A 144,179-nucleotide genomic window follows, 5' to 3' on the forward strand; every position below is an offset into this window, starting at 1 on the left:
CTGAGGCTAGTTCCTCAGTTTGGGAGGTAATCAGACCACATCATCAACCACTTGGCTCCGTTGTGTGTTTTCTTCCCACAGGCCTGATTCACAGCGTTTCGACGTGTAGTAGCAGGAGAAGCACAGATGTTTCTAATGATAACATCAGCAATGTGCCTAATAGAGTGTCCCCAAGGTGCGGCGGACATGACAGGATCCCAAAACTAAAGCAACAAAACCAAATTCACACTTACAAAAGCTGAATCCCCAACTTTCTTTCGGCTGTTGCCGGGAACCTCCAATAAACCAGCAGCAGAAGATCTCCGTGTTCTTGAAGGCTCATAGTTCACCAGAGAGTTAAGAGATGTAACTCGGTCCGAGACCATTAAGAGCTTCGTATGAGGAGGAGGACCTTAAAGTCAATCCTGTGTCTTACAGGCAGCCGGAACTGGACTGATGTGCTCTCTCCTCTTGGTTCTGGTTAATACTCGAGCTGCAGAGTTTTGGATGAGCTGAAGTCTCTCTGTTGTTCTCTTCGGCAGGCCGGTAAAAAGTGCATCGCAGTCGGCTAGAAATGAAGGCATCGATCAACTTTTCGGCATCTGTCTGATTTATAAACGGCCGCACCTCAGCGATGTTTCTCGGGTGGAAAAAAAAAAACAAGTTTTGGTCACCCTGTTAATTGTGGGCTTTGAAACGTAGATCTGAGTCTAAGATTAAACCAAGACTTGTTACCTCTGATCGTACCCGCGGAGTTAGTTGCCCCAAATCATTATCTACGACTTATCTGTTTGTTTTCGGGGCCGACGAGGAGGATTTCTGATTTATCCTCGGTTTAATTTGAGGAAATTACCGCTCATCCATTTATGTACTGCTAAAAGACATTCGGTATCGGAGCGCTTAGCTGCATCATCATTTGGTTCAGCGGCAACGTACAGTTGTGTGTCATCTGCATAACTATGAAAACAACCATTGTGCTCTCTCGCGATGTTCCCCAGTGGCAGCATGTAAAGTGATAAATAGTAAAGGACCGAATGTACATGAATATAACTGTGATTATTAAGGACTAAGTTGACTTTGACCTGAAAAAAATAATATAATTTTTTCCTGAGTAACGTTTATTTAGCTGACACCAATTTGCCTGACGGCCAGACAGACATTAACCCCTGCTGGCCTGCTGTTGAGCCGCTGGAGTCCTGCAGGAGTCCCTGGCTCAGACTGTGTGGAACCAAAGGTCACCAGCCTGACCCGAGCTCCTGGACTGAGGTATAAATTGTGATTGATCGGGGTCGTTTTAATAACTGACTGTGATTTGTACAACTTTTTTTTTCTCATCTAACTTAAATAGATCAGTGGACGATTCTTTGACAAGAAATGTAACTTAAAAGTGGTAATTTTGAAGATGAATTTGTTCATTTCTGTTATTTTCTACTTTAAGGAGTCGTCGTCATCGCAGCATCGACAATACGATCAAAGACGAACAGAGACTGTGTCCTGAATGTAACGGGACTCCTTGTTCTACCCAACACCAGGTCTTTCAAAACAGCAACTTTAAAGAATTTGATGTACTGGAAATCTAAGGATTCATTAGGTGTATAAATTTAGCAGATTATTACTCAGATATGGTTCATATAAAGTCTTAAGGAAATTTTCTTTGAGCAATTTTCACGGTTCCACACTTTTTTAAAACTTTTTTTTAAATTTTACTTCCCCTTACCTATAGATTTTAGAATCAATCAATAACTTGCAGATTGTCCTGTATTTATGCTGCTGCAGTTTTGTCCACTTCAATGTGTTTCAATCTGAGTTGGTGAGGAATGGTTGTATATTCCTGTATGTATTGAAATACTTCCCAAAACAGCGTTATTGCAGATATATCTGTCAAATAATGCTGTTTTTGCTTCAGAATAATGTTCTGACTTTCTTTTCATCCCTCAGGAACTTTAACTGACGAAGCTTTCTTTACTGACTTCTGCCCCCCCGAAGAGTTATTGCAGCAGCTTCAAGGTAAGCGGGACGTTCACACTTTCATTTGCATTTACCTGCAAACGTCAGACTACCGCCTTAATCACAAGAAGCTGTTGTGTTTATTTTGTACTAGACTTCCCACATAGTTACTAGCTGAAGTTAGAGGCTGTTCCAGTCCATGAAATGCGAACGTGTTAACTAACTTTCTTCAAATCGCAGCTGTTTAAAGCCTCTGAGGTTTGTGACTCCATGCGTTTACGCAGGATCTGCTGCAGGTTCCACTGCTGGTGTCAGTGTCGTTCTGGTCCATAAAACTTTTTAAGTGCTTATAAACTTGCGTCTCCTTTTGGCTGTTCAAAGCAGGACTTTTTGTGCTCCGTAATACCAGTGACGCGATTGCGCGGTATTGCCACTCCGCTTGCTATGGCGTGGCCTGTGTGTGTGTGTGTGTGTGTGTGTGTCACTGTGTAATTTTAGTTCAACAATAAAATAATGCAACTGCCGTCCCGTTGTGAACAATGGAATTTACAGGCTGCTGTTGTCAGTGATTGCTGCAGCCTCATTCCTTTTTTAAGCCCGTTTTATGAGGTCATATGTTCTCCGGGTCCTCGGCCACATGCTGATGACTGGTCATAACTTCTAGCCCCAAGGGCACCGGTGTCTAAACTGTGAATGTGTTTGAATGTGGGTTTGTTGCTGCGTCTTCGTGTGTGTGTGTGTGTGTGTGTGTGTGTGTGTGTGTGTGTGTGTGTGTGTGTGTGTGTGTGTGTGTGTGTGTGGACTGGATAGCTCTGTGAGTCGAGCAGATTCAGTACTGAAAAACCCTCCGATGATATTTGAATGCCTTTTAATGACATTGCAAGAAACCTATAAATGTTCTTGGCGTAGGATTAATGGCGAGCTTCACTTTTACGTGTAAATGGGGGGGAAGGAGTGGGAAAAATCTTTAATTTGTTAAAATGTATGCGCGATCCCACATAAAAATGAATTCAGAAAAGCTATCTTGAACGGCTTCATCCTAAAACCTAATTACTACTAATTCCCTGTATGTTTGCGTTTGTCATTGCGTTTTGCCAACTGGCGGGCACACAACCAAAGAGGCCTGCTGAAATAGATACCTTCTTCTCATGCAACGGCCATAACCACGTGACCTTCAGTGTGCGCGTGTGTGTATGGACGTGTCATTAGTGTGTTAGCGGATGAATTTTTGAGCGTTTACATGTCACATTCTGTAACTCAGTTCTCAGCGCAGAGGTCTCGCTATAATGAGGCCAGAGGTAGAATATTAGAATGGTTTTAATAAACAGACTAAGTCCACTTAATGGCTTCACGCATGTCATCTTAAATCCTCTGCAAAACAAGCATTCCCCCGTCTTCTTGGGAACGTTCAGCTGCAGCGAGGCATTCTCAGCTGCACCGGGAGAATTTTCTGAAAACTGATCGGCTGATCTTACTTAGCACAGTATTTCTTTGACAATTTGGAAACGGTACGGCTTGTTATTGGTTGTCTTTGTTTCACTGAATTATTGCCACAAAACATAACAGTGATACTGATATGTGCCATTATATGTTTCATCCAACGAGCTTAGCACAGAGGACGCGCCATCTGCTTGCTCCCTTTATCCCTATAAAACTCGAGCCACTCATTGCTTCCTAATAATGACTGCGTGCATGGAAAGATATACTGTACTGCCTTAAAATCCACACACACGCACATAAATATAAATATCTTTATAGCCTTTCAGAAGTCTGTCAAGATTATTTGTTGAATATATATATTAAAGTTCCCATATTTGACACTTCTCCGGTACTTTATTTGCATTCTTAAAATCCATAATAACAAACTTTTGGTGGTTTAAGTACCAAAAAACGTCTCATAGTTTTACATTTCTTGAGCTTCCCTCTGGAGCTCTATGAAAAACAGGCTGTTGGGTGTCCGTGTCTTTAAGGCACATTGATGTCAATGACCTTCTCTTTTGATTGGCTCTTTTCTGAGTGACACGCCCCCAGGCCAACCACAGGGTTTCTTGTAGCTTGCTGGCTCGCCCAACAGAATGACAGCTCTGTGTTTTCTTCCATATAAAGGTTTGGACATTGGGCCGTGCTGAGGGAGGACGCATACTATCGTGTGTTTGTGACATCACAAACTTACAGGAAGTCCAAACGGCTCATTCAAACAGCAAAGTTGCTAAATACTGTGTCCATCTTTGTGGACTGAGCGTTTTGACTCTGTCACAGTATTTATACCCTAAACCTGATTTATAATCAAAAAATAAACCAAAATCTGAATTTATATAACATTGGACCTTTAACAGTGGATCTGTCACACAGATATTTTCAAGATATCATGCAGTTAAATTTAATCGTACATTTCCAGATAACTTGTCCCGTCATATGAAACCTGCCGGTGTAACTAGAGGGTACATTCCTATTATTAGTATGTATCACCGGTGACAGAGGTTGGACCGACATAAGATCTTTTGAAATTAGATTTCTTCAAAAGATTACACACAGAGTTCATAGTTTTAACATTAAAACCACAATACAACGAAAGTACAACGCTGACACTTTTATTCTTTTAGTAAGAATTTCAACATTAAGTGAAAGAAACGACTGCAAATACCTTTTCCATTCAGTGATCATTAAAAAAAAAAAAAAAAAAAAACACAAACAGATTTGTAGATGAAGCTTTGCTCCTCTGAGGGTTGAGAAGTTGTGAATTGAACCTGCACACTTTGTCACTGGCCTCTTGCTGCCACTCTTAATCATCAAAACGGACCTTTCGTCACTCGGCTTTCCAACCACAGCTGGTCACCGTTGAAAATGAAAGATCACTTCTCACCGTGTTCTCAGTTAGCACGACAATGCTAATGTTAGCTCTGGGGGAGGATGTTTGACGGCGCACTTTTAGAGAAGTGAGAGGATTTTACAGATGTTAAGATTCGCTACAACGCCCGTGGTGATTTGAACAAGACAGCACACAGACGGACACACACAGACTCGCTCGGCTGCACGGCCGTGAGCTTCTTTTTCATGGGTGTCGCTGTGATCATTTTATGTGGTTGGATTAGCAGCAGTAAAATGGTTTTCATTCCCTAAATTGCTGCGGCCCCTCGGTGAAGTCGCTTATATTTCCAAGAGGACGGAGTCCACTTTTTTCAGTATTTTGAAATAAAGTCTCGTCCATTAAGTCCTCCCACAACATCCCATTGAATGTGGTCACATGTCGGATAAAGGAAAATACAACTGTAATCTGCTATCTATATTCTCTGGAAATCATTTGAAATAAAAAATGTGCTTAAAAGAACCCGTTTGAAATAAATATAATAGAAGGATCATCCTCTCAGAAAATGTACGACACTAACCTGTGTGGTCGTGTTTGATGGTTTTAAAAGATTGCCAGAGCTTCGCTGGACAAACAGTTTAAATGCAGATCACCTCTGTAACTGCTGCTTTGCTTAACACTGAGTCATCCGGGCACGCACCATTATAGAAACCACTTCATGCTACAGTGGTATCTGCTTTCTCCCAGAGCCAAAAATACGATGGGGGGGGGATTGTTATGGAGAGCTGTCACATGAATATATACGCACACGCAATGGTTTCCTGGTGCTTGTCAGCAAGGAGTGTCAGATTTTTGTTTAATGTGCCATTCATCATTGAAGCAGACAATGTGAAGATGGAGAGAACGCCTGCTCTCTCGCTTGATTGAGGAAAAGGATCCTATTTAGCCGTGATTTATAATTGAGGTCTGTGTGCTGTCTCGGTATCTTGCAGCTTAGCTGAACTTATCAACAACGAGACGAGAGCGACCCTGAAATATGCATCTCAATTCAATTTGGGAAAGACAGTGACTGCGTGTTCAGACAAAATGCTCAGTGAATTGTTCTTTTAGCTGCTTTTTTTGGTTGAATTTTGACAGCTGGACAGTTTGTGTGCACAAAATGGAGACTGGAGAGAAAGTTATTAAGAGCCGTGGTTCCATTTTATAATGAAGCGACGTCTGGCGGTCGTATAAATCGCGACAATCTCGTGTCCTGAAGGGGAGTGACACGGTCCAGACGACGTCTATGGAAGATTTGTTTTTCCTTGTTCGGAGGAGGCATGTGGGGCGGATGGTTCGATGCGATCACGAGTCATTATTAAACCCAAACCAAGTTGTTTTTGTGCTCAAGCTTAAGCCAGGGTGCTAATTTAGAAAATATTCCTGTGGTTCGTGTTTAAGGGAAGAAACAAACAACCGATACCAATGTGTGGGTTGGAGGACTTGTTGCTCACAGACTATATTCACAGCCTAACAGCCAAATGTTTAACGGAACTTAGCTGTCAGGTCAGAATTCAGTCTCTCTTTTTTTCCCTGGCCTTCCCACTGCGTTTATGAACTAGACTCGTAAAGTCCAAGATGTCTGAGCTCCTTAAGAATGAATGAGTTATGTGAACTAAGGCCGCTTGAAACAGCATTTTGTCAAATCTACTTACTGATTTTACATCACTTTTCTAGGTTGAGCTTTTCTTTGCTGTTTTGTGAACAATGGGATGTAAATAATCTGTCTATCCCTTGCATTTATGTATCCGCTTAATTAATTCAGTAACCTTTTAAAATACGGCATAATTAGTGGAATATTTTTTTTAAGACGAATTTGTTTCTACATGGCGTTTCTGGAAACAGACGTGATTTCTTTTACCATCCTAAAGAGAAAATTCAATTCACACTCATTCTTTGCAAACAGTCCAGGCTCCCAGTCATAATATGAATCCCTCTGCCAAATGTTAATCTCCCGTCCAACCAGAAATCCAACCGAGGTTCGACCCTGTGTCTTCCCTCCGAGGTGTGGTATACCAAAAACTGCTGATTTGCTCTCACTCAGTACTGTTCTTCCCTCGTGGTGATTTATTACAGGGCCAGCCCTACCTTTTGGCTCATACGTGTGAAATCTCAGACTGTCGGACCATTACAAAATGTGAATAATCTGACACTGTGTCCCAGGGCTGGAGACCGGACTCCTCCAATGATTCAGCAGCTAAATTGATCCCGACACCTACTGAGTGACTGATGGCATTCCCAGAAGCCCAGTGAGTGCATCCTTTCATTGGCCGGACCGCGCGAGGGTGCGTGCGTCTGCGGCTGTGTGCTTGTGTGTGACTGCAGAGGTGATAATCAGTAGTGGCTGGAGGCACTTTCTCGTCCCTGTTGTTGTGCCGCGCGGAGTCGTCCTGGGCAGGGACTCCCATTTGGTCCCTTTCAGCTCACCCCCCTTCTGCCGTTCCCTGAGCCCACCTCTTCTGTTACTCCCTCCTAAACTTCCCGAAGTGAACCTCCTGTTTCCTTTTGAAGAGGCTCTACTCTGATCTCCCCATCTCTCGACACGGGAAGTGAAGGGAAGCCTATATACGAGAGTCTGTAGGGAAAGAGAGTTGGAGGGACGAGGCGAAAGGGGGCTTTGCTGCCTTTGCTGCTGTCGATCAGGAGTAGCTGAGTGGAAGAGACCCTGCCGAAGTACTCGGCAGCCGGTCTCCTCCTGCCTGCTGGTCTTTCTGTCATCTGTCCTTCCAGTGAGGGGACGAGAAAAACAGAGCAGCCAGAGAAAGTTGACTCATCAGGATTTGCTGTCTTTGGACTGTGGTAGTTATTTTTGAGGGGGATTGGGGTGGGGTGGGGTCGGGGCGGAGGGGGGTGTTCAGGGAGGCTGAGGGTGTAGAGGCTGCAGGTGGTGCTAGGGAGTTTGTTTTGCCATGCAGCAAGCTTGGGATCGGACAAGTAGCTTTGAGAGTGTGAAAAAAGGCCACACAAAAATGATGGGAAACGGACAAAGTGGCGGATACCCTCCCGAGACTACGAGCGAACCCTTGCAGAGGTAAGAGGAAGTTGTGTGCACCACAAAATCAGAAGATGTAATACACAGTGCAGACACAGGGCTGTAAGAACAAAAATCCACAGGGGATTTGGGTGATGGCATTCGTGAGTACACTGTTATTTCCTGAAGTAGCTGCGTTGGTGGGAAATACTTGCGGAAGATTAACTACCTCTGTGCTGGAATGTCCGAAAGCATGGAATCTCCCGCTGTGTCCGCTCTGAATATGGAAAAAAATAAAACCGCAGTGAATCCCAAGAAATGTATTTATTGCAGTACCATACTGTAGTTGTTCTGTATATTGGACTCTTCTTAGTCTAAAAGTGAAAATAGAAATAGAAAGAAAACTATAAACAAACAGTACAAAACCTTACCTTTATTTTGAATAGGTTTTTATTATTTTGAGTGCATATCCACATCTAAAAGAGACTCAGGGAGGCTTAAACATTAATTGTGATTATTTGTGATCTCGTTTTATCCTTTTGATACTTTTTAAAAAGGAGAAAATTATGTCAATGTAAGATTAAACATAAAATACAGATGTCTGTAAAAATAAGACGTACTGTTAAAAGGTTAGAGTAAATCTAGATTGCTTGAGTTGGCTGTTTTGAGATACGCAGTATATTTACAGAAACAGTTATTGCAGTAATTTTGAATCACTACTAATATACAAACTTGTAACGAACAAAACTAATCGTTTAAATTTTCTCATAAACCTAAAATGTCCTAAAAATGTGAATAGGTTTCTTTTAAATGCAAAACTTTTATCAAACTTGTTCTCCAAATTTGACTTTCCATGAAATCATATCTGTGGTCGTTCAGATAAATTGCAAAGTTGAATCCTATTTAAAATCTTTCCCACAATTGTGTACATCAAACAGAATCAAATAAATTTTTTTACTACAAATTTTTACAACATAAAAAATCTACAATCAGATTTTTAAACACTTACTTTCATACAAGTGTTTAAAATGAAATGCAACAAAGTGATTTATGGGCTTAAATAAATATAATTAATTAAATCTCCCGCTGCTGTCATTGTTTCTAAAATTAACATCTTCACCTGTAAGGGAGTAAATTGTATATTGACAACATACAGCTGTTTTAAGCTTTTTTTCTTTTTTTTTTAAACACATGCAATGATTATAAACAAAATATGTTGTTTTTCAGTGTGCACTTTTTACATAAACCGACAAAATTTAATTGCTGGACAAATAACACTTTTTCTATAACATTTGTAGATTTTGTAGAGTTTTTAGGGATTGGGAAATCTCAGTGTAATGTCCCGAAGCCAAGTGGTGTCTGCTGGAGTCATTAAACTTCGGCCTCTTGCTGTGAAAACACGTCCGTGCCCTATATTGAGTTTGGCAGCGTCGCCATGTAGCTCTGCCAGTTACAAGAGATTTTAAATGTCGTTAATCTGTAAGGAAAAAACAAAAATGTGATGTAAATAGTATTTGATCTTCACTCTAACAAATCAGAGCTTGGCATTGGATTTTCTGTATTCGAGGATGATTTGTAAGATTGTGCATTAGGTGAGGATGGAGTGGCACTTTATTATTCAGAGTTTTCCCACATTGGAACGCAGTTTAATTAAAGATTGAACATCAGTCTTCATTTCAGAGTCTCCTGCAGCCTCTCTGTGTGCTTCATGCTTTATACTGATGCTAACGGAAGCTGACGTTATTGGTCAAAGATTTGTCCGCAATCCTGGAATAATAGTGAATGAAAGACAACAGTGATTTAGTATTTTGTTTGTTGGAAGTGACGGTTTTTTTTTTAATGGGTTATTCGCTAATCATCAAAGTAAAAAAGGGCGCAGCAGTCCGTACATGGATTTGCTGCTTTCGTCTGGTGCTTATTTTAGCTCATCAGTGAATCGCGGATGTGTCGACATCCCTACCTGACATCCATCAGGGTGTATTTAAGAGTTTGTGTTAGCCAATCGGATTCCATCTGATTAAACACTTGGAAAGGAAAGTCTCTTACGTTACACTTACATGTTTTATTCACACATTCGTCTCGAGGGCTTCACAATCTGTACAGGGAGCCACTCCCTCTTACCTTCGACCCTACTTGTTTTTTTTGTGGTTTTTTTTTGACTTTTCAGTAGTCTTTAGGTACCTAACAAGTATTGTCTGATAACTTGGATAAGCAGAAGTTGGAATAAATCGTTATAGGTGAGGCAACAACACAAAATAATCAAGCACCTGTCTTAGTAAATGAACGCCAAGCTGCAGCAATCACGATGATAATTTTAGAAACGCAAATACAGATAAAGTGTAGGATTATCCAAAGTCATATTTATACTAAACAAAATATGTATAATAAAGCAAATCAAATATGTGCAAAGGTTGTAGTTCAATCAAACACAACAGTTCTTGTTTGTGTAAATGAGGGTAACTGGTTGTTCTTTTTAACCATTGCCACCTCTTTTTCTTTCAAATCCGTTCCTCTTACTTTCATTTAATTATCTGCAGCTACTTTTTTAAAGAAAAATCAAGACCGACTCCTTTTAAAATAAGTATATCCCACATTAACAGTTAATGACAGGATCTTGTCGTTTGTGCTGCCGGAGTCAGAGTCTGGTTCCCTCTCGACACCTGTCAGGGTTGTTGCAGTTGCACTGTTACAGGATACAGGTTGTGGTCTTACGTGCTATAAAAACCTGTTGTTTGAACAATCCGTGTCTGAACAGGCCTTCAGATGTCAAACCTGAGCTGAATACATGAATGTATGTCGATAATGTAGATAAACGACGGGATTCTCGGAAAGAGATATGAATACAAATTTTGTTAGATAAAAGAAATTTGTTGCCTCAGAAAAAAAAAAAAAAAAATCGACTGCCATACAATCAACACATGCGAGGGTTAAAAACAGGGTTGTCATTATCTAACTATCTAAAAAGACTTTCTATGTATTTTTTCTTGTGGTGGGTTCGGTGCGTTAGCATGTGCATGTGGCCCGTTATATTACTGTGACTGTTAAGTACACAAACTACTGTGTTAACGTCTGCTAAAATTTTTTTTTTTTAAAAACAGTGAAAGTTGCAAGGTCAAAGCCAGACAAAGTATTAAAACATCGTCACACTTGTAGCTCCTTAATCTGGACCCCGGAAAATAAAAACTGAAACCCAGTCGGAGGCGTGAAGAGGTATGGCAGGACTAAAGGACCCACGAGTTCATGGCAGTCTCGTTGTTCTGCTGGTTTGGTGATGAGCGCTAGGTGATGGATTTTTACTGCACCAGCCTTGCGGTCACAGAGATTAGTTGAGCACGGTTAGCACGTTGTGTCGCATCATTTTCACATTAGCATTCATACCTTCCCTCTTTGTGCTATTTCACTTTCCTCGTCTTACTGCTCCTTCCCACCTGCTGGCTCTATATCACTCCGACAGCATGTCACAGAAGGGAAAGCGGGTTTTGCCCGAGCACATTTCACTTCGCACCGCACTCCCTTGCAGCTCTTCGTCAGTACACTGACATGTGAAAAATGCCACAGGAAAGGTAAAGCCTACTTCTGTCTGTCTGCTTCACTGAGGGGTTGCTCTTTGTGCGCTTTAGGGTTTGATTTGTATATCTCGAGCTGTAGCGGGAGCAAAGCCAACGTAGCGTCTTACGACTCGACCCGAAAGCACCAAATGTTTTAATGTACATTCTGCCGATCTCGACAGCATTAAGGCGCAAAAAAAAAAAAAAAAATGACCTGAAGCGTTTTTTTTTTTTATCCCCGAGTTTGAATTGATATTTATTGAGTTACACCTAATTTATGGCTGACTAAGAACAAACACTGTGGTAGTTATTTAATGGAAACACAGTTTATTTAATGCGCTTATTCTATATTCTTAAACCAGCTGCATATGTACGTTTTTAGTTGGGTTTTTTTTTTTATCTACCTCGAGGAGAAGGAGCGATTTCGTTTTAGCACTTGTTTGTTTTGCTCTGTAGCCGATAAACTGATGATCTCTCTGTCTGCTCGTCGATCTCCGCCTGTCTGACGGAGCGGGTGGGCAAATCTTTCAAAATATTAGAACAAATCTACGCAGGTCACTCAACCTGACCGGTCAACGGAGAGCTTGGGCCGTCCCCCCCTCCTCCCTGAAGGTCATTAACAAGAGCTAAACTGGCAGGCTTCCCCTCACCTCATGTGGCTCTGCCCTGAATGCATGTCTGGACTTAGATGTGGCGATTGATTAGTGAGGTGACTTTACAGCTCTGTGACTGTGGAGGATCCCTTAGATATCCGCGGCGTTTGTTTGAACTAAGTCAATTCCAAGTGTTCAATTTTGTTGTTTCAGAAAAGGGCCTTTTTCTTTCAGCAATTGTTCATAGATTACCGACACAGATTAAGTGGTTGAATGAAATGGAAGGGGGAAGTGAATGAGCAGTGTGTCTATGGCCTCCTACAAAATGTATTTTTAAATACAATTCGGGGGATGTTTGCGATATTAAACCCTCACTGCCTCACAGGGATTGGATGTTATCTCCTCCTTGGCAGCGTATCTAATCTGCGCAGCCAACCGACCACAAGTGGCAGCGGATTCATTTCGTCTTTACTTGTGCGTTTTAGATTTGTCTTTTCCCTTTGTTCACAGGATTTGTATATTTATTGTGTCACCTCCTGTAGTCGTACTGCCATCTCCCTCCCCCACCACCACCACCAACACTATAAGCATGTGTTCATTGCTGTGTTGACACGTGGCAACAACTGTGGTTAATCCTGATGTTAAATAGCTGACAGTTGCATGGCACCAGACGGGGGCCTCTGAGGCCTCGTAGGTACCGTGGCCACGTTGGCGTCCACTTTTAGTCAACTCTACGTGCCTCCAGTAATGTTCAAAGATGTTGTGTAAAATGCACCCATGAAAATCAGCCTAATGCACAATGTGCTGCCACGAGAAGAAGAACGATCCTTTCCCTCCAACTTAGTCTTGGTTTATTTGTGCCTATTAAATTCTGTTTAACTGACAAGACATAACAGCAAAACATCAACTTGCACTTGTTTATTTGAAAGGTTTGCACTTTATATTTAGTATTTATTTGTATAAGAAAAAGTATGTAGCATAAACCAATGCCAAACATCACAGCATTCATAGCCTAAGCAAATTTGCAATACTCGTCCCTACGTGAAACTCAACAACTCACAACACATACACAAGTATGTACGTTCAAAATACAGAACTCGATAAGAAAATACAGACAGCAACATTTCAAGACAAATTCAATGAATTTTTGACTAACGTGACTTATCTCTCTTCAAAACCTGTTTCAGTTTCAGTTGAAAATGACCCAAATCAGGATCCACTTTGAGTTCTGAAGGTCAGGAATCCAACACGTTGATCCCCCGAACAGAAGAAGGTCTTTGTCCAAAGGAGGATTTACGCAAAAGCTCAAAGCTCTGAGTGGTCGAGATATTTTACCTCGGAGATCTGTTCGATATGTTGACCAAATATATTTAGATTAATTTGATCTGAAATTAAGATTTAGATAAATTTATCAGTTTATATTGAGGTTTGAGCGCAGTAAGAAAAGCAAAGGGACGCAGTTTTCTTAACTGTAAGTGTAAGACATGACTGTAAATGATATGACAGCGGTGTGGAAACTGACTGCAGTTCCACTTACTAACTAATGTTGATTAAAACACCAGAACTCTACATGTTTGGTGTTTTAGTTAAGACCGATAGAATAATCTTTTCCATTGCAGCCTGATTTCGTGATTTATGATCTCAAGGTTCAGCTGTTTTTTTTTTTAAGCTCTGCAACATTTCATTTAATTCACCACACGTCGCTCAACTCAGCAATTCCAGAGCCAGAACAATTAAATGCATATTCTGTAACTGTGCAAACGAACAGGCTATAAAATGTGTTTAATGAAAACAGCGTTATATGCAGGAATTCGGGGAGACGTGCCTCAAACGGTGACAGAAAATATTAGAGAACTTTGAACAGAAATCTTGGCTGCTGTCATTTTAAAGGTGCTGTAACCCCGATTAGATTGTTTGGTTGGTTTTCTGTATTATTGTATGTCAAAGAACAGCTCATGGTGCAGAGATCGTGGAAGGTTGCGATGTCAGATTTGATAGTAAACTTGTCAAATATCCACCAATACTGCAGATTTATTTGCGTGTGGCTCTAATCCTGCAGCTCACAGTGTTACTGTGCGTCCTGTTGGAAAAGGGTTTACAGGCGTTGAGTTGGTTGACTTATCAGGGCTGACTGTCTGGAACAATGAGAGTGGAGAGAGTTAAAGAGGCTTAAACGTCTTTATACACTGTATCAACATTAAAAGATAGTAATGAGTCGAGAGTGTTGTCAAATATTTCCATCTGTATATATTTACCGATGAGATTTGCACATAACTCGGACGGGCTTGAGGGGGATCCACCAGTTAATCCCGAAATCATCACAGTTTGAGGGTTTGGTTCTGCTGCCTCTATAAATGACACCAGGGGGTGGGACGATCTTCTGATATGATGCAGAGAAAAAAAACGTCAGCCTGTGCAGTATTAATTAAGAGAGAAGTTGTGTGTCACACACACTTTTGCTCCTGTAACGGATTTGACTGTAAATCTCGTTCAGTTTTCTGCTCTGTGACCACAAAACTCATAAGGAGTAACGGGATTATGAAGAAAGACAGTCAAACTATTCAGATTGTTATTTGGCTCCATTTCCAAAGTGAAGTTTACTGTATTAAAGTACAGATGTGAACACAGTATGCTCAGGCAAACAGTAAAAATGAATAACTGCAGGCATATTTTCTTCCCTATAATTGTACTTTTTCATGAAATTAAAAAGTTATTCTTGTTCATGAACAAGTAGAGTTATGGTGAAACTTCATGACATTTTGATTCCCCCTAAATTTAAGCAGCAGTTGACCTTCAGCTCAAATTACAAGACACAATCAGTCAAGTCCTTTGGGATCAGCTCTTCATCACTACCTTTCCAGTGCTTAATGCTTAAATATATGAGCTGGCAGGGTTTAAAGGTCTCGGTGTAAACACAATCTAAATATAAAAGGTTGTTCATATGAAACTAATGAAGTACACTGCAGGCTGCCAGACGCGTATTAAAATGACACAAATATACGAGTGTTGTTTTCTTTTTAAATTGTATTCGAGTCTCACACTCATCAGTGTGTTTGGATGTAAGTGTGTGCATAGTCACCGTGTTTTTATGTGTCACTACTTAAGTATAAAACCTCAGTATGTCATTTTATAACTGGCTTATTTTTTGGATTATTGGATGATCCCATTTGTATGAACAGGTAAATGTTAAACCTTCGAGGCTGTAGTGCTGCTGCACCTCCGCCGGTGGCCTTTCGTTTGGCTGCAGGTTCATCATTCACCTCGGAACATCTCCTTGTGGTGGGTCAATGAACGTCTCCCTGGCAGCTGACCTATCTAGGGGCTGTTGGCTCCCCGTATCTTGTCCCGCCTTTTCGGCCTGAGCCAAAAAACTTCCCTCCTTGGCTTCTTACAAGAGCTCTCTCGTGTCTTTATTTAATTCCTTGCCCTGCAGTCTTTGGTCACTGAGTAGGCTTGTTGTTGAGCCTCCTACGAATCCTCTCATGACGACTCCCAGTGAGCAAAGCCTCGTGCTCCATCCAACCTCCCCGCACTCAGCGACCGAGTCTTTGCCATCTTCCTTTCATAGGATGTTGTTTTAGAACAAATTTTCGAATCATTTATTGTAAAATTAACCTGTTTGACAAGTAAAAATATGAGAAACCATCTGAATTGTCTGGGATTTGTCCCTTCAAGCGTATTCCCCCTTAGACTGAGTGACAGAAATGATATATCCATCTACACACATCCTAACCGTATGGTAGGAGTCTTTCTCACACTGCATGTAGAACGTCACACGCTGTTGGATTAATGAAGACCAGATGTCATTCTGTCATAGATAAAGACTGAGGTCCGTTTAAAGCAATGGCATCTCTTACGCTTGATTTCTATTTCAAAAAGCCCCCAAACAAACATGTACGACTTTTTTTTAACTTTTTTTTTTTTTTTTACTCCTTTTGCGTTTCTTTGCCGTTAGATTTCTGTTTTCTTACAAGATTGTTTGTGCTCCCTTGATCCATTTAAACAGTCAGTGTGTACGCCAGGAAGCAGAGATGATGCGAATCATTTATGGCTTCTTTCTCTTTTCATAACTCGGACCTCTGACTATATAACCACTGCTCGTGAGCACAGCTGCAGCTGCTCTGTCTGACTGTGCACGTCGAGCTGTAGATACGATCGTTGCTCAGACTTCAGCTGCACTTGTGGCTGAGTCCGTGGTGCTATGGATACGTCTATGTCTAGCTGTGCTGTAGCCATGTAACCCTGCAGTGCCTCTATCAGATATGTCACGTGTTTCAGATATACTACAGGAGTTCAGGAAAACAGTGGCTTTAATTCAATTTATATCCCCCACAGCCATCCGATGCACACATAAAACCGCAGCATGAGGTTAGTGTTACACCCGTGATAAACTATCGCGTCATTGCCAGAGTCATAACAACCAAAGCCTACAGCCATAATCACAGCGACAACTGTCCCATGGCTGCAGTCATAAACGATCTCAGCTCCAGCAGCAGGAAACTACCTCCAAGTAATTTTTCTCACTGCAATAGCACAGCTGAGGGTGTGCTCACTCTCGCTGTGGTAACAAACAGCCCCGGCCTACTACATAATACATAACACCACAGCATAAAAAGCTGAAACTTTCTCTCTGGAGAGGAATACAAAATGTATCATAAAAGGTCAATTATTTATCCTTAACCTCAAACTAGGAAATCTATCTGTGTTACTTGAAAAATATCTGTACACAAAAGGCTTTTTGGAAGTAAAGTATGAGGACTAAGTTGGTTAGGAGGAAAACAAAAAAAAAGATCCTTCCTAACACTGTCCACTTGAGTTTTTCATACTGTTTCTGATCAGGTACTGTGTAGGTAGTCTGATGTAGGGGGAGCTTAGGTACGTGGGCACTTTTCTCGAGTTCAGTATAATTAATCCCCGCATTTGGTTTCGTGAGTCAGAAGTGAGTCAGATACTGTTTTAAGTTCATGTCAATACTGCTGCCGCTGTGCTATTTTCTTCTGACAAGGCTAACATGAGTAGGAGGCCTCTTCTCCTTCTTGTCGGGCGGCCGTTTTGTGGTATTTGTTCGAGATACAGTAAAGCGAAGGAGGAGGGAGGATTTATTTTTTTGTCTTTTTGCGTCACTGTTCACAAATTCCATAATAACCTTTCAGCACATTATATTTCAAGTGGTCTGAGAGAACACTAGATTTCTGCACCTCCGCACGGCTCTGAATTCAGGCTTAAAATGTTTTAACCCATGATGGAGACTTTAGGCCAATGACGGATCATTTCAGAGAGAGGGTGTTTCTATTGTCGGTTCTACAATGGCAGGTGTGTGAGCCTGTCACTTCTGCTAGTAAGCCTGATTCAGTGGTCGAAGTTCCTGGAGAAAAAATTGCTATTCCGGCCTTGACAACAAGTCGGAGTCATTGAACCCAGTGGTTCAACTCTTCGCCCTCGAAGGCGCAGGAAGAGCAACTGTGGCAAAGCCACTGCACCGCAACGAGGCTCTATGTGGTGGGCCAGGTGTCAATGGACGGAGACCTCGCACCAGCCAATATTAAGTCTGTCAACCCTTTGAGCGAGCTGCCAGGAGTGCGTTTCTTAGGTGGAGGTGGTGGGAAATACAAGGTCATCCAGTCAGGAGCAAGTGTATACGGACAGTGAACAGGCTTGAAGGTGCTTATAGTCGGCTCCATTACTCTCCTGAAAACTCTACGAGGACGCAGAAAGTATAATTTAAGTTTTACTGCGAAAATAATTTACCAATTAAAAATGAATGTTTGCAGCAGCCAAAAAGAAAAACAGTACTTAGTTGTTATGCAGCACTATAATGCTTCAGGAAAAGGCTTCAGAACTAAATGTCTTCTTTCTCATTCTTGGCTCAGTTTGACCTGGAAATATAATGTTAGTTGAAACAAGGATGTTTCGATCCGACTTATGAGTATTGGCTTTTAAGTCTTCTCAATAGTTAGAAATAAATGTCTCTGATTTAAAATCACTCTGAAATACAGCTATGTCAGCCATCAGCGCCGGGTCACACATCATACACTCAGTCAACTGCCTCGGCCATTAATTTGGAGAATGTACTGAATGTATGTCGCCCTACAGGTTTAACAGTAGGAGAATGCGGTCGTCTAAGTGACACATAAAACCCAGCCCCTGTTTTAAGTCCCTCACAGCCTCTCCGCTCCGCTCCGCTAGGCCGGCACCAACAGCTGAGGCCGAGGGGAGATTGGAGCACGTGTGCTCACCCCAAAGGCATCCTCCTTTCATCCACATGCTGAGAGGAAATCAAATTTACTGTACCTCCGTCACACACAGGTGAAGCACACACACACACACACACACACACACACACACACACACACACACACACACACACACACACACACACACACACACACACACAGGGTGTGAAATGATATTGTAAAACCAGGAAGGACTGTTCTTGAAAAGCTGATTTGTCTCGCGAGGAGCGATTTGTTTCCACGTATTTCTGTTCTATTTGAACATGAGCTTTGGAAAGAATCTGCCACAAGTAATCCACGGCTCTTATTGTTTCATCACTTTTGCATACATTCCTAGAAGTTGTTGCCTGAAGCTGGACGCTGTGCCCTTTTCCACACAGTTTGTACGAGCATGTTCGTCGTGCACCCAAAGAATACTTTTGTATAATCCGTGGGTTTGCCAGCACAGTCGAATCCTTTGTGCTGTACATTTTACAGCTCTCTTTTAAAAAATTTCCCCTCGGGGATTAATAAAGTAAATACCTACCTACCTACCTAAGTCACCTGCAGGGACTCAGAAAGGACAGTAGACATGTTCATCTATAACACCTAAACCTAAATATAAAAATCACTCATGTACAGTTTATATATATATATTTCAAAACCCTTTCTTTTTATCCTAACTTGGCTGTAACAATCACAAATGCAGCCTTTCCTGTTTTTGTGCATTTGCATGTATTCTGTCTCTAGGTGTATTTTTGTGTTTGTGGTTTGTAAAGTAATATTTTACCTCTATGGGTGCTTTTTGGTCATCGAGCCACACACTGTAAACTAATCTGGCACAGCTCATTACCAAGGAGGAATCTGTGTTACTGCATGGTGATAATCTCTGGAAATACAGTCCCTTTTTATCTTTGAAAAAGCAAGAGCCAAAGAACAAATACAAGACACATAATGTCAGGAGTAGATACAGTACAGTCCATTATGTTATTTTAAGGGTTCCGCCTGACCTCGTGCTCAGGATTTCAAATTAGTTGGTTTTGTAAATCAGAAGAGCTCAACTGTTGTTGATTGTTGAATTAGGACTTGAATTCTTTCAGGGACCAGCGAGCGCTCCCCATCCCATCAACAGGATTTCTGAATATGTATTTGTTCCTAATAGCAGGAGTGCCAGGCTCGCCCTAACAGAGAAGCTACTCGGGAGGGAACACCAGGCAAGCAGAAGGAGGGATGAAGGGTGGTAACCTATAATTATCCAGAATCACCAGATAAAAGATCTGCATGTGAAATATGATTCATCCATCAAAAGGAAGAGTGGCTGACTTGTTTTGCTTGCTGCTTTGGACCAGGAAGATTTTCACGTGTTTGTCTGACCACTAAGCAAAGAAACAAAAACGGCTGGTCTGGGCTTTAGCTGTATTAAATGGTTACTATGATGTCAAGCCTACTCATAAGTTTGTTAGGTGTTCATATGATTGAGCATGTGTTTGATGCAGTGAGCTAGTTCAGTGAAAAGTCTGTATGCCTCTTTTTCCTTTAGTAAGCCATTTGTTTGTGGTTGCCTGGCTCTCATGTCAGGGGAGTATGTGGCCCAGGTCATAAAGCATCAGTATTTGACACTAATGATATAGTTTGGTCACAATGTAAACTGTTGTATCCACACACGTTTTTGGCAAATCAAGGTTACGATGCTACATTTTCATCAGATCAACACAGGTTGATCAACCACCGTAAATAAATCACAGCTGTTTAACCCAGTTCAGTGTCATCCACCCACATTTAGTATTTACGCTCATGTTTTATGGACACATGTCCTTGTAAGTATAAAAGCTCGTGGGGCTCCACCTGGAGGAGTTCAGGATCCTGATTACTTTGAAGTGGCATTAGTTCAAAATGCCAGTGCCACTCACCACTTTTTGATTTGGCGTCAGTCCACACGTTGGGGTGCACAGTACCACATATTTTGTGATAATGTACCTTTATGCATTTTGCAAATGCAATGTAACGAATGCATCACTGGACACTGGAGAGTATCCAGAGAGACCTGAAGTAGGTATTTGATGTGTGACGTGTGCACATACAAGAGGCACAGAGACTGATACTTGGACATTGGACTTGTTTGACAGTTTTCTTGATTATTTGATATCCCTCCATGGATTTCACACAGAATTTGATTTGGACCTTTGGTAGTGCGTTAATTACCTGGTCTGTGACTCTTGGCTTTTCATTTCTATGTTCTAATATTTTGATTCGTTTATGATTATTGATGTCTATTAATAGCGTGCGTGCACAAAGCACCCAAGCATTACCAAACTGACTTGTTTGTTGTTTTGCTAGTAAAGCAACTCGTGTAGGTTCATGAACCTGGATTGTGCAGGTATCGTTTTGCTTATCTTGCAGATCCAGATTTTTGGGTCTGGAGTCAGCAGTGGTCCATAAGGACATCTTTCTTTTCCACCAAAGGAAGGTCATTACTGCTACTCTTACTATTAGTCTTACACAGTGTTCCTTACTCAGTGTACCTCTGTGTTTTAATAAAAAGATCTGACTAAATGTATCTATGTAAGACTTTCATGGAGAAGAATAAGGCAAATGGCTCAAATCTAATCACTTTTTTTTTAGGTTTTCCAGAGGGCAAATGTTTTTTATAGCACCAGGTACCCGGTACTATTTTTGGTATCACCTGCGTTGAGATTCCAAGCAAGCTGAGCCGATACTAAAAGATCATGCGAAATCCCTGCTGACCTCGGATTGGTCAGAGAGTCACGCGACAGCCTGGACATCCTGCACAAACCCGTCATCATTAACTAGCCAGGCCACTGTAACAGCTGCAATTTTTTCTTATTTGTCTACTTGATTGATGGCAACCTGCAAAATGACACTGCGGTCAATTGAATCTTCTGCAACCAAATTCTGAAGCATCAAGAACAGCATCGCCTCCATATCCTTCATTGTTTTTGCGTGTGTCGTGTTCAAGAGGACATCACAGCAGTTTTACTGATGCTGCATTGAGAGGGTACTATTTGCAGTGGCAAACAAAATCCAGAAAAAGTACCTGGCACCAAAAACGAAAAGGAAAAGGGGGTATATGTGGCAATGGGTGGCAGCCTGAAGAAGACGTTGGTGATTTGTGGTGGTATTGAGATACAGCTGAATATATAATAAGGTCGATTTGTGTTGCTTTTTTGACCAGCTCCTATTTGTTTTACCTCTTCTGAGATGAAAGGGGAAGCTGGACCGAGGCAGCTGTTCTCAGTCCGTTCAGCACCTCGCGGTCTGGAGGGCACCAGGTGGGTCATGTATAAATTATCAGACACGCCGCATCCCCGACCTTCCTCATACCAACACTAGGAGAGCGTAACTGTGGATACATTCTGCACCAGTGGTAATGGAGAGCAATGTGTGCTATCCACTGTGGAGTGTTGGGGCTCGATCATGTGACCAGCCTCTGCCAACGGTGGAAGCAGGTGAGCATGACCACTGACATTATGTTGGGTTATTGACAGCTGAGAACAGCTCGCCTCGCGGCCCGTGTCAAGATAAATGAAGGTTGTTGCTACTGTGTGGAAATGCAGATAAATAAGAGATGTCAGAATGAGAGGGGTTGTTTTAAAATAAATATAGTTCAGTATAAGAGAGTCCATTCAAATATTAGGACAATTATAGATTTAGCATTTTTTGGATCGACTGTAGCACATTGCATTCGAAATGATACAATGATATTTGTGGCTGTTCACATTTAGTTAAGGTGAGCAGTGAAGGACTCTCAGCTTTGTTTAAGCCCCCAGATGACACCTGGGACACACTGTCCACACTGCCTGCGCCTCTGTTGCGGCGCTGCTGCTGCCTACCCTACCTTTCCACACCGAGTTTCCCTCAGATAATGGTTGTCAGTAATCAAATCTGTGAGGTCCAACAAGTGAAGAGTTTTAACACGCATGTCTCACTCAGCCAGTGTGGCTTCTCTTAACTTGTTAACATGGGTGCCGAAATGCAGACCAAGACTTTCAGCGACTGCCTTGCGTACGCCATGGAAGCAAAGCGTCCCAGGCCTGAGGGTACCGCGAAGTCATTTGTGACAAAAAAGCCTCAAAAATCAGCAAGTGTGAGGATGTCTGCAGCACAGGCCTGGCAGAGCCTCGCCACAAAAGATACTGAACATGATATCTGTATGTTGCAGAGTCATTGATCAATTAAAATTTGTTTTAGCTGAAAATGAATCCAATATCTCCGTAGGTGCTGCTAAAGACAATGAAACGGATATTGTTGAGATTGTTACTTCAACTTGCTAAATTACTAAAAGACTTCAGTAATTTCATTGTTTATTTTCACATTAAAGCTGAGAATTAGCACTTTAACTTCATTGTGTCATTTCAGTTCCATTGTGCCTTTTGGTTGAAGTCAACTTCTGTCTCTTGGGTTCTCTAAAGAGTAAAACCTCTGCAATAAAGCTCCTCTGTTTTGCAGAAACTCTTGAGCTACAGTTACAACTAAACTTAACAACTCTTCCCTTAATCCATTTTGAAATGTATCTTCCGATTTCACACCTGTGTGGTCTCACAGGATGTTGGAACAGATTTACATCCAAGGATTAGATTTAATTGGGCTGAGCAGAATGGTAATAAGAAGAATGATTCCCATGAGACCACATTGCCACCAGTGAGAGCCACTCCATCGCTCACCAAGCTCACTTTGTATTATCTTTCATGTAATCAAACCCATGGCACTCTGCCAGACAGTCATTTATGAATATACATGTATCATCAAAACAAAAAGGATGCAATTTCACAATACATTTATCAAACAGTATTTCTAAACTGTAGTATTTTTTTTTTAATAAAAAACACTTTCCAAGTTATTTGAAGAAATTGGGAAAAGGAAACTGCAGAATGTGTTTACGTACTGTTATAACATTGACTGACCTGCAGTTGATCTCTGATGAAATGCCTCCTGAGCCAACCGTATGTTGAACTAAGACGGGTAAATTTCAACGGCATAAAAGTAATGAGCTACAAATTTACTGTAGAAACATATGACTCTGCAGATCAAAGCTTTTTTTTTTTCTCTTTTGTATTGTCATTGAAAAACTACATTAACACTCGAGACAAAAAAAACCCACAAACACCTGCTGTGTCTTTCCAAAATTGTATTGATATGATGCTGATCAGCATAATATGGAGAGCCAACCTTAAATGAGTGTAAATACACCTGCTTTTTTATAGTTTATCCACCTGCGTCAATTGCAAGATGTGTACCTGTGACATAACAAAACTCAGCCTCCTCTTAAACATACAGTACGTGCTGTTGAATGTGGAGCAGCAGGAGTTTAGAGTTGATCATATTTTAGGTGTAGCTATGAGTCATGTAAAGGTTCGTGGGTCTGGAGTGAATCAGTGCTCTGTCTATCCGCACAAACCTTACATAACTCTAGAATAGTTACTTTGGAAAGTAGGTCATGTCTTCATCTTTTGTGACGTGAGTAGTATTATTTTAAAGTGTTTTGAGCTCTGGCTTTAATAGAAAGTTTATTTAAAAAAAAAGATCTATTATGAAGTTTAATGATAAATAAGTGAGTGAAGGAAAATGGAACCTCTCAATTTTGTCATTACACTCGACTCATCACTGTTATGTAACTGTCTTTTACGCTTTTCTACCATTATCATCTTTTTCTACTCTATTCTTTCTTCCTACATGATTTCACATTTGTGTGCCCATAGATATAATCCCCCACAGTGGGTTGGATGACAGACTAGAGGTGAGATCACACCTGTTCTTTTCTCCATCAGAAAAGGTCGACAGAACTATATGACATAATTTCCATTTGTTGTGCTTTGCGCTTTGCTTTAGGTTTTGGTGGAGGGTGTTGTCAAAACAAATCATATTTCAGTCTGTCTAACTTTAGGTAATGCTGACATACTTGTCATAATGGGTGTTCAGGCTAGATCACACAGACATCATTACTCATGATGCGGCAAAAAGGATACTGCTGTTAAAACTGTCCAGGCAAACAATGAGCAATCGTTCTGTTGCAAGGCAAATCTCACAAACTGGGTTGAGACTAGATAAAGCTTTGCTTTTGCTTTTTATCGATTTCAAGTGTTTGAAGAGTCCTGTCAACTGCTGCACTGTGGTTTAAAGGCAAACTAATAAACCATCTAAAAACATGGACATAGTTCATGGCTCTGCCTTGAATAAGAGTTAACTTTTTAATTGTTCTTCAAACAGCCTGGTTCTGCTCACCCTTTGCTCACAGCTTCAGTTGTTGCTGTGATTGTCATCTGGAAACCGTTAGCAGGAAGTTTCTCTCAGTAACTCTGAAGGGCAGATCGATCAGCGACCAGTGAGAGCGGTTGAAGCCAGGCTCAGACGACACGAATTCAGACCAGTTGGACACCCCAACCAAAAGTCTAGCATGTCCAAAAAAAATTGTATGTTTACCTGCCTAGATTGATGTATTTTTTTGAGATTTTTGCCTAATCTGATAGAGTTTCCTTGGCAAGAGCCAAATATAGTAGTTGTAATGTATTTTAGACTAAGTCCAGCAGAAGAGCGATGACGTTCGAGTCAAGCGTTTACTTGTAACTGTAGTTCTGACCATGGCAGCAGTGGTCGAGCTTGATGAAGCCATATGAACAGACCTCGGCTCACACTGGGGGAGCGTCTCTATTATTGCCTGTTTTGGCCCACAGCACGTGTCGTGTGGTGGTGAATGCCGATTTCTGACAGGCTTGTTCCAATAGTTTCAGAGTTAACTCGAGGTCGACACCCATTCGGATGCAACAACTGAAAACAATCCTCAACAGAGCATTGCCGGAACGTACCCGTTCACAAAAGGAATTTGGACCTGGCTTTTCTTTAACTCCCCATTTCCAACACTTATTAATGGTGCCGGCTCCGAGACAGAAACAGTGACTCGGCAACCTCCTGTTCCTGGCCTCTGCTATCAGCCACTCTACTCCCGCTATCATCGACTGTCAGGCATGGATGATGCAGAGATGTCTGCCTGTGTGTCTGAAGAGAGGACGACAGTGGGGCGGCAGGGATCGTCAAGCACAAAAAGCTTTAAACAGGGAGAGAGACCGTGAGATAGGAGCGTAGATGCAGATACAAACAGAAGGGGGGACAATTTAGAGCAGGGCTGTCATGCCCGAGGAACAGATTAGAAATCAGGCACGCTAATGGGCCACCTAAAATACCCAGAGTGGTGAGGGAGGGGACATGTAGGGTTTCTGTTTGTCATCACAAGGTCGACATCCATTCCAGAGAGCTTCCTGTCAATTAACCTCCCTGCTAATCAATTGCACCACGGGGAGGTGGGAGGGCACAGGTGGTGCACTCAGACTTCCCCTGTGAGATGGTCATTATTATGCAATTGGCTATAATTGCATTTGAATCTGTTCTCTGTGTTTTGCACGATTCCACATTAACATGAACTGTTTCAGATGGAAGTTGTAGAGTGGCAACACACTACACAATGAATAAATAAAATCACATTGTGTTGTTCTGTGTGGGTCTGGAGCCGCACAGTTGCAGCTGTCAGTGACTCATCAGGGTACAGATAACAGGGCAGTAACCTTCCTGCCTCCCTGCGGTGTGGGGGTTTGCTGGCTCTCCCTTGCAGACAGTAAACCGAAGATACAACTTCTCTATCTCCAACTTCTAAAGCTTCGTGCTCCCTTGCTCCTGGAAAAACCTCTCCACTTTAAATGCATCATCTTGTAGCTGTGTTAAAAATGTGTTCTCGCTTACGCCTACTGATAAGCTGCCCTGCAGATATTTATTTTGGCAACACGTCCTGTCACAAACAATGTCTTGGTTACAGTGTACAATAAAACACCTGTTTTATTGGTAATTCATCCAAACAAAGAAAAAGTTCCTCTGCAACCTGTTGACATTAAGTACAGGTTAGTTTCATAATCACAACAACCAGTAAACAGGGCTGACCAGCATGTGATACATTCACTCTGCTTGAATGTTAATGTGCAGCCTGGCAAATCAAGCCTCGTGTTAGGAAGAACCCAATAAACTGCAGTAGACATTTCCCAACACTTTTTTACGTCAAGAACTCCCAGAGTCACTCCTACCAGTACTTAACCAACTTTATTTGCTTATTGGACGCTGGTCTGACAATGTCTCCACTGTTACCAGCGATAGCAGTGACCTCAACACAGTGTGACGCCACAGCATGCAATACACCCGCCGACCACTAGAGGGCAGTGTGTCAGTGTCACGGCTTCGCCTCAGGGAGGCTTAATAAACCCTGTTTTAGAATTTGTAGCATATTCAAAGCATTGTCGACTTTGTGTTTTAGCAGAATCAGCGTTATTGGCCCAATTCCAAAGTGTTCATTATGTCTATCATACAGAGTCTGGACAAACGTTGATGTAAACTGCAACATGACTGGATGGCAGAGTTATACAACACCAGGCCATAATTCTAGTTTGATATATTCTGTAAAAAGACATCAAACAACAGATGTATCTCTTTACTTTAACCACACAGACAACTACATCACTGACTGTGGCTGATTGTGGCGTATCATCACCCTTAAGCCATCAGACCGCAGTGCATTAGAAAATACTGAGATGTTATTAAGTGTGTGTCACTGAATATTGTGCAAATCTGTCAGATATTTGATTTCAGTCTTTGGACTCAGACATGTATGTGACTGTAATTGTATTATAAATGACTGATGTGTTCAGTTTATAAAGCAGACCTCTGCATTCTGTTATGTATTTATACACGCGTGTATAAGAATATACGGTATGTGTGTGGATTATGATCGCGGTTGCTTTTTAAAAGTGCGTGGTCTCAGTTGGCAGTTGAGCAATTTCTGAAGATATAATTATAATGTCCGTCCTCTTCGTCCGGCAGCTCTGGTTTTCCCTGTGTCAAATACTGTGTGGAAAAACGTTCGCTGATGTTTTGTTTAGATTACAGATTATGTGAATGAAACTAAAGATAGATCTGGACACTGTATATTTGTAGCCATAAAACAATGAAACACAGAACGACACGTCTTATTTAATTTTTTTATTTCATGCGAGTGTATTATTTCAGTGACCGAGCTTCACAGAGGAATCCCTTGATGGTCATTACTGCAGGGCATGGCCAACCCATTCTGTCCACTGGCTTTGAGGGGGATTTCTCACTCTCGCTGGGGTTTTGCAGGACGACTTCTCGTTTTCCTCTTTAGTTCGTTGGTCTTTTTGTTTTTTGTTTTGTTTTTTTGGGGGGGAGAGGGAGTGGATTCTATAGAGCAGCTGTTGGAAAACTTGTTCAGTTCATTTGCTGTTCAGTTTCATTTTTTACTAATTGCTATTTGAGCAGCTTGCCATTCAAGCAGCTTCCTGAGATGAGACATGTTGGGCCATATGGCTGCCGCTCACTGTCTGACCTCTATTGTGTCCAGCATGTGTGGATGTCGGTCCGATTTCATGTTTTGCCCCAAATCATTTAGCCATCTGTTGTCCTCACTGCAGTATCATCTTTATTATTGTGCCTTATGATGTGCCTCTTTATGACTTCATTTTAATGTCTCAAGACATCAAACAACAATCTTAAGCCATTCTTACTGTTTATAAAACATGACTGGAATTACATTGGCCTTTTCTAAGAAGAATTATGGTGTTCTCTCTTTCTCCTGCTGATGCTCATTGTGCTGTTAATGTGCACTACGTCCCTGAATTGATAATGAAAATACTATTACGCAGATTAACGAGTAGTCTATTAATTATTATTCATTTTATTATAGATTTACAAAGGTCATTTTCTGTCAAATATATTACATCTTAATAAAAGGTAAATTCACATAACATAAACATTTATTTTCTGGGCCGCAGCCCTTCATCCAGATTAATTGTTGGCCCTTCATGGGAAAGAATTCATGCCCGTCTGGTTTCGACGCGATCACTATATTTTGTTGAATGTGACTCCTCCTAATAATCCCTTTCATAAAGAACACAGTACTCAAATATATATACAGTTTTTGATAGCTGCTTTTGTACTGTGCAGTTGTTACCATTTTAAAATACATCTAATGTTATGATTAAGTAATAATTATAATATATATATATATATAATGTTTTTGATCTTTTCCACACACTTACCTACCCTAAACCTTTTAAATCATCAGATTTAGGCCTTGCTGTATTTCCAGGAAAATAGACATTTTCACTTTCTTTACAGATTTTGTTTCTTTGTCTGTTTTATGTGCAGGCGCCTTCATGGAGGGAATCCTGTGCATGCTTGCCCTGGTTTGCAGTCATTTTGGTGCTCGTGTGAGCAAGTCTTACTGATGACTCACTACAATTTAATATTTGCGCAAGTTGGGGGTCATTTAAAAGCAATCTTCAAATAATATATATTTACCATTTGTTATATTTTTGATTTTTTTTTTTGGGGGGGGGGGATTATTTAGTGTGTATGACGCAGAGTGAACATGGATGCATGCAAGGATTGCTGATTGCTTCACTTGGTAACCCCCTGTGTGTGGCAGTGGTGCTGCCCTTGGACTGTTGGTTTTCTGTGAATACATGTTTTGTATCATCAGTGTTATATTTATAATTTGCTTTGATAATATTCAGTTTTCCTTCATCCTCATATGTGCATATTATTAAATACATCAGGAAACACTAAGGATAAGTGCTGCATGAGCGCAATGAAGTCATTTTTAAAAAATGATGGGAGGTGAGTTGGGAGCTGCGCTGCCATTGGCTTGGAGGTCCAGTGAGGTCGACGACGTAGCTGGTTGTGATTGGTATTTGAAAGCACGACGGCAGTGACAGATGGTAAAATGCAACGCTTGCTTTGGACAGAGATGGAGGAGAGTGTGAGTGAGGTAAGACCAGAGCGAGAGAGGGTGATGTGAGAGGAAGGAGGGGTTGTGGGAATCATCGCTACGTCACCTTGTGCACCAATATAGCTCTGATGTTGCTGACTGCAGGCAGGGAAGACTCCAGTCAGGTGTTCCTCACTGTATCCTGCTGCCGCTCATAAACATAACTTCATATTAAAGCCTGCAGAAAATGTAATGGCCCATTTTGCATGTTTATATTTGGACCTGTAGAATTTTCATCAAGAAACATGCGGACTTTTAATATGTCACTTTACAGCAGCAGCCAGGGAAAATTAAATTTACTGTCTACACCCGGGCAGCAGCTATAAATAACTATTTGAGAGCAGCAGGAAAAATGGCTGGTCGAGCTCAGTTGTCAAAGCCAACACAATCCTCCCCCACTCCTCATATTACTTCACCTTTGAGTCTTGTGACGGCTCCTGTGCTTGAATTCCCATCTTACAAATATTTCTCAAATCTAATTTAGACAACATTAACTTGCCAAGGAATAAAATACTTTCTTCTTTTTTTATATGGTTTGATCCATGTTTCTCTTATGTAGTTCTCTAGCCTTCAGTTTTTTTGGCTGATTTGAGGGGAAAAGATGTTTTTGCCAGCAGTTGGATGGATCACTAATGTCACTGTCCAAAGTCCAAGCAACCGTTTGGGTGACCCAGTAACCTGCCCCCCCCCCCCCACACCCCCCAGCTCTCAGCACCCAGTTTGACACCCAATGTCAGCAGATCCCAGGTAACCAATTGAAGGAGGTTTTCTTAGCTCATGTCAGCACTCTTGCATCAAAACTGACCACAGAACACCCGATAGGCCAGAAAAGAGGCACAAGTGCTGATGAACTGTCAGAATTTGTGGTTTACATTTGAAAGCTTTGTTTACTTTAGAGCTTGGTGAGCAACTTTTTTTGTATTCCTCCTTAAGTCTCATTTCCTTTTATCTTCAGAGGCTTGTCATCAAGGGTTAGGAATAACTGTTTTATAGGCAAATGACTCAAACAGGTGTCACTCCAAGGTCCTAAAGTGGTCACCATGTCAGCAGAGCTTTAACGACTAATTGCAGTTTTTCCTTCTCGGGGGCATAGTTGTGGGTATGCTCTTAAAAGTTTGCAGTTGGGAGGCAGCTGTCCACTCAGAAGGTTCCTTTTGACCTCCATGTTTCTCCGTGACCGCAATATCCCGAGTTACACCGTCTTAATGATCGAAACAGGATCACCTTCAGCTACCATGTGCATGCGAGAAGTGGAGAAAAATGTTTCTCCAGCATTAAGCCTCTCTGGGTTTAGTTGCATGTCTGCGGGTCTAACGTTCGTTTGTGCGTAACTCAGCCTTAATGTCAACGCATGAGAACTCATGGGTTAATTTGACAGTGAGGGGCCGGGGCTGAGTACCGGTTCCGGTTACCTCGCAAACTTTAGTTTACCTTTTGATATGGCTTCATAAAACCCTGCGACTGATCTCCGGAATAAATCTGACCATTTTACAAGAACCACCGGAGAAACATGGCATGAATGGGATGCGTTGGAGTGGACGGGCCTGCCTTATGGGGGTCGAGCAGGGCCAGACCCCGCGGCTGTGCGGCTAAGATACTTCGCCCGTTGCTGGCGCACCATAAATCAGGAACCAACCCCCTTTTGCAACTGTGCCAAATGTGGACCGAGGCAAGCTGAGCCTGCTTCCTCACCCATACCTCGCCCCATGCGAGCGTCTTTCATTGCTTGATGTGTCGACTATGCGGGCTGCAGCTATGTGTCTCATTTGTTGAAAAGTTAAATTAAGGCTCCGGAATGTCAGTAACTGTTTAAGCCTTATTAGGAAGAGGAAGGGTTGGAAAGTCGCCTCTTGATTAGTGTCTAGAATCACATGTAATGAAGTGTGTGTGTGTGTGTGTGTGTGTGCGCGCGCGCGTGCGTGTGTGTTTGAGAGAGAGACAGCTCTGCATAAGGGATTTGAAACAATATTTCTGAAGCCCTCTTATGCTGTTGTGAACGTGGGCTTGTCACCAAAGTGGCCTGTTCATTCTGAGTCCCGCACATGTAAACATTGTAACAGGCTGCACAGGCGCCCGCTGATTGAAATGAGTACAGTGCCCTCACATGGCAGGCGGACACATCTCTGTCAGACCTCACGGGGCCAATAATGGCAACATGTGGCGCCACCTAGTGGGCCGCAGGAAAAGTAATTCAGAGGACACCTACGCTGTGTGTGTGTGTGTGTGTGTGTGTGTGTGTGTGTGTGTGTGTGTGTGTGTGTGTGTGTCCTCAAATTACTCATGTTGTGGGGACATTAATCTGTTCACACTCACAGTGAGCACCTGACCTCCTTTTGGAGACAAAAATCAAATCCCCATAAATCATGACCTTTTAGGAAACTCTTCACTTCTGCCTCCAACCTCCCTGCTAAACTGTTGTCAATCATCGTGCACAAGGTCTGACTTCTGTATGTTATTACCACAATCTGTATATTTTGACATTTTTCTTTAATGTATTGTACATGTCAAATATTTCATAAGATCATTTTTCAAAATGTAGTTTTGCTCCCTTTTACTCAACTCTGTGCGTTGCGCTGATGCTGCTCTACGTTGTTGGCTTTAATTATATGTATAGCTCTTCGAGACATGCTTTGTGATATTGGGCTCTAATCAACTGTCCCTTGACTTGGTTTAAGGTGAGACTAAGGGTTGTGGTTTGGGTAATTCTTCAGGAAGTGAATGCAAGTCGATGTAAAGTCCTCAGAAGTGATAGAGACAACATTTCACGTGTCTGATCATTAATTATGTTTTACCACAAAGTGTCAGGAAACAGCAGATTTGCTGAACAACAAATACAAATGATTACAAAGTATACTTAAAAAAATGTTATAAAAATATACAGCGGTTGTAAAACTTTAGTAAAAACTTCATAGAAAGTAAAAACTTGATAGAAAGAGAAAAACAACGAGTTGGAAGGTTTGGGGTAAATGCAAGTGAGTTTTTTTTTTTTTTTTTTTACATCTGTGATTCCTGGCTTTCGGCCTGTTTCCAGCTGTAGTTTGAAGGAAATACATCCCACACCCACCCACCCTGCACCACCTCTGTGTATTTGCAGCTGCTCACCAAAGCAGTACGGTGCCACGATGGAGCACCAAGACATGTTTAAATTAAACTAAAAAATGAAAGAACAAAAGATAAAGTTAATTATCATAAATCAGTATCATCATCACTTTTATTTCATTGTACAGTAATATGCAGTGTTATTTATTGTATTTGTCTGTTGGATCTGATAAGATATTTTCAAAATATGCAGTTAAATACATTTATTTATTGCTCATGACATTGAAGTCGTTTTATCATCAGTATTTGTTTTGCATATCAATGAACTCACTTGAAAAATATCTCGGTGGACATTATCTGTTTAGAAGCATGAAACTTACCCAAGCCATAAAATGAATAACAATAAATCATTTTTGATTATCATTTAGCGTGTATGGGGAGCCAGGATAACAAGCATTTGGTTCCCTCTTTGCCGTCTGTGAAGCTAACAGATGGACCGACTGTAAATCTGTCAGTGAAGCCTGCGAGTTGAATACTTGTGTGTTTCGATAAAATCCTCATTTACAGCTGCAAAATAATCTACTGATAGAGCTCCATAGAAAAAAGCAGAAAATAAAAATAATGTATGAAATTGTAGGATAACGTATTTAGTTTTAATATTTGTCCATGGTTACATGCCTGTTACAGAGTGGATTTGTTTTGTTTTCGTCTGCAACAAACTATGTCGTGTAATTCTGAATGTTGCTTCGCCAACAAGGATCTTTCAAACAGACAAAAAATGACCGAAACATGTTTCGCGTTTTTGTTTTCATTCCCTCTTTTAAGTGTAATAGAACATGAAAGTCAAATCCAAAAATTAAATTTATTGAAATATGTAAAAGAGAAATGTTTTGCAAATATATACATTGTAAACACTTTAATATTATAATTAAGTTATAATAATAAATAGGAAATAATTGCTATTGACCTGAAAATAATCAGTGTTCTCCTCAAGAACAATTAGAAGGTGATGCTTTTAGTGTAAAAATATAATTTGTTGAAATGTGTTCACACAGTTCAGTCACAGAGACATAAAGAACACTTCTGGTCTCAAGTGTGTTTAACGCTTGCTGCTCCCTCAGGCGGCATCCTTTAGAGAAGGCAGGAAGGTATCTGCTATGTGTTTGTGTCATATACAAAGTTTTGAATTTAACAATGTCATCATTATAGCTTCAGTGTTTTATATTTAAAATAGTTTCCCCGTTGAAGGATTTTTCTCCCCGTTTACTTGAACTCAGAGGAGTCAATAGGCTCACTGCCCTTATTGTTAATAATTTATTGCCAATGTTTTTTTTTAATAAATACCCTTTTGCTCGGGAGGCATGTCTATCTTTTCTGGTTCATGAAACAGTTCTCTTTAAAATTCAAAATTTGTTTTATTGCATAGAAAAATAATTTCTACACACTTGCTGATACTTTAAAGGATAATTTGAAATTTTCAAAACACAACTCGTATGAACTTATCAAGAAATATCTGAAATTAAAACTAGTAATTAAAGTAGATTTATGTATTATGTTTTGGAAGTTACATCCAGTTTTATTGTAAAATTGATAGAAATGCCAGTTTATTTTCATATATTGTCATTCTCCTACAGCGTGTGCTGTACTGTTTTACAGTTTTGCTTTTGTTCAGCAGAGTCGCCGACAGCAAACAAGAAGACATTTTTAGGGCATAAACACTTTAACAATGCCGCAACATCCATCGCTTGAGGACGGATTGTTATTTCTAGTCCACTTTTCCAAAGACAGATTTGTTGTGTCCGTCCGTCACCGGGACAAAATGGACAAATCCATCAAAACCATTATATCCTTCCAATGTGCGATGGAGAGCCATATTCAGTGTGTGTTAAAAGATCTGTGTGTTATACAGCTTCGAGAGGAGTGAGAGAATATTTGATTTAATATTTTACATATAGATGGTCAGATTTAACCAGAGATGAGGCTGTTTTCTGCCACTGTGAACGTGACAGTTGACTCTATATGAAGCTTTACTTCAGGATTCAGAACTGCACAGCATTACCCGAAGGCCTCCTCTGTAAATACTTTCTTCCCCTATGTGCTGGTCGACACCCCGTCCTCACGCACACACACAGACACACGCATGCATACCACTTGTGACTTGTCATCACATGCGTCTCTGCCTCTGCCTGTCCGGTTAACGTGGGGAAGCAGCGCCACTCACATAGGGGGTGAAGACCACTTGCAGAGATGTTTTGCTGGTGCACATGTCCTGGCATTGGTCGTCAAGTCGGAGGTTAGAGACGTACGTCTGTCTCAGCTGCCGGGCAGAGGTCAGATCATGGAGGAGCAGTGCTAAGATCAGTGTCAGAGGTGTAACTTGGACCCCCACGGCTTCCCTTTTCAAGGTTTGTGTGTTTATACGTCCAGTGTGAGCCTGTCTTGTCGGGGGTCTGCTGTAGAGGCAGGATTTATAGCTGTCTGTGGAGCCACGGTGGTTTTGGGTGATTAGTTGGGTGTTTCAGTGGAAAGCTGCTCTGTAGCTAGATTGAACTTGAATCCTTCCTCTAAGTTGTTACTTCCTCCGATAAGGCTCCGTGGACGGATTGGATCCATGTGGCGTTTTGTTGTGACTATGGAGATGACTTTGATCCTTGTGAGAGTGTGTGTGTGTCACATTTAAGGACAATGTGGCTTTGAATTCAACAGAGACGTTTGTTCTCTAAAGCTGTCCCGAAAAACTTTACATAGTTGATGCCTAACTAGGGATGTATTGTTAAGGCAACATTTTGGAAGATAGTTCAAAAGCTTTGAAAGGTCTGTTATTATTTTATTGTGTTTTCAGTGGGAATAGGGAGCCATGATGCATCTGCGTTGCTTTTGACTGGCTTAAATCCCGCTTGTATTTATTTCTTTGATTTATTTTTTTCTGTATGATTCAGCTGTGGCGACTGGTTCTAGTATTTCTACTTACAATTTGCTTTTATTAATTACTTTACTTTTTACTTCTTTCTCTTACTGATTAATGCTTTCTGTAGATGTATCAACATGTTGTATTTCACAGCAAATTTTGTAATGTACACAGTGGTGGAGATTACGATTGTGGCAAGTTGATAATGTGAGGACGCTGTTGGACATTATGACCTGATGTTATGCTTTGTTGAAGGTATGGTGAGGTGTTTATCAGGGCGCTTGTTGCAGCTGGAACTTGTCCTTTTCTTTTTGTGCTTTGTACCCGACATTGGCCTTCCATTCCTGGATGAGAAACCCGAGCCTCGAGAGCAGATGGAAGTGGAAACTCTTTTTAAAAATTACCACCATTTTTCATTCATCCGCTTTAGTCCTCACCACCCTTTTTTTTTTTATTCGGGAAAGACTAAATGTTAAGAATCATTTTGTTTGTTTGACTGTGACTGTGAAAAAAGTGTGCAGCGCACAGTCATTTATTAAAAATGAATCCAGATGTGCCGTAGATTACAGAAAACACCGGTTGCAAAGTATAGGAACTATTGTTGGTGTGGTGCTGGCATCTTTTCTGCTTTCAGTGACATAATTTGTCATATTTCATTCAAAATAGGCCGATGACATTCAGAGTACCGCAGCAGGACTTTTCAATAGGACTAGGAGAGTGTTTGGGGTTAAAAATAAATGTACGTTTTTTTTTTTTCTCACAAATTAATCAGAAAACCTACACCTGACAGTGTTCCTGTGAAGCAGCCTGCATTTTTAATTATACAGTTCACACTTTGTCATATTCTTTTGGAGGATATCTTGTAAAACCTTGTCATGGTGAAAAACAACAACTCTGGATGGGCAGACGTCACACTATTGAGTCTTAATATGGAAAATACAATGAGATCAAGCAGAATGATGAAGTCTCACTGATGTTTCAGTGTCCATTAATCTGGATTAAAACCACAATTTAGCCAAATAAATCAGCCATCACTTTGCTTTTAAATTTGCTCTGTAGATAAGACTTGACTTACAATTGAAAGACATTTTAATACTCAGTACTCTAATCTCAATGTTGTACAGCCACTAACATTACACACTAATGTTTTAAACTGTTATTTATGCTTTTTTTTAAGTGTTAAACAAAAGAAATACTGTATTAAATGTGAATTTGCAGATTTGTTCATGTACCTGAACCTTTAAATGACCACATGAAACTAATTTAAGACTGAGTGAATACTGCCTGCTAGGCTATAGGTTCAGTCCTGAAGAGCAGGCCAACAGAAGCACATGAAAAACAGACTGGCAATGTATTTGTGAAATAAAGAAAAGCATAGACAGGTCAAAATACTGTCTGCTAGGCTGTAGGTTCAGATTGAATATCATGATCCTCATACACGATGTTTTTATAATATAATACGTACAACTGTTTTCTCTTTAAGATGCAACAGTCCAAGTGTGTAGCAGGATTGAAAATAATAGAAATCTGCACTCCCATACAACATCAGCCCAAAGTCTGTGGTAGAGTTTTGAGGTTTGTTGGATTTGTTAACATGCTCACCCTTAAAACAATTCTTCAGCACAAAAGATGAAAGTCTTCTTTTGCTTGTGTGGGTTTAAAATTATATTTTTATCATCTCTCTAAACACGGTAAAATATTTGTAGCTGCTCCAGAAACGCTTAAAGCAGCCTGGGTTTGGTTTCCTGATTTGCACAAGTACTTTTGAACGTATACCGAGTTGCTCAACACTTGACAGTAATTTGATTTTTTTTTTTTTTAAATTTTAAAGTTGCTTGTATACTCAGTTTCCCACTTTGGTACCCTCTTCTCTGCCCAAACAGAGACTTAAAAGTGTCTCTGATTCAGCAGATATCTAATCTGTCTAATTAAGAGTCAACTTCACTCGATTTCTGAATCTCTGGGTTCATGAATTTGTCATTTATCACGCAGAGAAACAGACTATGTACTGAAATATTATCCAAGTTCTTGCTCAGTAAAATTTTTTACAATAAATAAACAGACAATATGATAAAGCCTTTCTCTTCTGTCATCCATAACCACTGAATATCCCGTGTTACTCTTTAAACACGTCCCTTCCACACCTGGTTGAAGTTTATTTGACACCTATATTCCCTATCGTCATCACAAGATTGGTCTGAAGTGTCTTGCACACGGTGCCAGCTGCCCCGGAGTCCATATTAGTCTATTAAGGACACGGTGTATCATGATGGCCGAGAGCGGCTCCAGTATTTATAGCTTGGAGTCATAAACTGGAATGGTGTAAGCGTATCTCTCCATCAGCAGGCTTGTCCAATGAAGAGTGCGTACAATCGGTAGAGAAGTTCAAGGCTGTCAATCGTGCAAAATGAGCAAATGATATATTTCAATACATAAAAACTAAACCATGCAAAAAAAAAAAAAAAAAGTCTTTCTCATTATAAATCATATTTTGTGTATAAATCTTTTGTTACAAAATGCTTTACAGGAAAAACAGCGAACATAGAAACGGGATATTTTTCTTTGAAACTGTTTCTTAAAAAAGTCGTAGTATTTTGTAATCAGCCGTAATATTGAGTGTCATGACGAGTAAATAGAGGATGAATGCCAAAAAGAAAGTTTTATTGCTGTAACTAAGTCATTGTGATGTAGATCTGTGGACACAGGATCAGTTAAGATAATATAAGATTATCTAAAGTGGTAAAATTGCTATGATTTGCCGTTATTATACTGCTTTCAGCCATTACATCTGTATTATTGAAAGAAACATAAAACATATCTTTTTAATCTGGCTTTTGATTAAGGTCGTTTTTTTTGCCCAATTTTTAACTCTCAGACAATGATCTTTTATCACTTTTTGTCCACTGTTTTTATTTATTTCACATACTTCTATTTATTTTTTTTTAACATTTTATTGTTTTATCATTGTCACTTTGATGTCTTGCTAAATTTTCTGTGCTGCTAAGTTGAAGCACTTTGGGCTGCATGTTTGTAGGATAGGTGCTATATAAATAAAGCTAAGTAGTATTAAGTCCACACAACCAATGATATAATATTGTAACATTAAGTCTTAAGTCAGTTCCAGTGTTTTGTTTTTCAGTAAACTCAAAAATGCAAAACAAACTTCCAAAGTTTCATAGAGTTTCATATTTTTTGGCTCAGGGCTGTGATTTCAGGACCATATGTCTACAGCAGGATAGTTTACCGCTCAGTGGGAGTATAAGTGATGGTTGTGATATGATAACTTTATGATGTGCCAATGTAATCACAAGACCATATCACAGCTAAATAAGCCAACAGGCAGGTGATAATCTTCTGCAAGATTCAGTTGCATAAATTATTACTTGAAAGTGTCTTTTGAACTTGATATATTTTTGAGGGCAACCACAAACCATCTGATTATCGTTTACTCACGTATGCATCGATATCTTTTAAGTGTCAACATGATTCCAAATAACCACAATTTCAACGCGTCATTATCTGTGTGCAAAACGTTATGACTCTCAAAGCTTTGTCTCAAACAAACTGAGCACCCGGAGATCGGAGCAGTGGCGAGACAGGCCGTGTCGGATGCTTAACATAGATGATGTGCTGAATAGTTGAGTGGACTAAATTTAGACCACATATGAGGACATTCATCAGAAATTGAAAAGGCAGACCAGTCAAATGAGGTCACGGTGGACGATGTGGTTCTGTTACAGCAGTTTGTGTTGTAATTGGTGTAGTTTAACAAGTAGGAACATACAGCAGGCTGCTCACCTCCTGATATCTAAACTTAGTTCTGTACAGCTGTCCCCCTTTTTACTTAAGCTATTCTGTCTTTATTGAAGAAATTAAAATTGTTAAGTTTTTAGACTGTACAGGCCGACAGAGACTGCAGGGAGAGCTGTAGGACGAAAGGTTTGGGTGATGATTGTGTATTTTTAACATTTGATGTGATCCCCGACATGTTACACTGAAATAATATAGAAGTAGCCTGGACATTAAACTGTTTGCTGTAAGTCTATGTTCATACTGTTTTAAGTTTGAGTTCACATGTGCCAGTGTTGTTGCTATTTAAACCGTACCTACCGTCACCTGCTGTGACATCATCCCCTCTGTGACCCCGACATAATAAACTCAAACCCTCAATATTTTCATATCAATCTTGGCAGGCTTTTTCCCTTTCTACTACACTACTGTTTGTTTTAATCATTTTGTCAACAGTTACACTGCCCGGTCTGGTAGACGCCTCTACAACCTCATAGATTACTGACTACTTGACAGACAGACCATAGTTTCTGCAGCTCTGGAGATGTGTGTCTGAACAAATGGTCATCGGCAGGGGAACGCTGCAGGGGATTCGTACTTTGACTAAAAGTCATCTATAGAAGTCTTCACATCATGACCTGTTTGTCAGTTCAACAGTAACTTGTGTCATATTGCTCCGATGTACATAAATAACTGTCATCTGTATACCTTTGGTTGTAAGGTGTGGGTGGCTGGTAACAGGTATCAAATGTGAATTGGTGTTTTTAAGTCTCAAAAAGTTTAAAAGCAATCCACTCACGAAGAGCGGTGACTGTGTCTGCTCTACCTGCCGCCATCGTGCTCCTTGTCAATCAAACCAGACACTCGTATCTGTGAGATCAGGAGACAGAGGGTGTACGGTAGGCCTCAGTCCACATGTAGCTACGTCATGTCCTCCAGAGTGGCTTAATTCCTAATAGAGTAGACCAAAACCATTTCCCTAAGTTCTACTGCGTACATATGATGTAACGCAGTGGCCATTGATAACCTCCTCGCTGTCACTCTGGTGTAGAGCAGCACCATCATACCTTTCACCAGCCAGACAACCAAAAGAAAAACACTTGTAAACCACTGAAGACATTTTTAGGTTCATAAGTGTCAGACTTCTGTGTAATAGCCCTAATTATGTTCTTCGGATTCTCTTAAACCCAGCAGCACTGACAGGCAGCTGATGGCTTTGCCGAACTGTCAGCCATTTGCTAGTTTATTACTTTTAAGATTTGCCCTGTTTACTCATTTTAGCTGTGAAAAACAAACAGTACTTCTGTGACAATGAAGAGCTGAAACTTTCTAACAGACAGTGCCAACAGGAATAAGAAAACATTGGAGTACTGATAAGTAAATATCTCTTTGGAATAAAATCTTTTTTTGTAGTTTGGTATTAGTTAACCAGCTGTTGGTAGCTAGTTAGCAGAATATGAATGCTCATCAGCCCTTTCCAACTCAGGTCATTGTTCAGTAGTGGTTTTGTTATTTGTATAAAGCACAAGCTCCTCGCAAATGATCTGTGATACAAACTGTAACATGGTGAAAATGTATGCAGAGCCACAATGGTAACTTTAGCTGTCACTAATGGTGCTGTAGAAAACGTTGAAAATGGTGTGAATAGTGGCCATGCACTGCCCTTTCATGCCAGTTTTAAAATGTAAAACCAATCCCACTCACCTTCCACTAATTCTCTTTGTGAGCAGTATGAAGTCTAATCTGTGTTAAATATCGAATAGACACTTGTTCTTCTTCCTTTCAAAAAGCTGTGCTTCCATATCTTGTTTAGTCAGTAGCTACCATGAAAAACAAGCATTTTAGCATCTATTGCTGAGTTAGAAAATAAAGGTGCATTGCTTGTACTTTGTTATTGGCATCAACCAATGTCAGTTACATTGGTTCCCGTTGGGTCTTGCATGTTTCCTCCAGTTTGCATTGGCTGGATTCATACAACTAGTTGCTACATATGAAACGTCTGTAAGAACTGTTCCAGGATGGGCAGCTCAGTATGTCTAAGTTGCAACCCCTGTTTCACCATTTATAATGAGGAGCAGAGCAAAGATCTGACTGATAATAAGCACCTCTTAAAAGTGGCTACACTGAATCCCACTTCAGGATCATGCCTCTGAACATAAGCGCAAACCTTATCAGTTAACTTTTCAGCTATTGTTTGACATCTAACGACGTAAATTGATTAATCTTTTGAGATTCGTGACCTGTGGTGTTTCATCTTCTGCAGCATCACTGCGGGGCCCTTGGACGGCGTCGATAAGAAGGGCCTTCAGGCTGGTGTCCAGCTGCCAGGCAGCGTCCAGACGGGGCCTCACCAGCAGAACCAGCAGCTCCTCTTGACTCCAGCCAGACTCCAACTCGCTCAGCTCCAGGCCCAGCTTACCCTCCATCGACTCAAACTGGCTCAGGGAGGCAATACAGCCAGTGCTGCCTCAGTTCTCAATCAGGTCCTTTCCAATGTCACCATGTCCCAACCTCTGTTCAATCAGCTGCGGACTTCAACTATGGTCGGGAATCCTTCGCAGGGTGCCTTTCCAACGGGGGTGATAGGCTTCCCCTCTGCAAACTCAGCCTTGGGTGCCTTGGTGAGCGGGGGATTCAACCAAAACCCAGGGAATGCGAGACTGAACCATCCTTGTGGAGGGGGCACGATGGGCCAACAGGGTGGGGAGTACGGTAAAAACTCGTCAAATTACCCTTCTGATACTGACAGGCGTCTTCAGTACAGCTTGATTGGAGGGACATCTGCAGCATCAGCCACTGCTGGTGATGGACAGTACACAGTGATTAACACACAGGCAAAAAATATGACCAATGTTGGTTTTCAGAGAGATTTTTACGGGCCAGATATGCAGGGGCAGCAAGCTGGGTTTAGTGTCAATGAACAGAAAATGAATGTGTATAACTCCGCTGGGCATAAGGAGCAATGGAAAGGCCACGTTACCTTGACTCATACTGGAAAGGCGGACATGGTATCTAATCCTCCCACGGTGTGGACGGCAGCTGGGCAGCCAATTCGTTCCCGGACGGAACTGTATAACCCAGAGGAGCCAACCCCTGAACCCAAGTTAAACTGCAGCAGTGCCATTTCCTCTTTTGGTTCAAGCATGCAGGGGTTTGGAGGCTACCAGCCCCTGCATGCAAGTGAGGAAACCTTATCTTCAGGTACCAGGACACTTCAGCCTTATCAGGTCAATGATTACCATGCGGTCACACCAACTCAGCTGCCTCACCAGTGCAGCATCTGTGACAAGAAGGTGTACAACCTCAAGGTCAGTGAACCGATCTGTCTACATGTAAATATGTGTTCAGTCTGTGAATGTATGATGAGTTTCATCTTACGGAAATATAACTGAAACAAATCAGTCGTTCACCAATAAGTTTAACATATCTTCATTAAAAATTGACAATGTGGTTTTCTTTAAATGTTCCAAGTCCTCACAAGCATTGGATGAAAAAATGTGCGTCTTAGTCTGAAAATAGCTTACATAGCGTCACTAAATGTCTTGATTTAAGGAGCAGCCTCTTGTAGCGTTTTCAAACCAGCAACCAGAGTCCGACTGAGCTTGTTCATGTTCAACCCTTTTTGTGTCAATTGAAACCAAGTCTGTTATCATGGGTTTGATCTCCAGTGATGACATTTCAGATTGGACCTGGGTCTCAATCCGGTAGAGATACATAAACATGAACTCAGGCTGGAAACGAGTGAGGGCGGACATCACTCCAGTTTATGTTGGGGATCCTGGTGTGATGTTTCTTTAGTGGCTTGAGTTTCTATGTTTTTTTGCTTTTGGTGAATGCCCTTCTGATTGTGCAGCTGTGTTACTGTATGTTGGCTTATACAATGCTGACCCTCGCTATACCGGTCATCTGCATCTTCACCTCTTCCTCACCTCACATGACAAGGAGCTCCTGAGCTTCAAAATCCTGCCAGATCTCCTTGTTGATTTAATTGTCATTCAAAGAGATGAAGAGGCAGACGACCACCAATGTATTTGACAACATTGCTCCCGGTATCGCACCTTCACGGGCAAACTGCGGCAATTTCATCACAACTGTTGGCCCCCTATTTGCAACCAATGAGATTCAATATTCCTGCCCCAGTTGTAAGCAACCCGAGTGGTGCTATTCACTTTGAATTTGACCCCAGTTGACCCTTGTCAGTACCACCTCGTGAGTTGGGTCGCAAAGCTGAGTCAAAATCATCGTATTGCCCCAGTTGGACTTCGGTTTGAAAAGGGTACAACTGGCAAACTAATCCAAGATATTGTCTCTTTAATTTCTCCCAGACATGATCTTATACGAGGGGTATGCAAGAGCTACCAAGGGAGGGCAAGCTGCCAGTGTGTCTGAGTCTTTTGAGTCTATGTCTGGACAGCATACTGTATGTGTGTGCTTGTGTTTTTAGGACTGGGACCAGCACGTGAAGGGAAAACTACACCTGCAGAATCGAACTTTGTACACAAGTGAAAGGTGAGTTATTTGCAACACTAAACGTCATTGGACAGAGTTCAAAGTGGGCTGTGCCTGCAAAATGGGCTTTCACATCGCTTTACTTCTGAGGGACAACTTAAACTAGTCATAAAGTTGCGTCAAGTTGTTTGTTCTGTTTTAAAAAAATATATATATTTTAGAACAGCTTACTACAGTACTATCCTTCACTAAAGTTTGGTAATTTCTCCTACTTTCTTACAAGCTGTGTTTTATATATGTCTTTTAGCTTCAACACTGAGTTGGGAACAAACCTCTCTAAAGTGCTGGAAGATTTTTATTTTCCTTTTCCTTACTCCATACACAGCTGTCTTAATCTTTCCATTAATATGAGCTCTGTCACAAGATATGAGCGAGCAAGGCAGGGGAGAGGCAGCTAAAATCAGCCTTCTCTGATTGTTGCAGCTCAGCGGTGCTATCAGCTGGAGCTGTTCACTATGCCGTCGGCAGGCCTTCTGATGGAGGTCTGAATGCCGGAGGAACGAACCCCATGGTCTGTTCTGCTGCGAGTCAAGGTAGGATATCACATTCACCACCACCTCCATTTTTTTTTTTTTTACAGCTGACACGAGAGTGATGTCTTTCTGATTGCCAGCATTTGTAAAACAGAGTATTTTTAGAGATCATGAGCTTACGAGCCAACACGTTTTTATAACTTGACACAGAGTATTTTGAGATGTGCATGTGTGCTGCTAGAGTTAAGTGTTTTGAGATGGAAAACATCTACAACATGAACACGAGATCCTTATTTGTGCTTTTTGGGTGTTTTAAACGTTTTTGTACACATCATAACAACGAACACACAAAGCGGATGACGTCTGTGTCATGCTTTTCGCCACATAAACAAACCGAGCACCTGTTCTCTATCATATCAGTGGAATCTCTTAAAAACAAACCAACCGCGAGTGGCATGCAAGAGAATTTGTGCCCAACCCTCACTGGTTAAATTAATTTTGGCAGCAGTTTTTTGAGGAGTCTGAGGTTGAAGAGGTCTCACTTTTACTCAAAGGACATGTATAACCTTTCATTGATTCCTTGTCCTAATTTGAGTACTCCATGTTTAGAAAAGATGGTGAACAAGAGCTGTAAATAAGATGGAAAAACTGTGACTTATTTAAAGCTAATCAAGACACAATGTATCAAATAAGCCAGCAAGCACCACGAGATATCTTAAAATCTGTACAGTTTAAATAATCCTTAACTTAACATTTATATATGAATGTTAGAGAAACCTGAAACATCAGTGTAAACTTTTCCTTATAATATAAACACCAAATCAGTGCTGGAACAAACCATTGAGTCTAACTGACAACCTGCATGTATGTTCAAATCACAGTGAATTATCATCACATTTTACAGGCTAATGCATTTTTTTTGAGCCCCTTTGTTGGTAATATTTATGGCATTGAGCCACAAAGCGATTTAGGGCCATTTTAAATCCACATTTTCAAATTGTTTCCACAGATGTATCCTCAGGAGCCAGTACGTCATTCTTACCAATTACAGCCATGAAGACTTATCCCATGTCAGATACAGGATTTGCCTCGCACCAGCCGGAGTCAAAGGTCAGACAAATGTTTAACTTTTTTTTTCTCAGGTTTACTGGAGTTTGCCCTGAATGTGTAAATCAACGTTTGTGACAGATGCTGGTGATAAAGGAACAGCTGTTATACAAGGACATAAATCATAGTTTGTGTCCTCTAATCTGAAAAATTGATTTTAGGCATTTAGGTGTGTGGACTTTACTGTAATAATTTACCTCGAGGGCGCTGACCACTGGTGTTCTTTGTTTCTGATAATATATTCTATTGTAATATATCTTTATTAATCTTTGCGTTGCATTTCTTCCATGTATCTTGAAATATTTTGTAGTTAGCAGCAGGAGAGAGTGTGTAAGGTGCGTTATGAATTGACCCTGAATGTGTTTTGCATAATGAATGGACTCAGATCCCTCTGCTGACAGCTGCTGGGGCCCAACAGCAGGTTTTGTCCGGACTTGACAACTCTTTTTCAGTGAGCTCAACAACCTGGCAAAACGCATGACGAAACCAATGCCTAAAAAAATATACAATTTTCACATATTCTCATTTTACTACTTAAACATTTGATGTTTTGTTCTATGTTGTTTCATCATACTTTTTATTGATAATCGCAGTAACTGATTCCTCCATTTATTTTAGAAAGGGGAAAACACATTTCATTCGTAGAGGAAGAGTTTGTTTAGACTAGAAGACTCGACTCAGCTGTACCTTGAACTGTCAGCCTTTCACAAACACAAACGGTTCCATGTGGAAATAAAGCAGATGTCTGCATGAGCTTTGTCTCATATTCCAAATTCATCACACACATAAAATACATTTATTTAATTGCATTGAAAAATATTTTTTTATTTAGCACAGCAGCAACAAATCATAGTCATTTAATTATTAGCCCAGAAGGTTTCATCTTAATTGCAGAAGCTCATTTAATAACTTTTAAACTACAATTATGTGTTATTTTCTGTTTTATTTTTTGGCCTTTTTGTCTGTAAAGACACTCAAATTTAGCCATTGGATGGCAGCGGAGGCGACAAATATAAAGCGTTTCAGGTACGAAGAGGATAACCAAAAATTAAGCAAAGGAAAATCTTAATCACAGAACTTTGTCTGCGGCTCCAATTAATTATGAGTTTTCCTAATAGGATACATGTGGCTATCGCCACAGTGCTGCCGTCAGTGTGCCGATTCAAAAGAGTTGGATTTCGACTTGGGTTGAAAAATAGCAGCTGTTGATTGGCATCCATCATGAAAGAGGGTCTCCTGAAAAGCACAGTGCAGATGATGAGTGAGGTGAACGGCATCCGAAATAAGTCCTGAAAAGCCAATACCCAGCATGCAGCTTTCAACAGTCAGTGTTGCAATGCAGGAGCACATTACTGCATATACAGGCACAAACTGCACTGACTTGCACAGTGTATGCATTATTTATCTGAGCTGCAGTTATCTTAATCTCTTAAAACAAACCACTCGACCCCTCAAATTTTAGAGTCATAAAGTCATGCAAAATAAACATTGCATAATATTTGTCAACAGCTGCTTTTACAGCTCTTTAGTAAAGCTCCTCTAATTATTCTCTTCTAACGTAACATGCAGTTTTTAATGTTGCATTATTATGAATGAAAATTAAAACCCTTTCCTTGTTCTTCAGCCTTATTTATTTCATATTTTTTGATTTTTTTTTTTTTTTTTGATTTTTTTTTTTGGGGGGGGGGATCTTCACAGAAATTGAATAAAGTTCAAAGCATTTTATCAAACTCGGCTGTGAACACAGATAATAAAGTTAAGTTGCACTGATTTAACTTAATTCTACAAACATTAGGCTACAGTAGTTTTCAGACACTTAGAGAACATCTGCAAATTCTTGGGCCTTATCTTTAAAGTCACTTGTACATATACAGTTTATAATCTGTATATATTTAACTTTTCAATTAACCATTTCAACTTAAGATACAAAGTGTAATTACTACACAATCATTCAGTGCTGTGTATTTTAGATCATAAAAATAAAACGGACCACCACTTATGCAAATAACAAAGAAGGAAAAAGAAAAAATTAAAGCTCAGTGGTGAAGTAAAAAAAAAAAATATTTTTCAAGTGAAACAAGTGTTTAAAACACAGGAGGATTTGGGTGTAATATAAAAACCCTAACCCTGTAATAAAGGACTGATAGAGGCTGGTCCAGATTCAGACGCCATGTTGTTTAAATTACATCTCCTCCATTGTAAAGCCACGTCTTCACTGTGTGAGGACGTTCCTCTAAACATCTGCCATTTGTTCTTTTCTTCATTGTCAGGAGAAGCTATTTACCAGGAGCCTGAACTCAGTGATGTGACACGTCATGTGCTTCATTGGTTGGTTTTTGACAGAGGATTTCATTGTATCACTGTGGAAATATTTAGAGCTGTGCTACATGAGCTTATGTTAGTCGCTATAAACACACACCTGTCTGAGCATAACACGTGGGGTTTTTAATGCCCTGTGTGGAACAGAGAGCACTCGAACGCACACAATATGCAATGGCAATTTGTGAAATGTTCTAAGTATTGAACTTTATTTGTGACTCTGCAGATTAAAAAGTTCAAGGTGAACAACACATGGAACACACAATTTGTAGAAACATAACAGCGAAAACAAACTAAAAGAAAAGCCTTTGGTAAAGTCAAATTAAACCGAAATTTTAACAGATTTTTATGATGAAAATAAAGAAAAAACAACAACCTGGACATGGAGATTAATACATATACGTTTGAGCCCATATATACAAGCATACACAGGCATCGTTAGTTTGGACTGCGGTGTCCAGCAGTCAAAGTAACACGGTAGCTTCTTGCGACAGAACTTGAACAGAGATAAACACAGGATTACAGCTAACTGCTGTTAGGAGCCCAGACCGAAAGACCCCGGGGTCACCCCCCCCTCCCCCCCCACTCCACACACACACACCCCACCTCCAGGCGGGGGTGTAGAGTTTCAGATTGGTGAAGTGATCTGAGGAGTCGGCGTGCAAGCCCCTCCGTGTCGGAACGCGGGGAGAAACTGTGAAACCAAAGTGACCGTCTCCCTGGATCCTCTAACATAGATCCTGCTTTGTGCAAATAAACAGACACGGCCTGAGGAGAGGCAACAGACGACGTCAGTCAGCAGGCTGTCAGTGAAAACAGGAGAGCGCAGTGTGAAATGGTTGTTATCGTTTACACCTTTTGGCCCTAGTTTGCAAGGTCAGAGTGTTGAGAGTGTAGTTTTCAGCAGCGGAGTGCAGGGCTGTGGCAAGTAAAGCCGTTACCTCTGTTTAATCAGTCTGTAGTTAAGGCTGAAGATTTATTGAATCCATTAAAAGGGCGTACTTTTTATTTCTGTTGTTTTCAGGCTAAAATCATAATGAGGCTACAGTTTCTACAGGCTGAAATTAAACATTTAATACATTTTAGATGTGAATGAAGTGTACTTTAAGAGTAACTCGGAGTCAGTGCTGGGAAAGAAGTAGTTACATGTAACAATGTTATGGAGTTAAATTACAAAATAAGCATAGTTTTTATCAATTACAGTTACTGAGAAAAAATATGGAATTAGATTGCGGATACTATTCAAACCTCTGAATGTATCCTTGTTGGTAAACAACTTTTATGTATTTTGTCTACAGGCTCCATTCATTAGGCAGTATGCGCTCAAATTTTAAGCCTTGTTTTTGATTGATTGATGTACGTTGCTCTGAGTATTCACGAGGAGACAGTTGGCCATGTCGTCGCATAAGACCAAGAGATGTTTAAAGACTCATTCAGGAATCAGTTAGAAGTAGTTTTCAAGCTCTATTGTTCGATCACCACTCGGCATGGAGTCGACCTGAATGAAGACCTGATTTGAGGTTCTGAGGACATTTTTCCTTCACTTCAGTCAGTTGGGATCAACATGCTTGTAATTTGTTTTGGAGGTTGTGCTTTAAAATCAAAATATTGCAATGTTACTTTAAGTAATATTTAAGGACTCCTCGAGAGAAAAAACATGAGTTTGCCATGTTTTTCACATGGCACACGTGATCACATGTATGATACGTGTTTACCACATTACATTTCATTTAGCTGACGCTTTTATCCAAAGCGACTTACAATAAGTGCATTTCAACCATGAGGGTACAAATTCAGAACAACAACAATCAAGAAAATACAATTTCTTCAAGAAAGCCAAACTTCAAAGTTCTGTCAGTAAGTGCCATTTTAAGCGCTACTAAAGTTCTCCTATTCAAGGTAAAGTCGTAAGAGGTGTGTTTTTAGTTTGGGGCGGAAGATTTACAGACTTTCTGCCGTCCTGATGTCATTGGGGAGCTCATTCCACCATTTAGGAGCCAGGACGGCAAACAGCCGTGATTTTGTTGAGTGTTTAGCTCGCAGTGAGGAAGCGACAAGCCGATCAGCAGATGCAGAGCGGAGTGAACGGGCTGGGGTGTAAGGATTGACCATGTCCTGGATGTAGACTGGACCCGATCGGTTCGCACACCACGTGTTGCAACATATGATAACATGGGGAAAATGGGGGAATATTTTCACAAGAACAACTTTTTCCCGTGTATGTGGTCACATGAGTTTTTGTACGTGTGGAATTCATGTTTTTTCTTGATGGACTTTTAATAAAACTTTGACAGCAATCAGTGATGAGAACTGTTTAAAGGTTTACACTGATGAGTTTGAATAGATTTTTCAACTTAAGTACAAAATATTTGTCAGAAAAATATTTCAGAGGAATCAAATGTAATAAGTTACATTACTTTGCTGAAGTAATTAAAATAGTAACATTACTCATTACATTTTTACAGGGTAACCAGTGAGTCATCTTTCCATCACTGACTGTAATAAACTCACACATCATAGTTATTTCCCAGTTCTAAAGATTTCATTCATTTCTTTCATGGGGAGCTGACGAGGAAAATCAGCCTCAGTATGACTGCAAAATATTTCCACTTGTATTTCTCTCCGTAGTTTAATAATTAGAGTCAAACTTAATTGAATGTTTGTTCTGTGTATTTAATAAATTTATCCCAAATTTAATTTTTTTGTTGTTCCACATGTCAAAAGTCCGGCCTACAAATTCAGACCATTTAAAGTACACCTGGTGGTGTTGTGTATGCAGTAACTCCTTGTGAGGCATGACTCGGTGCTTCTGGTTTGCGCTCCACAGAAACAGCTACTGTTCGAAGCCCGAGCCAAACGCTGACAGTGATATCACTGCTGCGGTCAAACTGTCCGGGATTTCAGAGACAGTCTATGTTTTACAGGTCGGACGTTAGTGACTGCAGATAGAAACGACCAGGACTCTTGTTCTCTTTAATATTCCAAGGACATAAACACCCTATTCCTGGATCTGTTTATCGAGCCCAACCTGCGCTGACCTTTCTGTATTCAGGTGCTGGCGGTGGCACGGGCACGGAGCTGTTAATAGAATTAACACTCTCGCATCTGAAGTTGTTAATGTCATCTTGCCGGCCAAAGATTACGTAGTTATGGCAGAGAAATCCAGTAATACAGCTCAGTCAGATCGTCGTTTGGTTGGAGCTGTATGAACAAGGATATGGACATTATTCATTTAATTTGTGAGAAGGGATAACTTTCCAAAATGTAGAGCATTTACAATTTGTCTAAAACTTGTCTCACAACCAAAACGTTCCCTCCTAAACCAAAACTATGAGTCCTCAGTTCAATCACTAACTCCTTTTTTCTTTTTCAGGTTACTGAATATATTTTTGTGAGATATAATCACGTTATTTGCTATTTGTGAACGGCATGTATGTTTTGAATTCTGATACTGTTTCCTCAGATTATTAGACACACAGTAAAGTGACGCTGAAATTGTAAAAGTTTCCTCCTCCTCTTTTTATACATTCTACACTGTGCTAAAGTGAAGTCTGTGTTATTGTTGGGTTTTCTCTGGTTTTTAAAGTCCCTATAAAAACAGAGACCCCGGCCGCCGGTCCGACTTAGAGCCGGGACCCCCAGAGAGTGTCCCACACATGGACCTGTCTGTCAGGTCTGTCAGCCATAGACGGGGCAAGAAAAGGAAGGAGGAGGGGTGCTGGAAAAACTTGCAGTTGCAGCACAATGGCTGGAGAAATAAGACTCCGTGATATAACAAGCTGAATTTACAACCGCTTTCTGAAACAATATCAAAAGGAACACGAGGTGTCAAACAACATGTCCATGATGAATATAGCCTCTGCAGGTCACAATATGTAGTAGAGGAACTGGTGGGAAATATGAAATGGCCACTAAAAGATGGTATGTAGCTCAGCACAACAGTAAAGAAGATGCATTCAATGCTTCTTTGACACGTGTCTCTGAAATACAACATCCCTGCTGTGGTGGAGCCTCTTCTTTAGCTAATCTTTGTCAGATTCTTAACAATTTTGTTGTCTAAAATCTGCTTTGGACAGAGGGAGAGATTGAAGAGATTTGAGGATAAATACTTGCTAGTTAGAGTTGATAGGCTAAAAGGAGGGCATGCAACATATGTGAGCTGGAGAAAAGAAAGAAAAGAGAAGAAAGAAGAAAGAAAGGAATGACTAAAAATGTTGGCATTTGCCTCTAAGATGAAGCTACAAAATTAAATTATAATAATAAAGTAATAAATTAGCCAAAATAAATAAAAGTCATATACGGGTGTATCTCAATATCTAAACCCAAAATAGATTATATTTCCTCATCTGAACTGTCTATGCAGTCTAATCTGAAATGTGTTTCCATGGAGAAAAATGAAATGTTCATTCACCCGCTCTCCTTTCAGATAAAAAGGGGGAAGGGCACGGAGAAGTTGAGCAATGCAAGTCACTGCACTTGGCACTCTGGAGGGATTTGTGTCAAATTTCTGGAGCCAGTCAGCTGACAAGTCTAAATCCAAACAAGAAAACTTTCATTATCACTGCCGCACAACTGCCAAGGGACTATTAATGGATGCAGTGAGGTGGGCCGTATTGAGGAGGGAAAATGACATTACGTCCTGCGTGGTTGTGTTGCATTGATGTTACACAGACCAGGTTTCTTGAGTATTCTTAATATGCGAAACAGATTGTTAAAACATCAAACAGAGCAGTTCAGATTAATTTCTAAATAGTCCTAAATACTGTTAACATTTCATCACACATATTGTAAATTTACCTGAGAAATAGAGAAGGTGTCTCTTTGACGCACGCAGCTTGTACATTGCAGCTGATCAACAGCTGGATTCAGTGACTGTGAGTGTGGAGCTGCAGGTTTGCACAGCTCGGTGTATACTGGTCATGCTCCTAATAACACTGTAAGAAGGAAGAATTATTTTGATTTTGATGTGGTGTGAGTCTGAACATCTAAATCCTGATGAACTGGTGTGAAAGTTGTTGAGTCGTTCAACAACAGTTGATTTCATCCAAAAATGTATTGTCAATGATGTGTATGTGAAAAACAATATGTTTTCTCAAAGATTGTACTTTTTTTTTTTTTTCTTTTCAGGCATTTCCACCCAGAAAGGCCGGCGCAGGCCGAGTCGTTCACATCTGCAACCTTCCTGAAGGCAGCTGCACAGAGAATGATGTCATCAACCTGGGACTACCCTTCGGCAAAGTCACCAACTACATCCTAATGCGATCAACCCACCAGGTACAATAATATGATTATTTATCAGTTCATAATAATTTTTTATTCATGTTTATTCATAAACGTAATTATAAAAGGCATATAATTCACATATTCATAGAACAAGAATATTGATGTTCAAACCACCAAGTCACATCCCCAGTCATTTTCTGGCCTTAATGCGTGTGTTGCTGCAGTACAGCTGCTTGTCAGACATACAGATGAGCAACAGTCATTTAAAACCAATGGCAGTGTGTTTAATTACACACCACCTCACTCAAAATCATCTTAAACGGCTCACGTGTGGAACAAACATGTTTACGATTAAATCACCAAATTATCTTTGTGCATTTTTATGATCATCTGCATCCTTTTTTTTTCCTGCTGCAGCTGCTGTATGATATCATGTACTTTGTCATAACTTACTGGCTGTTTAACTACCAGTGCTTGACAGCTCACTTAAGATCCAGGTTTCATTTAACAGAAGTGCAACATTATCACCCCGATCAAATTTAAAGCATTCCTACTAAAATCATGCTCTTGGTTTTGGAGACTAAAGCAAATGTTCTGGTGATTTATTATGGTAATGAAACGTGATAGCTTGTCATGATAATTTTCAAAGATTCTTTTGAATCCACTCTGACATGTGAAATGTGAAAAATGTTCGAGCAGACCAGCCCTGAGAGAAAGAGGCTGTCAGAAAGGGGGATTACTGTTTAGAGAAACTTTCTGTTTTCCCATCAGGCCTTTCTGGAGATGGCGTATGTTGAGGCAGCTCAAGCCATGGTTCAATACTACCAGCTTACTCCAGCTATGATCAACAGTCAAAAACTTCTCATACGGATGTCTAAGAGGTACAAGGAACTGCAACTCAAGGTAAAACTGAAGAACAATGACAGCAGGTTGGAGGCTGCGTCAGGCAGTTACTAAACTTCATTGTCCTGTCTGTGCAGAAACCAGGTAAAGATGTTCGGTCGATCGTCCATGATATTACCTCACAGCGGGAAAGAGATGAGATGCAAGAACTTGAACAGTAGGGCAACTTTTCATTCTGCTTTCAGTCTTAAATGATTCTTTTACATGCTTAGGGAGAATATAATGGAAATTCTGTGACATTGTCATGTCACAGATTACGACCTAAATTGAATCAATGTTTAATTTTTGATCTCAGAGATTTATGACAAAGCTTTAGAGGAGTTAATCAATGTAATCTACTTCTTCTTCCTGCAGCTACATACCAGAGAGAGCTCGCTCCCGCAGCCCGATCAGCCGCTCTCTGAGCCCTCATTCCCACAGTCCCAGTTTTACATCATGCAGCTCAGCCCACAGTCCGCAAGGGGCTCCATGCAGGGGTCCAGAGAGAGGAAGCAATGGCCTGGGCCCTCACCGGGGCTCCAGGGATTGGTCATCACACCTAAGAAGGGGAGAGGACGACAGGGAGAGGGATGACCTGTGGAGGAATGGGAGCAGCGTGGATGACGATCGGCCTAACGGACGGGCGGCTGACCGACGGAAGACCTATCAGAAACCATTAGATCATCACAGCTTGAGATCTGCAGATGAGCGGGGAGGAGGAGGAGGTGGTGGTGGAGGAGGTGGAGGGGGAGGAGGAGGAGGAGGAGGAGGAGGAGTAGGCGGAGGTGGAGGTGTAGGTGGAGGAGGAGGAGGTGAAGGGATGAGGGGCAATAGAGACTGGCACCCGCGAGGCAGCCCTCAAGGCTCGTCCTTCAACTCGTATAGAAACATGGAAGACAATTTCTACATGGAGCAAGTGTACAAGTCAGACAAGCCGCTCAGACCTCCGTACCAACGGCACGACACGAAGCCGAAGAGGAGGGGCGGTGGTGACTACCACGCAAGGTCGAGGCACTCTGAGATGACTGAGGAGCAGCTCTGCAGAACACCAGAAGAAAAGAGGCAGAGTTCACCAGGCAGGAGCAGGAGCAGAAAATCAAGCAGGAAGTACACAGCTGTAGAGAAACACGAGAGAGAAAAGGCTACTGAAAGTACAGTGAGTAAACTTTATGTGTATTTCTGATGTCCACCTGCTTTGCAAACGCCACATCCTTCTAGTAACTAAGTATTTTCTCTTTTCAGGATCGCCAGTCCAAAGAAAAATCTGTTTCACCTCAGCAAATCAATAAACCAAAAGAGACTACTGAATGTAATAAAGATAGAGGAACTGTAAGTCAGCATGTTGATCTTTATTACACATTTAAATCCCTCAGGGCCACAGGTTAACTATAAACATGCTCATACCCTCTTTAAAAAGGTAGCAGAATATTAATCTATCTTCTTTTCTACCCATTTCCTCAGGAGAAGGAGTGGGAAAGTGCTGACGACACTGACGAGGAGTGTTGGTATCCTAAAAACATGGAGGAACTGGTCACTGTCGATGAAGTGGGAGAGGAAGATGATTCCATTATTGAGCCTGACCTTCCTGAGCTAGAAGAGTGTGCATCCTGCCCCAAAGAGTCTGCAGCGGAAGAATCGGCAGAGAAACGTAAATCACCCTCCACCTCTTCCTCGGAGGTGAAGGAGACATCTAACGAGAAGTCAAAGGAGGAAAAGTCACGTGAGAAACCTGAAGAGCAGGTAGCAACAACTGAGAAAGCAGCAAATGTTTTAAGTCCATCCAGTCCTAAAGAGCAGAAAACGAATCCAGTGGCTTCTGAGATACCAACAACAAACCTCAGTGACTTCCCCAGTGAGGAGTTCAAGGTTGCACTGGAGGAGACCTGCTTAGAGGAGAGTAAAATAACTACCAATGAGCCGCCTGAAGAGCCAATGGAGAATCACGTTGGTATGTCAGAGGACAGTAAAATCCAGGAAGTAGGACAAGCCGTGAAAACAATCAATAACGCAACGCAACAGAAGGATGGCATTCTTAAAAAAGGTATTTATTCAGGAAAACTCTGTTCAGCTGCAGGAAGCATCTTGGCTTAATGTCTTCCTTAAAATTATACAGATTTCTGCACAATAATTCTTTTAGGATATACTCAAGGATTGTTAGTGATTTGTTGGACAAACATCTCAAGCTTTTCTTTGTAAAACATTACTCCTTTGTCTATATTCATTAAGTGAAGTCACATTAAAGCTACTTCGTCTTCTGTGCTTTTGTATGAGTACATAATCTCCAGTTTACAGGGTAAATTATGGCTGTTATTAGGGCACTGAAATACATAACACAGATTGTAAGAATGCAGGAAGTTGCAAACCATGTTTTATTTTTTCTTACTGAGTAAACAGACGGTTGAAGATTTTTTTTTTTTTGCAACTCTCTTATTAACTGCTCTAAACTCTCATAATAAAATACATTCAGTAAAAAGAAAACATGAACGCCATGGGGATTTTTTACATTCTACCTTTCTCATCATTTATTTTCCTTCCATAGAGATAGAGATCGAGACCGCCTCACCATCGCGTGAACCAGACAAAGTCGTCAGTGAACACAGCATCCCTTTGGGTGAGCACAGCACATTTCATTTCCATGACTAATAAAACCACTGACGATGCCAAAATCTAGTCCTTACAGTTCTTATTTTATCGGCAAATAACCACTTACATGAAATACATATAGGCGTAGCTAAATGACAACTGTATCAGATTCCGGTGGCTGGATTAAAACCCTCCTGGGGGATTTTTCAAGCCATTCACAATTAAGTCTGAAACCTTTAGAAGTATTAACAGATTTTAAACATGATTTGTTATTGTCACAAAAAATGTCACGCATGAAAAGTGTAAAATGAGACACACAAAGGTTTTTACTTTTTTTTATTTTGGCACTCTGGTTTTGAGTTGTGTCATTATTTTAATCCAGTGAGGAGGCTGTGTTGAATTTAGTTCACTGACATCCAGTCAGTCTTCTACTGGAGACCTGGAAAAGACACAAAGAAATGTTGTGAAAATAATTCAGTTTTCCAAACTCACTTTGGCAATCTCACCTGTACAATTATGAAAATATACAGGTTATTAGTAAAAAAAAAAAAAAAACTCCATTATAGTCAGTCAGAGTGAATGCCCTGATTTATGCCCTCCATTTATGTAGAAATTGGTCACTGTTTCATGCCCTTAAAAAAAACCCTGTAATATCCGCATGTCATTATGGGTCAGGACACATGCCCAGTAACTGCCAAGTCACCGGACTGACTCCAGCTCAGTGCATCCTCATATTTCTCTCTCCTGCCTGTTGTTAAACTTCTTTAATCCGTATATGTCAAAACAATGTGCCTGGAACCCGCTTATCACCACTTGCAGCTATATTTAATCATTTTCACAGACACAAGCTGATGAAGTCTTGAGCCCACAGTCTTAGTCCCAAAGATAAAGCATTATCTCGTACATCATTAATAAGAGCACTGACAACCTGTTGCATTAGCACTCTAATTGACTGGAATTGCTTGGCCACTTGCTGACCTATTTCCGTGAGCAAGTTGTGAAATGCACCCCGGAGAGATGAGTATTTATATTATCGTTCGGGTTTAGGATGACATGGCCGAGCACATGGCCTACTGCATGGATACTTATGTAAGTCTGGGCGTATTTGTATTGTTACGACAATCGACCACAGAAGAGCAGCGTGTGCCATAAGCTGTGGGGATATTTTGGTTGTATGAGGCCCCAACAGAGAATGTGTGTGTGTGTGTGTGTGTGTGTGTGTGTGTGTGTGTGTGTGTGTGTGTGTGTGTGTGTGTGTGTGTGTGTGTGTGTGTGTGTGTGTGTTTGTTTGTTTGTTTGTTTGTTTGTGTGTCCAGGACAAACTTTGTGCACTGATAGCACAAACAAATGTAACACTGATGAGTATCTGATTTTGAGTTTTTTCATCGTCACATTTACCTTTGATGGTAATGCTGATATACATGCAGTATTATGTGTTGTTGAAATGTACCGAGGTGCGTCTCCCATTCTTCTGGATTCATTTGACATAGTAAAAATGAAATAAATGGAGGACCAGTTCAGGTCAATTTGAGCTGCTCTGCCCTTCATCGTGTGACATGCCTCATCACCTGACTCACACACCCTCAAAATTTGGCTGTCAAAATTTCCCATCTCTCCCTTTTTACCTGTTATTGACTCTGCTGCCCTGCGTCAGTTCTGCTGCATGGACGTTCAGCCCCACCACCACCGCAGCATCCACCTGCAGGCTCTGGGGTGATTTGTTCATCACTCCTCAATATCTCTATGTAATATCACACCTGCAATTATGTTCTGCTACTACAGTAATACATTTGACTAAACTGTGTTTATATCGATACTTTTCATATGCACTTTGCTATCATAAAGTATCATGGTTTCTGGGTTATTAATATTTGTTTTGCCGATACTGTGCATCTTGCAGTCAACGTTTGAATTTCCTCTCTTCTCATTGGCTTAAGTATTTTACGTTGTAGTTTAATATACAGTATATATAACATATCACAGTGTCTCCGGTGCCTGAAAAAACATACACCAGGGTGAGGGGACGTTATAAACAATACAAAAGAATGAATAAACGACAGAACACATTGAAAAACACAGTTTTGGACAGACGTTAGAATGATAAGACGACATTTGACAAAATAAAAAATACTGTATAGTTTTGTGAAGGACAGGTAAAGTACAGAAAAACAAAGGTAACTGTAGTCAATCTGAGTGGTGGTTTCTGGTGAGATCTGCTGGCACTTTGGCCCGATCAATAGGAGGAGGTCAATGAAGTGGTCATGCATAAGGACATCGGCAAAAATATCTTCATCCAATGAAGCAGAAATAAAAAAATGAATAAAAAAGTGATAATGCCCTTGTACAAACATGCCAGGGTGCCAGGGAAAAGACAAACATCCCAGCATGGTGCAATCCAAGCCTACTTCAGCAGGATGTTCCCAGACAACTGCACAATTGATACATTTTTTTATATATATATATATATATATATATATATATATCTGGGCTTAAAAATTCAGAAAAAAGTTGTTGTCTTTTTTTCATTATAATGTCATAAAATGCTCTGACTACAATCACCTGCCTGACGGAGCCATGAGTTTTTTGTGTGGTTGTGGAGGAAAGAAAAATGTGTTTCAATGACTAGAAATTACTCAAAGAAAAGTAAATGTACACCGTCAGGTTAGAAGATACGCTTGTGAGACTCCTCGTCTGTAATGTGCTGATTTCTGGGACTGAACTCTGATTGATGTGTTCTCTGTCTAACAGGAGTGGAGTTCATTGTGCCGAGGACTGGCTTCTACTGTAAACTCTGCGGTCTGTTCTACACCAGTGAGGAGACTGCAAAGACGTCACACTGCCGCAGCACTGTACACTACAGGAACCTACAGGTACACAATGCACAGAGACACACACACACACACACACACACACACACACACACACACACACACACACACACACACACACACATTATTACTGCCTTTAATCCAGTCTTTCTTCCTCGAATCACATGCGCATGCTAATAACCCTTGTACGTATGTGTATGCGGCAGTTAACGTGTTTGTGTTTACATATGTACATGTCTGTCTGTGTTTTAATGTCAGTCCTTATGCCTGCATGCGCCACTGTACTGTTAGTGTGGTCCACAGTCAGTGTGGTCTGGTAGCAAAGTTCTTGAGATTACACCACCTGTTGTCAGGCTGCAGACTAATCTCTTTGTTTCATTCGGTACATTCAGCACATCTCATTTTATTTGCCTTTCCTCATGTTTGTCTTTTTATAGGGATACATCTTACTTCTCAGTTTTTATGAGGCACACTGTTTTCTAAAAAAGACTGTGACAATACAAATATACAGCCGAGCTTGCAATGCAACATTAGTACTCAACACTTTTACATGAAGAAGTCTATAACTGTTCAAGATGTCAGCCAATAACAAATTCAATTCAATTCAACTTTATTTATATAGGGCCAAATCACAACATAGGTTATTTCATGGCACTTAACACATTAAAGTCCTTACAGCAAGACTTTACAATATTATACAAACAAATCTATACACAATTTACAGTACCAATAATTATTTTACTGTACATTTTAGACATGTTTTTACAATTTTAAACTTAAATTTAACAGTTTCATTAATTAAATGAAAATAAATATTTGTGCAAATATTTTTCAATATTTGGGAATTTATTCAAAAAGTATTTTTATGTAGATAAAAACTAATTTCTCTAAAAAACAAAAACGTATTTTTCAAGTTGCAGGTTTTCATGTTTTTGTTCAATATTTTGTATTTAAAAATACAGGAAAAAAAATCTGTTTACAGGAAAAAGATTTTTTTACAATGTAGTCAATATGGGCATCAATAAAGAATGACACTCAGTGATGTGCTTTACTGTATAAACTGTATGAATTATTAATGCACTAAGCATATCATCCAAATACATGCGCTGTCACATTAATTGTAATTTAAAAAACTTTTCAAACTCAAAAATGTTTTTTTTAATTGACTGTAATTTCCCAACAGAAACAGTGCGCTCAAACAAATATTTAAATAATCACATATCGGTCAGCATGAAATTAATATTCATTATAGATTAACTGTGATGAGGAACCAAGGCCTTCTTTGAGGAACCGTTCGCTGGTACCTGTTTCTCAAATTTAAATATTTATGTCCTCCAACTATGAGTGCAGTTCTGTCGGAGGGTTCTTCCTAGTAAAAGGGAAGTTTTCCTACGAGCTGAATTTTTTTAATTATTGGGTGTTTCTCGATATTGTTATAATGAACTGTTGTGGGGACTTTACTTTTCGCCGCCCTGAGACGACATATGTTGTGATTTGGCGCTACGATAATAATATTGGATTGGAAATGACTGTTATTATATGTTAATACTTCCGTCTGACAAACCTCACCTTGGCCTCAATTGATTTTTTTTTTTTTAAATCCGTGTTTTGACACATTTAAACCCTTTGTTAAAAAGAACTCAAAATTCAACAAATTAATCAAAAATGAAAAGCCTCATTCCTCGGACACCCACACATACGCACCAACATGCATGTAAACTTGCAACTGTATTAGGTTTCCAGTTATTGGCCAGTCAGCACTAAGTCATCTTGCATTTCCCTCGTCCCGAGCAGCACAGCTGAAGAAAACCAGAGGAGCGTGATTCCTTCACATTTGATGGATTACATTCCAAGAGGAAGACATATTTTTTTTTAAACAGTTGTGCTGTCTGTCAAAGCTCTCTACGTGCATGTGTGATCCAGTGTTTAATAATCAGTTTTACATTTGTTTTTGTCAGTTTTGACCATAGATTTATTTTTTACTTTACTCACATAGTGAGCACAATAATATACGTACATTATAGTAACGACATAAACAGCCTCAGTATTGAGCCAGCTCACCAACATGACTTTTTGGGAGCTAGTGATGATATATTTCATACTAACACTAATAACTGATGATATTATATGTAGGTACCGAATACCTTTCTGGTTCTATTGAATCTTTTAAAAGGCAGCTAAAGACATTTCTGTTCACACAGGCATTTGGGTATCCTGTATGCACTAAGGGTGAATCTTTTTATATGTGGTTCACCAAATCTTCTTAACTTCCTCTAATATGTTGTTTTTCGTTTATAAAGCACTTTGTCAATCTGTCTGTGAAAAGCGCTATACAAAACAACAGTTTTACTTACTTACTAAATTTTACAGATTATAATATGTCACTTAATAAAGCATTTGGACTACTAGTGGCTGGGGCTCTTGTCACAAATGCTTGCAACACTATAATTATAAAATGTCAACCTGAAAATGGTAAAGCATGGAATGACCTCCAACATGATGTGATCCGATGATTGTTTGTCTACAGTGCTGACATTTAACAAGATGCCGCTCTCTTGTCCTGCTCCTGTTTGGTAAATAACTATTTAATCTCAGTGTAACTTCTTGGATACTGTAGATGTAGTGTAATAACACATCACATTACCTTATGTCACTAGAAAAGACCGTCGTGCAGTCAAATCACTCAGTGATAATTTTTTACATACACTCATGAGACAAAACATTATGACCACTCGCCACCAGCACTTTAGTAAAGCTTGTGAAGATATTCCGGACCGCAGGATTTCTGAGGAGGGACACACCAATATTAGGTGACAGGGTGTAGAAGGATGCTCTAGAATAAGTCTCTGGCATAAATAATGCCACTTACAACATCTTAAAGGATCTGCTGCTTATGTCTCGTTGTTGGATCAGCATATTAGGCCTTAATGTTGTGGCTCATTGGCACAAACTGTTTTTGAGCTGCAAATTTTGACTTTCTGTTTCCACAGAAGTACCTGTCTCAGCTGGCGGAGGAGAGTCTGTCGGGTGCACTCACTGAGCCCTCAGCTGCACAGTGACGACAACTTGACCTCTCACCTCCTGCACGGCGCACAGCAGAAGAAAGATCTAAGTGTAGTTTGTGCAAAGCTAAGGACACGTACAATCGGGATAATGTGACGGATGAAGGTTGGAATATGTGGACAATTGCATTTATTCTGGTATTTTGGTGGGGGCGCGGGGAGTGGGGGGGGGATGAAGGTCTTGACTGACAATCTGAGTCAATGATGCACTAAAGTTTGTACATACCTGAAGTGAAATGTATAGTGGCACATTTATTTTAAGTATTTAAATAAATACAATACAAATACAATTTTTTGATTAATCATTTTTCTTACAGTTTTATTTGTGTGAAATGGAATGAATTTTTTATTTTAATGGCACAAGAATACAATTCTGAGAAGGGCTTATTATGGTCTATTTGCTGGGTTTAAATCAATTCACGGGATAATTTATTTTTGACTTTTGTCTGTATATTATCCAAACAACAGTGATACATCTACAGCTGCAAAATGACTTGAATGTTTTATGTAATGAGGAATGTGGTTTTTACAGTCGGACTGAGCGCTCTGTGAGCCGTATGAATAAAACATGGGCAAAGAGACAAAACAGAAGTAAACTTAGAGGTGCGTTTGTAGCACTTGTCAGTATTTGGTAGTGTTTCCTCACTTTGCAACATTTTTTTGTTAAATGCTGTTCAGATTAGTGAAGATATTTTCTCAGTTTGCTCTTGTTTTATTCACTTGTATTTCATTGCAGGGCATTGAGCTCTCAGAGCCACTGTATTTTTTTTTTTTTATCTCAGTTAAAAAACTGAGACAGATTCTCAGGTTTGTTGTACTTGTTAAACAGATTTCAGCATATAGATAATAACATTTACATTTTTATTTATATCTGGGGCTCTAAGGCTCTTGCTGTTTTTCTTTCATCCTGTGTCTGTTTGTGCATCACAATATCTGTCTACCATCTTCATTGTTTGGTTTAATAATGATAATATTTTTTTGTTGGATTTAATTCATAGGCCAACCCCAGTCATATTTGCCATCATATGCCTTAATTAAGACCTGAAACTGGACCATGTGTTTAATTTATCAGTTAAACATGAAGTGTTTCATGTTACGGTGATATGTTACAGAGGGATTATCAAGCCAGGCTCTGTTTTTGTATACTGTGAATGCTGATTCTGTGACTGATCAGTGATAGTTTTGTTTCCTCTGACAAACTTTTCATATGATTTTTGATGCAAAAAACTTGAATAAACATTGCAAATGTTTCTGATTAGCTGCCTCCCCTTTATTTACAACTAAAATCAACTTAGGCAGCTTGTTTTTACAGATGTTTTTGCATTTTCTTAAACCAATGCCGGCCATGGCTGGAGGCACAATGAACAACCAATTCTCGGTTGTGCCAAATTAACCATTCACTTGGTCCTTAGGATGAACTGTGTTGATTTTTGTGGTCAAAGGTTAAAGGTCACTGTCCTCACAAAACACATTTGTTGTCATAAGTCAAGAATTAATTTACTAATTAGGACGATCTCACGCAGGTATTTAATAGGATAAATAATATGAAGTGATGGCATTTTATCTACTGAAGGTCAACGGTGAGATTTTCTGTGACACCATAATGTTCTTCAAAAACACTTTTCTGGTCATTATACGACATCACAACTCAGGAACAGAAGGAGAGATTGTGACCAGATTTCACATTTAGCCTCATATTGTACATATTGCTGATGGTATAGATCTGCTGTGCTGTCAGGTTGAAGATGTGTGTGAAGCATACATGCTTTAGAATTTGCGGCATTTTTGCAGTAATATCCATATTTAAAATTGTGTACTGTAATGCCTATAACTTTGTCTTCTCTCAGAATCAGTGTTTTGGTCAAGCATATGAACACGTACCTGGAATTTGACTCTATTTAGTGTTTCTCATAATGAATTGACACACTAATGCAGGAGACAATAAAGCAGAAGAATACAACCAGTTTAAGAAATTCAAATCAATTTCATTTATATATTCTTAAAATTACACTTGATATATTTCATTGAATTTCTTCCAAGTCTTCATTACACATATTGAATGTATCTGAACATTGGTTGGTCGAACCAGGAGGCCGTAAATCTATTTATGTAACAGGACTTGAATGGGACTGTTGTAAAAGGGCTCCCCCAAGTGTTGAGGCAAAAACACATCTGCGTGCTACGACTGAGTCTGTGAAGGTGTAATAGATATGTAAGACCTTTTTTTTTTTTTTTTTTTATTTAGGCCCTATATTTTTTACCTATTAATTTGTTCGTTGGCTTATTTACTGTAATAGTTTTTGATCTGCTTATTGTCCACAGTATTTATCATAATAGTTAACGTACTTTGACCAGAAGAAAAAGTTAGGATTGTTCAGACAAAGTCATTCAATCATTATCATCGATATAATTTTGATGCAGAATGTGATATCAGATGTGAAATACGGTGACAACCCGGATTAAAATGTGCAGTTCCGCAGCACGGACGATAGGGGGCGGCACTCTGCAAACCACATAGACTTTATAGAACATGCGAGAAGAAAATCCCGTGTTGTATTTTGATTGGTTGTTGATTTTAAAAAACACACGTCGTTCCAGCCAATCAGCGAAGCGAAACAGTGGCTTACGTGCATGCGTTGCTGGGTAGGTAAAACAAAAACAACAGCGTTGGTGTCAGAGTTTGAAGCCTGGATTCAACAGACGGTCAGTGATTTGAGTTATTTAATCTGCAGGGTAAGAGAGGTAGAAATGCATGTTTTATACGACACTGCTGTTACGGTTTTTAACAATTTCATCGACGTAATTAAAAAGATGTAACGCCGAGCCAACGGACGGCGCAGTTTCATTTTGTATTGTTTTGACGTTTGGGCTTCGAAAAAAAACAAAACAAGTTACAAGTTAGCAATGGATTTAAAAAAATAAAAATAATAATAAAAAACCAACCAGCTATATCAACTGCAAATTACGTATATTTTGGATTTCTCTTGAAGTAGTAGTCGTCGATATGTGCAGTAAAGATGGAGTTTAGTCTCGCGAAGGAGCTGCTTTCCTTTTGCAGCGAACATTCAAGCGAGCGTAACGTTAGCCATTGTTTACTAACAGTGGCGCTTTGAATGAAAGGGGGGAGGGGAGCTGCAAATATGTCTGAACGTGCCATCGACGCACGTCTCCTGCAGCCAATTGATCAAATGTCCGTCTTCTATTCTGCAGGCATCATTTGAAATCCCGTGTTTGCATCGTTCTGCTGCAAAAAGGTCTTTTCTACTGTGAAAAACATGGCAACTGACTGCGAGGCCTGGTTGAACGCAAACCCCGTTGGTAAGTGGTCGACGCGCACAGACGCGCACACAAACGGGGCCATTTAAATGCCTCATCAGCTGTATCCGTTGTGGGGCCACTGGGACTTTTCATGCGGAAGTGGCTGAATGCTTGTTTTCATGCACTGCCTGCGGAGTTTACCGTCATAACAAGTGGTGCTGGTTTTTCTTTTGTATTTTGTGGCTGTCTGCTGATCGAAAGTTGACTATCGTGACATGAAGCTTCTCTTTCTCAGCTTACTGTATTTCCCCCTGGTCCTTTATTGGAGTAGAAATGCCCTGCACATTTAAAAGTACACCATGACGCAATTTGGTACGAGAAATAAGGGGACTAATTATATGTATGTTATTAATGCTCGTTTTAAATATTAAAATTTAATTTTGATAGTTTAATCCTCTTAGTAGTTGGGAGAAGAGATGCTGATGCTTCAGAGGGGAAAAAGTTGACCTATAAAGTCCTATTACACAATACTCCACGTGTAATATTAACTCGGGTTAACAGCAGCAATCAACTGTGCAGTATGATGTGTTTTATGTTGTTACCTGCTGCCATATTGTTAATTATTAGTCTATATGTTGTTATGGGAAAGCATCAATAATGTCAGGGTTGCAAATATCCTGTTGGGAGACTGTTATGTAAACAGAAAAACATAACTTGACGTGACAGAAAAATGTTTGTTATTTACTAAAATTTTAAAAATATCCAAGCTGCTGAGGACTGCAGCTACGTAATAAATGATTAGACTCCAGCTTGTAAAAGATGACATCATGACTGTTCGATTCCTGTCTCTGTGTCTGTGATAATTGATAACTGTCAATAAATGATAAAGTTACCATTGTTGACACTTGTGTAAATGTGCTCAATTCTCTCATTGGAGATATTGATGTATATCCTGCTGCTGTGTGAAGCTGCAGCTATTTAACAAACTTAGAGGAAAAACTCTTACAAATAGCCAGAAGCAACAAAACCTTATTTGTTTTGTCAAAATCCGAAATTATATTTATTACCAATGAGTCTCATTAATCTGACCTGTAGGTGACTCTGTCTGCATCGCAGTGAAGTTGTGCTTTCACAGGCTGGATGTGATATCAGTGAGCTAAATAAATGAGACACGACTTTACATAGTTAATAGGTGTTTTGTAATTTTGGTGGTGTGTGTGTGTGTGTGTGTGTGTGTGTGTGTGCGCGTGTGCGTGCCTGCAAACCAAAGGCAAATTAACTGTGTCTTTTGGGCTTTTTTTTTTGTATATATATATATATATTTGTAGATCAGTATGGTATGGAAAAGAGAAATAAACCTGATGTTCCACTTTTTACATATGTGCCAAACAGTCCCTTTCAACATGTGAAACTCTTTTCATAAATGAGTGGCTTATTTGCAGGGAGATTATTGTTGGCAGCCTGAAAGCTTCTCTCATGCCCAAAACCTAACAGTTGCTAATCCTGGTTACAAACTCACTGTCTGTAAACTCAAACCCATTTTTCTTCATCATCTAACAGAAGCTGAGGACCTGAGTGACTCCTTTGTATCCGGAGAGGAAGACAATGGAGGATCGAATATCTCCAATAAAAATATCAAAAACGAGATCAATGGCAACTGGTTGTCCTCGTCGAGCAACAGCATCCATGAGGCACGTCTTAAAGCGAAGGCCAAGCGGAGGCTGAGAAAGAACTCCTCCAGGGACTCTGGCCGGGGGGACTCCCTCAGCGATAACGGGGACGTGGTCAGAGGAACCCTGGCGGCACCCACGAGCCCCAAGAGCAAGCTGCTGGACAGGAAGTCCCGGCTGGGGAAGGGCAGAGGACTGCCAAAGAAAGGTAAGAAGACTTATATTGATACATGAAGAGGTCAGTACAGTTCCAGTGATATGACAGAGATAGTGTTTTATTATCAAAGATATCAAATGTTTCAGTTTCGCTCAATTTTCAAAGGTTAGCCTTTTGCTGTTTTTTTTTTTTTTTTTTACAATAGGTGAGTAAAAGTAAATCAAAGAGCCATGTGTGTTTTTCATCAAAGAGAAGTGGCTGCCACATCACTTTGTTCCTGCTGTTGTCATCACCTGTTGGCTTTCCATCTCGGACCCATAAACCAATTACCCTGTAAACAAATGTCTTGGTGATCTCGAGCAGCTCGCACACATTCAAATGTGCTCTTTTCTTGTCTTGCCATCTGCTCAGTCAAGCTTTTCTGGAAATTTCCATTACATGTAAAAAAAAAAAAAATAAAAAAAAAAAATAATAAATCCCTGCAGCGTTTTGTATAGTGCATCAGAGGTTGCACAGGATGCACAGCATGTGATGTGAATGTTTCCCCCTTTAGACTACCACAAGTGCCTGCAGAAAAATCTGGCTGTTATTTAAAGGGGTAACATTTAAATTTACTTTGACAAACACAGGAGCATCTGATTTTTCTGCGTCTTATTTAATTTATTATCCGTTTTATGTTGTTGAATGGAGACTGTTGTGTTCCAGGGAACAGTAACAGCTATAAATACATACTGTTTTATACTGTGTGATAATGGCATAAGGCTGATAATGTTGCATCATAGCTTACTGTGATTCTTTATCCAATTTAATTGTCAAGCCAAAGTCGGCACCTCTGGATTGACGGATCAGTTGGGTTGTTTTCTCCAGGCTTTATCAATGCGTCCTGCTGTCATGGCGTGATCGGATCTCAAGTGGCCAGCTTAGAGCCTTCTGTTCCCACCTAACATTTATGCTTCTCCCAATGTGTCTCCAGTGACCACTTGTGATCGGATGTCACTTCCCTGCTCTAAATGCAGATGGACACGTAGGCTTCGTCATGAAAATATACAAGTAAATAAGCACAAGAATGGGAACCTAAACCGTCAAGAACCCAATGACTCAGGTCAGATTAATTCATGGTTCCAGCGCGTCTCTGCTACTGTCGATCAATTTGAAATAACTCAAGATACACTAATTTAAAAAATCCAAAACCAGAAGAGGCTTTGGTGATGTGGCAGCTTGTGTTTTAAATCACTGAACAGCTGCTTTATAGTGCAAGTTTGTAGATAAATCTCTCCGGCTTTCTGTACACTTCAGCTGTGCTCAGCACAGTCACACAAGGGATTTTTTTTTTCTGCTAACAAAAACAAGAAAAGAAGAACTGGTTGAGCTCTTCAGTTGAATGATTGAGAAGAAAAAAAAGAATCCCATACTAAGGAACCTGCTGTAACGTGGCAGCAACACATCGGAGCGTCCGTCGTGTCATCTACAAACACGAGCCTCGTTTATTTTTATTGCTTATTCAGAGGACATCAGCTGCGTAGGCATTCTTCCAATGTGACCGAGGACAGATTGAGGACGCATTGCGTTCACACTGCAAAGAGACACATGCGTCCCAGACCACCACCAAATGTGGCCTGAGCAGATCGGGGCACAATGTGTCCTTTGCTGGCCACTTGTGATCTGATCTAGTGGGGAAGCATGTTGATGCACAGTGGAAACAGTGTCGGTGACACATTACAAATGCATAATTGGATCAGAATTTTGCAAGTGTCAACAATTTCCGACACTTTCCAACACATTTTTCATTCTTCAGGCCCACTTCTCTGTCCCCGCAGACTGCAGTACAGTTCAGGCATTTTGTGTTTCCCATGGGCAGCAGTACTGGAGCATGTCTGGTTCTCTTGGCACCGAGTCCGTCCTCCATTTTTCCGGTGACATAACAAAAGCGCCACATCAGTGGCACCCTGTAATTTGATCTCTGAGCGTTCCTGCATTAAAACTTCATGCATTGCAGTTCAGAGAGACACTCGCAGTACATGCAGCATCTCTGGTGAAAGCAAACTTGCGTGCAGATGGTTTTAACGCTGAAGAGGGAAGTGTTCTTGCCACCAATGTGGCCTGAGCTAAATATAGTGACATGTCATATGCTACATACTGGGTGGGACTAATGAAGGTTTTAAAGCATGTCTCACAAGCTGCTTCGGTATTGGGCTTCTTAAACTGTCTGCAATCTGTTGACGTCAGTCATAGCAGAAGGTGTCGTCTCAGCAGGAGCTGAGTCAGTGCTCCAGGTGAGTGTCTTCACACGGGCAGGTTTCAGGCACAGTATTGTGTCGTAGTTCGGCCTCGTTTGGAAGCTCTCGGAGCCCCATGTAAAACCCACGATTATAGATTTAAAGTGTAAAAACCCACTCGGTGTCACATCTAGCATGTGTGAATGTGAACCGTTATGCAGCCTGTGTAAACAGTTGGATTGTTTACATGCTGAAACACCTACAGCCACTTCCCCACATAGAGGATTAAAACCACAGATTGAAAATTGGTACAGATTTCACACTCAGATAATGATTAACTTTACATAATATAATAACAAAGGTGTTATTGGCTGAGAACAGTACAATCTGAGATCAGAAAGTCAGATAGAAAAGGGTTATGGTAGTGTTTTTGTAGGTGCGGAGATCAGGCAGGAAACTGAGCCTCACCACTTGAAAGGCATGTCGTAGTTCTCGGTAAAACGCTGGCTACATACTCGGTGTAATGTTCAAGGTTTGCTAGTTTAACTTTGCTTCGTCTACTTAGTGACGTCAGAACTGTCTCCACACTTGAAAATGAATCGACACCTGTCGCTACAAATCTTAAGAAAACTATCCTGCGTGTCTGAAATCCATCCGAGTGTCTCGGATGATGTTTGGAGCACAGGATGACCAAATCACTGTAGTGCACCAACCGTCTTGTGTGTGTGTGTGTGTGTGTGTGTGTGGTGAGGTCCTCAATGAGCCAATTCTACAAATGTGTCTGGAGTTTTAGAGTTTGTGTGTGTGGCCTTAATTTGCTAATCAGCTTTAGATTTAAGGGTTTTTCCTGCTAAAGCTCTGATTACTTTTCTGAAACATGACATCATGCTCAACGGTCCTCTCTACTCGTCCCTCTTATTATTGTCTGCTTTGAGTTCACAGACGTCATGTTATGATAGCCGAATGGTTTCAACTGTCTTTAGGAACTATGAATTGAAAGCTATTAAATAGAGGTCAAAGCTGGGTTGTTGTTTTTTTCTCCAACAAAAGCAACTCATGTTTCAGGTAACCGAGATATGTTTGTCTCTAAATCTTCTGAAAACGACCCGAGTCACGAACTTGCTTGTTTCCCCTCGTATCTCTTTGATGTGAGCGACTGTCAGATATCAGGTCTGACGTTGCCACTGACCTTTGTCTGCAGGTGGAGCTGGAGGTAAAGGTGTGTGGGGCAGATCTGGTGAAGTTTACGAACCGCAGGAGGTAGATGAGAAAGATCCCAACTATGATGAAGCTCAGGTAACAACTGTCGTGTTGATAGTGTACATCTGCATTATGTGGAGAGTGTCTGGTGTAGCATGATCACAATTCAAATCTAAGACGAGCCGATGCACAGTTCGCCATTCCATACACCCTACATGGAGTTTAATTTGTGTGGATGGTTTGTTAATTAGTAAAGTTTATTGTATTCCAAGGTGTTCTTTTGTGATGAGTTGTACAACAAATGCTATAAAATGTACACAGTTGTCCTCTAAGTAAACGACCTGGAATGTGTTTGACAGGAAAACTGTGTGTACGAGACCATGGTTCCTCCGCTGGATGAGAGGCACTTTGAGAAGACCGTCACCCCGATAGTGCAAGAGTACTTTGAACACGGAGACACAAATGAAGTAGCTGTAAGTGCTGCAAAGTGTGTGCTGGAAACAACCTGTCAATAATAAATAGGTGCTAATGCAAGACAGAAGCAGAAAGCCAGAGTTAACGTCCTTTTCTGTTTCCAGGAGCTGCTTGCAGAACTGAACCTGGGGCCCACACGGAGCGAGGTGCCCTCACTGGCTGTGTCACTGGCCCTGGAGGCCAAAGCCAGCCACCGGGAGCTCACCTCCAGGCTGCTGACCGACCTGTGTGGGTCTGTTTTGTCCCACAGCGACATGGAGAGCTCCTTCGACAAACTGCTCAGGGAGCTGCCCGATCTGGTCCTGGACACACCCGGGGCCCCTCAGGTGAGTCTCCTGAGGTGTGTGTGTGTGTGTGCGTGCGTGCGTTTAAAATCTAAGAATAAACCTTAAATTCCAACTGAATTATCCAAATTTAATGCAAAGCAAGCTGACAGAGCTACATTAAACCCACATTATACAATGTTTATGATTTATGTTGGAGGATATTGTAACTTTTTGTTACCACCAGGGAATTTAAGACTGATCTGCAAAAGTCAGTCTCATTTCAGTGAGTCTCATTACTGAAAAAATGCTCAAGAGCTAAAAGTATGGTTTCTGTTCGAGGAGTTTTAACGAGACCTGTGGTGCAGCACAGAGGAACGAAACTGTGGTTTGATGGGCTGAAGTGCAAGAGAGTGAGAGTCTGTGTGTGTGTGTGTGTGTGTGTGTGTGTGTGTGTGTGTGTGTGTGTGTGTGTGTGTGTGTGTGTGTGTGTGTGTGTGTGTGTTGAGCTTGTTCCTTTTCAGCCTGCACAGACATGAGATCTGCGGCTATTGTCTGTCCGTGCTCTCAAAACGCAAGCTCAGCAGAGGACACTAAAAGGGTTATTCGTCGTCCTTCCCCCCTCACCCCTCCTCTCACCATCTCATTTGGTCTCGCGGCTCATTTCTGTCCCACTACTCTCAGTTCTCAGCGGGTTTAAAGGGGCATTATGATTCTGCCCTGCCCCCACTTCCTTCCCTCTGCTCATTCACGCAGTCTTTCTCAGTTTCACACACACACACACACACACACACACACACACACACACACACACACACACTCCTTTTTCTCCCCATATGCCTGCCAGTCTAGCCACAGCGACGGGTGAGATGAGATGTAGCTGCCTCTTGTCTGTCCAGGAACAATGAGCGCAGGCTTTGTGGAGGCCAGAAGAGCAAAGCCAGCTCTTTCGTTTCCCTAAATCATGTGCTCCCACTACTGTAAACACCACGCCTGCCTCTGGGGCCACTGTCAGTCATCTGTCCTGTCAGTGGTTTTGTGGGGCCCCCAAACTGAAACTTTCAAACTGAAATTGTTTTCTAATTGTTGCCGTGTATTGTGTAATAGTCGACTGGAATTTTTATAGCAAACATTAAACACTCGTGTTGACTTACTTGTATCAGCCAATGAACCCTCTCCTGATGGAGGAGACAGAGTTACAGGTCTAAAGAGGAACCTGATGAGTTGTTTACATTTCTCTTCCAGTTGGTGGGCCAATTCATTGCCCGAGCTGTTCGCGACCAAATATTGTCCAAGAACTACATCGAGGGCTACAAAGGCAGAGTTGACTGTGAATACACGAGGTATGTGTGCTGTTTGTTTTACACTCGTCACAGATTATTTCAAGGATTTAAATTGATGTGAGAGGACACTGACTGCTATTCAATCCATAATAAATTGAACTTTCTTGTGCATATGATGATATTTAGTCATATCAGTCAGTGTTTCCCATTTGTTGAGAACTTACTTGTGATGGTGGGCGGCACGGCGTGTGACCTACTGTAACTTTGATCTCACTCACTCAAGTGAGACACTTGCTTTATAGTTCTGACAGATCAAAAAATAAATATATTTTAAAAATGCTGAAAATCATATTTATATATAATAAATTATTATATTATATATGTATATACATACACACGACATACACATACATACTTGGGCGGTGGTTAATGTACTTGGGTGACCCGCCCAAGTAAAGTCTATGTGTGGGCAACTCTCATTAATGGCTTAGGTCTACAATTTTTCAAGTCAGCCTACCAGGTTTTCATATAAACAATCAATCCTCCTGTTCAAACTGAACATTAAAAGATTCCTTTTTATTATGTTTCCAATGTAAGCGACATCCACAGTCTTCTGTGGAAAAATGTATTTCAAAATTGATCTGGGATTTAGGGATTCAGAGATTGCAAAATAGCTAACTCTCTGCAGAACAGTGCTGCATGTTGTCTTTTAGGTGTTCGTAAGTTTGCTCCTACTCTGGACGTACAGGGTGATATGAGCTCGATTCTTGTATCAATAAGGCAAAAACGTGAAATGATAAGACTGGAATCGTTTTCTTAATATGTTAGGAAACAGGGTCGCTAAAACGTTTTTTTTTTTCTTTGGAGTAAATTGCAGATTTTAAAAAAACCAAAAAACAGCACGAAGCTCTGCAGCTGAATAGCAGTACACGTACAGCAATAATTTGACATGCAGCATTTACACAATTAGAATAAAGTTACTACATAGATTTGAAGAAAAAATGGTCAAGAGGTAGTAGTGCGACAAGGGAATCTCGCTTTGCCCCACAAACCTCGTGTGCATTGTTTTATCGTCAGGGCGGCACTAGACCGGGCGACCGTGCTGCTGAAGATGAGCATGGGTGGTCTTCGCATAGACAACCTTTGGGGGACGGGCGGCGGCCAGAGACCTGTCATACAGCTCGTTAAAGAGGTAAACTACACACAGCAGAAGACACCAGTGTTACTCTTTGTGTTTTGTCAATATATCGATTTTTTTTTATTTTTTTTTATTTGTTGTGTCATATTTCAGCTTTTATAATAAATTCAATAGATTGCATTCAATAAATTCAGACAATGTAATCAGTGAAGAAGGTATATTTGGTGACTGAGTGAAAAAAGGTCAAAAACACACAATGAGTTGTGACCTGTTTATCATTTATTTCAACAAAACTCTTGAAACTCAAGCAGTCATCTCTGCTGCAGTAACTTTAATCAAAAATAAGTCTTTTTCTTTAATGCTCAGTTACAAACAGGGCTGTGTTGATGCTCATTTAGGAAAAGGGGAATTCAAGCAATATTGTGTCTGAAACAATGAAGTAATAGCACCTTGTCTGTATAGTCTCCAACATGTCCCAGAATTCCCTTCAATTGTGGCTGATTTCTTTTCTCCTCTTTACAACTCTGTGGCTTCAATAACTTTTGCCATAAGTTAAAAATGATCTATTCTCTGTCCTTCCAGATGAACCTGCTGCTGAAGGAGTACATCTTATCTGGAGACAGAAAAGAGGCCGAGAGATGCCTGAGAGATCTGGAGGTTCCCCATTTCCACCACGAGTTCGTCTACGAGGTAAATTTGATGCAGCAACAGAGGGAAAAAAACAACAACTCCCAAAGCATCAAACTAATATAGAAAAGAAGTGCGAGAAACAGGTTATTTCTCCACCCGAACGATGAGGTGTGCTCGGGATGAAAAATGATTTCAAGATACTGAAACATCCGGTTTAAGTTCGAACCCTCCCTGAGGAATGTAAACAAATTGTGCCCTGTGGTCTCAACCAAGTCTGTACATACAGCAACTGTTTTGCACAGGAAGTAACGGCTCCGCGTAGATACTGGCCGAGGTTCAGAGCAGTAACACAAAGCTGTGAATGCTTCTGCAGGCGATCGTGATGGTTTTGGAGTCCAAAGGAGAGAAAACATTGAAAATGATTCTGCAGCTACTCAAGTTCCTCTCAGTTTCCTCCATCATCACCGTGGACCAAATGAGAAGGGTGAGGCGCCACCTGGTGTTTGAACTATGCACTGCACATCATTTCACCAGCCATTGTTTGTTCGCTCTTTGTTATTAGATGGTTGTTTGAATTCCTTTGTTTTCTGTTATAGGGCTATGAAAGAGTTTACATGGAAATTGCTGAAATTAACATTGATGTCCCTCGTGCGTACTTTATTCTCGAGCAATTTGTTGACAAGAGCTTCAGCATGGGAGTCATTGATGTGAAGTTAAGAGATCTCTGTCCCTGTCGGTAAGTGCACTGGTTCCCTCACACCACACACTTTACTCTTCTCCCTGGAGATGTGTTTCCCTGTTTATGTAAACAACATTATTATGAATCTGTCTCTCGTCAGGGGTCGGAAGAGGTTCGTCAGTGAGGGAGATGGCGGTGTTGTCAAACTTGAAAGCTACTGAGGAGAACTTTTTATGTGCCAGATTTCCTGAAAAGAAAAGGAAAAAGCTACTTTTTTTACCTGCATATTTTTCAGACTAGTTGAGTACCGTTTTCTCCCTTCTAACAGTCAAAAGAATGTACATTTGTGATAATGAGGTGGGGTAAAAACAAAAAGAAAACAACTGCACTTTTGATTGAAACTGAAGTAGATCACTCTCTCCAGTGTTTCAATACAAACATTTACATAAGCTACCCTTAAAGTGCCACACCTCTCCGTGTCAGTCATTCCATGTTGTTTTGTACAGTATTTTCTTGATTTCACTGCCACTCCTTTTGTGTTTTCTAGAAAGCAGTGTTTGTACAGAGATGACTGGTTTGTGTCAAGAGCTTTATAAAAGTGTTTAAAAAAAAAAAAAATAATAAAAGGGAGCGATGTTGGTTTCAATGCAATACTGGCTCCCTAACTAGCTGCTGTTTCTATGCTGTGCTTGACTTTTTTTTTTTCTTTCTTTTTACCCTTTGAAATCTCTCAGAGATGTCATTATTGAAGGTATCATGACACGAGCTCAGTGCAAAAACAAAAACCAGCCGGGTAACTTCACAAAATGGTGTTAAGAGTGTTTATTTTTATATTTGGGGAATACTGGTGTGTGGAATACACCACGTATGGCTCCATCTTTGTTCATTAAATCATTATTATATAATCCTATGACTGTTTTTGTGTCCCAATATTAACACAGTACTAACCTACCTAACATGTTGCCCCGCCTTCACTCGAGGAAGCTGTTACCAGACATTGCTTGTGCTTGTATGCAAATTACAGATTCAAAAATAGAAAAGACAACTTTTGAAAACGCAGGTAGCCGATTAGACATTTGATAAACAGGAAGTAACAGACGGTCTCTTTACTAATGTCATGCTGTAGATCATTCAACGATGACTCGTGAGCCGCAGGGCTTTAAAGAGTTGATAAGTGGTTATTCTCACTCTGCCGCCACTTCCTTAGCTCTTCTGCTCTGTGACGCCCAACAACAGCAAGGTCTTGACTTCGCACTTCTCTGTCCACATACTTTCCCCCCACGGAGCTTGAGCCACCCATCTAGAGGAATACTCTGCCGATTTTACCGTTTCTGTTGTTAACAGCATCTACTGCAACTGCTCCCTGCTTGCCAGTTCCTGCAGTTTGACGGCCTCTTGAGCCTCCAGCTGCATCTTCTCCAGCTTCTCTAGGGTGACTGACTTGAGTGGGAGCAACTTTGGCTTGCACAGAACCATGGTGGGGACGTCTTCCATAGAGAGCTGTCCTGTGAATGTTGCCAAACAAAAAACAAATTCTTGCATTTCCACAACTAATTTTGGCCTAGATGCAAATCTAATGAAGAAATGACTGGATTAATGCTATTTTTTTTCCCACTAAATTATGCATCACAGTAGCAGTGATATATATTCCCTACAATTAAACCGTTAAATAGACTTCTTCAACCTTTAGAGCATCACTACTAAGTTTATCTGCAGTTAGACATTTTCATGCCAAAAGTTGCATTGTCATATCTGTATGTGCCCACCACTATTTGTGATTTCTGTTTCACTGATGGTCACTTATTATCAATCTGTCTCGCTGCATGAAATATCTGGTCATTTGTCACATCTGGCAGTCAGCCCCTGATCGGCCTGTTTGCACTGACTAGTTTTACGGCTTTGGCTCTAGAAATGTGTTGTTGTGGTACTAACCCAAAATAACAACTGTTTATGTTGCAACAATGTCAGTGGTTTGGGACTATAAAAGAGACTAAGCAGGGAAAACAGAGCACCTCTTGAATGATTTTGCATGCTTTAGCAAATTTCTAAACAGCTAATGTGTTGAATTGACTTTTATAAACAAGGTTTTGTTCGTGCTGCTGTCCGGATCGATAACTGCTGTGGTACAAACCTTGTTTAGGCAGAACTTCTCTGAATGTTGATTTGACTTCTGGCATTGTGTCTTCTGCGCGCCTCTGAAAGGTAAGCATATCAGTTTTAGAAATGTTTCAAACAGAGACTCATTAACCCACAGTACAGCTGTGCTCAGGAGGAAAGGCCACAGGTTTAAAGGTTGTGTCATTTAGATTACTGCTGCTAATGTTTGTGGGTATTTCACTGCTGATAACGAATGCTGCTCTGACTCAATACCCCGTGAGTAAACTGAGAGGCCTGCATTTAGCCAGGATTTGTGGCACAAGCTTAGTATATTTACATGGGCATTAGTACTGGATGTTCAGTAATAGAGGGTGAGATACCGTTTAAAGTTTGAAAGAGTTGGCACTTAAGATAAAAGTTAAAGGAGATTAAACTTGCAACGCTGAGCAGCTAGTCTCTGTTTTTGTGCACCTCTTAATGCTGTGAAAGAGTGTTAGTCCTTTTAGTTAAAGCCTTAACGCTGTCTGAAATACACTTTCAAATTTGTGAATCCTGTATTTGTGAAAATGCAAAAAACACAACATTTCACTGTTTTGTCACATCTGGGTGACTGATCTAGTGACCTAGATGTGATTTACATTTAGACCTGGTCCAGAATTAAAACTACTATACCTAGACAGGTCAAACCTGGACTATACTATCCCACATTAAAACACAGTTGCTGATTTATGAACCTTTATTTTATTTGTGAAAAGGCAAGAAATGGGACATTTCCCTGCTTTTTTTTCCTCACATATATTATCGGTGCAGATCTAAAACCACAATACTGCAGGTCAAAGTGGGCTAAGTTATCAAAGACAGGCGAAAGATTCTTTAAAAGTCAGTTTTACGTTTGCAGCCTGTTCACATCACTTAGTTGCACGTCAGTATAAAGTGACATCAGCACGACTCATACAAATATCAACACAAATAATTCAGCAGCAGATCTTCTGTTCTTTCTAAAAAAAAAAAATCTAGCCATTGCAATATATTGAATGTTCATGTTTCCACAATAACCCTTTTGCGGGGTTGTATTTACATTTAATAAACCGATTCGTTTCAATTTACACGAGATATTTTGGTGTCTGAGCGTCAACGCTCGTAACAGTCGGAATATGTTACATTAACTACAGAAGAAAGGTGAGTGAGTTGCTGCAGTCATAAATCATGGCTTCAAAAACAAAACAGTACAGTGCTGTGGTTAATTATCTCCAGCGTTACTCGTGTAGCACGTAAACGACACCAGATCGGTTAACTACGTAGGCCCAGATATATTGACGTAACCTTTTCTATATTTTTTTTGGTCAAATACCGTTACTACCTCTTACTATACGCGACAATATCTTGTAAATGAGCAGATTAAAAACTCAATTTACAGGCATATAAATGTGACCCTTTTGTTAATCCTACCTTCAGCACCAGGTAAAGATTACAGTTGTTGTCAAGCCAACGCTTCCGCGACAGTCACGTGACCTTCTTCTGTGCTTTATTTCACAGCCGCGCCACGGCTCTGTTTTACAGGAGCGGTGCTTTACTGACCCCTGCAGGCAGGTGTCGGAGCAGCACAACTCCGAAAAAAAATGTTTTGGCTTCCCCACTGAAATCGCTGTAGCAGCTAAATACCGTATGCTTTTGACATGAATATTGTTCACTATTTACTCGTATCTTTAATAATATCCAATTAACTGTTCTGTCATTAAAGAACGTTTTTCATTAGCATGTTTAAACAGTGACGGATTGCAATCACATCATAAATAATTATGAATCAAATATTACCATTGCTCATTTACATTTTTGTATTACGATATTTTGATGTTGGAAAGTTATGTACACTTATTTAAGTACTTGTACATTTCAGTATTTCCTTTTTTATGTTACTTTATGTTTTCAGAGTAATTTATGACACTCTTTACTCCAATGCATGTATTTAAAACATTCTACAGTTACTTGACTGTTTATGAAATACATATCATCATGTTGTTAAATATGATTAATTGACAGAAAAAAAAAATCAAACATTGCAGAGAATTTAAACTTAGCTCCAGATTCACCACAACATGAAAATGTTTCTTATACCTTGATAGTTCAATAATAAAAGCCAGCAATAAATTAGCCTATACAATGATCTCAGCTTTTAGAATAAAACAATTTTGCATCAGGAGTATCACCATCCCAATAACAAAATGAGTGTTACACACACTGTATGTGTGTATATGGGGAGAAACACTTTAGGGATGTTTTCACATTCCCTGATCGAAGGAGGAACACTTTTCACTGCTTATTTTAAATCTGAGCTCATGACATGTCCATACTCATAACTAGTTTGGAACTCAATTGTTGCTTAAATATTTAGCGAGACATTTCAAGCCCAAACTGGCTCTTTGTCATGAAGAGACATTTTTTTTGATTCTTCAGAACATGAAACATGTGTGTAGTTGGCAGACTGGTTTGCTCAAATATTTAGATGATCAAGTGTGATGTTGAAACTTGAAAACTCGAGGGCAATAACATAACGATACTCTGAAAATGGACTTTACAGTATTTACAGTTAAGTATGAAATATTCTGCAGCGGTCACACATTTGAAATAAAAAAATAAATATTTGCATATACATATTTTCTGGAGGGAAATGTTTTTACTACATAGAGTTTACTTGTCAGCTTTAGTTACTTTTACAATAAAGACAAAGATTACACAATGGACAATATAACACGTTTTTAAAATATAACACGTTGTTAAAGATTTAACCAGTATTTTCCAACCTTTTTGGCATCTGACATCTTACAAAAAGCAATGTGTTGGGGTCACACGTCAGATGTGTATGAGCTGTTAACAGCTCCACCAAATAGGTTTTTTTTGCGCTCCAAACTTCTCACCTGGTTTCCTTTTACAACATCATACTTTTTTTTTTTTTTTTTTTAAATCTGATATATCACCAAAAATCAATGATTAGAAAAAAAAAAATCTATAAACTGAAGAAAGATTTGTGTTTCAGCACTTTGTTTTTTCTTCCTCCCTCTGCCATCATCTGACAACGCCTCAGATGTATCTGCTGTCTCTGTTTATAAACTTGTATAGTAGTTCAAACCAGCTCCACATGCAGCAGCTACAACAGTAACATTCTGCTCACATACTGATGCTTCAGTGTTAATAATGGAATGATGTCATATATAATAATTTATTAGTCAGAGGGATCAAATGAGTATACTTTAATACTTTAAATACATTTGGCTGCTAATAATAATATGCTTTAACTTAAGTAGAGGTTTTTTTGGGGGGGAAGACTTTTATTTACAATGGAGTCTTATTAAATTGTTGTATTTGGTTCTTGAGCAAAGTATCTGAATACTTCTACAAGGCTACAAATTTTAAATGCCGGACTTTATTCGAAATGGGGTATTTTCACCCACTTTTAATTAAGTCAAATATATGACGTCAGTGTTTTTTTTTTTTTTTTTTTTTTTTTTTTTTTTTTTTTCACCTCTGCAATTTAATCGCTTGTTTATCATGATTACAAAACACATTTTTCACTATTAGTTTTTTTTTTAAAATAAAAAAAAAAAAAAAAGATTGTCATTTTAAAATATACGTCTCTAAATGTTTGCGAAATGAAGAATTGATTGCATTTCAAAGTCTCGTGATAACATTGGTTAGGCGTGCGAATGACGCAGTTTGGTGGCCGGGGAGGGAGGGAGGAGAGGAGGGAGGAGGGGAGGGGAGGGGAGCGTAGCAGCAGTGTAGGAAAAGAGGAGGAAGCAGCGAGGATGGCGGAGTCACACCTCTGAAGGTAAAGCAGTTATTTTATCACATTAACAGCAGACCCTTTACTCCCCCCCCCTACCTCCCTCCCTCCCTCCCTCCTCCCACCCTACCCACCCCGCAGCAGCAGCACGGTAACGCGACCCTCGGGAGACTACGCGCTCGCCAGCCCTCCCCTCCCCTCCCCCCCCGCTCCCTCCCTCCCTCCCTCCTCCCCCGGTAAAAGGCGTGTGTAACGCCGGAGTGTACATTTTTTTTTTTTTTTTTTTTTTTTTTTTTTTTTTGCGGTGGCGAGTACGAACGCACTCTTTTGTTTCAGCTTTCGGAATGGCCGCTGTTTTTCGGTGTTTTCTTTCCCCCCCTCGGCTCGTGTTCAGTACGGGAACGGCGCTTGTGCACCGTCGTGTCAGCGAGTTCGCACCGCGCGTCGCCCGCTCGCCTTAAAGGAGATCCTCCTCCTCCTCCTCCTCCTCCTCCTCCAGGCCCGTGGCTCCTTTTTTTTTTTTTTTTTTTTTCTTTTTTTTGGGGGGGGTGTCTGCTAACCCCCCTCGGTTGCGCCCAGCTGGCTGCAGCAGAGATTCCCCCCCCCCCCTCCACAACCTCCCGCCCACCACCACCACCACCACCACCCCCTCATCTCTCTCGGTCTCTCCGGAGGAGGACTCTCGGAGGACGGGTCGGTCGGTCGGTCGGTCGGTCTGCGTCCCGACAGCCGCTCGGCTCGGGCCTGCGTTGAAACACACACACAGATGAAGCTAACCGCTGGGTCTCGAGTATTTGGAAAAATGTAAAGGTAAAAAAAAAAAAAAAAAAAATCTCCGACACCCTCCGCGCTGCTGTGTACCGCGTAAAACAAACAAAACAACAACAACAAAAAAAAGGTGCAGTTTGTTTTAATATTTGTGTTTCCATATTGAAGGTGATGTTTCGTCTTCCTCGTTTTGAGGGAATCGCTCGCGAAATTCCGGTTAGCTGTTTAGGCTAACATAGCTCGCTAGCTGACGTTAGCAAATTTAGCAGTCTGGAATAACTGACGTTTGCTTTTGCTGTTGACGTTTTAGCTTAGCTCGTTTTATTTCCTGCCTTGTTGTCACTCGTTGTTGTTGTTGTTGTTTTTTTTTTTTTAACAGGCTCGACAAACGGTGTTTATCTTTTTTTTTTTTCTTTCTTTCTTTGGAGTATTTGACTCCTATAGCTCTTACGTTGTAGATGTCCCCCCCCCCCTCCTCCTCCTCCCCGGTCGCTTCAACGGCTGGGCTCGGCTATCAATAGACATTTATTTATTTATTTATTTTTATTTATTTTATTTTTTTTATAGCCTTAAACCGACTTGGCTTAGTGTGATGCTGGTTTAGGTTGAAGAGTCGCACCGTAGCGGTGTTCCTGTCACCAGTAATGACCGCGAAGGGTGGCACCCGACCCGACCCGACCCCTCGTCTACTTGTGCGCGTTCATACGATGGGTGTAATTAATTAAATCGTTTTTTTTTAAGGGCGACTCGACTTGGAAGTGACCCGTTTTGTCGGTAATCACGTTTGTGAGGATTTTTGTCATTGGCACCACGTAAGCCATCCAGCGGGGCCGGGTCATGTGGAGAGCTTGTGTAGTAAGCAAGCAAGCAAGCAGCTGCTGCCACCTCACCTCTTGTTTTTAAGCAATGGTGCCTCTTGTATCACGCGTTGTAATTCATCTTGTACTGGCAGGCCAAATTGTCCCTGATTTGTAATTTATTGGATTTTGAGTCGTAGCTGACTTGTCAAGCGACGACATCAGCGGTGGATTTTTGTCATCTCGCAAGCACTTCAGTTTGTTTGCTTTAAATGTGTTGGGTTTTTTTGTGTTTTTTTTTTTTTTGTGTGTTTTCTATTGCTGCATGTCTTATTTGATCCTGAAGGCATTGTAATGGATAAGCGTAGGAGAACAGTTCTACTCGGGCCTAAATGCACTGACATTAGCAGATTGGCCCAAGATATCCTTAATGGAAACTTCATTAGTCGTCCGAGTAGCACTTTATATGGTGCTGTTGTGGTAGTTTTTGATGGACACGCATTAGCTTTTTTTTTTTTCTTTTCTGCAAAGCCGTATATGAGTTGAGCCTCCTGTTGGCACCGACTTAATCGTTTGTCACTGCTGGAGACGTTGCCCGTTGATTCGGGATCTTTGGCCAAAAAGCACCGCATGTACATCTTTAAAAGGACCCTCGCACACACATCCTCACACCAGTATAATAAAACAATTGTAAAGGTACAATGTAAAGACTGTAAACGCACACAGAGCACCTGTCGATAGCACCGTTTTCTGATCAGAGTATGTTTAATTTTATTGTTACCCTGAAATTCTATCTTTTAATGTTAACCCTTAATGTTTTTGTTTTCTTAAATTTCTGACTAGCCCTTTTCCTGCTTGGGCTATCGAGGCTATCCAGTCACACATAAGCATTGAATGCGATTGTTGTTTTTACAGATTCTCACCAGATGAATGCATACTTAGGTGGGGCTGTAGGCTTAGAGTAATGTCAACGCTCACTGGGTCAGGTTTGTTTAGGGGCGGTAAATTGGTGTGAGGTTATGCCTAGTACATTAAACAGATTTTTTTTTTTTTTTTTTGGTCTGATAAAGCACACTCAATACCTTGGTATAAACCGTGAACTGGTACAGACAACCCACCAAACCTGTCAAAGTCATTTTCTTCTGGCTCATGTATATGGAAGGTTATTTTCATTCTTTAAGTATGTGGGGTTGTTTTTCAGCAGCTTATACAAAGTCCACCTCAACATTCATTGAAATGTTAATTTATCTACATACGTTTGTAATATCTAGGACTATTATGCATAATATCTGTTGAGAGAGGCAGGAAGGTCCACTTTCTTTTCAGCATGAGCAAGTTTTCAACTTGCAGCAGTTCTGTACAAATGTCACTGAAAGAGGCGCACAATGAAAATAAATGGCACTGGTGTGTCCCTGCACGTGTCGCATGTCACCAGCCTTTAGTGTTTCAAACTCCTTATTGTTATTAGATTGATCGTGTTATCATCATCATCATTGCCATGCATCATCATTTTTTTTTTTTTTTTTTAACAGGGCAAATTGGGGAGTTTGTGAATGCTGCCTTTCAGAGGAAACAGTCAAAGGATCTAAATTGAATTTTGGCTCCATGTAGTTATATCCAGTCATTACATTCATACACTAGTGGACGCTGCCTTAGCCCTGTCCGCAATGAAAAAAATGTAACAACCTGCAGATCTGTTTTTCCATTTTAATACTAAACCCTTGAGTTATTTTGAAGAAACCCCAGCATTCATTTGAAAGGGGAGTATAACAGCTTTGCTTTGGTTACTATGTTGTGTTTAAGACTAGGGTTAATAAAGAACAAGTTCCCCCATGTCCAAGGAAGGGAACATTAGTCATTAAATGCAGACATAGATCTACACAGATAATGTTTACATACAGATTATTATAACCACCAGAGTGATGCACCAAGATAGGGACAAAGTGTACAACCATAAAAGGAAGTTGCTTGCACGGTTGGGTTTACATGGCCCCAGCAGTTGGGCTGGTCTGGCTATTCTCATTTTATGTTAATAACTATTTAGTACACAGACTTGCCTCTTATAGCCAGTGTTAGATTTCCATCTCTCTATGTATGAGAGGCAAAAAGAGCAGCGGATACCTTTGTATTATTTACAGAACACACTGTAAGTCCTTCTACCATGTAGAATGCTATCGACTGAACATTTTCTTTTACCCAAAAGGTCATGTGACCTGTTGTCGCGGGGTCGTCATTCTTTGAAAGCCACTTCTAAAGATTACTCCCAGCAGTACTAACCTTTTCACTTGGCTCTGATCCTGAGCCAAACCTGCCTCTCTTTTTGCGACAGTTTAACTTGTGCTAGTGCTGGAGAACTTTACACAGTCACCGAGGTACAACAGCAACGGAGACTAAACGGAGACTAAACAGAGACAGGCCCCCAAAGACACACTGGCTCAGTTTGTCATGTAAAGACTGAAAGGACTGTGTTTTTTACTGTCTTTTAGACAAAAGTAGCAAATGTAATTGTTGTGTGACAGATTTAATAGGGGATGGCTGACTTGCTGTATTCACACTTAAGTGGGGCCGTAGGCTTACAGTAATGTCAACAGTCGCTGGGCCTTGCTTGTTTGGTGGGAGTAATTTGGTGTGAGGTTATGATCAAAACATTAATCAGATTTTTCTTGGTCTGGTAAAACCCACTTCACATCACGGTATTGACAATCCACCAAACCTATTGAAATGTTTTGGGTTTTTTTTGGTCTCATTTATAAAGGAGAATATTATCAGGGTATTGGTTAATTCTGTCAATATAGTGAAGCTTGCATTGTACACTTATTCCACTGAAAGGAGTGTAAGTGCAGATCTGGTGAAGCAGTAAAGGCTTAATTTATGTCCAGCAATATGTTAGTTTTTAACTAACAACATATCAAGTTGCCACCGGTGTGTCCCTGCATGCGGTGCTTATTGCTGTTTTATTTCACTATTGTTGTGCAGCACTGTTATTTTTTTATCAAAGCACAATTGTGAGTTTTGAATGCGGCTCACTAGAACAAACATTGAAAGGATTCAAAATGAATTTGGCTTCAAACTCTTCGGACAAAAAAAAAATGCTTCAATCAGTTCTGACGCTGCGTCCCCTTTTACAATGATGGTAGACGATAATATTCGAAGTCATTTCATTGACTAGACATTTTTGGCACTGACAAATTAATGCACTGTAAAAAAAAAAAAAATTGTGTTTCTTTACTATGAAAAAAACTAATTTTCATACTAAAACATTGTCACTTTACATTTTTTTTTTAAATTTGGCAAGCTTTAAAATCTCAAATTTCTCCTGGTTGCCTAATTGGGCAGGTGGGTCACAATATTATAGGCATCAGAGACGGATATATTGAACTCATTATTTCAGTTTTTGTATCATTAGTTGTTGTTTTTTAATCTGGAAACATTTTTGATGTTTGTTTGAGGCATCGATCTGCAGAAAACAAGTAGCTTATTTACATTTCCTTTCCAGCGTTTTCCTTACTTTTTCAACAGGGGAATATTGACCTGTGTTCACCACAAAATCACAAGAAGTTTATTGATAATAGTGGCAAGCTGTTTTGTCTTTTAGTAAATATTAAGATAAACTTAGAAATCTTAACAAAATCTCTTTTTTTTTTCTCCCCCCCTGACAGCAAATAACGGAGGGATTAAATAAAACCTTGATGACCTTTGCAGCTTGAAAGAACTTCTACCCGAAGGTCCTGGGATTGTATGCAGTTCAAGTCCTTAAGCATGTGGCCCATGGATGCCACGACCCAGCTACTTCAAAGGATTTTTTCTGCCATGGCATTTTAACAAAGGAACAAAGTATCATAAGTATCCAAAATACCTTTGGATCAAAAGGCCTTTTTTTTTTTTTTTTTTTTCCCAAGGGTAATCATAAATTTGAGGGCCTGCATGGGGATGTTTTCTTTAAAAGCCTCCTTGGCTGTCGGCGTCCTTTTTTTTCTGAATAAGTAACCTGACAAGAGACTCCCATGAGCAACTCTGCAGGAAGCCCGATAACGTCGACATGAGTAGTACTTTAGGCAAAGAAAAAGATTCGAAAGAAAAGGACCCCAAAGGTGGTCCAGTGGGTAAAGAAAGGGAAAAAGAGGCGAAGGCTCTGGCCAGCTTAGTCAAGGATGGGGGCAAAGAAACGAAGACCAAAGGGAAAGATGCCAAAGAAGGAAAGAAGGACACCAGCAGCTCGACACCGGGTGTTGCCTTCTCTGTTGACAATACGATAAAGCGGCCAAACCCAGCACCAGGTACACGCAAGAAGTCCAGTAATGCAGAGGTGATCAAAGAGCTAAACAAGTGTCGGGAGGAGAACTCGATGAGATTGGACCTATCGAAACGGTCCATTCACATGCTGCCCACCTCCATTAAGGAGTTGACGCAGTTGGCTGAACTCTACTTATACAGCAACAAGCTGCAGAGCCTGCCGGCTGAGGTGGGTTGCCTATCAGGCCTGGTCACTTTGGCCCTCAGTGAGAACTCCCTGACCAGTTTGCCGGACTCTCTGGACTCCCTGAAGAAGCTTCGAATGCTTGACCTCCGGCACAACAAGCTGAGAGAGATACCAGCTGTGGTCTATCGCCTGACATCTCTGGCCACGCTGTACCTGCGCTTCAATCGCATCACGACAGTGGAGAAGGACATCCGAAACCTGTCCAAGCTCACCATGCTCAGCATCCGCGAGAACAAGATTAAACAGCTACCCGCAGAGATAGGTGAGTAAAACCTGCACGCGAAGACGCGATGAATTCCTCCGATTTAGGAAGGACGGTAACCTTATTGCACTATGGACTGTAGCGCTGATGGTCACAGAGCACACGCCCTACTTCAACTCAAGAAATACTACACATCCCGTTTTCAAAGTCTAGATTGACAATGTTGTGATGCTCACCCTCGTGTCTCGTTCACTCTCTGTACTGCAGGAGTCATGGTTGTAAACTTGGTTTTGCAAATTGACAAATTCAGTTTTGTCAACTTTGAAATCAGTATTTCACTTCTGTGATAAGGGAATGAGACCGTTGGCTTGGATGTCTTCAGTGGGGCCGGAGTATATTATTGAAAGCATTTTCCTCCTAAATTAAGTAATGTATGAATTTGGTGCGCATCTTTCTGCAGGGGAGCTATGCAGCCTCATTACTCTGGATGTTGCCCATAATCAGTTGGAACACCTACCGAAGGAGATTGGAAATTGCACACAGATAACCAACCTTGACTTGCAGCACAATGAGCTCTTGGACCTCCCAGAGACTATAGGTAATTTATCATTTTTTTTGCACTGTGAATCCAGCTAGATTTGAAAAATATATTAGGCAGAAAAATACTTAACAATACATTATTTTTTTTTGTTATTGTTTCAGGCAATCTGGCAAGCATAAATCGCTTAGGTCTGAGATATAATAGGTTGTCAGCCATCCCCAGATCATTAGCCAAATGTCGAGAACTGGAGGAGCTAAACCTTGAAAACAACAACATTTCAGTGCTGCCAGAGGTAAGTAGAACAAGTCATTTCTTCCCAAATATAAATACTGAATAAAAACGAGTTGCAGCCCTAATTTCTGTTTCCTGTAATGCTGTTCAAACGCAAAATTGACAACATCAATGTCGTCTCGGAGGCCGGACCCATCTGTACCAGTGCTCTGTAACAGTATAAAAACAGTTTATATCCAAGCGTTGCATCATGTATGGGCACTTTAGTTGCAAAGTGTCGTCACATCGTAAGCACAGTCCTTAAGATATTCATTCACTAAGGACTGGGCAGAAATCTGTGGGCTTATCTTAAATACTTGTTGTTTGCCATGCTTGTAGCTCATCCTCTTAAATTGCTGTTTATTTCTGGCCAACTAGTACATCCAGTGTAAAAATCCCTGCCGCTACCAATAGAGTCCTGTCCTGATTATATGCTTTCTGTGCTTCATCAGGGCCTGCTGTCAAGTTTGGTAAACCTGACAAGTTTAACACTGGCGAGGAACTGCTTCCAGTCGTACCCTGTGGGGGGGCCATCCCAGTTCTCCACCATTTACTCCCTCAACATGGAGCACAACCGCATCAACAAGATCCCCTTCGGCATCTTCTCCCGGGCCAAAGTGTTGAGCAAGCTTAACATGAAGGTATACATGCATGTTTGTCTGTAAAATTAGTGAGATCAATTCTGAAGTCACCTATTTATAAGGTCTCTCAACAATGGGGAAATAATTAAGAGTAATTACCATCTTCATTTTGTCTGCTGTATAGTTTACATCACGCCATCGCATCATAATAAAAACCAGGGATTAAGAAGCCCTTTTCACGACAGACATTTTTAACTTGACATGGAAAGAAAATTAGAGTCACTGATAACATTAACAATGGCTCTATTCTTTTCTTTTTTTTTTTAGTTTTTCAGTAAGATGTGAAAATCAGCCAGGAGGCTGAAACTGAAGCAGCTCAATGGAATTCAAACATTATTAATAAATCTGTTTTCCCCCATGCTGACATGTTAAAATATCTTTCGTGAAAAAAGATGAACATGTGGTATTGAAATGGCGCTTTGTGTGAGCTGTACAAAAATTTTCCTTTTCGTCATCAACCTTGTGTTATTTTGTCTTTGCTATTTGCTGCCGTAAGAGTGGATATAATAAGACACTTAAACAGAAAAAGGTCCAATAACTAAGTTTAAAAAAAAAAAAAGGCTAAGTTATACATACTTTTTAAAATATCTGAAGGTGGGTAAAGAATCAGGAGATGTGTAAGAAATCAAATTCTGTACTTGCATGTTGCAAACAGATGACTAAATTTTCTGGTGCGAGTTGTGCCACATTAGTTCAACAGGGTAGATTAGAACTGCATAAAAGAAAATGCCTGCTTACCCTTTACTATTTGTTCTGTGCACTGAATAAAGACAAGAATGAGCAGCACGTCTATTGGCACTTAATATTTGGCCTTTCGGCGCCAGGCTGCAGTCCATCGGTCCGTCCGGCCTCTGGAACAGTGCCGTCTGTCCTCGTGTTGACCCGCTGCATTGTCTCTGATATTGCTGGTAAAGGTATGTCATTGTCTTCCTCAGGACAACCAGTTAACGTCTCTGCCGTTGGACTTCGGCACATGGACTAGCATGGTTGAGCTGAACCTGGCCACCAATCAGCTGACTAAGATCCCGGAGGATGTCTGCGGTCTTGTCTCTCTGGAGGTGAGGGTTTGAGCTCGCCAGTGAATTTGAGCTGACCGTAACGATTTTGTATAATTGTTACAATCATTTCCACATTCATCTGTACGAAAATAGCAACACAAATATCACATTTCATCCACTATTCCTACGTCGTTTTCCACCGTTTAATGATGTGATTAGACTCCCTTCTTCTTCTGTGGTTTAATGGCACGTGAATAGAGAACAAGCTCCACTGTTTATCTCAAAGAGCTTAACTTCTAATATTCCATCAACTGCAATTTTGATGAGCGTCGACTGATGTTAAGGATTTAGTGACGAAGCCAACACCATGGACAATAAATTGTTGTTCTTCTTCATGTGTTATTAAACTAGGATTAGGCTTACACTATGATAGTGGCATAAAATACACAAAACAAATTATAAATTAAATCATTGATTGCATTTGCATGACAGTCGTCAAATAAAAACTCGTGATGGTGACAGCCGCATTGCGTACGCAGTATCCAATAGGTCATATTTTGTGCCAATATAGCGTAGCATACCTGTTTTGTTTTCATGGTGCAACTAGAAAGAGATTTTGCATATATCCATAAGTTAACTCAAATAAGTGATAACACGTGTTGGGTGCACATTTACCCCCATTTCTTTTATTCTTTAGGCGGTTTCGTGATGACTTGCGTGGCTCTATTTTTGTGAATAATAAGTTCAGAACATTGTATTTCTGATCCTTAAAGTGAAAAACGTCTTTATCTTCACAGGTGTTAATATTGTCCAATAATCTTCTGAAGAAGTTACCACACGGCATTGGGAATTTGAGGAAGTTACGGGAGCTCGACTTGGAGGAGAACAAGTTGGAATGTCTACCTAATGAAATCGCTTATCTTAAAGATTTACAGGTCAGTCTTCCACATGCACTTCTTACTTTCACGCTTGATGTTGATGTGGATACCGGGGGAGTTTTGTGTTTTGAAATATCTTGGCTCACCACTTGTGTTCACAAGAAGCCAGGCACTAGAACCAGAAACTAATAAGACACCAGAAAAACAGTTTACGGGATGGAAAGATACTCAAACGGATGTCTTTTCATGCATCAAATTATAAAATGTAGAGCCGTGTCCTTCGCTATGTTCATATTTTTAGTTTTAAAGAACAGATTACTGGACATGCTGTCTGCCCATTAGATAACCACCAACAGTTGGTCTCCGCAGTTGGAGGATACATACAGTGGATTCAGACCCCTTCACATTTTGCACAATTTATCTTGTCTTGTTTTTATGTCTCACTGGTATTCATAACGGAGATGAAAAGAAAAACAACTATAAGTTAAATCAATGTTTTGTGTATTGGCCTTTGAATCAGCACCAGTTCTCCGAGGTGCACGTCCTCACAGTTTTTAAGGTACTTGGCATGTTGAGCTCCGTGGGGGTCTTACCATCTGTTGCAGGACCACTTGTTCTTCTTGTCGCTGAAGATTGTCTTTTAAGAATCTGGCTGTTTCTTTGGGCCTGTTTTTAGAATGATTTTTAGGAAAGATCACATTGTATTACATAAAAATAAAAAAAAAAAAAAAAAAAAGAAATGCATCCAAAGTGCCTAAAATCTGTTCACAGTGCTGGAAGTTTTTAAGAAGGGCTTTCACACAGAGGAGCAGGCCCGATTCCCGTCTCTTATGTCACTGAAAATGTCCTGAAAAATGATTTCACGAAGAGTTGAGAAACCTGAAAACATGAAGTTCAAGGAACGCTCTGCACACATACATCGGGGCGAAGTTATAAAGCCGTTTCTAAATCCACCGTAAAACCTGATGATAAATAGTTGTATTGACAACTTGTGGGATGTTTCTAAAGCGTGTTTACTATTTTGTAATGCCACTGCGGGATTGGTAAATGTGCGCAGCGCTTACACTTTGACAGAATGTAAAAGAACTGAAATATTTATTCCTTCAATAACACTTATCTAGACGTACGTGGAACATTGGAGGCTGATTTTCAGTTCTTTGCGTTTTGCGCTGGTTCGTTGTGCTGAAACTGCGTTGGTCAAAGATATCATCGTTTGATTGAAAACTTTCTCTGCTTTCACGTTAGAAATTGGTGCTGACAAATAATCAGCTGACTACGTTACCCAGAGGTATCGGCCACCTCACCAACCTGACTCATCTGGGTTTGGGAGAGAACCTGTTGCAACACCTTCCTGAGGAGATCGGTAAGTCCTCCGCTCGTATCCCCCGACGACGTAGATCGGCGACACGCTCGGTCGATCTGCTCAGGGCTGAAAAATGTTACGTCGCTAAAGTTTCCTTCATTGATGGTACGGAACCAGAACCGATCCAGAGACGTCCCACCAGGAGTCACCTGGAGTCCGTTTTTAATAGATGAGTGAAAATGGAAATTTTTTTTTTTTTTTTTGCTTCTTGGCTATTTGTTCATAAAGTTAACGAAAAACAAATAAAATTACACAGTAATCAAAATGGAACACCGCCTCCCCTCATACAGAGGACATGCAGTTAATGTTTACAAAGAAGTGGAACAAAATGTATGCGTGTACGTACGTACGTGTTCTCAGGACAACAATTGACGAGTTGATAGTAAGACTTCATTCTACAAAAGACAACAAAACAATAATGTTTTTAAACTAAAATTTCTCCTAAAAGCTAAATATAACCAACAGGATTTGAGAGCTTAACAGTCACGTATGTCCCACCTCTAAACCTTTCCTCTGTGATTAGTCCAACCCGGATAGGTAGGTTACTGCTGAGGTTGACGGTTAAGCCAGAGATTAAAATGGGTGGAAAAAAGAAGCTGAAGGTCGATGTATTCTCAGAACTTTCCGACTTGGAGAACTATTAAGTCGCTGACCAGCCAATCCGAGTTTCCCCTCACGTTTAAGATGTCATTTTTTTTAGATAGAAATATGAAAAATCACATTGTGAGAATTTTCTGATTGTTATTGTCATATGTGAGATGTTTCTGATGGATGGTCAGGTTTAAAAAAAAAAAAAAAAAAAAAAAAGGAAGTTTCAGACTCTTGACATTTTTAGGACAAAACAATAAATGGAGATTAATAATATTTATCAGTTGCAGCCTCAAGTGTCATGTTTTAGTAAAGAGTGTCGTGATGAAAGAATCAGTCATTTAATCTTAAGTATCTGCTGATACAGTCCTGATCTGATTTTCCTCAATAAACCAGCTTCACGCTGCTTCACATGCATTCAAGTTATTAAAAATCAAATCAGTGCATATGCTTTAACAATTGAAAAATTCTGTTGTGCATCAAGAAAAAAAAAAAAAAGCCTACGGAGCTGTTCTTTTTAATGTTTTTATTTTTATTTACATTTTGCGCAAAATAAAGTAAACCCCCCCCCCCCCCCCCCCCCCAAAAAAAAAAAAAAAAAAATTCTTTGTCACAAACTTCTTAAAACGTTCTCTCTTCAATTCCACGTAGTGGGAACAAGTCGTTCGAATTAGTTCCAACTTTCACACCCCCAGACGCGACCGTCGACGGCCGGAGCGGCTGCCGGCCGGCAGGCCCGGTTTGGTTGTGTCGTGAATCTTGACGCCTGCCTCATGTCTGTCCGTAGGCACACTGGAGAACTTGGAGGAACTGTACCTCAACGACAACCCCAACCTGCACAGCCTCCCGTTCGAGCTGGCCCTCTGCAGCAAGCTGTCCATCATGAGCATCGAGAACTGTCCCCTGACCCACCTGCCGCCCCAGATTGTAGCGGGAGGCCCTTCCTTCATCATCCAGTTCCTGAAGATGCAGGGACCGTACCGTGCCATGGTCTGAGCCCGGAGCAGCTCGCCGCCAGTCGCCGCTTTAGCTCCAAACCCTCCCACTGGCTCTGCACCCTTTGGCCTGCCCTCCTCCCCCAACCCCTGCCCCCCCCCCCCACCCCCTCCCCACGTTATGTGCATCATACACTGTAAAGGAAACAGACTCGCCGCAATCAGTGTCGGGTGGGGGAGGGGGGGGGGGTGGGCAAAAACAGAAGGAAGAAGGAAGGAAAGAGAAAAAAAAAAAAAGGAGGAGCTCGACGAGGACAACGTTTCTTTCACCGACCGCGGGGCAGAAACCAGGCAAATCTTTGGAGACTTGACTTGTGCGCTGCTCCAGAGTTCATGGCGGTCATGTTAGGACCCCGGCCACCCTCCCGCCCCACCCCCCCACCCCCCTCCACCCCACTCATCTTTCATTCCGAATCATACGAGGAAAATATTTCCATCTGTTTGCCAAAACTGAAGATATATAAAGTTATCTATATTGAGTAACTGTGAGCTAAGTGGCAAGTCTTTCAACCATATAAACCGTGCTCCCATTGCCAATGTATTTACAGTAATTACAAGCATCTATTACGTGAGCAAGGATACAACTGTATGCAAAAACAAACAAAACAAAGTCTTTGGAACTTCTCATTTACTGCTGCTGCCGCAATTTTAACTTTTGTCACCTTGTTATACTTTTGATATTCCCTTTTTTTTTTTTTTTTTTTTTTTTTTTTTTTACGTCATCTTCGCATCATAACTTATGTTAGTTGCTTCTTGACCACAGAGAACAAAGGTCTGATGATGGTGTGTTTCAAATTTCTTTTTTCTTTTTTTGTATTTTATTTTATTTTCCTTTTTTGTTTTGTTTTCTACTTAATAGGGTTGTTTTTTGTTTTTAAAACTGTGCCTATGTTTAGAGTGACCCAGTGGCTCATTTCTAAACACAATTATCCATGAGAATACAAAGATATAAATTATTTCATTAATTTTGTTTTTATTATTATTATTACTGCTGATGTCATTTTTTTTTTTGTATTTTTTTTTTTTTAACTTCTTTTTTTTTTTGTATTCCTTGTTGCATTAATCTGTCGGATCAAGTGATATCAGAGTTAAAATAGGACGATTGGAGATCTTTTTAATGAATAGCAGCAGTAGTTGTTCAACATTAAGCTAGTAACGTATACATATGAGAAATGCCAATCACACATGCTTGAAGACAAAAGAAAAAAGCAACTTCTCCAAAACGGATGGCGCTACGGCCCCCCCCCCCCCCCCCGTCGATTTATTGATTTTGTGCGACAACGAAAAGGTATTCGAAAAAAATTCAAACGTACATCGGTGATGGGATAAATGATAGATGTTTTTATATATGTATACAAATTGTTGCCTTCGGTGCAATTTTTAGTTCCGTTTATTCGTTTGATATTATCTTCAGTGTTGAGGCTGCGTAGCGTTCATCCAGTTGATCATCGACCGACATATCAAGCGTTTCAAAAAGGCGTTTTCGGAGCAGTTGGCGAGTGTATCGGAGCTTCAAAAGGATTTGATAATAAAACATTGACAGGTAACTCCTTCTCGACACTTCTTTTTTTTTTTTTTGACAGGGTCTCCTAAAAATCTTAACTACATTACAGAAAATATTCACTTGATTTATATTGATTTTTTTTTTTTATTTAATTTTTTTGTCCCACACTGTCTCAGCAATGCTGCTGCTCTTATGCACTTTTTTTTTTTTTTTTTTTTTTTTTTTCTTAAAGACATTGGCATCCTCTATGTTAAAGACAAAAACACAATAGCCTCTCATTGGTTATTTTGAATGGGGGCATTTTGTTTCTGAAGTATTTTATCTGTTTATCATGTAAATTTGTATCAATTAAAGATAAATGCTGAGTTTGGTGGGTTCAGAAAACGCTCACAACTTTCTCTGGAAAGTTTTATCCTGTCGATCTTAAAAGGAGCTCCTGAACCGGCCTCAGAGACATTTTAAGATATCCTGCTTTCTCCATTTCAAAATGGCTTTTCTGCAGTTCAGACGAACGTTGTTTATTTGAAATCGATTTACATTGAGTGTTTTCTTTTTACTTAATGATGAAATCTGCATTGAATTAGTATTATTTCAAGTGACTGTACATTAAAAATCCCAACAAAAGGTAATCAAACCAAACTTTTTTTTTTTTTTTTTTTTTTTCCTTCTTTTTTTATTTGGAAAATGTTTTGCATCCCAGTTCTATATTCAATCATGATTCTGTTTTGTATTGAACTGAGTGGGTCTACTTTCTTTGCAGCAGCTTGGTGTGTTGTAGTGGGCTGTGGTCCGGTCTCCCCCGACAGGAGGCCTGAGCGACGAGCGCGCCACAGCTCACCTCGGGGTCGGGTCGGGTTTCTTGGGGAGGGGAACAATGAAACGCTGCTTCTAATTTACCAGCAGAACCTGTTGCTGCTTTTCATGGACTTTAAAAACATATGCTGTTCAAGACGGAGGGAGCCGGGCAGGGCGGGGATGCGGGACACGATTCCACTCCCAACACCGATAACGGACCCGACTCGAAAACCTGACGAGGGACAAATCCACTGACCTTTTCGATTCGGCGTCGGGGCCCCGGTGGTTTTCACACAGATCAAAATCGTTTGGACACAATGATGAGACGACACAACAAGGTGCATATTTGAGCCTAACGCAGTTACAGTACAAGAACTGTCGGAAAAAGACAAAAAAAAAAAAAAAAAATTGTAAAAAGGGCTTTCTGTGTTCACGCTCAACAACACACCGGAGGCATTGCATTCCTGGGTTTTTATATAAAAGCTTTGGAAGGTTTTTTTTTTTTTTGTGTATTTACTTTTAGCTGTAAACAATTGTGTGAAAAATGCCTTCAACGAGTACTCAAAAAGTGAGATGTGCATTAGGTATGCAGCGCGAGTGCTGTGACCCATTTTTACATTCAGTCTCTTCTGTTTTTACTTTTTTCATGTGCCATTTTGTGAGGTTGAGAAAACCAGTGTATGAAGACGCAGCGGATGGTGGGAGGCTGAGGAGGAAACTGAACTGGGCTGATCGGCTGCAGAGCATTTATCAGATGGTGGAATGTAGTTTTTAAACGCGCGGTGGAGAGGGGGGGGGCGGGGGGGGGGGGGGTTCACCGACCGGCCCCTTCGGGTGGAGGTGGGACCCGTTGCTGGAACAAAGTGGTGGCGACGTGTTGCGTACTGGTGCATCCAAAATAATTGGGAGTATTTGTGTTTATTTTTCTATTGTCAGTGATTTGAGGCCATGGAGAGCATCGCAGAATCAAAGTCATTCGCTCCTTTTTCTTTTTTTTTTTTTCCTGGATCACTCAACGACGTGTCATTTTCTTGCCTGGTTATTTTGTACAGGAAACAAGCATGTTGAACACATATTTGACATGATTTGTCTGGGTCAGAATTGGGCGTTTCTGCATAGAAGACTTCGATTTAGTGGCTATTTGGTGTATCTGCAAATGCTCCCTTTTTGTATATTGCAAAGGGTGTCGAAGCATTGTGTGGCAATGCTTATCCTACTTAATCTACATTGACAAGCAGCCTTAATGGTCTTTTTTATGTGTTTGTTTGGCTATTCCTTGTGTCTATGGCCACTGACTGTACTTGCTGACAAGCAACTGGTCGTTACGATGTAAATTTGGGTCTAGTTTCTTCTGTCTTATTTTTTCCTTTTACTCTGTACAGTAATCTGACGTTACGGTAGACTCAGTATTACACGATCTGTAATGTGATGAGAGTTTTACAAGAAGACAGAAGACTGCAATGGAAGATAATGCCATTATGCTACCAAGTGGATGTGCATTAGCTTACGTCTCGCTTGTCTTTGGCATTAAAGGGGAATTCCACCAAAACTGACTTGCATTGTTATTTTGCAAAGACTTTTTCCCTACTTTTTTTTTTTTTTTTTTTTTTTAATGTTCTCAAGTCAAATCAGGTTTAAATTCAATTTGTAAAATTTAGTTTCTGCAACCTAAGTAGTTTGAGATATTTGATTTGGCACTTTTTGATAGGAAGGAATGATATTCTTGTTTTCAGAAAAAAAACACTGCTTTTTTTTTTTAATTTTTTTATTATTATTATTATTATTATTATTATCATGAGAGGACATAACTTCACTTTTCGGAATGTAACTTGGCCAATTTTGGTGGAACGGCCCTTTTAATGTAAAGCTGCCCCGCTCTTTCCAACCGCACACCTCTCTCTGAATCCTGCCCACTTACACACCCTTCTATAGTATCTCCATACATTTACTTGACTGCCTTATGCGCACCAAGCGAAACCTTTATGACCGTTTGATTCCATCGACAAAGACAGATAATCATTTCTCTTTTATTTCGTCCTTTAATGTCGGTAAAGGGATCTGGGTCCTCGGATTGAACAGACGTTAAAAGTTTTTGGGTCAGTTGTCTCTTGACTGGACGCACAGATGCAGACATGACTACCTCTATGTGAGTCTTCATTGCTAACCACAGTGACCAAGATCCAGTCTGAGGTGTTTCCACCTGTGTGAAGCCGCCTGTCGGCAGCACCAGCTTGGTTTTGGACCAGCAATTAAACAACTATTTGTTTTACTGAGCACCCTCTTGTTTTATTTTGGATATATGCCTTTACTTGGCATTATCTGGCAAATTTTTTAAAAAAAGAGGAAGAAGACACTGATTTCTGTGCTTGGTTGTAAATGACAAAACTTAATCAACGCCGCCCCATTGTAAGACAGTTATCCTGAAACCAACTAGTTGCAGAGTGCTACTTTGCAAATGAGTGAAAATGACCATGTTTGGTGATGTTCTGTATGTACATACATCTTTTTAACTGTAATAAACTGATAAATATTTACAAATTTATAATGTGTGTAAATAATTAATTAAACATAAAACTTTTTGGTTTTTGTTGAAGTTATGGGGACTTTTGTGCTGCCTCTCTCTGTTTCATGCTACAGTGTTTTCCCTAAGTTTGGGGAGGACTTGGATGTACTTATTTAATTGGGGTTTTGAGGGGGTCCTTTCCCAAGAAAATGTCTACTTCTACATCTTTCAATTAAAACACAAGCTATTTCACATCATTTGATTATTCCCGTGTCTTTGAAAAATCTTCCAAAAATGTAGGAAAGCCAGGGCAGGTACTAACACCTAAAGAGGCATAGGACATAAGACTTTCTGGTGACGTCCACTGCAGAACAAGCAGAACTGTTAGATCTGGGAAAAGCAATATAGTTAATTTGATGCTTTCCACGATGATTTGGCTTAAGTGGTGCTGAAAACTACAAGGGCATGGCACCTAAACCTTATTGGGTAGGGTAAACCATCCCTTATAGAAAAATATGTCACGAGAAAGTCTCATTATAGTATGTCATCCAAAATTTCACAAGAAAGTCATAAAAAAGTCGTATAATAGGATGTTCAAAATGTCATAAACAAGTCATATTATTATGTATTTGACAAGTTTGAAAACGTCCTCATAGGCGTTCTTGATATATTGCATTCACGAGAACTGGCCTGACAAATGACAGAAAAGTGAGATCAAAGGAACCTTGAACTTTGACCTTTGAACACCAAACTCATCACTTCATCCTTGAGGCCAAGTGAACGATTGTGCCACGTTTGAAAAATTTCCATTCAGGCATTCCTTAGATATTATGTTCCTGTGAATGTGTCAACTTGGGGGTAATTGTGACCCCTCCCCCCTGACCTTTGACTCTCAAACTGTAATCAGTTCATCCTTGATACCACGTTAATCTTTTCACCAAGTTTAAGGACATTCCCTCAAGGTGTTCTTGAGATATTGTCTTAATGAGAACGGGACGTAAATAGGTACGAACAAACAATCTGGAATCATGAGACCTACAGCCACGGCAGAGGCATAATAATAATAATAATAATACAAAAAAAAAAACCTTCTCCATATTGCTGAGGTCAGTCCATTTACTGTCACTGTTTACACCATCTGGCATCTCAATACAGAAAAATATCAATATCTGAATTCAATTCTTGATTTTGGCTCGACAAACAAATTCCAAAATTAAGTTGAAAATCTAAATATACCTAAAAAATTTACAATATTTCCACAGAAAAAAATATGCTGTCAACCGAGCCACACACGAACATATAACTCCAAACATTATTTTTATACATCCATAAGGGGTATGATTTAAATTCACCATAAACTAAAATAATATTGAATAAACTTAATCAAATCTTTCTGCAAGGTCGGCACTGTTAGTGCTCACTCCTCCTCTTCATCACCCATAAATAGTCTCTAAATGTTTTCACACCTGTTTCCTGTTTCTGCTGATCTATAATTTTACTTTTTCTAATAGAAGAGTGTCTTGCTTTAACCCACCATTTTATACTGGGTGCTTTTCCTAATCATGGTGATCAATTCCGTGGCATGCAGGGAAACATATCTATGATTCTTGGGTCACGTTTAATAAAACTACGGTCTTCTATTTATAAACACTAACAGAAAAAAAACAAAAAAACAAGCTGCAACTCCTCTTCTTCACGGTTCCTCTGGGAAATACTGGTGACTGATTATCTTTCCAGTTCAGTACCTAAAGCATCCTTCAGAGAACCCACCTGAGAAAGGAATCACACATATATGACCAAAACTCCCATAAAAATGAAGCTGATTATTCTCTCCATCGTGATTGATGGTTTCCCAGAGAAGTTTAATGGGAGCTGCTGCTCTTCTCTTTTCAAACCTGATCACATGCAGCACTGCATTTTTTATTTTTTATTTTTTTTTATCTCCGTTTATTGACTGGCTTACATGGTTACAACATGTGTTGAAATATGTCTATTGGTACATTTTAACACCGTTTTTACAAATATTTATTCGGCTGTTTTTTTTGTGGACTGAAGTTACCTTTGTCTCTGTCCAGTGCAACACCGCCCCCTACTGCTGAATTCAAGTCTTGGTATTACTGAAGGTTGAATCAGCCTCAATTTGTCTTATAATAACACATAATACCGAGAGCTTTCACAACTGACGTCTGAAACTCCAGCTCTCTCTCAGGCGTCTGTCATCTTGTCTCACTGAGTTGTGCACAGACGCACAGCGGTCTTCACAGCACGTTTATTCTCACCAAAGGAAATCACCCGAAAACACAGCAGAACCCCGAGCGCACCCCGAGTTCCTCACCCAACCTGTCACACATCTCCAGTATGTATATCTTGTACGTTTCCCCGCAGAGTTGTCCCGTCTGAGTTTGGGGAGGCTCTTGCCGGAGACGACAGGTGTCACTGTATCATTGCGCTTCGTCTGCGCCCTCATGCACCAACCGGCGCCACGACTCAATGTTTACCCCCAAACAGCGGTCAGTCCGGCGCATGAAGCTCCCGGCTGCTGTTATTTCATCCGGCTGGACTGACAGTTATTATGCGGCTGATCTGAGCCCTGCTGTGTGTGCGTGTGTGTGTGTGTGTGTGTGAGCTGCGTCTCACAGGTGCGCTTTGAATATTCACTCTGTTCCAGTTAATAGCCTCCCCGGCACATTTGTGTTCAACAGGCTGTCATCGCAGGGCGAAGTAAATATCTAATGATCCACTCGGAAGCGTTTTCCTCAAGAAATTAATATCGGTGGTCCATATTTCCATCTCGTCACGCTCTGCAGGGGACAACGGGGTCAGCAACGCACTTCCGTTTCCGTGGGAACAGGTTTGAGTGACACGTGCTCAAGTGCTTGTCCTGCACACACAACGAGGAAAAGCTGCACTCACACAGGTAGTAAAAAAAAAAAAAAAGTTCCATTTGAAGTAGAACAATTGGGGGTATATCACCACTCAAAGGTTATAGACGCTACTTATTACAATAATATTAAATAAACCAATGTAGTTTCACTATTTGAAATGGGGAGTGGGGGTGAGGGGGTGGGACAATTTTAGGAAGGATCAAGAAAGTTTATTAAAAAGCATCAGAGAACACGAAAATAATTGGTTTCACATTTACATTAAATCATATTTATAAATATATCAACATAAATAACAGTTTTACAAAAATAAATATAGCCTGTGAATTTGACTGAAGTGATTAAACTGTGTTGGAATACAATTTTGTGAATGTTGAAATTAAGTGATCAAATTACTGTAATTTACTGTATTTCTGATCATTTTTCAATAACTTTGTATGAACAAAGTACTTGTGTTGACTGACCATAGATAGTTTGTTTTGATTTAACACAATTCTATAAATTGCTACCAAAGCTAAAAAAAAAAAATGTAAAAAAAGATTTTTTCATTAAAAAAAAAAAAAAAAATCAAAAAAAAAAAAATCAGTGTAACCAATGTTCACTATTGAAATGAATAAATACAATGATTCTTTTTTTTTCAGTGCTGAATTTTTCTGGATAGACTAACAACATTATTCTTCACTTATGCCCTTCGACAGATACTTATTAACTTATGTTACTTATGATATTGACAGAATTATGGATCTTTTGAGGAAACGTCGTGGAAATCATTTTGGAATTGAAAGATCTAGTAATTAAAGCATCACAAAAGCATCACAAAATCCTGCATTATTAATTATAATTACTTAATTATTAAATTAATGCATTATTGCATTAAAAGAAAAGAAAAGAAAGAAAGACTGATTTAAAAAAAATCTGAGTAAAAATAACCTGGCAAGACAGACAAAAAAAACCCACACATACAAGTAAATAAATGCACTTTTCAACTATTCTTAATAGAGAAAAATGAAAGACCAGACTAGACGTGTGAACCCTTTGCTGTAAAAAAAAAAAATGGTTGCGTACGTACGAGCATAAACACCTGCACATTGAGTCACTATTAAGTTCTGGAGTTTTTTTTAAATTTTGTATGGAGTGGCAGCACTAGTGTGAGACTCGCAGGATTTGCACAGCACTGATCAAAGCTGGAGGCACGATCATTACATTGCTTTCATCCACTGGGTGCGATACTGAGTCTCGTTCTCTGATTGTATCCTCCCACTGTTTCTCATAAATTTCCTCCTCCGTGATTTTCTGATTTAAAATTTTCCACAAAAGTGGAACTCAAACAATGTATTAAGTAGAGATTTTATGGTAAAAATGGGACTGTGACAGTTTGATGAATCCCACGATGGATAAAACCTGATAAATTTGCTGAAAGAATACAAAATAAGTGAACTCCATCCATAGAGAAGAGGGGTAAGCGTAGAGTCTTTGTGATTTATGTGTGCAATTCCAGAGGAATATTGGCTAAAAATGTAAGATCGTAACTGTGTCTGAGTCTGAGAAAACGTAATTACATTTTTTTCAAGGCTGACACTGGATTAGTTGTAATAAAACGCAACCTGCATCAGACCGATATCACACCAAAGCGTGCACTACACTAGTCTGTCCACTAGCGGATCCTGTGTCAGTGTCGCATTTCGCCGCATCGCTTTAGCGTGAAAAGTACACGCGTGCATGACGAGAATTGAGGAAGGACGTCATGTGATGAGGAAAAAAACAGCACAGAGACTGGGTGCAGAGTTCTGCTGTCGCCCGGAAGATTGAGGTTTAGGTCTGTGAGAAAATATAGTGGATTTCTTTTGAGTAACTGAAGTAAATTACATATATCGTGGTTTTTTTTTTAACATATTATAATCCAAATAGGATTATTTTCTTTGGTCTCACTCACACCAACATGACACTGACACAGTATCCTTTAGTGAACTGTCAGGTGTATTACACACGTTGTTTTGATTTTGTGAGAAAACAAAAGTTACTTATACAAAGTAACGTATTTAACTTGCGTCATGTATTGTCAGTCACCTATTTTAACCCAAACCGTGATCTTTTCCTAAACCTAACCACATGTTGTTGTTTTTTTTGCCCAAACCATATAGGCTTATAGGCGAGGCAAAAACATGACACTGACAGAGCATCCTCCAGTGGACTGATAGATATAGTACACGCTTTGGCGTGATACTGGGTTGCCTGCTCGAGTTAAAAAAAAATTCTGTATCATTTTAGTAACAATTTTCCTTATTGTTTAATTATTTTTGCATGTTTTTTTGGTATCACCGTCTCATTTTTATGCTAACTAATAAAATGAAAAACTCGTTTCTTTCTTATACATTGTCTTGCACGCTGCTGGTTCATTTCATGTAAATTGAATATAAAATGTCAGTCTAATAAATCGTCATGGTCATGAACATAAAAGAAAAAAAATAATAAACCTCCTTTTATGAGTTTGTAAAGCTGCAGCAGCTGCTTTCATTACCTGATACATTTAAAAAAAATTTGGACAAAATCAACATCATTTGAATGCTAAGTGTGATCTCATTAAACAGCACTGGCTGCAGATACCAGTGACACGTCATCTGTTACACGAAATTAAAAGCTTTATCTTATAATATATCATATAATTGTAACATTTATACTAAAGAAATGTTGAAGATTATCCCCGGCTCTCCAACAGGCCTCTGGTGATCACTGATTTAATTACAATATGAGGCCACAGATGGACAAATAGAGAGAGAAGACTCCCCAACAGGTTTCTACATTTTGAAGAATCAGTTAACATCCTGCACTTCATCACCGCTCCTACGTCCTATTTGTAAACACTGAAGTACCTTGTCAGGTGTGTCCTTTGGGCAAATAGAACTCAAAGACTTCTGAATCGTCTGCTCGTCACACAGTCTGGGGACTCCCTCATGTGTTCCACATGAAGTGTAAAAGGTGGCAAAATAAATTAAGTTTGGACAAAGGAATAAAATGCTTCTGTTGATTTCATGGTGTGGCTCTGGCTGCAGCTTAGCAACAGAGCTGCACTGCAAAAAATGTCTGTCCCAACAAGTCGATTGTTCTAAATATTGTTCTCTTTTTTTAAGGTAAGAAAACATTTACTGGCTTTTCATTGTTTTCATCCCAGTTTTACTTTTTTTCCAGGAGTTTTCTTACTCTACAAATTATATAGAACTTTTACACATTTACTACAAATAAACCTGCATTTCCTCGAATAAGCTTTATTTTTTTCATTTTCTTTCAGGATATAAAGTTTTAATTATTTTGAGGCATATTGCTAGACACAATTATACTTGTTGGACACGGTTAGAGTTATTATAAATAGCAATTTAAATTAACATTAATTTGAGGCTGCATTTGTTCCTATTATTTTGTCCAAAGCCTGCGCCTGCACGTCTCCTGTCATACCCATGTGTATATGAATATAATTTAATTACATTTTTTTCAATTTTCATTCGTGATAATTTAACCCTGATGCATTTTTCCTCCTCTAATTCCTCCACGGTACAAAAAAAAAACAACCTCCAGCTGATGTTGCCAGACAAACACGGCGTGGCAACGAGCCAGTGTTGACACTCCGTGGACGCACGGTGACCCGGTGAGAGGGACACTTTTTGCAGCGTGCGGGCTATAAAGAGAGGGAGTGGCGCACTGGAGAACACTGAGGAGAGAAACTCCACACGCAGGCAGAAGCACGGCAGCGCCCGGGATAACGTGATTAGCGCTTTATTAGGTCCGCTACTGAGCACAACTAGATGCAGTACAGAGATCATTAGGTGGAGAGACAGGAGAGATATAAAGGAAACGCCTCATCCGCCACATGGATCTTCTTTGCTTCCTATTAATCTGCCTAAAGAAGTTACCCACTGACAGTTTTTTAATGCCCGTGCGTCTCCGGCGCTGGAGAGGTTGTGTCAGCACCAGATGCCTCAAGTAAGACGATCTCGCTTTTTATGTGGCTTTTTCCTCAGTGTTTTTCAGGTTAAAGTAATGTCTGAGCTGATTACAATGTAAAAGAAATGTATGTATTGATTGTAAATAACAATGATAGCAGTATAGGGTCTGATTTATTTCCTTGTGTGGCTTCATATTTTCAGATGAACTGCCAGCCCTATGAATATTATCGGTTTATCCTTGAGGAGGCTGTACACAATGAGAGAGAAAAATCTGGGACTGCCTGAGAGGGGTGATTCAGTTCCTTCCTTTCTCTGCCCTGCTGTGAGCTACTAGCTCCGTTCTTCCTGGTGGATGATATTTGTTAACCTCAGGTGAACTCACATAGGAAGTGGGCCAATCTGCTCCGATGGAGTTTGACAACGAGACCAACCTGACTCTTCCCAGCGTGGCCCCTTACAGCCTCCAGATGTCCCTGCCGCTCACTGTGCTGGTGGGGATCATGATCCTGCTGACAGTGTTTGGTAACGTGCTGGTGGTCATAGCTGTGTTTACAAGCCGGGCCCTGCGGGCTCCACAGAACTTATTCTTAGTGTCTCTGGCATCAGCGGACATTTTGGTGGCGACACTAGTCATGCCTTTCTCCTTGGCCAACGAGCTGATGGGATACTGGTACTTTGGTGAGGTGTGGTGTGAGATATATCTTGCACTTGATGTTCTTTTCTGCACCGCCTCCATTGCCCACCTCTGTGCTATCAGCTTAGACCGCTACTGGTCCATCACACAGGCCATCGAGTACAACCTGAAGAGGACACCGCGTCGCATCAAGTGTATCATCTTCATTGTGTGGGTCATCGCAGCAGTTATCTCATTCCCACCTCTAATCACCATGGAGAAAGAAAACAGCGAGGAGGAACCTGTGTGTAAGATTAATAATGATAAATGGTACGTCATCTCCTCCTGCATCGGGTCCTTCTTCCTCCCCTGTGTCATCATGGTGCTGGTCTATGTGCGGATCTACCAGATTGCTAAGAAGAGGACGCGGGCGCCACCGGGAGACCGGAAGCGGAAGGACCTGCCGAAGACGGCCGCCGTCGCTGCCGCCAACCAGAAGCAGAACGGTGTGGGTGACGCCGAGGAGCGCCTCTGCCACGAGAAGCTGAACGGTGAACGGGACATCGAGCTAAAAGAGGGAGTGAGAGGAGAAGAGGGAGCAGACGAGGAGAAAGGTGAGGTCAACGGGGTGGACATTGAGGAGTCATCCTCGTCGGACCACAAAGTCAACACTCCATGCTCGATTAAAAAGAAGTCAACCAGGGTGAAGCCACGACACACCCAAATCAAACCGGGGGATGCCGATGGCCAAAAGCGGGTGCCGAGCACCAAAGGAAGCCGCTGGAAGGGCCGGCAGAACCGTGAGAAACGCTTCACCTTCGTCCTGGCTGTGGTCATTGGAGTGTTTGTCATCTGCTGGTTTCCCTTTTTCTTTACATACATGCTGATGACACTGTGCGAGTCCTGCCCTGTGCCCGACACCCTGTTCAAGTTCTTCTTCTGGTTCGGCTACTGCAACAGTGCTCTGAACCCCATTATTTACACCATCTTCAACAACGACTTCAGGAGGTCGTTCAAAAAGATTCTGTGCAAGAGGGATGCTCGAAGATATGTATGACTGACTCCACCTTTATGTATTTTTACTATTATAGTGTACATAGATTGTAAATCCCATTTACCACCGCGCATGGATCAGCGGTTTGTGAACGCTCTCGGTATAACTGCTTGGAAAGGCTTTCCTAGGACGAGCTTTACGTGCAGCATCTTTGTTTCAGAACATCCACCACCCACAGCTTCAATACCGGCCGGGATCACACAGAGACAGGTTTAAAGTACTAAGAAGCACAGTGAGCACACGTTTTTATTGTAACTGCTATTTTTATTTTTTATAAAAGAAAAGAAAAAAACATAGTGAAGTCCATGATGTGTAATGTATTTTATGAAAGTATGTGCAAAATGATGTGTCTGAATATTTGTCTCTGTTGTCATCATTATGGATTCAGTATTGTGCCACTTTGTATGATCTGATGATAAGAATGATAATGATGGGGGTGATGACAACTGATGGGAAAAATGCAGACTCTTTAAAGAATAAATAAAAAACATTTCCTAAAATGGTCACGGATCCATATTGAACATCTGATTGGTGATGTCATCTCAGTATGTATGTTACACTGGGCTGGCACACAGTCTGGTGTCACTCATTGACATAATGCATTCCCTCGGCACTTACTTACTAACCGTAACAACTAAAGGCCTTTCTGTAACTGTTACGCTGACTCTAACCGTAACCCTAAAACCAGGTCTTAACCTTTCAAGAGCAGACTGTGTCTCTGGGGACCTCTAATCTTTGTCCCCATCGTGACACAAGTCCCCATAGGTGGGTGTGCATTTGAGTTAAAGTCCCCACTGGGATATAAAAACAAGCTCACTAATTCACACACGAGCCACTAGGAAAATGGGAGATGAGAGGCAGAAAGGCACAGCCGCAACAGACAAAGTCTGAATTGGCTTTCAGAGGATGATATGGTGTTGAGGGAGAGTTCCTGAAGTGAAAAGCTCTTTTACCTGTCACTCATGTGAATGCATGGAAACGTAGGGGCAATGGGCCCCTCGTGCAGAGAATTGGAGATTTCCAAAGAAAAATGCAAATTCACTGGTCTGTTGAATCTGACCTTTGCAAGAGATTAACAAGGAGCTGGCTCTTAATGAGCCTGAACAGAACATGTGCAAATGTTCTTTAGGTCCCTGGATTATTCATGTTTGTGAAAAGATGGCGGTCTTTTGTCTGAGATGTCAAATTCCCCAAATTAACAGAATTTTTAATCTTTTTTTTTTTTTTCTTCCAAGCTTCAGATTTCAGCCAGTTTATGAATCAAATTCTGCTTTTGTAGTGTGAGGCACGGGAAGCGGAAAAGTCACGGTTCATTTGCCGTCTTGTGTTACCACCGTATGCATCATTTGACGCCTGTCAAACCAGAACCTGAGTGACTGGTCTATCTCTCCCTCTTGTTTCCTCCGCTCTCACTATCAAGTCCAGAAGAATGACTGAATAAAACAAAAGAGCGACTATCATCTGTGCATTGAATACAGAGAATGTAGCTTTTCCCACTGGAGGGAAAGTAAGTAAATGGATTTCTTTTGACAGTCAGAAAAGCAACTGAATAGCACGATCCTCAGAAAGCCAAATGGTCCTTCTGGGGGGTTTTCTGACAGCATATCCATCACAGACTGATGCATGCTCATATTCAGCTGCTGGAGTGTCTCTCTGCACGTTTACCAAATGTATAAGTGCGGTGAGTCTGTGAGAAGGAGGGAGTACGTGTGTGTGTGTGTGTGTGTGTGAGAATTTACATGCATATTTGCACTCTATAAACAAAAGGGGTGAGACGGACAGACAAGTTTGCAGTCGTGCTGATACTCCACGTTCAATTTGAATTAGTGGAAGGCTTACTGAGGATAACTTAAGCAGAGGGAGGCGTGTCCTATAAGGTACTTTACCTCCAAAGGTTCTAGTAATTTCAAATGTATAATCTGGAAGATTTTCAATTTAAATAAATATCTTTTAAATCTATCTCTTCATGAGGTAGCAAGGTAACACAATACTGAGTGATCCTGTGGTCCACTGATAAAAGCCCATGCTGTTGCAGTATTATAAAAGGAACTAGTTGTGTGTTACAAGCGGTGCACAGTCAGTGACGCGTTTTCCATCACACAGCAGTAATTGTTTTGCCAGAGAGGCTAGGCGGAGCTAATGCCACTGGCTCGCTCTTCAACTGCCAACTGACCGACGTCACACAGCCAACAGTGTTTGGATCTCTGGGAAATGAAGTTTAACAACGCAGCTGCAATAACTGCTCATAAGTTCTGCCAAAGAGAACAGAACGGACATCTTCAAGATTGTAACTTTAACTCCCGAAGAACTAATGTCCTCCAGCACATTGGGAGATCAAGTAAATTAGTCCACTGTTGTTTCAAAATCATCACCAACAGTTGTAAAATCTCTCAAGCTCCTTCTGTGCAGATTATCATACAAGCAAAATAACTTGTTTTCAGTTTCGGCTCTGTAAATACGCTCTGTGTTTATCACTACTGTGGAAGACACAAGCATACGATTCGGTAGCATTCAGTGCTGCACACCTATAAGTTCCCGAGCTATTAGAAGGTCATAATCCAAGCAGAGGCTTTTTGTGGTGGTTCCTCAAAAGTTTATTTAAACCTGAATTCCTTAATCAGATTAAAAAAAAACTTGAGTACGGGAAGTGAGCTTCATAAAAGGCTTCTATTAAGAAAGGAAAATTTCTGTATTCAGTTGTGAAACGCGTTTAAAAAAACAAAAACAAAACGAAAACGCTTGAAAGTAACGTGGAATGTTGGGAAATCTTTTGTTAAACTGCTTGTATGAGGTGTGATCAAAAACTTCTGAAACAGGAACAGATTGCAGCACAATAATGTGCACGGAGGAAGTGGAACTCAAAATACCTCGCTCGGCTCATTGCTTTATTGCGGGAGACTTTCTGAAGAATTTGACAGAAAATTTGTGTTCTCTGCTTGAGTTTTAGTAGCATGGGGAAATCACAAATGCGGATATACCAGAAGTCACAAAAACGCATGTAAAACAGGCACTGATGTTGATCATGTGATGTAACCTATGTGTTATTGCTCCCCCCTGGTCTATTGGTATTACAGAGTTGCAACCTGTTAGTGTCCAGCAGGAACATTCTTGGAACTTTTTGATTGCATCTTGTATCATAAAAATATGAACTACAGCTGCTTTAAATGTCTTTATGGACATATCAGTATTTTCTTTTATTAAAACATATATAACACATTTTAAAGCACCACGTTGGAGACTCACTGACACAAATGTGTATGTTTGTCTCGTCTTGTCCCTCCTATTCCTCTCTGTCTGCCTCTCTGTACCTTTCACATCAACAAGCAGCAGTGATATCATTAGGCGGATGTGCTTGCTGACAGCCTATTGGAAGAAACCAGCTGTTGAAGTCCAAACCCCCCCCCCCCCCCCCCCCCCCCCCCCACACACACACACACACACACACACATGGACATTTAGCCTCTGGGAAAAGGGCCATGGATCATCAGGTTAGAATGCACATCCGTCTCCAAAAGGCTAAGCATGGTGGCTAAGTGCAGCTACCATTCAAACAGACAGGGACAAAATGTCAGCAGCCTAAAAAAACCAAACAAACATGCAGGACAAACAATTATTTGAGTTGGAGGATGCAAGCGAGGATGAAGTTGGATTTGAGTGCCTCGTTTTGAGGTGACAGTATGTGCATGTGTGTGTTTGAGTGCTGATAAGTGTCTGTGGGAGGCTGGGTGTGTCTGTGTTGTGCACATGTGCTGTAGGTGGTCGGGGTGAAAGGTCGTGATGACGATGAATGTTGGCTGAGGCACCCACATATTACAACCTGTGCATCTTTTTGTTTTTCAGAGTGACATCCGCCTGTTCGAGGTGGCTGCGATATACACGATTATTCACAGAGTTACTGATGACTCACTGTTGTTTGCTCCTACTTTTATTTGCCTGCTTTCAATGCAATTTCCTGCCATCCAAGAACACATTACTGGAGTAATTTTTTTCAAACAGTCGGCTCTCCATTGGCTATCAGCTCCTCTTTGAGGGAAGAAACTGTTTCAGAGGTATCATTCAAAATGGAGTCACGGTCTAATTAACAGCAGGCTGATTAGCTGTCAGGCCTCTGGGTCTGACCGGAGAAACAATACAACGCTGGCCAGTGGATATTTCCCCGGAAAATAATTTGTTTAGACAAATGTATTTTCCGGGAGCTCATTATGATCGAGGGCAATCAGCTGTCATCGTCCCAGGGACCACACGAGCATAATGCGACGTGATTATTAGACCTTTGAGGTAATTCGCTACGGCTGAAGAGAGGAGGGGTGTGTGGGGTTTCTCATTGTAGTGATCGGCAGAAACATATTTGTGTACTGAAGCAGCAGAGGCTCGATTTCCAAAATGGCTGGAATGCATTTAAATATTTACAATCTGGACTGGAAATTTGCAATTCATGCAAGAAATAGTTTTTAATTGTGAGCAAAAAGAACAAAACATTTTTATTCGTTTTCATATTTGTGAAAATGCATTTTTGATAATCCAACTTAAAAAAGCTTATTTAATTCAAGGCTTTAGTGAATTGCCTCAACCTATGAAGGGAAACTTAATCCTTTTGTTTATCTGAAAACTTCATTTGGTCATTTGGAAATAGAATTTTTTTTTACACATACTACTAGATTATGTTCAGCTCAGCATCACGCAACAGTTTGTAATTTACCCATCAGTCCATTAGAGGATACTGTGTCAGCGTCACGTTTTTTTTCTCACCAAGGCGAGAAAACTACATGAAGGTACAACCCGGGTCAAAGGAGGAGGTCATGTGACAAGGTATAAAGTAAGAAATGAATACAAAGTACAAAGGTAGGTTGGAGTGTTTAGATGGATCAATCACAGGACCGGGCACAGTGGCGCAGTGGTTAGCATTGTCGCCTCACAGCAAAAAGGTTCCGGGTTCAAATCCGTGCGGAGTTTGCATGTTCTCCCTGTGCCTAAGTAGGTTCCCTCCGGGTGCTCCGGCTTCCTCCCACCAACCCAAAAAAATACACTTCAGGTTAATTGGTGGTCTCTATGTGTTGGCCCTGTGATAGACTGGTGACCTGTCCAGGGTGTACCCTGCCTTCGCCCAAAGTGAGCTGGGATAGGCTCCAGCCTCTGTGACCCTGTTCCGGATAAAGCGGGTATAGATAATGGATGGATGTTTAAGGGAAAGTTGTTGGGTACCTTTCTACAGAACAGTTCTGTTCTGAGGACTTTACGTAACTTGTGTTGTTATTTGGCGCCATATAAATAAAATTTAATTCAATTGAACTGAGAGATTGAAGTTCAAGTATGTGAGAAAGCAACGTGGATTTCTTTTAAGTAACGTAAGTAAGTTACATACGTAATGCATTTAACTTACGTAATGTATTTTAAGTAACCTACACAACGCACGTCACGTCTAAAATGACTTATCTTACCCAAACCGTGATTTCTTTCTAACCCTTATCAAGACATTTTTGTGCCTAACCCTGTACAAGTAGTTTTTTTTCCTTAACCTAACCACATGGTTTTTGGTGCCTAAACCAAAGGCACCTGACTGCTCAGGCCAAGGCGAGGCAAAACCTAACACTGATACAGTATCATGTAGTGGACTGGCGGATGAACTACAAGCTTTGGCTAGATACCAGGTTGTAATATTAAAAATAATAACAGGATAAACAGCCACATTTTTAAAAACAGCTGCTAATTCATATTCTGTCTATTTCTGCTGAATAATTGATTGACCGCATGGATGTATATTGTCTGTCGAATCAGAGGTTTCTGTTAAAGGGCCAATTAGCCTGATAGACAGTGGACGCCCATCGCGTAGACTGTCCGCACACCTGTCACACATCCATCACAAGTCAACCAGCTGGTACACCAGAGGGATGTTTTTTTTACAAGTTGATGGTTAAAAGATCATTATGAGAGTGTTTAACAGAGGTGGAAGATTAAAAAAATTTCCAATGCATTAGTAGCCCCCGAGCGCACTGCGTGACTCTGTAATTATTTCAGATAAAGCAACAAATAGTTGAGCTCTCACTCACCATTATCTGAGCTCTTTGTGCTGGAAATCCTCATCTCTTCACGAATGATGGACAGCAGAGAAGAATATCTGTATGTTGACACGGGAACAGCAAAGTGAGCGTGAGGCAGGGAGGGCAGTTGAAGTGGGATGATGTAGTGTCTCTAATGACTGTTTAGTGTGTACTGATGGACAGGCTGGTGGGCGTTTTGAAGGAGATTAGACCTTAGCACTCGTTGTTTCATCGCTGCAGCTGGTAATAACTTCATGAAGGAGCTGGTTCTTCAATAGCAGCTTGTTGGCATGAATTTAACCGAGTGTTTGTGTGTTTTAACGACACAGGGAAACAAAATTAATAATAATAGTTTTCCCGGAGGCGTGACTGCGACTAATGTGAATTTTAGTTTTCTTACTTTGAAAATAGTCTAAAAAAAAAATCAATACTTTACATCGTAGATTCCTTAGTGGACCTAATCCCAAAATGGATGGATAGGTCCTTCATTGTCACTGTCCTCCTGACAACCTCCTGCATGCTGGCTGTCATTTTGACCTCCTTCTGCTTCCTTAATACAAGATCACATCATGTAAAACCCACCATCATCCACGCTGTCCTGAGAACCACAGAAAAATAAGCTTCATAATGATCTCTGAGTTGTATTTTTTACATGTTTCAGCTTTCTCCTTTCTTTAAGCACCAAGAAATGGATATCTCCTCTCTGAAAATGTATCTGAGTTCAATAGAGTCATCAAACATTTGAACGTATACGATTATTCAGCCTTTAGCACACATGGATTTTAATGTTGCAAATTTACCCAACCAGGTAAAACTCCTAAATTCCTAAGTGAAACAACTTGGGTACCTACCATGTTAGCTCATATCAAAACGGCAAAAGAAAATCACAACCTTATTTCTAATTATTATCTTTTTGTGTGGTTGTGATTTTCTTTTGCCGTTTTGATATGAGGTAATAATGCTGGAGCAAACTGGCGAGCGAACCATTGAAGCCGCCAAGTGAGCAGTGAACCCAACTGTCTGGAGAAAGTCTGCAGAAGTGTCGATGTCTCTCTGGCATCAGCAGCTCGATCCATAATCATGTCATCTTGTTCGAACTCACGGTAACAACAGATTTCCAATTTGGCTTTCATTGTATACGTAAACTCACCAAATGTACTAAATGTGGTTGGCCTAGCCTACTTGGGTCGCTGGTTGTGTTAAGTGTTATAAAAAATTTTTTAAAAAAAGAGAGCAGTATATAAAAAGGTGCACAGCTGTGGTGTACAGATAATATTGACTTTCCAGTTGCCTGAATGCAGGACAACATTAACAAGTGGACAGACACATGATGCCAAATTAATTCTCCAATGTAATAGCTTGACATGAAAACAATACAATGTTTTGCTAATAATGTTTCCACCTGAGCCTAAAGGATTATAATATGATGATGTTATGTCAGTGCTGTGTCCAACACTTGTTTACCCCAAGTTGTATCATTAAATACTATTTCGTAAAACTCAGCTAATCTGCTTTGAATATTGGTGTTCGTCCCATGGCGCGGCGGCCAAAAAGTGACCCGAAATATCATATTATAGCATGTCGTCCAAAATATGACAAAATAGTCATGTCGTCCAAAATATGAACAAAATAGTCATGTCGTCCGAAATATGAACAAAAAGTCATTCGATAGCATGTCCAAATTATGAAAAAAAAAGCAATTCTATAGCATGTCGTCCGAAATATGAAAAAAAAACTCACCATTGCATGTCGTCCAAATTATGACCAAAAAGTCATACCTCAGAGTAGGTGTCAGACCACACTTCGACAGATAGCGAACATACTGTTGTATAGAGAGTCAGATGAAGAAGTAAAGTTGAATGAACGTTTACTGTTTGTTTTCCTCTTCTCATGTACAACAATCTTTTTTGTAAAACTGAAATAAGGACAAAAAATAAATCACTCAATCAGTATGTATGTCAAAATAAAATTACATATCTTTTCTGATGTACCACACAGAATAAAACACTGTGCTAAATTACCTTCCTTTTCAACAAACAAGGCATGGCTTAATAATTAACATTTTTGCTGAGTCAACACAATGCTTTACCCTAACTTAGATGCTAAAAATACTAGCTCCATAAAAACGTCCCTCTTTATGTTAAAGTTCTATGTAAACATTCAATAAGCAGTACAATTCAGCACACATGATATTTTGGTACTCACAAGCATTGCTTCTCAAGGCACTCAACGTAAGAAAGGCAGAGGATTAGCTGCCCACATGTGATCCCTCACCTCTGCTGTGCGCTGGAATCATTGCTCTGGCCACATCATGCCAAATTATGATTAAAAAGTCATACTATAGCATGTCGTCCAAAATATGATTAAAAAGTCATACTATAGCATGTCGTCCAAAATATAACCAAAATAGATTATGTCGTCTGAAAATATTATCAAAAAACTCATACTATAGGATAGGAGCATCTGTTTAGGGGGCGCTAGCGAGTGATTTGGCCACGCACACTCACCACTCCACTAAAATATGACATTTTTTGCCGGGAGACATGCTTGTACAAACTTTAATGAGTTTTTGAAAATGATAAAGCCGCCAAAAATGCAGTTCTTTGCGGAAAAAAAATAAGGAACGAGAATAATAATTCCTTGGATAACAATAGGGCTTTTGCACCGTTAGGTGCTCAGGCCCTAATAACAAAAAATAAAGGGTGTGTCTTCTTGGATTTCTGTCCGAACTACCACAAACTTCATCCCCCAAAATTCCATTCATACATTTTAATGCAACATTATGACTTTTTTTTTGTATCATATTTCAGACGACATGCTATGGTATGAATTGTTTTTCATAATTTGGATGACATAGTATGGCTTTTCATATTTGACATGCTATAGTAAGACTTTTTTTTATATCATATTTCAGAAGACATGCTGTAGTCTTGGTGGTTAGAGCAGTTGCCTCAGTGAGAAGTAACTGGGTTCGATTGCCACTTGAGGCATGCATGTCAGTTCAGAAAAAGGTCACACTCCAAAAAGTGATAAATTCATACTGTATGTTGTCCAAAACATTAAAAAAAAAAGAAAAAAGTAATGCTATAGCATGTCGTCCAAAAAGTGACCCAAAATTAATTTTTGTATATAGTATAGCCAGGGCGATGCGGCTAAGTTTGATGTTTCGCTGTGACACCAACGAACAAATGATGCTCCAAACCTCATGAAACTTGCGCCAGGCAACAACTTTCATGAGTTTTTGAAGGTGTTAAAGCCTCCAAAAAAGGCAATTTTTTGGCAATACAAAAATGTAAACTGAAAGCGGGAATATGTAGACCCTAGCGCGCTGCACGTCGGGGATCCAGAGGGTCGGGCCCCCCGGCTCCCTGATGTGCAGCGTGCGAGGGCCCGCATATCACTGCTTGCAGTTTTAATTTTAACTTGATGTTGCTAAAGAACATTGCTCATGAAAATTCAAGGCCATAATTGTTTTTGTTTACCATTGAAACAAAGTCAGTGAGAAGATATGATTTCAGGGCCTATAATTGCCCTATTCAGTGTCCTGAACAGACATACAACATTTACCTTGTATTGCTATAAAGAAGCATAAAACACATGAGCAAAAAACTAAGTTGCCATAGCAACAAAAAGCTGTGTTTGGTTCTTTAATTTTCTTGTTCCTCGTGCGTCTCCTGCTCATTATCAATTGTTCAGGCAAAAGGTCGTACACTTTCTAAGCTCACCGTAGATCTAAGGCTTTGTATTCCATTTACGCTGGCTTATCATGATTCATTCCCAGGGTCAGAGAGCATTTCTGCAGTGGCTACTCAGTGATGCAACAATGTTGCTTCCATCTTCGGCAGAAAAGTGTGGTCAAGTTTACATTGTACTTTGGTCTGTCTGGACAAGAAAACCTGATGAAAGAAGCATTTCTCGTGAATAAAGTACATGAATGGCTCAACAAGTGTGGTCATGCCAAAGACCATAGAAAAAGTTTTCTTCATTCCTTTAGTCTATTCGTGTCTAGCTTTCAGCAGTTCCCGTGTGACCCAGTTTCCAAGGTTTGTTCCACTCTTACTTTCTCGTTCTTACTTTCATCTTATAGACAGCAGCCTCAATGTTTTCTGATCTGCCCTCCTGCAGACGTATCTGAGCTGCCATCTGAATTTAAGCGATAGTCTCCTGCAAGACGTCATATAACGAGAGCGTAATTACACACACTTATGGAAACAATTCAGCTTATCATTTTGTGTCACATTGGTGAAGTCCTCCAGTTATCTCCATGACTCACCCACTCTCACCCACCAATCCCTCCGTCCGTACCATGCTCAAGCTATGTTTCTGCACAGATGCTCAGAATAAATACAGACCAAGAAATAGTAACCATGTAAACGCCTTGTAAATATGAATAATTCAAAAGCATGGTATTTTGTGTGCAGCTTTCAGGGGAAGCTTGCAAATCCTAGAAAAAGAAACACATTATAGATAATTATCCGTATCATGGGAAATTGGAAGGGGTGTGCCAGTGAGCATGAATCCAAATGATGTAGATTATCTAATATGTGGGTGTTATCGAGACATAGAGCCTCTTTGTTTCATGGGAAACAGATAGATTGAAATGTTGGCAGAAATGTAATAAGGAGACCGTGAAAACAGAGAAGCAGGGAGATGGGCAAAAAGTAGCAGGGAAACTCCCAGGAAGATTCGATATTGTGAAAACAAGCAGCCTCCTGAGATCAGAACCAAAGGGTCCACAAGCAGCAGGTTTATGTTATAGGTATTGGAGAGAGTGGCTAAAGGAGCCCTCAGAGAGACAGACAGAGTGAAGTGAGTACACAGGCCACTTTGATGGGAACACAAAGTCCAGCTCATCTATATGCTAAAAGCTTCTGCTGTATTTGCATGAGAAGGTGTTGAAGCCTCTACAGTACAAGCTCTGCCCTGCTGATTCCTGTATATATTACATCCTACCAAACCTTCATTCAGACATGAAGTCATCTTCTCATGTAGCAGTCTTTGTTCTGTCAAAGCAGATTTGATTCTGCCTCTTCCCATCAATGACAATAATCCTATTTCCCTGAGACAAAAGGCTCATCTTTCATATCAATGCCACTGGTAAATTAGTCTGAGGACCGGGCATAGAAAATGGACATGATAGCCCATATTTATGGATGAATTGGGTTATGTGGCTAGCAAACACAAATGGAAGAAAACCACCGGTATTCTCTTTGGAACGTTCCCAGAAAATCAGGAGGCAGCGGATGAGTAGTGTGTAAATTAAACAGAGGAACAGCGAGGGAATATGGGTCTGGGACCCCTGGGACATTGTGCAAAATTTAAAAACTCATCACAAAAACAGCTGCGTATTGCAACATGTCAAAATAGAGCACCAACAAATCTGTGCTTTCTCACTCCGACTGGATGCCTTCATTCTTTTTCTAGAACACAAGCAGCACACCTCAGTCTACGTTCATTTCAGAAAATTTTACAACAAAACTCTTTAATTCTTCCTCGCATGTCCTCTCCCGAAGAGCACTTACTCACAAATTGAGTCTAACGGCCCCCTGAGAGTGTGCATTTATAAATATTTGAGCTGTCAAACATGAAACATAATTGCTCAAGTACAATGAGGGGGGGAGACAAATATTCCTTTGTTGGATCAAGGAGAAAGTGGCGTCTACAGTTTGACTTTCTACTATTGTTCCCTCAAAGGAAGTGATAACAGGCTTGTTGCAGCACATTAGATTACATTCTGCTGTGAAATAATAATTTGTGAAAAAGAACATACGGCAGTTAAAAAAAAACAAAAAACAGCATTCACTCAAAAAAAGCCTTAACACATGGAAAGCGAAAGAAGAAACAAGATGAAAAAATTAATACTTGCCTGCAAATATTTTGAATCAAAGCTTACCAAAAATAACCGTAGCCTCTGAATGCCAACATATCAGCCGGCTTTTATTACTTTACCCGGAAATGAACGAGTTTCTTTGATCTTCATTTAATGCACACAATAAACAAGTTGATGGCTTCTGATAATGAACAGCGGTGGTACTTAGTGAAAAATAAACACTTTTGTGCTGTCTTCCTGCAGCTTCCTGAGGCAACGCAATTTAAAAACACTTTCGGTCGGAGGTGCATCCTTTTCCGCTACGTAGCCATGATGGTGACCATTGAAGGTGAAAAGTGTCCGTCGTTTCATACTCAATTTGTGGACCGTTTTAAGTGCACCATCGTGGTACTTATAGTGCATTGCATGTTTTCATACTTGACAGCGTGAACGCACTTATGCACTCAGAATAATACGTGTTAGTGTGTATGTAAGCCATTTGGAACACAGCAATTGTCATTAGGAGTTGTGATGTGATGTCCGCTTCACTTCCACACAACGTAATTGGTTGATACATTTACTAACAAAGCGAAAGCTCAGAAAAATCAACCTCCTTCTGAAAAAAAACTAACATTTTATGTACTCGTGAAAAAAATGTGATTTTTTTTCACGAGTACACAAAATGACGTTTGTTTGTTTTCAGAGGGAGGTTGATTTTTCTGAGCTTTCGCTTTGTTAGTACATTACATTACATTTCATTTAGCTGACGCTTTTATCCAAAACGACTTACAAGAAGTGCATTTCAACCATGAGGGTGCAAAACCCACAACAACAAGAATCAAGAAAATACTATTTCTTCAAGAAAGCCAAATTACAGTCACGGCGAGGTTCCCAGCAGTCAGGGTCGGGGATAGCAAAGAGTTGTCCAAAGTAGTAGTCAGGTCGAGGGTGGGAGAGTCTTTCCCTGGAAGGAAGAGCAGCTCAGTCTTGTTGAGGTTGATTTTCAGGTGGTTGAGGACATCCACTGAGAGATGTCAGTAAGACAGGCAGAGATTCGTGCTGCTACCTGTGTTTCAGATCGGGGAAAAGAGAGGATCAGTTGGGTGTCATCAGCATAGCTGTGGTAGGAAAAGCCATGCGAGTGAATGACAGAGCCGAGAGAGTTGGTGTACAGAGAGAAGAGGAGGGGACCCAGGACGGAGCCTTGAGGGACACCAGTAGTGAGAGGACAAGGTTCAGACACAGATCCTCTCCAAGTTACCCAGTAAGTGCGGTCGTTGAGGTAGGATGAGAAAAGGGAGAGAGCAGAGCCTGAGACACCGAGGTCCTAGTAATGCATCAACAGTAGTAAATGCATCAATCAATTACGCTGTGTACGACAGAATGAAAAAATATTGACGTGTGAATTAATCACATGAAACAAATGCCCCCAGTGTTTAAAGACCTGAAGTAATGCTGTGTTAGAAGGTGACAGCCGTCTATTACGCAACAGTCCACTAATCTCATGAAAAACGTCGTCACAACCAGATCTGAGTGAGTTTCCACTATGAAGTCTACGCTCACTGATCTCTGCTGCAGGTTGACTTCAGCAGAAAGGCTTTTTAACAATGCCAATGAATTCACTGCATCCCTTCCTAACAAAGGTCAGCCTTAAAATTGCTTTCTCAGTATGTCTGCGGGGAGCCACATTATTAGCTCTCAGTTTCACAGGGCACTGTTCATCAATACAACCCTGTGTGCTGGTGTGTGTTTGTCCACCTATCCAAGTGTGTGTGTGTGTTAACCATCGAGAGCAGCAGTAAGACTCAGACTGTGAAACAAAAATATTGTGCTTTCCAGATCTGCTCTGAATGCTGCGCACTTTATTTGCCCTTTAACCTCTCATCCATCGGCCTCTTCCCTTCCCATCCCATGTGGATATGTCTTAAGGAAACTCTGAAATGCCCAAAACATATGGGCCCAAATTTTAAGTCAAACTTCTGCTTTAATTTATTAATTTTCTTCATTCTTTAATTTCTTGAGCTTTTCAGCTGAGAGTTGGAGGGAGGGCTGAAAAAGAGATGCAAAATGGAAAAAATAATAAGAAACAAAGGCTACACATGGGCAGCAGAGAGGTAGACAGCAGCAGGAAGAGGGCCTGGCTGTGAATACTGATTGGATAATCATTTGTGTTTTGACTGCATGAAAAAGCTACTCAGCCCAGAGAGAAAAAAGAAAAAAAAAAGAAAAAGAAAGTGGGAGCCGAGCTTCCGGGCGGACGACATCTGGCACAGTCTCACGTGAGACTCGTCACATTTTATTTTTTTTTAGCTCTTGTTTGTTTCTGGGGGAATTGCTCAGGCCGTGGGGGAGTTGTCTGAGGAAAATACAGACATCAATCTCCCATGACATGCAAGAGAAATAGAAAAACATCAAAGCCGTGCTCTGGGTATGTCGCTGGGCATTACTCAAGAGTTTCGAGATGTGATGGTCAAGATGCGTGCTGTTATATTTCAGGCACATGACAAACAGTTCACCGCCTTTGTTCCCTTTTCATGACAGATGTCAAAACTTGTCCAGGCTTGTCTTGAGAAGCCGATCAAGCTCCGCGAGCGGATGTTTACATTCTGCCCATCAGTCATCATTATTCACCATTAACATCATGACAGCGGAGAAAATCTATTTCTTACGAGCTAATGCCGTGATAAGACTGTTGCTGAATATGTTCAATTCAATCAATATCTCAGCTGTCAAAATGGACTTTGACTGAGCAAGGTGGGCGAGCCGCTGTGCAGCCGTCCACGGCACTCAGCGCCCTGCTGCTTTATGATCGTGTGTGTGTGTGTGTGTGTGTGTGTGTGTGTGTGTGTGTGTGCGCGCGTGTGCTTACGTGAGTGTGTGGTGTCTTCTGCCCTCTACACATGGATTCCGTCCAGGGTTCCACAGTAGTCAGTTCTCACAAGCTGTCAACCTTCCTGAGGGGATTCAACGATAAACAGCCAAGCTTATTCTGGAACTGTACACCCACTACCCCCCCTCCTCCTTCCTCCCTTCTGCTCTCATTTAAGGTTTTATTTACTTTCATTAATTCTTTCTTTTACAATTTTATTCTTTCTCTGATTTATTTTCTCTATTCCTCCTCTCTTCAATTTTTTTTTCTCGCCACCATTTTTTATTTGATCTCCTGTCCTCTTTCCTTTCCTTTCCATCTCTCTCATCTGCTCTTGAGTTTCCTTATATTTTCTCGTTTGCTTTTCTCCTTCCCCCTCTTCTCCTTTCCCGTCTTCCTTCATTTCTTCTATCCTCTTTTCTTTTCTTCTTGTCTCTCCTCTCCTCTCCTCTCCTCTCCTCTCCTCTCCTCTCCTCTCCTCTCCTCTCATTACTCACTCTCTTCATCCTCTCGCCTGCTCCTCCTTTTCCTCCTCTTGTATCTGGTGACCTCTCCTCCCCACTGACTATTTCACTAAGTGGAAACTTGTAGTAGAAATATAAAAACAACAAGCCAGGCACATGGCAGGGGGATGTAACCACCGCCTGGAGATAAGAGACGAACTGCCAGCAATGTTTTGCAGTGTTTCATCACACACACACACACACACACACACACACACACACACACACACACACACACACACACACACACACACACACACACACACACACGTGTGGCAGCAGGCAGGTAATTGCTGGTTTGTTTTGGTGGACGGGAATGATACCAGAAGGGGATTCAATTTCAGGGACCTCCTGTGTATTTTCAGGGACCCCCCCCGCCCCGACGGCTCTGCTTCCCGACTACCATTACGCTGTCATTTTGCAAGGAGATGATGAACTTATCATTCTGAATACGACACAGAGGACAAGCAGTACAAACAGGAACATTCACAAACAGCACAATTGATGTTGCAGCATTTCGCCGTGCGAAATTTGCTGCAGTGGAAAAATAATCACAGTTAGGTGGACCCAGGCGTCAGAAGGTTAGAAATGATAGCCCAACAGAGGAGGAATGAGCAGAAAATTCTTCTCTTTCTTGTTGTGTGGAGCAGACGTGACTAGAAAAAGCTATGTAAACGATTGACACAAATGAAATTGGGTGGACAAGGCAGTTTTAAGGGAGTGTGGAGGCATTTTCTTCAGACACAGCCTGTGGTGATATTTGATAGGAAAGAGATTACACAGTTTAAACGGAGGGAAGTCTGTCCATCATATATCAGTGAGTGAAGGACAGAGCCAAGTCCCATTACTGACTAGAACAGCATGTGTGTATGCTTGTTAATACTGTATGTACTTCTTTGAAAATATGTTGTTATGACCATGTGTGCCTGTGTGTACAGGAATATATTTCTGTCAGTGTGAATGTGTTTTATGACTGTTTTTTGGGGGGTTCCACACTGTTGTTTATTTATTCGCATAAATCATGGAAATTCCCTTGAATAAATATGACAATGAACTCAGCGTTTGTGTTTGTCAATCTTCTCAGTGTGAACCTGGCTTTAATTTGCTTTCTTCAAATGGTTCAGCAGTGGGCTTTTTGCCTAATTCTATTAACCCTTCCATTAACCTGTGAAGTAACCTGTTACTTTGTTAGGAAATGAAGCTGAAGCACTGAATTGAGTCTTCATGCGCTGTGCACCTGCACTCTGCAAACTGAGAGCCCATTTCCAGAATAACAATAAGAAGGAGAGGCACGGCCAGAGCTTCATTTGTGTGCTGCTTCAGACGGTCAGCTAAATGGTCACATCTTCACGATAAATATTCACATATACTTTTAGTGTAGATGAAGTAGTTTGAGGTACTTGTATACAGTAGTGACATGGAATTCACCATATTTCATATCTTAATGTGTCTTGAACCGTTTTTGTTGCTTTGTGTTTGTGTATAATTAGTTTACCTCCATCGATCTTCTGTTCCTGTTGCGCAATAATGAAGCACAGTGCAGTAACTTACATTGAACAAGCGGAAGAAATTACTTTCAAAGAAAGTATTACAATTTACGTCACCTGATCAACATCAGCAACTGAGTTACCCATGTTTTTTGGTGCACTCATATGTGCACATGTGCCATTTCACCCTGGACTCGAGAAAAGAGCACACATCAAATTTAGTTTCAAACTCAATCGGAAACAGAGATCCTTGAAATGCTTTAGAAGATTTATGGCAATGAAACAATGACGTGGGTGAAGTGTTTGGAGTTGCAATCACATTTCAAAAAAGGCGTGTCAGGTGGGTTTTTCTTTGAGATTTGCTGGGTTGTGCACTGTGAACTTATCCCTCAGGGTCAGACTCTCAATATGGAGTTCTCCTGTTCTATGTTCTGAGGCGTCTGAGGGAAAACATTTGGCGAAAAAAGACCTGAACTGTGTCCTAGTGGCATTTGGGTTCTCCAACATGACAACCTTCCCACTCACAGCGCACTGAAAATGCACAAGTTTCTCACCCTCAAAAACACAATCGTAACTCCCCACCACCCATACTTACCGGATTTGGCCCCTAGCAACTTCTTTTTCTCTTCCACAGAAATTTGACACAAAAACTGACGTGTGCTCTCCTAAGTTTCAGGTTCATGGTGGAATCGCAAATACACACGTGGTCACAAAAATAAGTGTAACACAGTTATTGATGTTGATCAAGCGACACGACTTAAAGTACTTACCCACGAAAAATAATGCTTCCGCCTGTTCTGTGCACATTACTGCACTGAGCTCAGTTCGTGCCCAACAGGAACAGTCTAAGAACTTTTTGATCACACCTCATTATAAGCAACTGTATCCTAACTGGAGGCTGTAAGGTGAGTCAGACTAAGACTTTTTACTGTGAAATATAAATCTAAACTCCTCAAAAAATGTCCATAAAAAAGTGAACTTATTGCTTGATTTTAGTTGATGCTCTTTAGATGGGTGTAACACGCTTTTGAATTGTGACAATTCTTCTGTCCACCCCATGACGTGTTTGCAACAGAGAAAACAGTGCTGTGTGCACCAAATTAATCACAGAACATGTGCCAATATTTAGTAGTCCAAACACTATGAACATTGAGTGCATATTTGTATTCATGGTAGTAATTTGTTGGTTATGGTTATGGTGTTTTAAGCTACAAACACGGCTGTTTGGCACAACTGAAACCCCGAGGTATGTTCAGTGTTGAGACATTATCATTAAACGCTGTCTGCTCTGTGCTGTGAATCGACATTACATCTTCCCCTACCTATCTGCTCTCTTCTGTTTTTCTCCAAAACATGAGTAAACATCTCATTTACAGAAATGGTTTCATCATATGACGTTTTAGGCCTCTGCAATATCCGCTTGCCACTTGATTTATTTTGTTTTATCCATTTCTTCGAATAAGTGATTTTTTTTCCAGTTAGTGTTTGCTTCTAATATTACTAGCCACGCTCCAGGGGCCCGAACCTTTCACTCAATCTCCCCAGAGTGTACAGAGCTGATTCTAATAAAACAACTTGTGTAAAAAAGCAACAGCCACATGACTCAGTCACAGGCTTTGCTCCTAAATGGAAAAGTTGTCATGATGCACAGAGACTGAGAAAGAGCGGGGACTCATCCTCCCAAAGCTTTACACAGATCGTTGCCTATTTTCTGATGGGATAACAAGTTTTTTTTTATCAATTTGGCGTTTTCGATTTGATGGATTAATGAGACTGAAACGATGAGCAGCAAAGAGAAGCAGTACGGCTTTTCAAAGTGTTTTTTTTTTTTTGCTCTACACGGTCTAGATGCAGCTTTTTGTTCACATTTCAAACTTTTGATTAACAAACAAAAGCAAAGCATATGAGGAATGCACAAGGTCTAATGAGCTTTATAATGTAATTACACATTTTACTTATAAAATATGGAACCCACGTTTCTCTACTCTGCATATTCTTTGGAGCTCAAAGCAGGCAAACATTACTTTTGTATTCAGTGTTTGTTGTCAAGGCATTTTCTTTCTGTGACTCAGCACATTTTCAGACAGTGTTGTTGTTTCACTACGCTGAGAATGTATTTTTTTGCAAAGCAGCACTTTCAGCTTTTATCCACATTGACCACGAACACCTTGTTATGTATAGGAGCAGCTCCATAGGAGGTGCATTCATACCTGAGAGGTGCCCAGTCTCGCTGTTGTTTTCCAGGCAGCTACAGATGCTTGTAGTCACCCATCAATGTGAAAACTGAAAGGTAAAAAAAACATTTTAAACATTATCAAAAGACAAGTCAGGCCTCATCGATTCACACACACGTAGTATTCGATTGTAGCAGTGGCAAGAATGGCAGAAAACTTCTTTAAGGGAACCCACATACAACATAGACATGAAAAAGATTTAACCTTTTAAGCACTTTTGCTAGGAAAGCTCTTTCGAGGATCATTCGGGACTAGTCAGATATTACCAAACCCAAATTCCCTGCATGAATATATTGGCCTAGCCATTCCCCAGAGGGAACTGATTTCAGTTGTTGCATCCTAATGGGCGTAGACCTCAGGTTAATTTAAAATTTTTTGGAACTGCCATTAACCAACTGGGATTGACCACCACCGCAACTACATGTAGGAAAAAAAAAAGTAATCGCCCAGTGCCACCCTCCCTGGTCACTGATTGGTCCACCCTTCAGAGTGGCTGATCATAGACTGTAGGTTAAGATGGACAGAGCATCCGGGTCTGAAAAGTGAAGCCAGTGTGGAAGTGCCATAAAGTGCAAAATACCACTAAGGGCCACTAGGGGCGGGCTCCAAAAAGGCTTTGGCAACATAGACTCCCATTCAACTTCAATCCTGAAAATACAAGTCAGTACATTTGTTAAACAAGACATAATGGTGTCAATCGCTAAATTTTCTGGCAGTCCATCTTAAGATAATTCCATATACAATTTAATATTAAGCCTCAAAAAGTCTTATATTTGGTGGCATTTCTGGGCCGATTGACATGTCTGGGGTGCAGTCAGGTTTCCACCGGTTCCCAGTCAGATTGAGAGCCCAATGTCCACCGCTCGCTTCCAAGCTTGTCAAAATATGATCACTTCTGGCTCTAAAAAAAACCCCAGCATTGCAATGGCTGAAATACTGAACTTGAGTGCAAACGCTGATGCGAACAGGGTTTCCAGACAAGCAAGAAAACTGAAGCTGTGAGCAATAGTCTGGCCGAGCCTGGCTAATTTTGGACCGGATAAATGTTTAAAAGTAAGATGAGTTTTGAAATGTCGTTAAAACAGATGTTATAATATACAAAACGGACACATTTGCAACCCTTTTTAGCAGACCGCAATTATTTTTTTTTAAGAAACAAAACTGGTAACATGGTATTAGAAATCAGCTTCTGAAAAAGGTCAAACATCACCGACAGGTCAACAGTATGAGAGGGAGATTTATATAATCCCCCAAATCTTCATCTTCTTTTTTTAAATGAGTAATCCTTTCTGTCATCTGTTGTTTTAAACATAAGAACAACAATGGAAATTAAATGAGGACAGTGATTGTTTGCTGAAGGTTGTGACATGGTTTGGTTTAGACACTCCAGATTTGCTTTTATGGCTTGACACCAACTGTACATCAATTAGACTTTGGTCAGAAATGTCTTATCTCTGTCCAGCACAAAGCAAAGCAACTCAGGTGGAGGAAGGTGAATAAAGCACCAACACAAAGGGCACAATGTGTCGAGTTAGTGAAATAAAACATTTATTTGACTTCCACCGGCTTTTATCAAAACGGGTTTTTGATTTGGCATTTAATTTTGAAGATAATGTTTTTACTTAAAAAAACAGATGTGAGCCTTCCTCCAAAAACGTTTCCGAAACAGAAAAAGCAAAACAAGTCTGTATTAACTTACAGAGGAAAGTGTTATCCACCGTCCGTCATAATACATTTATTTTAATGTGTGGGATCCTGGCAGGTTCGTAGCCTGTTAGTGCAATTAAAAAAGAATAACCTAGAAAGCAAATAGTGCACTCTTTTGTGATATGCAAATCTGCAACTCCAACAACTGAATATGTCTGCATATATTTTCAAAATTAACAGAATGATGTCATAAAATGAGTGTGCCTTGTTGATGCAACCCATCTCAGCTGTTGTACCGATTGTGGTTCTTCCCTACAAAACATCTGTCGCGAGTGCTCCATAAAAACTGCTTGCTCCACTTAGTTCGAGCAAGTACATGTGTATCCCAGAGGATGACCGGTGCTTATATATGTAAAGGGACGCATTGTAATTCCAGAATGGCCTATGTTTCGTCACTATTGAACTTTACTAACATCCACTGGATTTTCAAATATATCGTATTTAGTAGACAAAATATTCAACAGTATCTTGCAACGTTATTTTGCAATTATTTGTGGATCCCCTCCTTGATTCAGATCCCCTCCAAAATGTAATGGGTTCTTCCTGTGACAATAAGACAGATAGCTTTTCCGTTGACCTGCAGACAGACAAACAAACTGCTTGAAAAACAACCTCTGTGGCTGAAGTATAAAGCTATACAGCAACCTACTGTATGGTAACGAAGATGTGTAATACATAAATCGGTAGTATATATACAGCCTCCTATTGAAATCATCAAAACTGTAAAACTGATCTTAATAATAACTATATATTTGGAAATTATCATCTACCATATTTCTGTGACTCACATTTGAACATAAAACACACTGGCATGTTTTTACCATTTGGACACAACAGAACATGTAGGATGACAGAACTAGCTTTGTGGTTTCACTGAGGAATGCTTATTTTATCGTGACTTTTGTGTTAAGAACCGTCTCACAACCTGAGTCACCCATGCAATAGATGACAAATACAATCCTCTCCATCATCTTTTAAATGCGGTACGTCACGGTATATCTGACAGACTCTCATGTCAGAAGCAGCATGTCGATATTACGGCCTCTATGTAGTACTCTCTAAATGTCACAGAAAATCTTCACCCCTTTATCGATATGAGCTCATAGCTGTTGTAAGAAAACAGAAAGGGGGGAAGGGAGGTTTTCAGCAGACAGACTGCGATGCCCGTCATGGCTTGAGAACGAGTAAAGTTAATGCCCCAGAACATTGTCTGAGCTGTGTGCGCCTTGCTGCTAAGCAAGAAGTTTTCTTTAAGCCACCAAGGAAACATTTAAAGAGGGCTAAATCTAATAAAATGAGAGCTGTGAAGATGGCCATTTGTTAACTGCAGAGTATTTCATTACTGCAGAAGGCTTTATCTGCCTTCAGCATCACTCATACGCATGTAAACCTAACTTACCAGAGGGCACATAATCAAAGGAATGGAGATGAATGCTCAAAGAGCAGCAGAGGGAAAGCCCTTTATTGACACATCAATTGTTTTCTGAAAATGACGGCTATCATTTAAAGATAGAAGTGAACGCTTTGACATTCAGTGTTATATTGCATTTGAATAATGGCCTCTGCTGGATGATTTGGAACAAATGAAACCATCTTTATGATTGGAGAGTTATATAAAAGCTGAGCTTTCATTCAATAAAAAGTTAACTTTGCCTCATCTGAATTTTACTTATAAAGTTTGCAAAGTTCCTGTTTTAAAATCTCATTTTTATCATCCATCAGCAGTTATATAACAACTTGTTTTGTATAAAGTCAATTTTTTCTTTCTTTTCAAAGCTTGCTGGGTACACCTGGATCCATCTCTGTTCTGTGCAGATGAATCTTTGTTGTGATGCTCTCTCCTCCTCGTCCTCCTCCTCTCCCAACACCGGGAAACTCAGTCCTGGTCATTTTCTGAGAGGGGGCCTCTTTCTTTGGCCATCGATTTTCTGCAGCAGCTTGTGGTCTAATTGCCCTTATCAAAATCATGACCTGCTAAATGATGACCGCCTTTAATCGCCTGCACTCTCGCCAGCAGCTACTGACATTTAGTACTTTTAATTAATGCAAAGACAACAGGGGGTTAGTATATGCTCCACTTGGCCAAGAAGGCAGCTTTCGTTATGTAAGAATACGAGATGAGGCCTCAGACTGGTGGACAGTTAGCAGGTGATATCTCACTATCAGAGAGGCTGGGCTAAAGCACTGAAGGTGCAATTAAAAGCTTATTGATCCGAGTGGAAGGAAAGAGTTGCTTTGGGAAGAATGTGTTGGGTCTTCGCAACAAATCAAGATTTTACCCACTCTGAATTACACAAGCAGCGTAGTAATAATCTCCAACCTTTTTCAAAAACCCTTCAACAAGCAATCCAATCATAACATAGCAACTGGCAAACCAAGCTTTGGATTTCCCCAAATACTGACCTGTAGGAACTGTACAAACAGTAACACATACTGTAAGTCTCACCTCTGTCTGTCCCTGTATATTTTTCAGTGGTAATCAAACAGCATTTAAAGGTTCCTTTGCGCTGTCAATAGCCAGAGGTACCATGTTTTTGGGTTGTCAGTTCATCACATTCTTGTAAAAAAAAAAAAAAGAAGCCATATCTCAGGAACACCCTGAGGGAATTTCTTAAAATGTGGCACAAACGAGTACCCAACTGGAAAATTCACTTGGCATCCCCTGAAGGCAGATTTCTGAGTGGAAAAGTCAGAATAAAATTGCCTACTCCTCTCAAAATCCATGATGGCTACTCTCAACTGGAAATGAAAGCTGTAGTAATGTTGTTTCTTAGCACTTCTATCTTATTTGTGTCTCATTGTGCACAGTGCTGTCCAACTTCTATCTGTAGAAATGCTGCTCTCGTATTTCTATGCGCAAAATACAGTGAAATGCGTTGTTATGAACTGCAGAGAAGTTGATGTACCAGTGTTTTATTTGCAGTCTGGTAAGTCAGCTTTATGCAAACATAATTGATTGTCATTGGCTGAAACACAAAACCTGCGTTTGTTTACTTTAGATGTGAAATCAGATAAGTCTAAAAACCTGCATCTTTTGTCAAACAATATATGAAATAAAAACATGTTAAACATATACCTTTGATGTAAAACTAATTAGAGATGGTGGGATATGATTGTTTCCCCTCAAAAATACAACCACAGGCCTGAACAGGTGGAATTGGTGATGAAAGCTTCATTGCTTTTGTGTTTGGTTTCATTGTATTCTGGATGTGTTTGCTCCCTGCTGCTCTCCATCTGTCATTCACAAACTTGCTTTCCCTCTGGTCTAAGTGGTCTCTCAAGTCATTTCTGTTTCTGGTAGTCTTCTTCAACTGCTTGTTTTACACAGTTTTTCCTGTTTATATTTGTGCTGTTGATCTCTTTTTACTGTATTGGCCCCTGTTTGGTAAACTCAGTACATCAACTGAGGTTTATTATGCACTCGATCTGCTGCTCCTCTGTCCCAGTCTCCCTGTGCTGAGTGTTTTATTAGTCTTTAAATGAATCCCAACATAGTGTCTGACTATGAAGACATCATTTATTTTCTCAGGCCATCTTAATCAGATGACAATTCATTTATTTTTTTCTAGTCTGTATGTTTATTAATTGCTTTACAGGGAAAACAAATGCTGATGTCACATATGTCCCTTGTTTGTAGACGGGTGCTGTAATCCACACTAATGCGCTGCAGCTCAGAGCAACAAATTCAACACAGATGCTGTCAAAGTTTGATTGCCTACTGAAAGATGTAATTATACACCACATTGCGTTTCGTACCTCTCTGAGCAGTCATAGTCTTGCACTGCTAGCCGAGAAAGAAGCAGTCTCTTCCCCAGGAGAGAAAGACAATCTTGATTTTAATGTTTCAGTAACATTAAATTCACATTTCTAAAATCACTTGCTACAGAAATGAAAAAGAAAAATGATTCTCAATGTGCACAAAAGTAAGGTAGAAAGCATGAGGTTAAAAAAGCTGAACAGAAACATCTGTATCGTTGCAGGGCACAATCCAAAATCAATAAAGCAGACAAAAAAATAAAACAAACCACCGCAGCATGTAGGTAGGTAGGTAGTTAGAGTTGAGCTACCTACTGGAATCTAAACTAAAAAACAAAACTAAAACTGCAAAACGCTGTCTCTAGAAGCTGTATTGTCAAAACCATTACAGCTCATAACATTAAACTGGAGCTAGAAATGTAACACTTGTCTTAAATGTAACTGTCAGGTGGTTAAAATCAAAATGGGTGATCACTTTGGCATCAATATGTTCAATACATTTCAGACAATAACTAAATCATGTTATGTTAAAGACACACTAATCAGTAGTTTGATATTAATAATGGTGTATGTAAACAGGATCAGTTTTTGTTTTTAATTATTCATTTTTTTTTATCAATGCCTGCATGCTGATCCATCCTTCCCACTCATGCTAACAACTATCTTCAAGTACAATATAATGTATAGTCCATAATTGGGCTTAATAAAGACCAAATCAGACTGTCTGTTTAGAATCGACTTTTTGGCTAAATAAAAGACATCATTGTATCATCATTGTAAACTTCCAGCTTTATTACTGCCTTTGAAACTGTCTTTGTTTTCACTTTTCAGCATAGAGAACTTCATATCGTTCAACAGCAGTAACTACTAAATGACCGAGGGACAAAATGTCACACCTGTATTCATTGCCTTCATTCTCAGTTAGTTCAGGCGGTGCATCCTTCATTAAATCCTCTAGAGGACTTAATCCGTGATTTAAACACACATCTGTAGTTGATGTTTTTGAATCAAGCATGTGTATGTCATAATTACACAGTGTTTAGTCTGTATTGAACTTGTATTTCTAGTGGAGTTTGATATGTCTAATATGGACTTGCATAGATGGATGGATTGATTAAAATTAAGTTTACACGACAGGTTGTGCAAACAATGAAGTTGACTGACTATGTGAAGTTTGACAGAGTCCTGAAACCAGAGCCTTGAAACTACATTTCAATTTGTATGTTTTTCTTGCTTTGCAAAAAAGCCAAAATAATTTTTAAAAAAATAGTGAATTAAAGTTTATTTTGAAAAATCAATACAAGTCTACTGAAAAAGAAAAGGAAGGCCAGAACTGTTCTGCAGAACAATGGTGTATTCAGGTCAGAAAAGAAGTTTAGTTTAGTAAAAAAGAAAACATAAAGCTGCAAAATTGTCAAACTTCTAGACAGCAAAACAAGAGCTCTGCTTAGGGAGGACATTTGGAAAAAAAAAAAAATTGCATTTCCATTTTCAAACCAACACTTTGCCACCATAACAATGAGACTGTTGAAGCAGTCACTGTAAAGACATTTCTAAATGAGCCCTCAGCATAGAAATTTAACCTAAAATGATACATAATTAGTTATACAGCAAAGATATGTAATTTCCTATTTCAATGACAAATATTAATAATAATAATAATGAGTGTTTTAGTTCTTTAAAGAGCCATGTAGCATTTTAGTTTGTTCTATTACTTTTATAAAAGCCCTAAATCAGGCTGACACAGAACCCCGCGGTGACCAGTGTAGGTCAGCACCACAGGTCTGTAGAGAAAAAAAGCTTTTTTCCCAGAACGCCTTAAATCGATCTCAGAGACGAGGGAGGGGAAGAGCAGAGTGGAGGGATCACAGACACAAGGAGAATAGTAGGGGTGAGAAAAAATGTTCATAATGGTTTTATAGAGAGAGAAAGTACGCGTGAATGCCCCTCACGTATAGACAGGTTGCTCTGCTCTCACTGCGTCGGCTCTGTAGAACACCAAGTAGGCCGGTTGTTGCAGTATGAGCCTGTTGTGGTCAGAAAAGCCTTGTGTTTCATTGAGGTGAAGATCAGAGGAGAGGTACTTAAACAATACAGGGTTATTGTGCGCTGGGGGTTGTTACGGTAAAGGATACAAAGAACGTGTCTGGACTGCTTTTCGTACAGTTGAACTAATATATGTTTGGTGACCCTGAAGAAAGAAAACTATTGAGAAGTGGCAGTATGTAAGGAAGAGAAAGTTATGGAAGAAAAAAGTTATGCAGCCACAAAACAAGGTACACTTTGTGGGCAGTTTGTAGTATAATGAATTTTACACTAAAGTAATAGTAGACATTTTGGGAAAGATGGTTATTCCCTTTCTTTTGTCAAGAGTACAATGAAACAATGCATGCTGTTCTAATAATAGTGAATAAAATATAAGGCTTCTGCTAGTATCTCATTATCTTAGATTAGAATAAAAACTAGGAGCTTTAACGACCTTCCTTATAGTAACTACTATTTTACACCTTAGTTTCTGTACACAATATAAAGTTTCAGTTGGAGAGCTTTAAGGAAAATCCATGCTTTCTCTGTATGTGTGTCTGCAAAGGTCATGATATACATTTCGTCATCTGCTCAGGTCAACAAGGGTTTGCCCAAAATTTACGACTTCACGGACTGTACGCACTATGTCGACTATGCATGCAGGAAAAGAAAATGGAGGTTTTGAATGGTAGCTGTGTAGGAACATTCACTGAGAACAATGACACGCAGATGGTATTAAACTCCAGGCGAAATATTGACAAATCCGTGTGGAGAGATACAAATTCCTGCAGGCAGAAGTGGAGGAACCTGCGATACAGATACATCCAAGTCAACTTAGCAGGTTGATGCATACCCCAAATGTAGAGTGAATGGAACCACCTGCGCATCCACATTCAAAGTCCTCATGAATTGGCCTTTGGAGGTGCTAGTATGTGAATTGTTACCTCTTGACTGGGCCAGGCTGTCTGTTTCCCCCTGTTTCTACGATGAAATATTAAAGCAACCCCATTATTTGTAATGTGTGAAAATGTGCACTGTGCACATTTCAGCAGCATTGCTTTCTTCCAGTTTTTCCACATTTCATGGGCAAGTAATAGCTTAAAGTGCAGCTGAGTGGTTTAATTATTTTTTTGAAAGATGAACAAGAAAACTGTTCAGACAGTTAAGACAAACAGGCTTAAGGTTTTTCAGAATAAAGAAAGGCATTAAACAGGTGGAACATTGTGGATTCAGTTTCAAGATTTCCCTGCCATTGAGAAGCACCTGTCTTCAAAAGACGTCTCCGATGGAGCACAGGGGAATGTGTAGTTGGAGCTTTTTGAAATGAAATGTTAGAATACTCTCTAAGTCGCCACAAGCGCAATATTTACATGGGCATCAATTTTGATGCTGATAAAAACATCTTACTGTACTATAGACTGAAGTGGACAGCACCAAGTGCTTAAAACTTACTAATGAAGAACTTAAACTGAAAGGTTCATGACCCAGGACTGTATACTTTTTTTTTCTACATATGTACCCTGGCATAAAAAGTTTGGAGGAAAGAAGAGGAAAGAAACTACAAATCTAAGTTTCAAAACTAAAAATGAACTTCAAATCAAGAGTAAATAATAATTCAAACTCAAGAAAGTCTTCAACTCTCATCTAAAGTCATGAAGCCGAGTAAAGCCATTTTTGACTGTGGTATACATTGTGCAGCATCATTGTTTTAAAACTATTATCAGCTAAATAGAACCTGTAGCCTAATAATTAAATGGGTGATAAAATATGTTGTCACATGATCAATCAAAAAAATATACTTTCATATACATTTGTGGCCTTTCAAATGTGCCGTGTCAAGACGACTTGAATTTCCAGTATACATAGATGTATGTTGAGTGTCTTCCAGATTCAGTGTATGGTTTGCCAGGGTATGCCTCTCACAGTTGAAGTACAATAGAACGGAAGATTAACACTCGGAACTCTCTTTGGCCTCCAGTGAATGAGACGAGGGCTTCTTGGCTCTGCTGTCACACATACAGTATGTGAATTAAAAAAACATATATTCTGCACGTGGGATGAGTATAGATTATTGACTTTATCTGAATATGTGAGGAAGATAATTTAGGGCAAAATGTTATTTATGGCTTCCACACAACATTGCAAAAATGTCTTCTCTCTAAACATTTGCATAATGATATAGGCATAGAATGATGCATATTTCTTTTTCTTGTGCTGCAATGTATTAGTCTGAAACATTGGATGGCACTAAACTGAAGTATGAAGCTTTGTTGTAAATTAGTTTGGATGCTTTTGTTTTCTCAGTCTCTGTCATCTCTCATGTATCACGGCTATTGAGTACACTTGAACACTCTTTGTTTTCAGCTCATGAATTTTTTACTTGCAGTCAACTTGTGGGAGAACGTTGATGGAATTATAATGCGCAAAAAAAAAACTGGTCATAAAAACATTTTTTTCTCGCGTGCATAGGATTAGGAATTCATGCTCTTACTGAAATGGACCAGTAATGAGTTGTGTGACACCAATGGAAGACGTATTGACTGTAGTATCTCTATTATTTGTCAGGAGCTGACAACGTGGTACCTACTTCACATTCAAATGCACTTGAGATTGCAAAAACTGTGTAGGTCCAACTGATTATGTGAATATCTATCATATATATGTAACATATATGAGAAACATTAAGGAATTTTGGAAAAAGAGAAACACATTTTCTGACATTTATAAATTATTGTAATAATTTCATGATAAAAAAATTATTCCATGTTTGTTATTATTATTAATACGCACTGAAAAGGTTACAACCAAAATTATTTCAATATACGGCTTAATCTTTCTTATGAAAGTACTGAGATACACTTTAGTAGGAGAAAACGAGGTCAAACTGCAGTTCAGGAAATCTCATGACTCCTACAGCAGAGTCAAGACCGATGTGCGTTCATAGTGGGTCCTTTAAGGAGGTGAAGGGTTAATTGGCGGGAAATATGGCATATTAGTGCGATTTCATGAATACATGTACCAGATACAATGATTCATATATGAGTTCATGCCAAACTCCTTTATAACGCTGTTAACCTTTGAACACCAAGGCTAAGATGTGCTGTGAGAAGAAAACTCACAGCTCAGAGCTGATGTGTCGCACACACTTCAATACTGATTCTCTGTCACCCGCCGCAGACAAATCCATTCCTCAAAATGTCACTTCCACTTTCTGTGCTGCTTCCTGTCTAAATTTGGGTGAGAATAGTCACTCTCTTTCTGCTTCTCTCACAATAGGAAAGATGAATTGGCAGGAATAAAGAATGGCATTAACACAGATGAATCAAAGTTAGTCTCAAAGTGAACACACAAAGAGGTAATCGGAGACTCTGTCTGGAGGAGGAATGCCATACCTCTCTATAGCTACGGTTATGGAAGATGGTTTCCATGACAATGATGCACTTTTGAGGAGTGAATGAGATGGAGCCTGGAAACGAACTTTCAAATACCCAACCCCCCCACCTCCTCCCTCCCTCCAGGCAATGAACTCCTCTTGATTGCTTTTGTCGCTGTGTGAGGAGGAAAAGAAATGTTTAATTTGCAATCGTGATGACATACTGTAGCTTCAGAGGAATCAGAGGCACATTTTCATCAGAGTTTCCTTTGTATTCAATCATACCGTGTTTAATAGTGTTCTACTTTGTTCCTGGTGACTTTGATCAACACCTTTTAGTTCTCTACATTAATCTCAATCCTCTAATAAACTAAACTTATCGTGATTGTCTACAGTCTGTGCATTACAAGTGGATATACATCTATTCAAAGCGGATGAATAGTTTCATAATAGCAGTAGATCAACTGATTGTGTAATGTGAACGGCATTGTTTCTATTGCTGAAAAGACAGAACAACCACCAGACTGTAGTGCTACTGCACTTTATCATCTTGTAGTTAATTTGTTCAACATTACAGTGCACAGATTTGATGTTTTGGTTTATTCTTCTCAATCTCACTTCCAGCATTAGGCAAATCTTTTCAGAAAAAAAACCTCATACATACACCATCCATTCAGCATAAAACTGCAGACAAAGTAACTGTGAACATAACATTTAGCAGCTCAAAAGAAATACATCTGTCAGGAGGTGGTAGAGACCAAAAACAGAGCTAAAAGAAGAGTGACTATGGGACTTGTGTTTTTTTAGCTTGACAGACACTGACTGAATGAATAATAATGCTGCTTTGTAATATCCGGATGTAAAATTAGCAAATAATCAAAAATAATGTGTGATGCCATTTTTAATTTTACTTACATGCAAATACATAACCTTTCCTGTAGCCACTTCACAATAAAAGCTTGGTGCACATTTAATGGCTGGACAGCAACAGCAGGACCAGCCACCACTGGACTTCCTGGAAATGTTTCAAATGAAAAGCCTTCTACCATTTCATACACAGTATAGCCTTCCAGTAGGTGTGAGCCAATGTGAGACCAAAAACAAATGTGTCTGCCATAGTACACAGCTACACATTCACACACACAATGAGGAAAAATACTGTATTGCAGAACCATTACATCTGTTATAAAATTATAAGATATATAAATGTAATGATACATTTTTAAAAGATTTGTCTCTATTTTAAAAACTATGCTTTGTTTTGAGTATGTAGTAGGGTCAAACACACACACACACACACACACACACACACACACACACACACACACACACACACACACAGGCGTAATATACACGCAGTGGTAATGTGTGTATAATACGCACAGCATGAATATGTATGTAATAAATTCTTTGTTAATACTGTAAACTCTGTTACTGAACATTTTTTTCTGTGCTCCTGAATTTTTTTTCTGTTTGGGAGCACATGTAGTCCTTGGGTAAAAGGAGAGTATAGAGCCCTGTCTCAGTGGAGAGAAGAGTGTGCTTGAGGACTTAGAGAAAATAGATACAGGGAAAATGGGTTACAGTTTTTTGGGAAAGCCATCTGCCAGGAGGAGGACAAGGTGAGCAAGAAAATGAAAAAGAATTGGAGAGAAATAATGGAGTGTATGGAAGAGGAGCAGAAAGATGGGGAGACGAGGACGGCATCTTCACTGTGCCATGAAGTATAATTTCTGTACTCACGGCAAAAGTGTCAAAAGATTGAGAGGACAGCAGGCAAGATGAATAGTTTGAATCCACATGTGTGAGTGGCCTGCTTGTAAGTCAGTGAAAGAAAAAAGCTGCAGGAAAATAAAAAGCTAAGCACCAAAGGAAAAGATAGACGGGGAGTCAAAATGTGCGGCAAGAAAAATAGAGGCGAAGTCTGCAGGTTGATAGTTACCACATTAGCTGGCCATCATCCACCTCGGCAGACCACACTAGTCTCTGCACGGGAGCAGTCATTAAAACCTCCCAACAGGTGTCTGGGTGAGTGATTTCAACCAGAGCAAACAGAACAAGATTAATGGTGTGAAATGGCACACAAGAGCCACCAAGCTGGTGGAGCGACAGTGGCTGTGTCAATGAAAGGGTTATTAATGTTTTGGTAATGCCTCTGTCATTCTGCTGCTTGTTGGTTTTTTTTCTGTTGTAATGTGCGGTGCCTGAGGTAGAGCAATAATGTGTTTGTGTGGAACAATTTATGAGGAGGATATTAGAAACTAAAGGAACATTGTAGATGTAGGTAAACGATTTACAAAACATGTCATGAAAACATCTTCTTAAAACACGTTACTCTGAGTTTGATCTCATCTTTTTAAAAGCAGGAGACCTAAAGAACAAAGTCTAATCAAAATACTTCATCATTGCTCTCTTCCACGAACCTTTTCAATTTGACAGCAGCGGTTCAGCACAGGACGATTCATCCAAATCAATAGTAAATTTCGGATGTCGGTGCTCAGCCTGCAGCTCATTATAGGCAAATGTTATTTACAAGCGCTGGGCTGCCTACCTCTCCGGCCCTCCTTTTCTCCCTCCCTCTCTCTTCCTCTTCATCCTCATGTTGCAGGGCAGTATGTCATGCAAATACTCCACAGTACAACCTGCTCCCACTCAGTGTCACCACTAGACGGTTCCTGCAGACTCTGAAGCCAACCCAACAGCACCACCTCTGATTAGATGTGTTATTGTCAAGATGTCTGGCTCACACAAATGCACATGACCTTGCCTGGGCAAACTAAGATCTCAGTGTTCCCAGAAAATTTAAGGAGTGGAAATTTTCTAACAACCTGCTAGTGCAGATGAGACAGAAATAACATAGTCGATCATCCAAAATGCAATTTTAAAGTGAGTCCCAGGAAAGAGGAGTACAGTCAGCATGCAGTATAGTAGCTCCTTAGACAGCAGTTGTCCAAATTCAGCGGCACAAGAAGCAGAGCGACACAGAGCTTGTGTCAGAAAGCATAATTGTCATTCAAATGTATCCCACAAAATATAGTTAAGTAATACACAATGCTTCCATGCAAAAGTGCAAATAAAGCTAAAACCGTAACAGAATAAGAAGGTAGACTTATCTTGAACTGCAGGCATATTGACTTTTCAAACTAATTTAAACTGGTAAGGCTCATCAAGTTTAAACAGCTAAATTGCATCTAAAGATGGTAAGCTGAACCTCGATCAGCCTGCAACGATAAATGCCTGCTTCCTCATGCACTTTTATCCAAGCAACAAGTTCCATCCATTAATTTTTACTTGTTATATGTCTCAATTTCAGCAAGGCTAATTTCACCAAAGGATGTGAATAATTCATCAACCGCTAAAATAAGGACATCCAAAGCAATACATTTTTATCATTCAGCTTTGGAAGATCAGCTTCATGAAAAAAATAAATGGTAGGTAATACATTTTTTTTTTTTTGTGACTTTCAGTTGCCACCCCTTTTATTTTAGGTCACAACCCAAATACTAAATTCCCCAAAAATTATATTCATAAACGGAAGACATTGATATTTTGTAAGCTCTAATCATGATGACTAAAATGTAATCTATTAGAGACCGGAGTGAATTTTTAGGCCAGGTATAATTTTTCATTCTATAAAATTAGACACACAAGAAATAAAAATATGTCATCGCCTGTCAACAAACCAAAGAAATCATGCATGTTGGTTTTGGGCAGCTCAGCCTGCACTGTACTGAACATCCAAACATTATTGGAGGTGGAGGCTGTGATTCTGTCTCCTCTGTGTTTACCCACAGCTGTTTAACCAGAAAATGTCAGCCCACAAAACGGGTTACCGGCTGCCCAGCAAAGGGGGGCTGGATTATTCTGCTTCTGCCAAATGAGGCAGAACGGGGCTAATTCTATTTGAGCTTCACTACTTGAGTCAACTTTACAGCCCAATTAGCTCAATGAGACAAGAGGAAGGAAGGGTTGTGAAAGGGTTACAGTGGCAGGAAAACACCAATGTCTCCTTCTGATGGCACAAAGCTAGAGATATTACATAAAATAGTTTGCTGTTGCTGCACCAGAAAGGTTTGACTTGGCACAATGAAAATAGGTGACTGACATTTGTTTGTGGTCAATGGGTATACGAATTGAGAAAGTTAATCTGAAATGTATATTTACAAAAGGTTTGGTGCGATTCTAAAGACAGCAGTGTTTCAATACATATTCTTTACCTTGGCAGGCCGCCCAGGTAAATTGACGGTTGCCCATGTATGCAACGCTTTGTGACTTTGCCGTCACTGTGGGTCCTATCGGCTGAACCCACAACACTCCACCAAAGTATAATGTTCCAACTTATTTATTCCACACAAGCAATGACTTATAACTCTTGTGCTCGCCTGCCGGGCCCCAACACCACACGCTTATTTTGTCAAACTAAAAGGTGGTCCTTACTTTTTATGCTCAATTTGATTGTTTTTTTTCTATCATGCACGCATGCTGTCTTACTTTTTCATAAAGAAACTTGTTATTACCCTTAAAATATATACAAACGTACTTATTAAGTGTCCAATTGTATGATTTTCACCCAGATTTGGCTTCAGGGACATCTGTCTTTAGCATCCAGCAAAATGGGCTCCATTTTCCTTGGTGCCGCTATTCAACGTCGTTGTACTGGAACATAAAATAAAGGGAAATTGAAAATTTCAGAAAAAATATTTGGATTAAACATTCAAAACCACATAAGAAACGCATTTTTTGCATGGGACGAAAGCTCTGTTAACCAGTGTAACTGTTAATAAGTTGATGGAACACGTAAACCTGAAATTTTTCAAACTGGATGGCTGTAAACATTATAAAATCCTATTTTTAAAGAAAGTGTAAAAGGCACTCTTCTGTAAGTTAATACTTAATTAAACCACACACACACACACACACACACACACACACACACACACACACACACACACACTTTTTAGGCTTTTAGATTCCTTCCACCTGTAGAGAAATGTGTAAACGCCAGAGCTTGAAGAACTTCTCAGCGGCAGCAGCAGCAGAAGTTGTGCATAATCGTTGCGACCGTGGTGTTAACACTAGAGGGAGGTATAAATAACTTGTTGCGCCACAAAAAAAGCATGACTGTAATAGATTTATAAATTACAAAGAGCTTCAAAATGCCTTTACTGAAATTGACTTCAGCATCTGCTGTTACCTACAAGTAATACAACCCTAATGGAGGTGGGCAATACGCCCCTAAAATAATATCAAGATATATCTGGATCTTTTTTTGCAATAACGATATTCTTGACGATATGACAAAATACTGAAAAATATTTGATTTGATGATCAATTTCAATAACACACAAATTGAAAAAAAAATGATATAGATTTATGTCAGCATAAATGTAACATTGTGGCTTCAAATATTCGTCAAAAATGTAAGAAAAGTTAACTCAGTTCAATTTGTGAACAACAGTAACTCAAAGCCAGTTTCAGATCCTGTTTGCAGCACTGAGGGAGGAGTTTGGAGGTGCAGCGGTGGTGCGGGAGAGCCGCTGCTCTGCCAGGACCGCTACTGTGATCAGCTGTAGAGCTTGTAATTAGTACCTCAAACAGGGCTTTAGTTGCACTTTTCTTTCTGAGCGTCTGCTGCGCTCCGTGTGGGAAGCTCCGTGTGCGTGTGAAACACCGAGAGGACAGAGGAGGAAGGGGAGGAGAAATAGCGACTCCGTCAATTGAATTCACACTGAGCTGAAAACCTGTACAATACAGCGGCTTTAAACCATGCTTGTTGCTCGATAATCTGCAAACGTATGTCATATAGTTCCGCCGCGTCATCACGTCAACAGGTCGGAAAACTTAATTTATCACGATACTGATTTTTTTTTTCTTCTTTCTTCTATCATCTGAACAGTCATACCGGTATTATCATGAAAGATATGATTTGGGCCCCATCCTTAATCTGTAAATCCAAACAAAAACGGGGACTTTTTTGTCTTATTTTTTTTTTTTTTTACAAAATCAAGCAATAAAGAGTGGAAGTTAAAACAGCTGTGTGTTGAGAATGTTACTGTATAAATAAGTTATGGCATAAAATTCAACCAGAAACCGAACTTTACTAGACATAGTGAAAGAGACATTGTGAAATTTACACAGCACCAATACAGATATAAAAACAGAGTAATTAATGAAAACATTTCCATGACAATGACATCTGCTGGGTTTTTTTGGGGAAAAGGGACCATTTATTCTCAGTGGGGTTTATCCCATAAGGCATTGTTCTTATTATTAGATGAAAAAAGTCTATTTCTAATGGCTGATACTAAAATTATAAAAGGTCACGGGGTCAAAGCCGCAGGAGCCAAATAATGGATCAATATGTGAGAAACATCTGTGCCACAGTAATATTGCAATTTAATGGGGAAGTACTGTATTCTTTTTTTAAGTGAGAGTCCAGATTCATTTCCAAGTTTTTTCATACTAGAAAAAAAAATCAAAAGCAGAAAATTTCAGAAATTAGTATTTACCATCAGTACAGATAGTTCTAGCCTCCGCTGTTCAACCAGCGTTTATGTTTGGAAACTGAGAAGGGCTGGGCAGCAAGGAAAATATTGAACGCACTCAACCAAAGTTTCAACTGTGTCGAAGTTATTTAAATGGTTTGTGTGCGGGTTGAAGTGGGCCTTAATGAGAACCTAACAATAACCTCATAATTTAACTAATCAGTAATATTTACATTCCTCAAAATTCAAAGACCTTTTCATGATGACTACAGGCACAGTCACCAAATTTGTGAAAAAAATTACCAAAAACTTTTGCTTTGGCTTCATGGATTGAATGAATGACTATGCTTTTCACAATGAAACAAGTCTCCATATCTTCTCATTAAGGCAGGTCTCTCAAAAATAATCAACTAACTCTAAAGGGTAAAAAAAACAATCCATATTTAATTTAAAATGTCTGACAAAGGAGCATTAAAGTGCAGTTATTGTGTTGATTAAACTGGCACCGGCTCACCACCATTCAGGAGAAAGAAATAGTTCAAATTGCTCATTTCTCAACAACAATCAACATTTTTAGGGATGGCAAACTTTCTGTCTTTGTTTCCTGCCCTCAAAGACATTACCACTAAGCACATTTCATAACGTGACATTGAGCGTAACAAATCCCTCATGTCTAGCCTACAAAGACCATCACCTTCAAGAGGTTTAGTCTGAACATCTATTGAACAGAAATTCTGCTGTCAAAACATTAATTCTCTAGGTAATGATTTGTTAAATTTTTTTTTGAAAAGTCTTTAAAACAAAATACAAACATCACATCATTTGTGCAAATATGGTCTTGTCTCAATTTTATTATTTTTACCGAGTTGCTCATTAATCATAAGATTAGTGGTTAAATCCTTGGTCCATCCTGTCCACATACCGAAGTTTCCTTGGCAAGACATTAAACCCAAAGCTTCTCCCGATGGCGTCGAGTTCCTCGCATGGTAACTCTGCCGCCATTGATGTGCGAGTGTGAATGGTTGGTGAAAATATTGAAGTGCTTTGTAGACCGCACAGAGAAAAAGGTGCTACATAAGTGCAGGCCATTTACCGGCATCTGGTAGTAATCCATTAAAACCACAAGAAGCAGGCACAAATGCACTTAAAAGCTGTTAGCTAACGGCCATTAAGAAACAAAAAGAGGAGATGAAGAAGATGCTACTTCCAGGTGTGAGATGAGATGCTACAGTACAAACTGCGGAGATGCAAAGACAAATACAACCTGTGTAGAAGTCCATTAACGAAATTAACCAAGATGAGGTGCAGTGAAAACTTTGCGAGGTGAAGCTAGTAAGCCACAACAACCATTTGAGAGCAAAGCACCGAGCAGACAGTCAATCAACAATCGATGGCAGGGTTCGATGAGATGAAGTTAGTTTTTGACCTATCAAGTCCAGTTGCCTTTGGATAACTCTGATTAACTATTCACATTTACTCCTCTTTGTCTTAACAATCAAACCTCCTTATATTCAAATCTTTTTACAGAGTTTGTATTTAGAAATTAATCATACAAGGAACATTGTACACTGTAGCCTCTT

At 40.2% G+C, this 144,179-nt stretch overlaps 4 protein-coding genes and 1 long non-coding RNA gene across 8 annotated transcripts; 4 read left to right on the top strand and 1 right to left on the bottom strand.

The window, feature by feature from the left end:
- Positions 1–7,660: 7,660 nt before the first annotated feature.
- Positions 7,661–62,901, top strand: rbm20 (RNA binding motif protein 20). The gene is made up of 15 exons (XM_069168193.1): positions 7,661–7,802; positions 40,935–41,979; positions 43,116–43,180; positions 43,604–43,713; positions 44,663–44,763; positions 52,207–52,353; positions 53,074–53,205; positions 53,283–53,362; positions 53,560–53,909; positions 53,997–54,340; positions 54,427–54,513; positions 54,646–55,225; positions 55,724–55,795; positions 58,516–58,637; positions 61,586–62,901. Exons 1-15 carry the CDS (start codon positions 7,681–7,683, stop codon positions 61,652–61,654), a joined length of 3,426 nt encoding a protein of 1,141 aa, XP_069024294.1. The 5' UTR covers positions 7,661–7,680; the 3' UTR covers positions 61,655–62,901.
- Positions 62,902–64,274: 1,373 nt separating this feature from the next.
- Positions 64,275–75,530, top strand: pdcd4b (programmed cell death 4b). 2 transcript variants are annotated; one of them, XM_069167293.1, is made up of 12 exons: positions 64,275–64,360; positions 64,868–64,975; positions 66,476–66,793; positions 70,160–70,254; positions 70,518–70,631; positions 70,737–70,958; positions 72,141–72,238; positions 73,256–73,370; positions 73,899–74,006; positions 74,320–74,430; positions 74,543–74,682; positions 74,786–75,530. In XM_069167293.1, exons 2-12 carry the CDS (start codon positions 64,933–64,935, stop codon positions 74,844–74,846), a joined length of 1,425 nt encoding a protein of 474 aa, XP_069023394.1. In that variant the 5' UTR covers positions 64,275–64,360; positions 64,868–64,932; the 3' UTR covers positions 74,847–75,530. The 2 variants fall into 2 exon arrangements, with proteins under 2 accessions (XP_069023394.1, XP_069023395.1); XM_069167294.1 differs by having other exon boundaries at positions 64,291–64,390.
- Positions 75,531–76,036: 506 nt separating this feature from the next.
- LOC138208995 (uncharacterized) lies at positions 76,037–78,189 on the bottom strand. The gene is made up of 3 exons (XR_011179130.1): positions 78,172–78,189; positions 76,757–76,820; positions 76,037–76,125 (listed from the first exon to the last, which is right to left on the bottom strand). It is a non-coding gene; the product is annotated as an uncharacterized lncRNA (long non-coding RNA).
- Positions 78,190–80,481: 2,292 nt separating this feature from the next.
- shoc2 (SHOC2 leucine rich repeat scaffold protein) lies at positions 80,482–97,868 on the top strand. Of its 3 annotated transcripts, none has more exons than XM_069166956.1 (9): positions 80,482–80,548; positions 85,728–86,810; positions 87,211–87,348; positions 87,453–87,583; positions 88,014–88,202; positions 89,138–89,260; positions 89,998–90,135; positions 91,324–91,441; positions 92,817–97,868. In XM_069166956.1, exons 2-9 carry the CDS (start codon positions 86,108–86,110, stop codon positions 93,023–93,025), a joined length of 1,749 nt encoding a protein of 582 aa, XP_069023057.1. In that variant the 5' UTR covers positions 80,482–80,548; positions 85,728–86,107; the 3' UTR covers positions 93,026–97,868. The 3 variants fall into 3 exon arrangements, with proteins under 3 accessions (XP_069023057.1, XP_069023055.1, XP_069023056.1); XM_069166954.1 differs by lacking the exon at positions 80,482–80,548 and adding an exon at positions 80,847–81,401; XM_069166955.1 differs by lacking the exon at positions 80,482–80,548 and adding an exon at positions 80,847–81,313.
- Positions 97,869–104,427: 6,559 nt separating this feature from the next.
- Positions 104,428–107,022, top strand: adra2a (adrenoceptor alpha 2A). The gene is made up of 2 exons (XM_069166957.1): positions 104,428–104,683; positions 104,848–107,022. The coding sequence occupies exon 2, from the start codon at positions 105,054–105,056 to the stop codon at positions 106,314–106,316; it is 1,263 nt and encodes a 420-aa protein (XP_069023058.1). The 5' UTR covers positions 104,428–104,683; positions 104,848–105,053; the 3' UTR covers positions 106,317–107,022.
- The last annotated feature ends 37,157 nt before the right edge of the window (positions 107,023–144,179 follow it).

This window comes from Embiotoca jacksoni, unplaced genomic scaffold (genome assembly GCF_022577435.1).
Source record: "Embiotoca jacksoni isolate LCO1_2020_lvr unplaced genomic scaffold, fEmbJac1.0.p SCAF_4, whole genome shotgun sequence".
In the NCBI taxonomy this organism is placed as follows: Eukaryota; Metazoa; Chordata; class Actinopteri; family Embiotocidae; genus Embiotoca; species Embiotoca jacksoni.

What these genes read in the sequence shown, in the direction of transcription:
- rbm20 (XM_069168193.1), top strand. Translation starts at nt 7,681, where the DNA reads ATGCAGCAAGCTTGGGATCGGACAAGTAGCTTTGAGAGTGTGAAAAAA. An exon ending in AGAAGGTGTACAACCTCAAG is followed by an intron (nt 41,980 to 43,115) that starts GTCAGTGAACCG and finishes TTGTGTTTTTAG; the next exon opens with GACTGGGACCAGCACGTGAA. An exon ending in CTGTTCTGCTGCGAGTCAAG is followed by an intron (nt 43,714 to 44,662) that starts GTAGGATATCAC and finishes TTGTTTCCACAG; the next exon opens with ATGTATCCTCAGGAGCCAGT.
- shoc2 (XM_069166956.1), top strand. Translation starts at nt 86,108, where the DNA reads ATGAGTAGTACTTTAGGCAAAGAAAAAGATTCGAAAGAAAAGGACCCC. An exon ending in GGACCTCCCAGAGACTATAG is followed by an intron (nt 87,349 to 87,452) that starts GTAATTTATCAT and finishes TTATTGTTTCAG; the next exon opens with GCAATCTGGCAAGCATAAAT. An exon ending in ACATTTCAGTGCTGCCAGAG is followed by an intron (nt 87,584 to 88,013) that starts GTAAGTAGAACA and finishes GTGCTTCATCAG; the next exon opens with GGCCTGCTGTCAAGTTTGGT.
- adra2a (XM_069166957.1), top strand. Translation starts at nt 105,054, where the DNA reads ATGGAGTTTGACAACGAGACCAACCTGACTCTTCCCAGCGTGGCCCCT.
- pdcd4b (XM_069167293.1), top strand. Translation starts at nt 64,933, where the DNA reads ATGGCAACTGACTGCGAGGCCTGGTTGAACGCAAACCCCGTTG. An exon ending in GAGACACAAATGAAGTAGCT is followed by an intron (nt 70,632 to 70,736) that starts GTAAGTGCTGCA and finishes TTCTGTTTCCAG; the next exon opens with GAGCTGCTTGCAGAACTGAA. An exon ending in AGAGATCTCTGTCCCTGTCG is followed by an intron (nt 74,683 to 74,785) that starts GTAAGTGCACTG and finishes GTCTCTCGTCAG; the next exon opens with GGGTCGGAAGAGGTTCGTCA.